General features: G+C 39.3%; 5 protein-coding genes across 12 annotated transcripts in view; 3 read left to right on the top strand and 2 right to left on the bottom strand.

Moving 5' to 3' along the window:
* Positions 1-10,078: 10,078 nt before the first annotated feature.
* Positions 10,079-52,528, bottom strand: PMS1 (PMS1 homolog 1, mismatch repair system component). 5 transcript variants are annotated; one of them, XM_082284706.1, is made up of 14 exons: positions 52,151-52,195; positions 50,840-50,929; positions 49,976-50,129; positions 47,675-47,857; positions 45,641-45,743; positions 44,369-44,532; positions 32,949-33,065; positions 29,130-29,252; positions 27,840-27,983; positions 25,710-26,605; positions 21,277-21,732; positions 20,614-20,744; positions 12,213-12,373; positions 10,079-10,444 (listed from the first exon to the last, which is right to left on the bottom strand). In XM_082284706.1, the coding sequence occupies exons 3-14, from the start codon at positions 50,105-50,107 to the stop codon at positions 10,253-10,255; spliced, it is 2,802 nt and encodes a 933-aa protein (XP_082140832.1). In that variant the 5' UTR covers positions 50,108-50,129; positions 50,840-50,929; positions 52,151-52,195; the 3' UTR covers positions 10,079-10,252. The 5 variants fall into 5 exon arrangements, with proteins under 5 accessions (XP_082140832.1, XP_082140834.1, XP_082140833.1 ...); XM_082284708.1 differs by lacking the exons at positions 50,840-50,929; positions 52,151-52,195 and adding an exon at positions 52,495-52,528; XM_082284707.1 differs by lacking the exon at positions 50,840-50,929 and having other exon boundaries at positions 52,074-52,182.
* On the top strand, positions 52,130-59,037 carry ORMDL1 (ORMDL sphingolipid biosynthesis regulator 1). 3 transcript variants are annotated; one of them, XM_082285196.1, is made up of 5 exons: positions 52,130-52,553; positions 52,801-52,863; positions 53,938-54,131; positions 56,485-56,636; positions 57,592-59,037. In XM_082285196.1, exons 3-5 carry the CDS (start codon positions 53,958-53,960, stop codon positions 57,725-57,727), a joined length of 462 nt encoding a protein of 153 aa, XP_082141322.1. In that variant the 5' UTR covers positions 52,130-52,553; positions 52,801-52,863; positions 53,938-53,957; the 3' UTR covers positions 57,728-59,037. The 3 variants fall into 3 exon arrangements, with proteins under 3 accessions (XP_082141322.1, XP_082141323.1, XP_082141321.1); XM_082285197.1 differs by having other exon boundaries at positions 52,132-52,553; positions 53,951-54,131; XM_082285195.1 differs by lacking the exon at positions 52,130-52,553 and having other exon boundaries at positions 52,723-52,863.
* Positions 59,038-59,469: 432 nt separating this feature from the next.
* Positions 59,470-64,518, top strand: OSGEPL1 (O-sialoglycoprotein endopeptidase like 1). Its single transcript, XM_082284618.1, has 8 exons — positions 59,470-59,752; positions 59,892-60,141; positions 60,766-61,153; positions 62,046-62,250; positions 62,331-62,479; positions 63,046-63,176; positions 63,334-63,405; positions 64,268-64,518. Exons 2-8 carry the CDS (start codon positions 59,930-59,932, stop codon positions 64,356-64,358), a joined length of 1,248 nt encoding a protein of 415 aa, XP_082140744.1. The 5' UTR covers positions 59,470-59,752; positions 59,892-59,929; the 3' UTR covers positions 64,359-64,518.
* A 149-nt stretch (positions 64,519-64,667) lies between these two features.
* ASDURF (ASNSD1 upstream open reading frame) lies at positions 64,668-72,031 on the bottom strand. 2 transcript variants are annotated; one of them, XM_082284616.1, is made up of 4 exons: positions 69,079-69,154; positions 66,921-68,498; positions 65,838-66,019; positions 64,668-64,990 (listed from the first exon to the last, which is right to left on the bottom strand). In XM_082284616.1, exons 2-4 carry the CDS (start codon positions 68,403-68,405, stop codon positions 64,729-64,731), a joined length of 1,929 nt encoding a protein of 642 aa, XP_082140742.1. In that variant the 5' UTR covers positions 68,406-68,498; positions 69,079-69,154; the 3' UTR covers positions 64,668-64,728. The 2 variants fall into 2 exon arrangements, with proteins under 2 accessions (XP_082140742.1, XP_082140743.1); XM_082284617.1 differs by lacking the exons at positions 64,668-64,990; positions 65,838-66,019 and adding exons at positions 69,693-69,746; positions 71,882-72,031 and having other exon boundaries at positions 68,299-68,498.
* Positions 72,032-96,961: 24,930 nt separating this feature from the next.
* SLC40A1 (solute carrier family 40 member 1) overlaps positions 96,962-108,473 on the top strand; it is a 16,616-nt gene continuing 5,104 nt past the window's right edge. The window contains exons 1-6 of the mRNA XM_082285103.1: positions 96,962-97,196; positions 97,419-97,486; positions 101,675-101,834; positions 102,674-102,789; positions 103,107-103,233; positions 106,321-106,563. Coding sequence (XP_082141229.1) covers positions 97,157-97,196; positions 97,419-97,486; positions 101,675-101,834; positions 102,674-102,789; positions 103,107-103,233; positions 106,321-106,563 — 754 coding nt within the window. The 5' untranslated portion in view covers positions 96,962-97,156. The remainder of the gene's footprint in view (positions 97,197-97,418; positions 97,487-101,674; positions 101,835-102,673; positions 102,790-103,106; positions 103,234-106,320; positions 106,564-108,473) is intronic.

Here is a 108,473-nt window from a genome sequence, read left to right as displayed (position 1 = left end):
TTACTAGAAACGCTGTGCCTCCCAGCTGCTCTAAGGAGGAGACCTGTGGGCATACACTTTGCCTTCAGGCTATTCGGGCCTCACCTTGAATGCAATACAAGCTAAGAAAAGTGCTACACAGGTAACGACAAAATGCAGAACACTCTATGCAGACAACTCCAAGCTGCATTTAGGAGGAGTTCCAATTAGGCTCCTGTGCAGAAAACAGCTACTAAGTGTTCCTCTGAACATGAAATGGATCATTAAAGTAATACCAATTGAAAACCAATTGAAAAATGCATCAAAACTCACTCTGGTTCAAGAGGCTTAAACTGCAGAAATACCCATCCTATCAAAACATAAGTAAAATCTTTTTCAAGCAACAACAATTAGAAAAGAGCACTTATGTGATTTGCAGGGTCAGCACTGCTAATTTATAGCAAGACCATGGTGAACTGAGTACCCTTTTTGTATTTCTCAAAATACATACTATCCTACAGATGCAGCACACTGTATCACAGATGCCCAATAATTAAAAAACATGGACAACTTCATGTAGTTGTTTGCTATGACCTATTGAAAAAATAACAAAACCCAGCAGTTTTCAGGCTTAATATAAGGTGTGGAAAAACAAGGACTGTATTTTGCCCCATTGGTTAAGGGGAACAAAAGTGGCCATGTATCTTAACACCTGGGAAAAGTCAGAGCATGCACAGCTGGCCGCGAGCTGGTCACACATTCCTGAGGTTACAATTACAGCCAGTGTTCTCAAACCAGGCTCACTGACAAGCAGTTGCAGATGGCCAAAACGCTTATGTATGGAAATAGCTTTACTCAGCAAAATCTTAGAAAAATAAGGTATCAATAGGAGCACTTGTATATGTAGAAGTAGCACTTTCTCAGTGATGTTTTCTTCAGTTAGCCCACAGGTCATGTCATAGAAACCAAAAACAGGAAAACTTCTGTGTTGCACATCATATAGATGATTTGGTACCAGCATATCATTTCCCCCTCACGTAGAGTCCCCATGTAGTTAAAATGGGGATACTCTATTAGCGCTTTCAGTTCCCAGATTTGCCAAGAGCCAGCCACACAACCAGCCCTCTTTCCAAAACTCCAGTTTGATGAGGGGACAAAGGGGCATCATAAGGATAATTTGTGTACACAACTTCCTTTGTGTACACAGTTTCACACTTCTGACACTCAGACGAACAGCTACCAACATTGTAAAGAAGGAAAACATGAAAAAAAAATGTATTAATGTTTTCTCTCTCTTCAGTACTGACATTTAAAAAAATACATCTACATGAATACTCCTCCGAGGCTCACTGAAACTATCAGAATTCAAACATAATAAAAAATTACCTGCTTAGATACGAGTACATAAAATGAAGGCTCTTGTTATTTGCAAAACCATTCTTGCAAGACACTTCTTTAAGGATGGGTCATCATATGATTGGGTGAAATTTTTTGTGATGCTAAAAGCATGGACACTCAATATAAAAGAAATCACAGCAGTTATTGTGTTAAAATAGAAAAGGAAAAAGATATTAGAAATATCTTTTTTAATAGAAGGAAAAAGATATTTAAGTGTAATATCTATTATGCTTTTAATTAGTAGTTTTCAAGCTCCTGGAGTGTTTGGCAAAATCTATACAAGAATTGATATAATAAAAATTATTAGACTTGCACCAAACATGGCCAGAGCCAGCAATCAGGACAGCAATATCAACTGACATTTGAACTAGGGCATTGATGACTATTTGCACCACTAAGTAAAAACCTTTTTTACAAGAAAAGAACTGCTCTCTTTTCCAGAACACAATATGCAAAAATTGCATCAAGGTATGATTATAACATTTTAATTGCAAAATTTTTTCAATTAAAAATGCAGTAGAAGAACAAATACATGAGGGTACTGCTTGTGCCTGCTATTCCCTGAGCAAGAATCCTGTTACTGTGATTAGTACAGGGCAACACATGAACATCCTTCTGCACGTGATCAGCAAGACTAAAAGGTCACCATGATTTTAATTTACTATTTGATATAAATCTCATATCTTAAACTACTTCGCATATGTTTCTCAGTTATCACGCATACCTTGAAGTAAAAAAAAAAATCAGAGGTTAGATTACAAATCACTCAACATAAACTTCTATTATTATTCTGTCCCAAACCAGCCAAAAGTAGAGAAGACCTCTCCAAAGCTTCTGGCTGTCCACTTTATTGGGCCTTCCTCTGTACTCCCTGAGACAGGGAAATCTCCCTCTCTGAAGATCAGGGAATTTTGCCAGAGTAAAGAGTACAGGAACTGACCTCTTGAACAGCAGTAGACACATAGTTCTCTTCAAACTATTAACATTCACACACAACAAAACCTTGTTATTAAAAAGATTTTTCAATAAAATAATAAGCATGATACCCAATTTTGTACATTCCTATTTGTGAAAATGCTTAAGTCTCTTAAAAGCGAATTAGTTGTGAGGTAAATTTGAACCTGAATATTCCCTTCTGTATATTCAGCTTTTCACAGATTATTTTATTGAGCTTGTAACTACCAGCACAAATGCTGATTCTAAATATATCTGCTGAACTCTAAATGACTTCTGTTTATAGAAATAGGACATAACAAGCTATTAAATCTTCCTTACAACAAACTTCTATGCCAAAATACTTGCTCCATATTTTTGAGCTACAGTTAAAAGACTTAGACTGGTAACCAGAAGAAAACTGGCAAGACAGTTATTACAATATATTTTGTCATTTAAACCTTTCTTTAGATGGATTTGATTTTAATTAGTTCTGCATCCACAGAGGCTTAAAAAAATAAATCTAGTGGTGCTTGAAACCTTCATTACTTTATATGGGTAAGGAATTTAGCACAACACTTTGTTGCTCTAGAGCACCTAAATAAACTTAGAAGAAGCAGGACACAACAATAACAAAAAGATGCATAACTTCTGATGACTTGGATTAATATAGAGTAAGAAATTATACAGAGGACTCCACAAGAAGTTTGCAATCAGGCAAGAATGAACTGCACACACCCATTAAACATTAGGTTCCTGCTCATCATAGTAAAAATACAAGTGTAAAACCGAATTGCAGCATTTGGGGTTTTCCCCCCTTGTAATTCTGCATCCCTCTCATGGCTGACTAAGCTGTTTCTTCAGTTTCCATAATCTACAAGTGGCTGGTGCACTATTAAGCATTTTCAGATTCTACAGCGAAGCTCACTTGAGGTATAAAATACTATTATTATAAAAGGTCAGTATCCATTTTATTGCTGTTACAGTTGATGGATAACCACATTTACTCATTTGCAAACATAGACCAAAATTGAAATTTCAAAGCCACACTTTCTAAAGGAGTTGGCAGCATTTTCAGTTGCTCAAAGGTCACTGTAAATAAAGCATAAAAGATATGGCTCTCCTAAATGGCAATGATATCTGGGACAAGCAGTTTTGGAAAAGGGCATTTTGAAGCTTAATGTGAAGCTTTAGGAAACGGTTCTGTAACCCTTTTGTAAGAGAAGTAACTATGTGAATTCCTCTGATGAGGGACAGTTTTCTGGAGTTCCACTTGCCTTAGTAACTATTAACTGGTTCCTGTTCTAAATTATACACACATAAAGTGTCAGGGAGCATCAGGAATGTTAACTGACAAAATATTTCTACTCTGCCTGCTTAAGGAAAGAATAGACCTCCAACAATATATTCCTTTAAAATAATTTATTTACTACTAGTCTGTTTTGGCAGAGTCAAGACAAGAATCATAGTTAGATTTGCTTCTCACAAGCTGGAACTTACAAAAACTATTTTATATGAAAAACCTCAAATTATTTCAAAAAGAATATTCCTTTCATTCTCTTGAATTTTGATGACAGGACTCTTAAATCTGCTTAATGGACATGAGAGGGTTTCTCCCTACCTTCCTATTTTTTTTAAATTGAGAAAATAAACTCTCTTACCTTTCATTAGGAACATCTGTCATTTATCTAACACAATCAGTATCAAGCTAATAAGAACAAAGGAAGACATTCCCTTTTAATTATTTTGTATAATTTTAGATAGTTTTACCTAAGCATCTTGAAGTTCTCCAAAAATACGCTGCCTGACATTAGAATTAAGACAGAATCTTAGTTCTACCAACGCAATTTTATTACTGCAATGACCTGACAAGCAAACATTCACACATAAATGCTTTATAAAGCATTCCTCTGTCAAAATGCTTGCCCCTTGTGAATATAGTAATTTATCAGGCATTTCAAGTGCTGAAGCAAAAAATATCAGTGATCCAAAATATGTAAAAAATGTAATGATTCAATTAATGCTGAGTTACTCCACGCATGAATGAACAATTTGACCTGGGCTTGAATACAGTATTTTTAATAATGCAGCTGCCATATTCGTTGGTCTCTGCATTTCCTGAAAATTAATCTGCCAAACAAGTTATACAGCATGAATCTTCTGCGCTTCCGTTCTTCGAGGGTGAGTTAGTAATGCTCCACCATCGCATGTTAGGTCACTGAAATGCTGCATGCTTTAGAACATTTACACATACTGCAATTCTAAAATGAAGACATATGTTTGCCAGTTGAAGAACTCTTACTGTCACCTCTGAGCATCTGAGTGGCCAGTACAGGTTTCTAGGAAACTTCAGGTCAGTTTAGGCACTAATTCGTATTTTGAAATAGTTGTTTTGGGTTTTTTTCCCTAACTACACAATACTGTGTCCGCAGTTTTGAGATATTCCTTCCCAAGAGATTGTCAGACTGATAGATTCTCTTTTTTTCAAAACGGAGGCAGCACAACACATTTGAAAAGAAATGAACTGAAACTATTTTCACACAAACCAAAAAAAAAAGACCCTCTCCTGGACTACCTGACTGATACTATGCCAACTGCAGTGCTTAACCTGAGTATGCTCTGGGAAAGCTTCACCTATAATCGACTTCACATGGAGTTCATATAAAATGTGTGATAGCCTGGACACTTAAGAGCAATTCTGCCCCCCTGACCTCCTGCTCCTGCCGCCCCCCCCCCCGGTAAATACAGCTTGTTTCATTTCAGGGAGAAATCTGAAATACAGAAATAACCTTTGAGCAAAACCAAAATTAGGGTTACTTAGACTGTGTAGTTCAGTCCAGTGAAATCATCAGTAAAATTACCGATGTGAAAAAATCCTTAGGCTGGCTTGATGAAAGACTACAGTAACTTTGGATGAACATTTACCACTTCAGATAAAAAAGCGATTAAAATAATAAGTAAATATTCTTTAACTGCAGATGACAGCAGTATTACAGTTAATATTTAATTATGACATTGTGAGAATATTCAGTAGTGGAAGACAGGATTAACATATTGCTTTAAAACATTCCATTACTTTCTGCATCTGTTTACTGATAATAAAAGAAACAGCTGTTCTAAACGTAACATTAACAGGTGTAAACCGTTCATTTGAGATTTTAAAACAGTATTTCTCCTCTGTTTGCTCCTTAGCTATTCTGAAATGAAATTACGAACACCCCTCCTATTAGCTTACACAATTAACTTGTAATTGTTTAACCTCTCTGCATGTCCCCAAAACATATACATGTGGAGTTAGCTTCCTTCTCCTTTTGGGCAAAAGCTCTGTTATCCTGCACTGCACATCCTGAACTAATGCACCAGATGTGTCCCATAAAATGGTTGGTCACACTATTCAGCAGCTTTCCTTTAGCAACTGTTCTATATCAAATTTACTGTAAAAAAGCATCATAATTATGAAGTAACACTGTATCAAATTCACAGACCGAATATCTCACTATGTTCAGTTAAACTATGAATGATAATTGAGCTTGAAATTGTATATTTACTTTAAATAAGTCCTCCAAATCATCTGCAACAATGTGTGCTTAATTCGAAGCCATTAACAAAAGATTTAACATTTCCACATTTATACTCTCCATAATTTCAGATATGATGCTCCTTACTTACAGAGAGAGGGAGAGAGGGGAAAAAAAAATAAAAGCAAGTCCTGGTAGCCTTCCATTTGCAAAATTAAATGGATGTACCTGACGTTTCTTGTAACTGCTAATCCATCCTGTTAAATGCTGGGTAGAAAAGAAACAAAATTCTCAAGAACCCTTCAATATTCCACTGGAGCCAAAAAAGAAATGCAGAATTATAAGTTTATTCAACAAAAGAAACCAATCCCCACTAAAAAACTGATCTGCTTTACAGAAGATAAAACAAACTCTGAAGACCAAATATTATAAACCTGTTAAAAACCTAAGAAGTTGTTTGTTGAGGTTAACTTTCATTAAAGTAATACCAGTAAGTGTGCAGGGGGGAAGAAAAAGGAATGAAATCCTTGAGACTAGGGAATGTTTGCTTGTATAACTAAATAAAGTGCTTGGGAGTATTGATTCTATTGATACCTATTTTAAATATTCCATATCAGAATACAGAAATAGAGAAGAATCAATTCTAGCAAATCCCAAATTACATCATCTAGATTTTACCGTTACTAATGACTGCTAGGTGCTCCTGAAGTAGCTTCAATGTTCCTCTGATTTTTCTATAGTTTTCTGAATGGCTACTATTCATGATAAAGAGAAAAAACCAAACATGAAATAATCCAAACTGCTTCTCACACACACTGGTTAACTGAGAGGAAACAGAAACTTCTATAGTAAGATTCCTACTACATTCAGAAAAGACACATGTAAAAGGTGCTACCTCTATTTCCTGTTTATATTCATATTTATATGCAAGAAAAAATAATTTTTTTTCAATGAGATTTTCCTGTATTTATAAAGATAAATTGAGTTCAATGGTTTCCCATTAAAGGAATGTGCTTCTCAGAATTTGGGTGAGGGGGACTCCTGAGCTGCAAACATACCACCAGAACCAAACCTGTCCCAACCAATCATACAAACGAGCCTCTGAAAAATGCAAAGCTACATACAACCAAAAGGCTTTTTAAGTTTTGCTACGAGATCATGATTTGGTCCGGAAAGCTCCTAACTCTCCCCTAGGGAACACCGTTACCCAGATTAGGTGTATTTTAGGAAGCAAATATGCATGCCACGAGGAGCAAGGTAAGCAGTAATGCTCTGACCTGCTGGGGACGCAAAGTAAGAAAGGAATGATGCTCATCCACGGCCAGTCCCGGACCTCAATTTAAGTCCAAATTGTACAAAACCGAAATGCCAGCAGAGGGCAGCGCAAATACGATAAGTCCCTGGAATGGCCCACTCCGGCCACTGGTGGGGAAGCAGCTGCGTGGGTGCAGCATGAGGGACACAGGGAGGTGGCTGCCACTCGCTCGCCGCTGGGACACGCGCCCACCACGCCCTGCTCCACAGCTCTTCCTCTAAGGAAAGAGGTCAAGTATAACAATACCCAAGCCCACCCAGCATTGCACACTTCAGGTTTTCTTTTCCTTTCAAACAGCCCACAGAGCTGGGGGCGGACTGACTGCAGGAATAGGCAGCCTTTGTGTGTTTCCCCAAGAGCTTCATGGGGCTCACCGTGGAGCACCCCGTGCTGATGCAATGGTGGAAGATGATGTGCCTTCCTTCTCCAGAACTGCTACCTCAGGCACACCATCTAACTTCTTTTATGCTCGTAAACCTAGAAATGAGGTACTTCTATTCTTTAAACAAGGAACATAAAATGAATGCATCACTAGAGGAAGATGAACAGTGAGAACATCTCTAGAAACAGAAACTAACATTTCTTTTTGCTCACACTGGATAAAGCAAGGAGACCTCCACCCTGTCCTATCTAAAGCCATATCCCATCAGCAGAGCATCAGTGTAACTCACAGTTGCAGCTCGCAGTCCCAACCACAAGTACTGTGGTGGGGAGACACCCAGACTTACAGCTCCAAAGCTGTGCTCCAGCACTCACTGCTGGCACCCAGCCACACAACATCCTCTAGTGTTCCACAGAGACAGAAAACAACTTATGTACACATACCTAAGGAAGAAATACACAGCAGCTCTCTGAGGTGTAAGGACAGCAGACACAGCCAGGAAAGAAGGGAAGACCCAACACCCAATTGCCTAACCTGGTGCACCTGCACCCACTGAAAACCCTGATGCTAATTTGCTTCCATAGCAACTAAACCCACCCTGGCACCTGTGAATACCATTTGCCAATCTTGTTTGTCTTCAGTCTAAGGCCTGAATAGCTATTAAAACTTGTCCTCTTGCTGTAGACTCAGGTGTTACCAAAGATACTAGCACTGGCTTCAGTATAATTAGGATACAGCTATCTTATATTTTGGAGAAGAACCAGCAATTATTAATCCCATTAAATACTATATATTACAGTCCAAACTGACTAAAATTGGTGCACATATTAATTTAAGTTCCAACAAACTTAGTCAGGAGATAAATTTCCATTCTGCAGCTTGCTTTTGGCTTTTCTCACTCTAATAGCTACTCTCTAAACTCCCAGAGTTTGTATTCCAACAAGAATAAAAATAAACAAAGTATAACCTTCTGTATCCCATGCAAGGCTGAGATCCTGTTTCCCTATCAGAGCCAAGGGTCACGTCTCCTTCCTCCATCTCTATCCACCTTCTCACTTCGATTCTAAAAATTCACATCTTCTGCACTGAGTGACATTTAGAGCCAGCAAGTGTTCAGTTTGCAAGTGACATTCTCATTTTGTGCCTTGCTCACCTTCAAGCTTGGAAAGATATCCTGCTTGTGCCCTCTGATGATCCTTGCTCTTTATGAAAAGGATAAACTTACTTTAATGGCATAAAGAAATAATCATAGAATTGCAGAATAGTTGGAGTTGGTCTTTTTAAAGGTCACCAAGTATAACTCCCCTGTAGTGAACAGGGACATCTTCAACTAGATCAGGCTGCCTAGGGCCCCATCCAACCTGACCTTGAGTATTTCCATGAATGGGATATATACTACCTCTATGGGTAACCTGTTCTGGTGTTTTACCACCCTCATTGTAAAAAACTTCTCTCATACCTAATCCAAATCGATCCTCCTTCAGTTTAAAACCATTACCTCCTGTCCTATTGTGACAGGCTCTGTTAAAAAGATACTCACTGCCTTTCAGGTTAGAATTTACATGTTGTGATGTACGGCTGGGATGTGATTTCTTAAATTAGTTCACCAGTTCAGCATCAGTGATTACATACTCAAATACTACATTTACTTGTCTGGTCCAACACTCCTGTCCACAAACTAGCTTGTACTTGGGGCCTTTCAGCAACCTTCAACCATTTACCCAGCAGGCACAGAAACACTACAAAGCTAGGTCCTACCACCACATCTTCATAGGGCCAAGATTTGTAAACGGCAGCTGGGGATGGACAGGAATTTTCAGGTGAGCTTCAAACTTCTAAAACATACTCTTCCAGAGACAAGGCAGCTGCTATGCACAGAAGGCCTAAGCGGGTAGGTTTACAGAAGTAGGCCACTACTTGAAATAGAGGAGTAAACATTGTGTTCTGGTAGAATGAACCAGTTTACCAAAATCAGTAGCTCTCTATATAGCAGACTATGCCCTAGTTATGCCACATTCTCCCCGAGGGAGGACAGTTTAAGGTTCCCACCCCCAACAGTTTGTGTATAGCACTGCACCAATAAACAACCACGGGCATCTGATTTCAGTGCTAATATGTGCTTCTGTGACTCAGAGCCATTCTGCTTTCAAGTAACTGGCCAGTTTTTGTTGATCTGAAGTTTTTGAAGTGTACTATACTTTTAAGAACCACACTTCCGTAAGTGTAGAATTTTTGGACATTGGACACTAGGACTGTCAATACTCATTTACATGAGCTAAGAATTTCCAAATATAAATACAACACCATAGAAGTCTAACTAAAATACCTGCTTATGGCAATGCCATACTTAAATACTTACAGCTATCTGGCATTCCTTTGAAAATTAACATCTGATGTCCTTAGTACAGTAAACTTTGCCATGCTCTGTTGAAAGCAACTTCTAACCACTTCACATCTAAAAAATTCTGACATACTGGTATTTCTTAAACCTGCAGCAATAAGAGAAGGATGAAACCAGTTGAGAATACTTCTTTAATAAATTCTTTTAAAAAAATAGTGGGGAGTTGTTTCTCTACAGTATTTATTTCCAGTTTTCAAGTAGCATTTTTATTTAAATAAAGTCTTTAGGAGGTGAACATATAACAATGAGAAGTCATTATACAAAAGTTTTGCACTAAACACACTGAACTTACAGAGTAGTGATCAAAATTAAGCAAGAGAAGTATGACTCCAAACAAAATGTTCCATTTACTGAATAATTTCCATGGAGTTGTGCTTGTCAACTTCTGGAATATCTGTTAAGTGATGAAAAAAAGGACGACCATGAACGCAGCCTTTATTTTCCTTTCCAAGCTGTTGCTTCATCCTGTAAATTGTGTTTTGTACATCTTCTTTTGACAAATGTAAGGGCAGCTGCCGAGCTAAACGTACTGCTTCTCCCTGTGGAAAGGAAAAACAAAACCCCAGTAGTTTTAAAGTACCATTTTTTAGCACATTAGCCTGGGGCTACCAGAAAGCAGGAATTAAGCACTCACTGTTTAAAGGTCATCCCTTTCTGCCAATTAAATATTCCAAATCCCAGAAATCTAAATGTAACTCTAAACATACCTTACTGGTCAGTTCATGACATTTCTACAATGGAGGCATGCACAGTCAGCCCCTGGTCATGTTTGCTCTTTTAGCCTACTTTTTCAAGACGCTTTGTGTTTCTGAAGATCTCATTTCCTGTTTTCACCAGCATCAGCTGTAGATGTTTACCAGTTCACAAGAGACATTTCACACCATAAACTTTAGAACTATCATAAATTAAGTCAAGCAGTCAGTGAGTAAAGTTTGAAAAATACTCTAGCAAAACTGCAGATTAATGTTGTATTTGCTATGGTCTATTGCATCCACTTATCTCAACATTCGAAAGCAGATGTGACTGCTAAAGCACCCACCCTCAAAGAACTAAGCAGCTTCAAAAAGAAGTTTTGTTTTCTCCTCCAAGATGGGCCTTCTTGCCATTGCCCTCTCTTCTGTCCTTAAGTCATGTTGCCTAGGCAGAAATGTATGTGGCACACAATCTCCCTTCATACTGTACAAACCTGAGCAGCATTCATAACGATTTAATCGAAATCATCCCATTTTCTTTGTCTGAGGTTTTTCCCCCCTCCTCCAAGTGAGAAAGAGATCACTGTGGACTGTGGACTGTTTTATACCCTGGAAGGCTGCTGCTTCAACCATTACCTATTCTTTCTTCTGCATCTATTGACCGACAGCAAAGGCTGCAGACATGTTGCCTGCTCAAACATGAAATGAATAATCAAAGTTGTGATTCTGAACATGACAGTGAATGGCATTTCCAGTGTTTACCTCCCAGAATGGTCAAAAAATTCAGTGCTTACTTCTGAATAACAGCTTTTATAGCTGTTTGGGGTTTTTTACAAACCATTCCTGTCTCAACACAGAACTTATCCCTTCTTTAAGCTTCTTTCATGAATGCATGAGAGTGGTTCAGTAGCACTAACAATCCCTTGCTGCAAAGGCAGCTTACTGCTTCAAAAGACAGGGAAACATTTGTATAATGATGCTTAAAAGGTAAAACACATATTCTGTGTAAATATGTGCCTAAGTCCCAATTTGAAGTAACCCAATTCAGGGAGGCATGTTATAAGTACTTAAGTAAGAAGAGACTTTACATATATTTTGGTAACCTTTTTGAAGAGAATTGGTATTAAAGAGCATTAGTGACACAGCCAGACAAGAAGTAGTAACTACTACTGTTGGTTACTCCAGCTTTAACTAGTACCACATTTATTAGCTGTCTCTGAAACTTCAAGCTGTTATTACCTCCGGATGGACAATTTATTTATTTGCATAGACAATATTAACACGAGTCACAGCCATTCTGTGGCAGTTCTGTATTCTAACATGGAGAAATGCCTTTCTAGTCTGAAAAGTGCCTTACAGAGGAAACACCTTGTGAACATCAGCTTTTGGCATGTGTTATATCCCACTGGGTGACTGCTTTGGGTATGTCTAATGGAAATATTTTGGTAAGGAATACACAACTCAGGAGGATATAATATTCTCTTTTTCAAAAGTAACTTCTGTTTAGAACACAGTAACATTAATTAAAACACAAAGCTGAAAAAAAGATTTTCAAGCAGTTTAAGGAATTACAAGTTTAGCTGGCTAATACTTAAAAAGAAAGCTTCTGTCTCACCTCCAAGTAATTTACCACTTTGAGAGGCCTACATTCATACACTTCCTTTGCATTTCTGCTAACTACTGCATTCAGAATTTCTTTCAAATCAGAAATTCCAAAATATGGCAGACAATTTGCCATCCCTTCTATTTCAAGATGACTTTCTGTAGCCGAAACACCTGAAAATACAAAAACAAAACAGCAATTCATACACTGCTTTAATTTCTATTCTATAGGAATTCACTGAAAATTAAACTGATGCAAAGTCATTTAGTAATTTAGTCCAATACAATTAGGAAACTTTTTTGTTCCTCCCTTGGAATGAAAAGCATTTATTTGCACAATGTTTCATTATGATGATGTGTGTTTATTCACATCACAAATGTCTCAGCTTACATTAATCCAAATCCTAGCTGGCACCGTTTAATGCTTAAAATATTTGCAGCATTCCCAGTCTTGAGCACAGCTTTAATTAAAGCTCCTGTGACTTTAATTAAACATACATAAAACTAAAGTAGAAGCTAGCAATAAAACACAATTTAGTTTGAAAAAAATTAAAACATTGTTGGCACTATTTCCTATGTAATTGGTTGAAACATCTGTAAAGTTCAAATGTTATCATAACAAATTCAAATTCTACTGAAATAAAAAGCAGTTTTTTCTCCTACCACATCTGAGGAAAAACTCAAGCCCATAAAACTAGAGGCTCTGTGACTGACTTCATATTATCATTCATATGGTATCACTGCTGGAGCAGGTACTACTCTGAGTAGGAATGATGAATAAAAAACTAAACAGCCTTTCTAACAGAGTATCTATTCAAGTTTTGAGGTCTACACGATTTCTCTTCTTATTCACATTATGGGAAAAAAATTGATGAAGTTGTTCCCATACAGCAACCTTTTATCCACTCCCAGTCAGAAGCAAGTTCTCTGGTGGTCAGGCTCACATATTCTCACTCAGCCCTTCAGACTATCCTCTCGTTCATGCTGGGTGCACAGAAACCTCAACCCAACCTGCACGGCCACCTTCTCTTTTCCTCCACTACAAGTTTAACAAGTAAAAAGCTTCACAAAGACAGCATGGACAAATTTAATTAATAAGTAAAATAAATCTAATCTGTGTAATGGCTCCAGGTAGGATAAATAACCTTCAGCCCGAGTCACAAATGGTTTTTGTGAAGTCAAAAGAGCTGGAGACAAATATATTCCTCCAAGGTGGATTAAACTAACAAACTGTCACAAGGGATAATTCCTGTTCCTAGTCCAAACAACAATATGAAATATTTCAGAAGTGAGAAAAAATATATATGCAACGTAAGTCAGCAAAATGTACTTTCATTAGCTGGTAGAATGAAGCTGAGTTACCCATGTCCAGGCCCTGTTTACTGGACAGTCATTAAATAAGAGCAGAGATAACAGGATGACTGTGCAGGTTGAAACTTTTCCTAAATATGGGTGTGTCACTGGGCAAACAATGCTCTTGGGCCTTTTTAAGCTTCACGGCACGAGTTACTTTGACCAGTGGGAATTTGATATAGGAAACAATCCCCCATCGCCCCTCCCCCCAAAAATCACATAACCTTCTTCCAGCTATGTATTCAACACTGCTTTACATCCGAAACTTTATTTCGTTTTTCATCCAGCCTTGTCTTCCTTCTCTTTTTCAAGCTGCCTTTCCCTAATCACGGCCAGCAAGCAGAGACATATTTTTATATAATACCATAAACCTGTGTTCAGATTCAGCTTAAAGCAAAATGTTAAATTATAAGAAAGTTTGCCAGATATAAACATTTCCCCATGGGAAAGCCTTTCAGTAAGGGACAGGGAAAAGATAAAGCCTCTTATAAAAATCTTCTTCAGCTCTTTTCTCTTAATTTTTGTCATATTTTTGATTTAATTACAGATTAGATTTGAGGAACTATTTCAGACCATTTGATTACGCTGCTTTCTCTCTAGAATTAGAACTTAGTTTATTTGAAAACCTTTCAATAATTACCCCTCTATATTTTACCAAAGACAGGACACAATTTTTTTTAAGTTTCAAGTATTTAGATATTCAGTTTAAAAACTTGTACTTCCTGTGCTTCCTTTTAAAATTCTATGACAGTGAGGTTCTGGATTTGCAAAATATTTCCTCATATACTCTTCAGCTTCAACGATAGCCATTGTTCATCTGCAAATTTTCACAGCCAAATCTAACTTCGCTAAGTTTCCTCTTTCATCTAAAAGTCAAAGCAGGCTTGAAAGTGTTTAATTTAAGAACAAACAATACAAACCCTGGCTAAGGGAGGTTTATTTCTTTGGCATTTCTGTTTGCGTGCCACTCTCCTTTTCTGCCAACATGCTTCAAACTGCAAAGTAGCCCAGTTGCATTCTGATTAACAAGTTTATCTGCAAGTCTTTGCAGGAACTCCGATACTGGCAACACTCGATGATATAAGCAGATGTCCAAGCCTCAGTATACTTAATATATATTTTGTCAAAAATTTACAAGATTTTTGAGTATTCAAACAGCAGTCCTCAAACAGTTGCCATGGTATTTTCTATGAAATACTTTGCAACTTCCAAGGAAAGTATTTCCATGAACAAATAAACTAGCTTTCAAATTACTTTAAAAATGTGGATTTCTCATTGTTACAAATTTCCCCTTTCTCTTTCCAAACAAAGCATTTACAATCATCTTTGGATAATTCCTTCTTGATGGCCAGGAAAAACTGTTCCCCTCCAGCTGCCACCTAGATTAGGTGACACTGTAACACTGTCTATCTCCCAGTCTATGGTCAAAAATCAAACTGAAATTAAATTGCAGCATGGTTTTCCACTGGTGGGTTGCAAGAGCTGAGGCAGTTTATATTACCAAGAACAATGGGCTATTTACCTATTACTGCTCTTTGAGGCCTTATAAGCATATTCTTTGTACATACTCTCGTTGACTACATGAGGCAGACTGCATTCTATCAGGCAGACAATTCTACCCTAAAAGCCTGCCTTGGAGCATGGCCCAAAACCCACCATTGATACAATACCAGCTAAGGTGTGTTCCTTGGTCTCATTTCCTCTCCAGCCGAGAATTCCCATCTCTCCCTAGGCCTTTCCTAAAGGCAAATGGACAGATGTGCAGTGAAGGCACATATAACAAACACATCTTAAGAAGAACTGGACAGAAAGTAATCCATCTTACTTCTTGAAATGTTCCCTGCACGTAGGGGTCACTGTGAGCAAACAAATGCCTGGCAGATCCCAGAACGCTGAGTATTAAGTAATCTGCTTTATTAAGTAAAAGCAAACAGACTGCTCTCCCAAAGGTAGCATCACTTGAAGTCTCAGTAAGGCCAGAACATGAGGGGGTGGGAGGGCAGTGGAAGACAGACTGGAGCTCAGCGTCACAGCTTTGCAAAATACAACAACTGGCACATTCCACAAAGAAACCATTGATTTTGCTTAACTGACACACTGACAGCAAGAAGTGTTTTCTTGGCTATTTCACAACATGTTTTTCACTGTGAGCTATCCAGAGAAAAATCTAGTTGAAAACTCCTTAGACTTATGAGCAGTTAATACGAAGAGAAACAGGGAGACAATACAAAGATCTTCCAAAGGTCTACCAGAAACATGAAGCAGATGGGGCACTTTCAAAATCTAGGACACTTGGAAAAACTTTGGTTGCAGTCATACAGAGTCTCTGAAGAGAGTAAAGGTAGATTACCTTTCTGTCTTCTAGCAGGAACACATTCAAAAGGCAGACTTATCCTCAAATGAAACAACAGGTAAGTAAGGCCTGCAACTCCCACACTCTTGTAAAAATAAACATCCAAAAGTGAAAATACAGAAGTTTAAGCAGTTTTCCCACCAAAATGGCAGAACAAGAACAAAATTCCATGTAGAACTGAGTTCTTGCCAGGAAGAAAACAGCTAATTAGACCTTTCAAAAACCTACTAGGAGTAGAGTATCGGGTGCCACATGTTGCCATGGGGTTCAGAGCAAGGCCTGTGAGAAAGACTCCTGGTAAATTGTGAGAGCAACTAAAACTCAGAACCACCCCACTAGCTAAAATGTCTTGGCCATTAAAGACTTAAAAGACATTAAAGACACTAAAATGTCTTTGCCATAGCTGTATTTCTTTGAATTCCAAGAACTGTAAGGGAATAAGATTTAATTTCTGAATATTAATTCCAAGATTAATGCATGATTAATGAATTACTCATTTTTTTTATCCTATGAATGACACTGCCCCTTACATGTCATCCAAATAAGGAAAAATTAATACTTTGTAGGGGGGGTTTTTTTCAAGTAAGAAACCATAAGAATGAAAATCTTCATAAAAAGCCCCTCTGTGTCACAAGTTGCCAGAAGGTAAGATTCTGAACTGCAAAGAAGGATTTTTTAAAGAGATCAGTTGAGATGCAAGCTTAATGCAGCAAAGGGATTACCGAATTCGTCTTCCAAATTCAGGCAGCTGCTTAGGGTCTTCTTAAATAAACAGTCAGTTCTGTAAAACACCCCAATGCCACAAGGAAATAAGGAATAAATCTATGATCCTATACTTAAATTTAAATCATTACAGTCATCTAGGAAACTCCCCTAGTGAGGTGCACAATACCAAAGGCAAGAGGTCCAGTGTTCCAAATTAGTATCTGAGTATTATGAGTAGACATTATATATGGTAATGGGCAGCAGTACTCTGGGTCCTTCTCTTCTTTGATAGCAGAATATCTGTAGAGATTTAAACAAATAATCAGTGCAACCTACTAGACCAACAGTCCTCTTCAGAGACCACCATGGGTCAAGGAAAGCTTCTTCCATGACTAAAACTGCTGAACATTGAATTGGAGCAGCTAAATTTCCTATGTTCTTGTTTTGGGAGGTATCTTAGAGCTAGTGATGGTATCATAGCCTTATTCACATGAATCAACAGAAAGACTTGCTATTTTGTAAGAAGAAATTATCAGAAATACCACTTGTAGGTTGAAATTCAAAACCTTAAGAAATCAATCAATCAACAAATTTGCTTGTGATGTAAGGGGATCTCTGTCAGAAAAAGTAAACTTTCTAGTACAGAAAATAACACTCTTCACTTGGGATGAAAAATGAAGGAATGCATATTAATAAGTGCCAATAAGTGGCTATTAATGAGAAATCAATCAGCAGTCAGAAAGGAACATCTAATACAACTGTATGAGGGCAGAAGTCCCAAAGGAAAATACAAACCTTCGAATATGCTACAGTGGACCCTGACAGATAGAAATAGTTGATAGGACTGACCCAATTAAGCCACAAAGTTGGTAAAAAATTACAAGTTACAAAGGTTGTGTACACAGAGAATGGGTTCTGGTGTGCTCCTATGGATGCTGCTAAGGAGGAACTCTCTAGTTACCACGGCTTAAGTGCACATTTCCATTCTAGGACCTCTCCACATCAAGCTGTGACTTTATCATCCACCATGCAAAGTAGGAACCTCTGGCCCAAAAAATGAACAATATATCCTGAAGAAACAAAATCTTTCTTAAGCAAATTCTAGTTCAACATCATCTGAATACCTCTCTTTCAGGATGCATCTGAATTTCAAAAATGCCACAAAAACAGACACCGAATACAGACAGTGAAAAAAAGTAATGCTTCTGTAAGGATAGTGAAAGATGTTTTATAGAACAAACTGGTTCTCTCAGAGTTAAGAAATCCTACAAAATACTCAGGGTCTAAGTGGAACAAATGACTCCTGGTATGCAGGTCTCTTTCTGTAAAGATTATACAAGAACCTATGAATTAAATAACCTTACACTGCATAGTGAAATTCCCAGAGAAGGACACATTAGGAGAGTACCTGTGTGTCTAAAAATCAGCTCTAATAAGCATTTGTAGAAGATAGTGTATTTCAGGGACAAAGTTAAGAAAAAGAAGAGGGACTGATTAAGTAGAAATCCTTAGCTCAGTAGGAAAAAAGCCTGGAGAAATTCAATTTGTTTGCTGGTATTTCTACCTTCATCTGCAGTGGTATGCTCTTTTAATAAAAGGGGCTGTAACTGCTATAATGTCATCAGCAGAAGCTTATAAACATGACCGACAAGACTCAGATGTTATTAACTTTTCACTCAAGTAGTTAAAATAGAAGACTGGGACAAAGAACTGAATTAGATTCCCATTCTTCACTGGGCTACTCCTATGGTTCATAAACCTCCACAGGGCATACAAAGTACTAACTGTAAACCAAATGCGAAAAGTTTCCTTGAGATTTCATTTTCTTAAATTTACATCTTAGGAACATGGGATTGGAAGACTACTTCCCAGTTACTGTGTCAAGTCCTTTGCTATTATACTGTTACAATGCTTCTCTTAAACAAACCAAGCTGTCTTAAAAGTAATTTCCCATTTGGTTTAGGCCAAGACAGCCAATTTTGTTCACAGTAGCTAGCATGGGGCTGTGTTTTGGATTTGTGCAGGAAACAGTGTTGGTAATACAGGGATGTTTTTGTTACAGCTGAGCAGGGCTTACACAGCATCAAGGCCCTTTCTGCTCCTCACCCCACCCCACCAGTGAGGGGGCTGAGGGTGCACAGGGAGTTGGGAGGGGCACACAGCTGGGCAGCTGACCCCAACTGACCAAAGGGATATTCCAGACCATGTGGCATCAAGCTCAGCACACAGAGCTGGAGGAAGGAGGAGGAAGTGGGGAATGTTTGGTGTGATGATGTTTGTCCTCCCAAATCACCATTACGTGGGATGGAGCCTAGCTTTTCTGGGGATAGTTGAACACCTGCCTGCCTATGGAAAGCAGTGAATTAACTTCTTTTATTGTTTAATTTCTGTACACAACTTTTGCTTTACCTGTTAAACTGTCTTTATATCTCAACCCACAAGTTTTCTCACTTTTACCCTTCCAGTTCTCTCCCCCACCATGCTCAGGGGGGAGTGAATGAGTGGCTGTGTGGGGCTGAGCTGCTGGCTGGGGTTAAACCATGACACATCTGCAGTACAATGAGATCTGTCAACAACTCTCCACTGCTGCCTAGAAATAAACTAGAAATTAAACTTTCTACCCAGGAGGAAAAAGAAATTGTCTTCAAATTTTCATATTCAATTTATTCACATCTAGTTTACACTAACTAGATTTCAAACAAACTTAGAACATCAGGAGGTAAAAAAAAAGTTTGTGAGCAAAACTGCTAAGCCACAATCCCCCTCTCCCCCATTTGCCTAGGGACATATCATAGAGGTCCTCAGCTTTTGATTTGCTAGTCTGAATACACCATGAAATAACTACCTCTCACAGTACGTTTTATTTCCCTAATTATTCATTCCATGATTTATTACCATGAACACCTCTTCTACAAAGGTGGTGTTATTTATGTAGAGATTTAGTCGGTCAGAAAGAAGTTTCCTTGGTTTTGCTGTGCATGATTCAGTAAGGAAAACAGCTTTGGCTCTGTTCTTCACAAGAGCCAGCCTCTGAGTGAAGGAGTTGGTCTACATCCCTTTTTTGTACCTACCCTTAAAAGATCCCATATGTTACAGTACATCTGTCATCACTCTACATATGTGGGGATCTGTAACACATGAAGCTATAGCATTTCTAACAGCTCTTATGGCCAGTCTTTTCCCTGAGCTGTCAGCTAGGTGCTACCCCCAAAGATGTTTGCTTTTCTTGGAATTCCGCTATAGAATTTGTGATCTGCAGAACCAACAGTGGGTTGCCCCTGTGTTTCCAACACATCCCTAGAAATCATTCTTCAGAAAGATGTAAAAACATCTGAGCTCTCTTACTAAGGTAAAATAAACTTATATAAAATGCATTTATTCTGTGATCAAGGAAGAGGTACTGAAAAGTATACTCCCTCAAAAAGTATGTTCAGATCAAACTCCGAGAAAAGGTGTGGTGATCCTATGACCATCTCTTTGCTGGCCCCTTTAGGCTCTGTGTTAGAATTCTGACAGGAAAGTATGACATCAACCAGGATCCAGCTCCTTACTGGACCTCCTCAACTGCTCAGCAGTACAGGAGTAGCCAGCTAAAGCACATACATGCAGAAGCTTCTGCAAGTAACACCATGGAAGAAGGATCCTGTGCTAAGGAGTTCTTATCCGTCCAATCTAAATTATGTCAGCATGGCAGTTAAGGATATGGGTATTGAGCATTTTGAGAAAAGAAGAAAGAAGTGCGGAAAACATGGATTTCAGAGCATTCTTTGAAATACTATTAGAATTTTCTGTTTAGTCATCAATTTCCATTGCTCAAGGTTCTGTGTAGAAGACTACATTCTTTGCCAAGAAAATAAAATCTCAGTATTAAGGAAAGCAAGATGCTAGTGCTTTAAAAGACAAGGTGATGTAGAAAAACATGATCCACATTAACAGTAATTTAAATCATTAAATCATAAGAAACAAGCTAAAATGCAATTAATAGTTTTTAAAACTATCATACCTTCTATCACTTTTATCTGGAATCCATTTGCTACAAGCCTTGGATCTGATAAATAACCTGATCCATGGAAACTCTGGTAATTCTTCTGCATCTTATGAAGAGCTGCCATATACTGAGATCCACCAAGAAGACTGGAAAAAAAATCCCCCAAGTGTTAAAAACCAACATCCCTTATGTGAAAATGACAAGCGTGCAAAAACCACAGAAAAAAGGCAGCAAGTGGTAAGGAGTGATCAAGATTTTTAAAAATATTTTAAAAAAGCAATTTGTTTAAAGAAACAAAATGAGAACTATTCACTTATCTTAGTGAGTGACCAAGCTTAAGCATACAGTAATAATTCTAACAGCCATTTCCTAATTCTTGGGGGAAAGTCAGCTACAGTGAAGTTGTGAATGTGGAGCATTTAATTTTCTTCTGGGGAAGGAAATTTATATTTGCTTCACTACTAATGAAACTGGTCAAAATCATACTTATTTCAACTAGAGTAAGACCAAGGGCGCTCATTACATCAAGATACAAGTATAAAAACCAAAAATCTGTTTTAATAGGCGAGTGCACAAGTAAGCACAGCATTAGCAAGCAGGGCCTTGCCAGAGTTTACTGTGCATAATTAACAAATGATGCTCAAGTAACATACACATTTTTGCTCAATAGTACTATACCTGTCCGTTAACACAATTGGATTGTCCAGTTTCTCTACTGGAAGCTTATGGTTCATCAGTAATCTCTTAAATAGCAGGGCCTCTTCCAATCTGTATGGATTCAGCAACTTTAGATTTTTTTCAGTAGCAAGTATCCACACATCAGGAAAACTCTGACGACGGATCAGGAAAAGCTCGTGTTCATCGGAAGCATTTTTCTCTTGTCTCTGAAGGTGACGTCTACAGGAACTCAGAGAAAAAGGCACTGGGACAATTTTCACAGGCTGTTCCAGTTTCCCCCTCTTTTCAATCTGGTCATGGAATATCTTGTCAAGCTTCTGCTGGTCAGATGCAGAACTCTTTAGCTTGGGTTTGTGTTTTTCTGCTTCCTTTGCTGGTCGGTGTATCGGCTGTGCATTGGCTTTCTTGACCTCTCTGTTGTACCGTTCCTGGTCCTTAGCGGCTTTTATCTCATAACTTAAAGGAGAAAACAAACCAGAAGCATCAGCAGATAAAAAAGCTCCAGACCCCAGCTCCTAACACACTAAAGCAGAAGGCAAGGTAACCATTTCAACAGCCAACAACCACATCCATGGTCCATTCAAGTACCTGCATCAATACGCTGCCCACTGCGATGGAGATGGCGACTGTGCCTCTATTACATCACACCTTGAACAAAAGCTGGAAATTTTCCTTCATCAAGACAGCCAGCAAAACATTAATTACTGTAAGGGGGAGGAACTCTTACTGTAAGGAAGAGACTGCATCATTTAAAGATCTACAGCAAGGGTCTTTTCACCTCAGTCCCTTGTTTAATTTGCAATCACACATAGAGTTTTGGCAGGAGTTTTGTGTCACAGGCACATCCAGCTCAATTCCCAGTCATTTAAGCTTCTAGAGCTCTACAGACTTCCAGGGGAGGCCATGTGGCTGGCAGGAGTTTGGAGCTTGAATAATTTCCCAAGCCTCAGGCCTTACTTAATAAAAGCATATTTGATTTCAAATGGCCTAAAATTAGCCATATGAAGTGTAAGAATACAGAATATGTATGATTATCACAGAATTCTGTAACTAATAATCAATCTTACAGATTTTTCAAAAACAGTCAATAAAAAACTACTCCTAAAAGCTGTCTAAATGGTAAAAACATTACTACATACTAAACCTCTACAACATGAACGGATTCTTAATGAGTTTATAAATGTCAGACAGATAGCTAAACTTTTATAGGTCCCAGGTTTATGCTTGCCTACTGAATATGAATTTCACTTTTCTGAAAGCAAAGAGCGTCATTTGCTGAACTCCCTCTTTTTGCCTTTATTTGATATTCTGAATTCTAGAAGGCAATTCAAACCAGTCTAATCTTCAATTAAAACAAAACCAAAAAAAAGTAGTACTATCATATGTTAGTACTGGAAATAAGTATTTTAGCTGATCATATTTATTTATTGCTACTTGCTGGAACAGTTTGATTCAATTATGTGTATGCATGCTGGAAAATTAAGGTCAACAGAAGGGTCACCATTTGCAATTAATTATGATGTGCTAGCATTCACATATGGTACTAATATTTAGTTAACTAAAAAAGTCAGCTTAAATAGTTTCTTGCAATAAATCACATCCTAGAAAATATGGAGCAAACATTAAGATAAAAAACATCTGCTCCTTTTAAAATGAATGGATGAAATCACTTGAACAGATTTTTTTTAATCCCAAATTCATTTACAGCTTTGACCGTATCGATAAGTACTTTGTTTTGAATAGACCTAACAGTAATGCACAAAAAATATTTAAGTGTAAGAGAACTGAGCTTTCAGTGATCACTGATAATCCAAACCAAAAGCACTTCCAAACAAAGTCCAACTTGCCTGTCAGTTTAGGCTACCACCAGAAAATTCCAGCCTTACAAAATTTGATTGCGAGCATCTTCCAAATTCATACACATCATAATAGTGATTTGCTCAGAACCAAAGAAAAACTGCAGATTGACAAACTATGAGGGAACACCTTTGCCTTTCTGAAAATCCTTCCACAGAGGAACATATAATCAACAAGTGCTACAAGAATAGCTTTTCTCTGCTTCGTCAATTAAGACTGCAAATTCACGATTCTTTTCTGACGCTACGAAACCCGAAGCCAAGGAAATCTGCAAAACTGGGTGTAAGCACAGAGTGGAAGACTAGAATGAAGTCTAGTTTCAAAGGCAGCTTTGGTTTAGCTAGAAAAATGGATCCACAATATATTCTTTTCCCCTTGCAATGTAAACCCAAACAAAATAATCAGTATACTAAAAACCCCCTTTTAATATGTAAGTCTCTCAGCCCTTATGAAACAAATAATGTGAATTTGAGTATTTGGAGCAAACTCTGACAGCAAAGACCATGCTACCTGAAAAAATGTTTCTCTCAAGGCACAAATCTACTCATGAAGAATTACTGCAGAGTGCTGACAAGGTGATTTGTTAGTCCCCTGGTAATGTGTGTAGCTTTGAACCTTTCCTACACCTTCAGGGTAACTACTCCTGCCACTGTTATGGCACTTGGAAGGATTTCTCCCACTCCTACCTGAGCCTGATAAAGCAGGAAACACTAAGGCCAGAAACATGCAAACTGTATTAACTAAGAGCTGAGTGACTGCAAGGACTGAAATCCTTTGCAAAGCAGGGGGATATGCGATGCTGCCAGCATGGACATGCATGGAGCTTTCCTCCTCTATTATAAACCTAAAGACCATAACATTTGACATTCCGGTTGTGTAATAAATGCTGGCTTGTTTTGAAAAGGCCATCCTGTGTCACTGTGAGACATCTGGTGCTTGTACAACTCCCAAAAGGGATTTAAATTAATTTAGACCCGATGGAGGGGCCACAGAGAGAAACAGAGATGCTGAAACCATGCACACCCATTGCACAAGGCAGGACTTTATCACAGAAGGATGGAGGACTAGAGCCCAGGAAACGTGAGGTTATGCCAGCAAGGATGCATGAAGGAGAGCTGTGGCACTTGGGCTGCCCTGATGTATATACATTTGTTGTTACCTCTAGGTGGCCCAATTTATCCAGAGTACCTGGAGGCAAGACTTAAGTTCTCTGCTCCAAGTCCTTCTGGATTGCTGCTTTGCAGGAAAAGTTGTCTGTATATCTCTTCCTATTTGTCACTCTCTGAGGCAATTTTAAGAGAATAAAAGTGGAAAGGTAAACCGAAGCTGATATCTATAGATACAACTAGTGGCGAATTCTTCATTTCTTTCAACATCCATGGGATTCAATCCTACATATAAGGAAAATATATATACTACATATAATATATTGCATTCAATCCTACATCTAAAGAAAACTTGATTACCAGAGAGGTATCCTTCCTGAACTAATGCAAAGTTAATCTGTAGGCACACTCTTTAACATAACAGTTGTACCAGGAAAGCAACCATGAAATCTCAAAAGCTAAAGCAGAGCAAATTAAAATTTTCTGAAGCAGCTGGCAGAACCTTTTGTTTCATTTCATTTAAAGCATGAATATAATTGGAGTCGATTTTTACTATTACATTAATATTTCTGCTTATGCAGAGATGGACACCAACACTTTCTCAAGCATGGGTTTGTGACCATAGTGTGTTGCTTGCATAATAAACTATAAATTAGGTAAATCAGAAGGTAGGTGAAAAGGTTTCACTTAACTCTCATATAACTGACATTCAGAACAATGCAGATGTTTTCCTAAAATATTTTCTTTTCTTGCAGATGGATTTCAAAAACTCAGTGACAATTCATTTCAGAAAAATATGGAATTTAGCTGTTCAGATTGCAACCCAGGAAGAGACTTGGTCTTGCTTGAAACAGATTAAAATTTAGACTGTGCTGCTCTCTCTGAACCAGCACTAGAATAGCTGTTTAGGGGAAAAAGTAATTCCTTGTGTCATTTGACTGAGTTTTGCAAATACGAGGTGTCCTAGGTCGGGATACAAACTAAGTTTAGAGGAATGGAATTTACCAAATGTTCAAGGACTAAAGTTCCTAAAAAAGAATTCTCACTTTATAGCAATGAAAGTTGAAAAACCTCTGAAGAACTCTACAGGGCCTCACCCACCACCGTGCTGGTTTTCAAGGACAGTGCATTGGGAGTGACATGGTAAAGGCAGCCCTTAGAAGTTTGAAGATTCAAACAGACACTTTCTTGCCTGTTATCTTAAATAACTATTCAGCAGAACTGTCCCTAACTACTGCTGTCTCTAACCTAACTGCTGCACAGCAGTAGCAAAATGAGTAATTCCAATCAGCAGTGCACAACTGCACACAGCAAAATGTGACAACTCACAATACTGATTCTGATCTTGAAAAGCCAAAAGTCTTTTTCTGTTTTTTCATAAATAACCAGAAAGTTACAATTGTTAAATTTCATTACAAGTGACTCTTTGGTAGCTTCCAGATTCAGAAGCAGGACACGGCCTGAACTTACTTCTTTTTTTCCTCTTCACACAAATTCTTCCACTGCTCTTCAATTGCCAGCAGGATGTCATTCATGCTGGTCTTTGGATTATCATTTATCAATTTTGGACGACATTCGTGTGTGAAAAATTCAAATGCAGACTTTGGTTTCTTTATTATTCTGCTATTAATTAAGTCATAAGCTGTCACACGTCCAAATTTTTCACTTATCACATTTTTTTTCTTTATGCTTTGATTTGAGATTTGTGGATCACTGCTTTTTTCACCAGTGTATTCATTTTGCTTATTAGTTGTCCCTCCAACTCCAGGAATCAAAATCTTAACTGGTTCCAGCTTGTCTCCCAGACTGTCTTTAAATCCACTTCCCATACTCCAGCTATCAGCAGAGATTTCAGATAAGTCCTTAGGGACTAAGGCTTCCTCATTTTTATCTATTTCATCAGTATTTTCAGAGCTCAAAAGATGCTCATTGGCTTTTTTAGACTCGGGGTCCGCAGGAACACTATTACTTTGAATATCAGCCATATTCTGTCCATTCTGTTCCTCCTCATGCAATAAATTTAAGGAACTGTCTGGAAAGGCATCACTCTTAGAAACCTCTCTTTTGTCCAGGTGACTGTGTACATTATCACCACTAAATGTCTGATGATTTAAGCAGATCTCTGCGTTTTTTCCTGCTTGACAGTTTTGCACATCATTGCTGAGTGAAAGGAATGAAGTATGAGCATGTAGCTCATCATTTCCAGATGGTCCCATTTCATTAACAGCCACATCTGTTTGGTCTGTTCTATGAACAAACATGTCTTCTGAGGTAACATCTGTTTTATTACTTTCACCAGGGACTGTAGCAGGTAGTGGCCCATACAGTGATTTCAACACGTTTTCAACTGCAAGTAAGACAGATTCCTGGAAAAAAAGAAGAAACAAAACAGAAAATACACACACACAAGTGTAACTTGTGAAAATATAACAAGTGAAAATGTAACTGCCAGATACCAAGAATATGGAACAATATGCAAAATGCTCTCATTTGGAATAATTTTTAGACAAATCTGGACAGATTATTGTACTTCAGTTGTTCACACATTCCAAAAAACTCTGAACTGGACACTTTCAGCCTCAAGTATTTTGTGACATGTATTCTGCTTCACTAGTTTACTCTGATATCACAAAACTAATTAAATGCTTTCTTTGTAACAGGGTTCTGGCTGCTTAAACCAGCATCAGGTAAAGCTATTCCTGCCTAATATGGAGTTAGAAGTTTACAGCCAAAACAGGTGCACCAGCAACATCCAACTTCATGTGAATGCTTTTGTGTAGGTGCTTTTATGGTGCATGTTTCCAAATCAACTTTGCACCAAGTGATGAAAATTAGTAAGATAAAAACCCAAAGCCCTAAAAAACAAAAATAAATTTTAAAAAGCAGAAAAAAAAAAAAGAGAAAAGAAACTCCAGCCCTTTTTCTGATGACAAAGGAAAACTAGATCAAATCTAAAAATGTCGTGTTAATTTTCATACAAGTGACACTTGACAGGCAGTACATTTACAAGAGTAACACAGACAAATACAAAAGGTTCTCATGAAGAAGAGGATTAACATACTGGTGTGATTACCTATATTTACTTTGAATAAGCACATTATAACCATCCATTCAATCTTTCTAATTTCTGTGCCACTTAACTGATGTCATCAATAATCTATACACATAATGACAATATAGTGCTTTGATGAGAAATCAACTCCCCTCCTGCCCACCCTCACCTTAATGGTGGTGTTTAAATAGTGATTACTTGGTTTACATATGAAGTTAAGCATGAGATTTATGTAGGGCCACATTTCGTAATTCCACTTAGCTTCTCTCACTGTAAAGCCATTTGAAACCAAAGTGGTATACACATATATTTAACAGCATCAAAATCTTTTAAATCAACTGGGAAACTAATTTTGAAGAATCCCCCACTTAGCCTGTTCAGTACTTTTTGATGAAAACAGTCCTCTGACAAAGACAAGCTGTCATGTAACTAAAAAAAACCAAAAACCCAGTGGCACTGCTTATGTTTGAACATTCTGGTAGTCCCAAGGCCCTTATTACACTTATTTAAAGATTGACAACTCAAAAACAGAGTAAAATGGTAATTACCTTATACTGCAGCAAAACTTGTGTTTTATCAGGTGTTATATTCACATCCACAGCAGAGGCAGGTACAGTAATATTCAAAAAGAAAACAGGATATAAACGAGTACAGTCCTTTTGTGTCATCTGACTGTAGTACTGTCGAATTAACTAGAAATTGATTTAATAAAGAGATGTCAGTAAAGGCAATAATATAGACAAAAAGGCACAGAAAAAAATTTTGACATTATAAAAGCATAACTGGTTTGCTGGTTTTGTTGGTTTCTGAAGTTAAAGAAATGCTTAAAAGGTCCTCAAATACATGTATGCCAGAATAATCACCAAAAGGGCAGCTCCTGGTGGTCTCCATGACTTCATAGCATGGAGGTAAAAGTGATATGTCGCCTATTTACCATGCAGGGCACTGTATTTTTACTTTGTATGGTAGTATGCTGAACCCCACTTTGAATCCAGGCTTCCCTGCTCTCATTAAAGAACCATCCCTGTCATGGGATTCAAGCTGAGTTTTGAACTCCTAGAAGAGCCAGGCACATCAAATAATGCATTGAGATGGATTACCCTTATTCTGCATTTAACATACCAACACAAGTTCAGGGTTTACATTTACAAAGCTTTGCTTCCCAATTGAAAACTACCGTTGTGTCCACTTTAAAACCTACATAAACACTTTGGCATGAACATGATTTTCTTCCCTGGTGATGAAAAGGATTAGGACAGCAAGGCTGCTCCAAGTGAAGTGCTGCAAGGTTCAGTAGTGAGAGAAACCCAAGAGTATCAAATTCTGCCTACACAATGCCTAGCTGTAGCCAATGCTGCTGCACTATCACTTTCATTTCTATCCAATGCATACACAAATTTAAAGGGAAAGCATGGGTGTTTGCTTGAGAAGCCCACAGCTAGAAGTGGACAAAATCAAAACTATTTTACAGAAGAATTCTCTTACAAAAAACTACATGAAGTTCCCTTATGGGAAATTGCACAGGTGATTTCTGCAGATTAATACAATAAAGAACCAACTATTCTGGTGTCTTGCACAGAGCATCTGAAATTAGTTTTGTTAAATAGCCAAAACCACAACCTCCAGCTCTGTGGTCTGACTGCAGCAAATGGAATGGAACTGAGGCACCAGCAGCGTCAGATTTGTGGAAGGGCTTTCTGTTGTAAATGCTAGTATCTTCACCTGTGATATTCTTAATTATTGCGTGGGGGAAAAAAAATGTTGTACATTGCTTAGGTGTCTCTGTCCTCAAAGAAATCACATTTCTATTCTTTGAATTACAAGCTAGAGGATGTTACCTTCAGTATTTCCTTCTGAAGAACTGGACGATTATTTATAAAAATGAAACTCCTTTCCGAGCTTGAAAGGCTTGTCAAAGAACTGTCTGACTCAGCTTTTGGGAGAAATCCAGAAAGATTTATCTGTAATGATAAAACAAATACAGTGCAAGTCTTCTAAAGAACCCAAAATGTTTTGTTTATAGAGGTGAGATAGTAAAAGAAAACAGTACAGGAGTCCAAGTCATTCAAATGCATGCACTGCTTCTTGACAGTTACAATATACAAAGATAAAGGCAGCTAAAGGAAAAAAAGAAGAGGCTGAGAAAGATGCGTTTGTATCTATTTCCCTTGATCAATTTATTGAGATATTTCCCATTTGGACTGCCAGTTACAGCAGGATGCTGCCTGGAGCTGAGGCTGTGGAGAGCCAGACCAGCAGCTCTTGGCTTGCTGACTGCAGGGTCACCAGCATAAGCCCTGTCAAAGCTAAAGGCACAGAGTGCTGCCCAACCTGGCCAGGGCAACAGTGAACCACCCCTACAGGGAAAGCCCAAAACACACAGTCCCTCCCTTTCTGTGTGCAGAGCACCTTAAATAGCCTGTCATAGGGCATTTATTCAGGGCACCTAAATTTACCTACGCCACCTGTATCCAAATCATCTGACTCTCAAGAGTGCTGAGCACCCACGATTCACAGGCTGCAGCAGAACCTGTGAGCACAGCACTGCCAGGGAGCCTTAGAAACAGTACATGATTTGTGTACCTAACATGAACTCCCAAGCTTCAAGATTTTTCTATTGAGACTCTTTAACATGTTTTTTCAGGTCAAAATAAGCCTGCTGACTCGTGCTGCCTGTCCTTATCTCTTCCCCCTCCCCCCACTAAGCAACACTGAAACTGTTGGATGGATTTCAAATCACTGATAAAGAAGCAGAAATCCCAAAGACGGATTTCCACAATTCCTGTGATAACTGACAGCTGTTTGGAGAGAACAGCCCCAAGATAATGACCTTACTAAGGAAAAGGCAATTGTAACTTTTCAAAAGACAGGAACCAGCAGCATGCAAGAACTGACATGCTGGGCAGCCCACATCCTGCCCCACACATTGCCCTCTGCCACCTGCCCAAACTAACAGGTGAAGAACCCTGGGGCAGCATGAGGATGGAGATTTTGGAGATATGGGAAAGTCTGGAGAATGTTCTGGTAGCAGGGTGGATCACTGAACACAGAGATGAGTCCTCATAAGGTCTGCTTTTGGCAGAACCCCTTGTATTTACTAAAATCCAAATTATCATGCATTTGAAATGGAATTTAAAATCCAAATTTGGGATTTGGCCTATCCTTCCCATTCATCTACGTCACACCAGCTATCTGCTCATGTGCTCCCTTATTCCCTCCTGACCTTGTACCAAGCATTCTGTGCTAAAGCTGGTCAGCAACGTCGCACAGAACCAAACACCACTGGTCAAATTAAAGAGGTGTCAAGTATCTGTTGGATGATTATCAGAAAACAACATGCAGCACTTCTAGATTTTACTCTGCAACTTTAGCACATCCTCCCCCAATGTTCTTCCTCTATGCTTCAAGCTCCTTTTCTAATTTGCAAATATTTGTACAAGTCTTTCACTTCAAGCGATATTTTTATATACAGAAAACATAAAAGCAAAACTGAAAGTCTCTAAATAACTCATTTAACAAGTCGCCAGATTTAGAAATGGCTGACTGCTGTTACTATTTACAGCCATGTAGACTATCAGTATGCTCATTGAAAGTTATCTACAATTTATAAAACTAGTCTTAGTAGAACTTTCATACATGAAAGTATATAAAAAAAAGGACAAAATTACAGAGACTTAAAAATAGTAATGAAACTTTAATTTCATACTAATCAACTGTTTTCAAAATTAATACTTTAATAAAAACACCAACTTATACATGTATTAAAATATAATGTGATGGGTGGACAGCAGAATGCCTTTCTTTAATACTTATCTTTCTCCCAGTGGCACATGTAGCTGCTAAACAGCCTTCATAGGAAAAGAAGGGACTAGGGAAATTTCCTGTGAGAAAGTTTTCAGCCCAAATAAATCTATCTGTTTACAAGATTGGGGATCTGAAAAGTGTAAATACTGCCTTGTACTTGTAAAAAGTTATGTCATCTGTTTATTTTCTTAGTTTTCTTTTTATTTTACAAGTAGCTCCTGAGTCTGCATGCTTCAAAGCTAATTTGAGATGTGTTCCTGTTTCATACAGTGCTCATAATGGAGATGTTTCCAAGAAAGCCAGTCTAAAATCCCTGGATCACTTGTTCAAGAAGTTTTAACTCTGCAGTAAGGAACAGCGAGATTAGTTTTGTCTTCAGAGGAGACTTTGCAGCAAAGGAGCAGGAAGCTACACAATGAACAAGTAGGAGTTAAAAGAATTAAAGAGCTGCCCTCTGGTCTGTATAGCAAAAAAGACATGGACCTAATGGGAAGGAAAAAAAAGCAGTATATGCCTTGCCCTTAAATACCTGTTCCAACACCTGCACTCAAGGGAGAAAAAAATGGTTACATAGGCAACTTAACTCTGTCACTTCGTAGTGTTTGGCTGCCTAGTTTAGAAATGTCAGAAACAGTTTCTGAACATCGACATTATGCATGGATCACTTATACACCTATAAATGATGCACATGGTATTTTACACACTATTTAGAGACAGAGAGAGAGATGGAATGTTCCCCAACTTCTATTCAAGGAATATGGATGCCTCATGATATAGCAGAGAAGTAATGTGAGAACCTGAGTGCCCCCTCCAAGCTAGTCGCTTCTAAATACCCCCTTCTCTTCCCTTTGGAGCTCCCTGCACTTGTCCTGTGGGCACATCCAAGCTACATTCAGGTAAGAATAGCTCTGAATGTTCTATTCAGACATAAACAACTAAAACTTTGTAAAGTACACGAAGTGACCTTGCTTTGATCCCCCTCATTTTACTGCATGTATAAAAGCATTCTGGCAAACTCAGGACTTAAGTCTGAATAATGCTGTTGAACTGTACATATAAATAGTCAGACTTTAAAGTCTGAATAATCTTATTAAGCACATGCTGAATGCAGCATTGGTAAGTTGTCTCATTGCAACCTCACAGTGATTCATCTCATCCTGTCACGGTTTATTACTACAGGATACAGGAAAATGCAGCTTAGAAGGTTCCGAGATTCCCCTTTAATAAAAATGTCTCCCAACAAAAACGGAAGTAGAGTAAAACATTTTTGAAAACATAAGACAAAGGAATTCATGGGGAATTCCTTCATATTCAGAAGGGGCAAAAGAAGCCAAGAACACGAATTTTTTTGAAAACTAGGAAGTATTTCCTTGAAACACATGGTTGGTGGAAATTTTGCATAACTTGCCCTTCTAAGTATGTATTTCTTTCACTGCTCAGGTGCCCCCACTGAAACTGAGGGGATACTCTTTAGACTACAAGGCTAAGAGACCACGAAGATGAGAACAATCTCAATGCTTAGATATTAATCAGAGCACAACCTGCCTGTGGCCCAGGAATCCCAACTGAGACAGCTCTGAGCAATCAGCAATTCTGCATTTGTCATCACAACTGTTTTTACTGCCATTTGATCAGTGCCACATGAGTCCTGACGAGATGATTCTTGGAGTGGATTTTCAATCACCAAACCAATTAATTTTACAGAGAGGACAGTAATAGAATCAAATGCATTAATCAGATGTCAATCTGGAGATACATCTTCTTTTTTGAAGTCTCCTTCTTTCTGAATTTTTCTTTAGCTCTCTTCATTGACAGACCTGAAGTGAATTTGGGAGAAGGAAGTTTAAACTCACCTCAGGATATTCGCAGCAGTGTTGAAAAGGTACCATACTGCTCATAACGGCTGTTCCCAGAACTGACATACAGGCCATTTTGTGATCTGACACCCTGGTCTTCTGCCAAATAACTGCCTGAAACAAATGGCACAGAGTCAAATTTTTGACATTATATTTGTTGAACTCATGTCATGTCTATGAACATGCATATGCAACTGCACACACACTGTATATGTAACATTCTGTACCTTGACCCTCTGAAAATCACAACTTTCAGTGTTAACAGACTCGATATGGTACCTTTTGACAAGTCTTCTCATACTGTATTACTTATTTACACACCCAGCAATTGGAAAACTAAGCAAAGCTTGTATTCATGAATGTTTTGTGGCTACTCTGGATTTCTGTACCTGAAGCAACTGTTAAAACCAAATCAATAAAAACACTACTTCTCCTAGATATAAAGCAGGGCTTTGTGCTTTTCCTGAGCATATAAATTGAGGGTTTATGACATGTCTCTCACAGGCTGGTCAACATTTGAAGGTGGGCACGGCAATGCTTACGTTATTTCTACCAAAGAGGTTGTTTTGGTAGAGATCAGGCTATTAGCTGTCCATCCATCTCTCTCACCTGCATACTCTAGGTCTATGACAAGCCTGCCATTTAGAAAGAAAAACACTTTCTAAGGAACTATATTAGGAAAGCAGTTATTTGTCTAATGAAAATCTTGTACAAGTTAGAAGGATGAAGGAATATCTGCCGTATTAGCTACATGTCTTGAAATACTATTACAAAGATTTAATAAATACAGTAAGGCAATATGAACTGCAACTTGCAACAGAAGTTACTTGTCAAGTCCACTTATGCATACAGAAGGTATTAGCTACTTTGGGAAGTGAAATTTTGTCTATCACTAATGAGAAGTCCTATACCAAACAGTCACAAATTTAACTCTAAATCTGCTTTCATTGCCGTTGTATCAACAATAAAAATGTTATCCTTGGTTGGTTTTCTGCTTCTAGGCAACTGAGACTGCTACATTTAGGTCCACTTCATTTTTGCCACCGTTAGCTGTCTGGGTGTATTCAATGTGCAACCTTTAAACACAAAAGGAAAAATAATGCAGAATGTTGCATTTTAAATTGGATGTTACAGTGCTGTTAAAATTTATGTTTTTAGTAGGTACTAGGTGTCCAGTAAATTCAAAATGAGTTCACAGTATTCAAGCACAGGATGTTAAGTGAAAGGATGGTGAGAGAGCAAAAAATACACATGCATCCATCTCAAGAAATGCAATACATAGCCTTAAAATTCCACCTGTCCAGGGGGATATTTGCTGCCCTTCAGGGATGAATTCCACAGAAGAACACGGTGCTCCTGTAACATAATCCCTTCCTACAGGACAGGTGGAATTGTAAAGCTTTTGAGACTGTTGACCCTAAACTATTCCCCAAACCTTTTAATTTTCCAGTTCCATGTACAATCTGCAGCATTTGTGAAGTGGGGCTTTTTAGCCCTGCCTGAATGTAATTCATTCCCTATACAGCAGCCTGACAGCCCTTTGCACATGCTGGATCACAGCTCAGTTATCCTACAGTGAGGTGAACCCCTCAAACATAAAACACAATTTACATCAGGGAGAGCAGTGAACAGAAAAAGGGGAGAAGGAGAAACAAGCAAGCAGAGCCATGGGCTGGGTGCCCACAGATCCGGCAGGGAGTCCCTCCCCCCGTGCTCCAGAGCAGGCAGAGGCAAAGGACAGCCCAGGGCTGCCTCTCAGCCTCTCTCCTCTACACCTGCTCTAAGCCTCCTCAAAGACATCCTGGAGTGATGAAAGAATCCGTCCTCTTCTTTACAGCTCCTCTTATAAAACATATCCTGTACTGCTTCTATTTTAAAATTAATTACTTAAAATGGAAACAGAAAGTGCCAAGTGATTTTTTTTCTTTACTGGATGTATTTTAAATTAAATGCATGTGACCAAACTGAGAAAGACACTTGTTACATGACTAATATAAACATCATGCTGTTTATTTTAGGGTATCCTAGTGTGATGCTGCAGGTACAGATATAAATCTTAGCTGCTGATTATTGCAAGGTTATTACACAGCTTGACCTGCTTGAATGGCTGATACTCAGAACTGTGAAAAGATTGCTTGAGTAAGGTTGTTTTAAGAAAACTCTGGAAAATAAGAACTTATTAAATGCAAACTTGCTAAAAGTAGATACTGTAATAGGTTCAGCTTAGTTCTTTAAATAGTCATATATTCACCAGATATTTATACTCAGTACTACAGACAAATTTTAGGAAATAGTTACCACTGTAGGTTAAATTAAAGCCTACAAACTGAAGAGGCCATGCAACTCCTAAATTTCTACACCATATAAAGACAGCATAGAGTGTGCATTCATTTTTAGCCCTGGCTGCACATTATGAAGCAACAACACAGGAAGATCTTGTAATTTACAAAAAATTATTCTTCTAGATTCACCAGATGCATCAACAGGCATTAAAAAACATCAGAGAAACAATGCCTGTTCCATTTCATTTATTTTGGAAAGTGTTGCCATGAGGTCCCTGCAACACCCTATTTTTTTAACCTTGCTTATACCCTTTAGTTTAGCTAAAAATACACCCCTCACACACCCCCCATATTTTTTTTTCTAGGTCATATAAAGCGGGTGTCTAGGATGAGCCAAGGAAGAATCTGACTCTAGTCAGTATGATGACGCTGCAGAAACAGCCTACTCAAAGATATATTATTACACATGGCCCATCTTAGGTTTTGCAAGAGCTAGCCAAATATATCCCACCTCTCTGTTTCATTGAAAGGGATTGCACGATGCAGATATTACAAAATGTCAACGCATATAAAATCTATTGCACATACGCAGAAGATAATTATGTGTGTGTCTGTGTGTACCTATTTCCCCACCCCATGCAGCCCTAGGACCTAGGCAGGAGGATGACAATGTACATTCCAACCTAAGTGATTCTATGACTCCACGCACACATGGACTAGGCATCTGTTATTTCAAGATGAACACCTAAGGCACAGAAGGATTCCTTGAAAAATGTGTAAAGGGTGGAGAAAGAGTGTGCAACCTCTTCCCACCGAGGTCCCTGCTATATTATACAGCACTAGAGAGAATTAAGAGCTGCTCAGTATTTGTTTCTTCAAAGACCCCAAGAAAGAACAGAGAAAAAAAATGCAGTTGCTCTGCATCCCTAACTATCCTTCATATTGTAGAATTTCTACCAGCAGCTACAGTGATTTGCAATCCCAGATAAAAGGAAAATCTTAATTAGAGCTGGGACTGGATGCTGTTTCCGACTGTGGCTACTTCAGCACAATTACGATGCTATGAGTTAAACCAACTCATTCCATTTACCTTATTACTACATAATGGCAGTAACTTTAAGGAGACTTTTACTACCCAAACCACACCTATTTTCTTCATTTATTTCATGACAGTCATATTCTTCACCCTGTAATAAAGTTTGAGGGTGTAAAAGTCTAGTTGAGCAAGCAGCTGTACATGAGCTATAGGCTGGTAACCTGAGTTAGCTCTGTAAAAGAGAACTGCATTTCACAGTCTCTTTAATTTTGTGCTACATACTTCAAACATCCTGTCACCCTGGCATCTGAGATCTCACTGCAGATAACTCTTTGGGCCAGTATGTTCCTTAGCTTCTTGACTTCAAACCTAATACCTTACTAAGCTTCAAATGAAAGCATTGCTTCCTACCTGGTAAGAGAGTACACAAACAGGAACAAAGCCAGGCAGATACATCCCAAGTTTGACTGAGGCCAAGGGAAACAAAACCACATCATCCTGTACAGTGTCTATAAGCTCTTCAGCTTAATGATGCACAGACACCCAGCTCCAAGGGCTGGCACATTCTCTGCAATGAAAGAAAACCTATCTGCTAAGATCAAAAACTGATCAATATAAAGCCTTCACCACATTCTTTAGAATACCAGCCTTGAAAAGCGCTGGTGTTTTTCAGCTCCGTGCCTTAACTGGTGTCCTGTTTTAAAACCAATGTAAGTTGCCTTACTAAAAAGGGAACCCTTACATAAACTACCCTTGAAAACAGAAATCACAACAGTTTTTCAATTTAGCTTATAGAAAAATTAAGCAACTAATCAACTATTTTCCAGGATATTTTATACTCACCCCATAGGAATCAGTTTGTACACCCCCTTCATTTTGTACACAATGCTGGGACAACTACCAGTGGAGATATGCAACAGAGAAACTCAAGGCACCATTTTTCCCCTCATCAGATGCAGTTACATACCTGTCTATCCCATGGGCATCGGATATTAGAGCCATCAAGGGGATTTGTTGAAAGACAGTCATGTTCCACAGCACTGTTCATTCTACAAATTCCAGTGTATTCCTTACTCAGATTTCCCGTTCATGACACGAGAGCACCCTCTCAATTAAAAGGGTTTCTTGAGCATGACACCATGGAGAAATGCTTGGATTTGTGAGTTAGGAGGTTAGTTAGGAGAGGAGACGTATTACAAGGAGCCAAGGGTCTTTATCTGGTAATGTCTGTCTTCAAAGCCTTTCAAGAATTCCAAAGACTATTGAGAGTTGCACTTTTTTTGATTGCTTTAATCACACGTGTTCAGCCATGGGTGTTCAGAGAACCTGATCTCCTTTTATGACCAGGTGACCCATCCAGTGGATGGGGGGAAGGCTGGGGATGTAACCCAAACATCAGTAAAGCCCTGGACACTGTCTCCCACAGCACTCTCCTGGAGAAACTGGAAGCCCATGGCTTGGACAGGTGCACTCTTTTTGGATGCACTCTGTCTGGATGGCCAAGTCCAGAGAGTGGTGGTCAATGGGAGTTAAATCCAGTTGGCAGCTGGTCACTACTACTGCTCCCCAGGGCTCGGTATCAGGGCCTATTTAATATCTTTTCCAATGATCTGGAAAAGGGGATCAAGGGGACCCTCAGTCAGTTTGCAGGCAACACCAAGTTGAGTGGGAGTGTTGATCTGCTGGAGGGCAGGAAGGCTCTGCAGAGGGATCTGGACAGGCTGAATTGATGGGCCAAGGCCAATGGTGTGAGGTTCAACAAGATGAAGTGCCAGGTCCTGAACTTGGATCACAACAGCCCCCTGCAGCACTAGAGGCTGGGGGAAGAGTGGCTACTAAGGTGCCCACTGGAAAAGGACCTGGGGGTGCCGGCTGACTGCAGCTGAACATGAGCCAGTGTGTTCCCAGGTGGTCAAGAAAACCAATGGCATCCTGCCCTCTACAGTGTAGCCAGCAGGACCAGGGAAGTGATTGTATTTCTGTACTCAGCACTAGTGAACCCACACCCCAAGTCCTGCGCGTAGTTTTGGGCCCCGCACTACAAGTAATACATGGAGGTGCTGGAGTGTGTCCAGGGAAGGGCAATGAAGCTAGAACACAAGTGTGATGAGGAGAGTCTGAGGGAGCTGGGGGTGTTTAGCCTGGACAAAAGGAGGCTCAGAGGTGATCTTATTGCTCACTACCTGACAGGAGGTCATAGTCAGGTAAGGGTCAGGCTCTTCTCCCAGGCAACCAGCAACAGGATGAGGCAAATGGCCTCAAGGTGCATCAGGAAGGTCCAGGTTAGGTGTAAGGAAAAATTTCTTCACTGAAAGAGTGGTCAAGCATTGGAAAAGGCCCCCCCAGGGAAGTGATGGAGTCACCATCCCTGGAAGTGTTCAAACACTGAGCAGACATGGCACTTCACAATACGGTTTAGTAGGCATGGCGGTATTTGGTCAAAGGCTGGAATGATACTCTTGGAGTCTTTTCCAACCTTAATTTTTCTCTGATTCTATGAAAAGGTTAATTACCCCGGAGGGTGACTGGGCACTGTAACAAGCTCCCCAGGCCTATGGTCACAGCACCAAGCATGACAGAGTCCCTGAAGCAAGTGGACAACATTCTCAAGCACGTGGTGGGATTCCTGGAATATCCTGTACAGGGCCAGGAGCTGAACTCAATGATTCTTGTGGGTCCCTTCCAACTCAAGATAATTCTAAGATTCTATTAAATTCCACTTCCCTAGCAGGAGGAAAAAATAAATAAATAAAGCCTCATAACCAATTAAAGTACTGTCAAAAACCAGTTTCCAATCCAAAATTGTGATTCAGAAAATGTACATCACAGTGAATTCTATTTAAATAAAAGGAGGTTTAAAAGCCTTTTGTAAAATAGTAGTTAACAAAATAACATATATAACAGTGACAAAGTACTTTGCTAAAGAAGAGGGAAAATTCCCATGCAGCTTTGGAAACATCCTTTTTTCCACTAACCTTTTTAAGCCTACAGTGTGAGTGCAAAAGCCTTGCAAAGGCACATCTCAGATTCTGCAACACACACCGCATATGTGAAACAGTAATTGTTTTGAGATTTTAGATATATACTGTGCTGTCATTTGAAAAAAGTGATGGATGAGAAACTGGAAACCTCAAGGAATTAGTAATAGGATATAAAGCATTTCACCTCTGGGTCACCAGTTCAAATTCAACCAGGTTGGTAGTGACCAAAAGTAGTTACCATCTGGCAGCTGTTCTCTGACTGCTGTAAATTGAGTTGAGGGTCTCAGCGCATTTCCTAGTGGACAGGTGTCCTCAGCACAAAAAACCACCATAATTAACTCTCTGTTTGGCTTTCTCAGCAAAGCCACTGAACAACGAATGGAAGCAAACACTGAGCTGTATTCCAGGTTAGCATGGAAGCACTGCAGATTCTCAATCGTAATTCCTCTTTATATTTTAAGGCACACAGATTAGTGAGGGATTTCATTCATCATCATTACATTAAACAGAATAACCTTTCCAAGTCAAGATAGAGTTTATGTGCTGCTATTTCTGCTCAATTCGGATTTCTTTTCAACATGCAGCTACAGCAGTGTTTGGAAGCACAATGAACGAATGAATGCAAAGTATAATGACATTATTAAAAATAGTAAATTTACCCTAACACACCCACTCTATCTCAAAAACCCCACACTTATTAGAGAGCGCAGGGACACAGGAAAAAAACCCTGGATCTGGATTATTTCATACAAACTGTTGTTTAAGATTATGCAACTTTGGAAAATAGAGGAGACTTACTGTAAAGGAAACAAAGATGGCATCCTTTAAGTCAACACCACCAACGAAAGGGGATTTGGGGAAGAATATCACCCACAGTTATTATAAGACTTTTTAAATTGACCTTGCATCCAAAAGTTTTGACTCATGACTCTCTTGAGAAACAAACAAGAAACAGTTCTAGGCAGAACTGCGTGTGACCAAGCTTCAAAATGTAATGTGTGAAAAACACTGGAAAAAAAGTATTCACTTATGCTGCTCAAAGAGGAACTGGAAAATTTACTGAGCCTACTTATGGCCCATCAGTACTTTTGCACAAGACATGGGACCAGTTGTGCATGCTATGACCTGCTGATAGGCACCATCTAAACCATCTGTTGCTGAAGTTTTTTTGGCTCTACTAAATCTGATATTGCTAAAATAGGTATAGTTACTGGGTGTCCTTGCTCATTTTGGCATTTGTGAAATAAAGGCAACCGAAACAGAATTAAAGCATTCCATGTCATCAGTCTTACAAAACAGAAAGGCATTTCTTCAACATCAGTGGTTTGTAGAGACTGAGCCGAGGGCTACTGGTATTAAACAGAGAAGAGCATGAAAAATGCAGTTCCAAAAAAGAGCTGGAACTACTAAAAGCTGTGTTGTACCACCTTGGTTAAAACACAGCCAGAGCTCAGAGGTTGCTAGAACATGGCATTTGGGGCTGAAGGGTTTGAGGCAGTTTAAGCAGTAGCTGAGTTTGAAATGTTCTTAACACGCCTTCAGATAACATTAACTTTAAATAAACTTGCTAAATACTCATGTAAATTATTTCCATTTGGCTGTCTCATTATTCAATTTGCTTTCAAGGAACATGGTGATGAAAGAAGAAAAATACCTCTTTCTAACATAACCATACTGGCAAGAGGATCAACATTATCAGTATTCAAAGAATGTCTTGGCAGGATAAACCTTCATAAAAAGAAGGAGCACTAGCTAATCCAAGTTGTCAAAATAGCACTAGTACCTCAAGAGTTGATCTGCAAAGTGATTCATTATTTATTGCTAATGAAAACAAAACATTCTGAGCAGAAAGAGCAATTGAGTGCTTCCTATCTTGGAAGCCCACTGATGGAGAGCCCACAATAAATAAATATGAGGAGGAATAGAGAATATCTACTTTCTTACCCACTAAAAATCAACCAAAGGCTGGAAGAGGATTGTCTGATTTCTTTTCTGTGAAGAACCACACTTAATGGCAATCAGTATTTTCCAAACTAACACAGATATAAAATGTAGCAAGGAGAAAAATTTCTGGAAATTTCATTCACAAGCTTAAGACATACACCTTTTGAAAAAATGCAATCAAACATGGTGGAAATTACACATGCAATGTATCATGCATCCTAAAACCATCTCTACTTCAACAGCTCAGTAAGAGGCCTGACTTGCCAAAGTAAGTTTCTGCTGGAATCAATTAGGCAACCATTTCCAGATGCTTAAGCTCAGACACTTTATGACAGTTTCAGCCTTACTACATTCTTCCTCAGTAAAGCCAGGGCTATGCTTTCACAGAATCACAGAATGGTTTGGGTTGAAAGGGACCTTGCAGACCATCTGGTTCCAACTGTCCAGCCACGGGCACCTTTCGCAAGACCAGTTGCTCAAACCCCATCCAACTCACCATTCTCCTTTAACTTCATATAAAGTACAGGACTTTAAAAACTGGGGGAATTTGGTTTTTCTGGGGAAGGGTTGTTTTTGGTTTTGTTTTTTGGTGTGGCTTTTTTTAAAGCACTGGTTTTGCAATTTATTGAGAAAACTTCCTTGAAATACACTTTCATTTACACTTTTTTTCACTTTTTATCTTTTTTACTCTTTAAACCCATCTTTCCTTATCTCCTTCTGTAATAGTTCATCTCTGCTATCTTCTTGCTCTTTTAAGCCCCGGAACCTGATCGTACTCACAACACGTATCTTCTTCCATTGCAACAGAAAGTACTGGCTCAGCCTCAAGAATTTGGGATTCTAAGAACTCCTCTGAATATTTGCATATATAACTTGTCTTTTAAATGAAGACATAATCTATGAGTTACATAAAAAATGACGCTATTCTAAAAAGTTGATTCTTCCTCCTAGTACATTTCTAACAAAAATATAACAGACACTCACTAAAAAAAAAATCACCAACAACCCTATTCAGCAGGGTATTACTATAGCACAGATATGCTGTAGTGTCTGTATAGAAAAAACACCTTCCTGATCCAAATTAATAATTGTAATGACAACAATATTTAGCATATAAAGGAAAAAGAAATAAAGAATATTCATGTTCTGTGACAAGGTAAAACAAATGCACATTGACCTACTGCAAGTTGCTACACACTGGAAATTCAGAATTTCAAGTTTTTTAAAAGGTATGATACAACAGGTAACTTTTTATTTTGCATGGAATGCTAATGGCAGTAGAAAGGTAGGAATCTGATTTCAAATTTTTTAAAGTTCAGTTCAGTTTTTAATTTTCAGACTATTTTAAAGCATCTCCACATGCAGAGAGACAGACTACACTTTCTGTCTACTTAAGCCTTTAATTTTCCTGTCTCAGCAATAGCTACTGAGCGACCTCTTGTGATGAAATGTTTGAGCACTTTCTCACTTCTTTTCCTTTTTTTAAAAAAAAAAAAATTAAATGAACAAAAGGCTGGCAGTGCAAAATGAAGAGTAAAAATAATCAGCACCACCTCTATCATTACAGTGAACAAAACTGCCTGGAGATAGCTTTTTTACCCATTCATATAACCCCTCAAACTGGGTATTGAAGAACATACCTCTGAAGCTAATAGGAGAGGTGCAAAAAACCCCCAGTGTGCAATGGCAACTATCATGCCACTCTTCACACCATTTTTGCAGGAAGTGTTGCGTAAAAGACATGTGATCACCTTCTTGTACCTTACTGCCATTGTACTAAATTAAGCAGAGAAAAAAATGCCCCGATATACTCAATAGTCTGATCAAGCGAATTAAATCAAAATACCAGAAAGAAAATAGCATTTGCAACTTGTCAGAGAGGGCAAAAACAAGCAACCAATAAGGCAAAATTAGTCTTACTAACTAACATTTAAAGACCAGTATTGTGAACCACTGCTAGATCTGTCGAGGAGCTCAATACAATCTTAGAAGCAGACAGTCCCCTAGATGTCTGGTTTCAAACTCTCGGTGATCTCAATGAAATAAGACTGCAAGTAGCTCCACTTTCCTGGCAGCCAGCTTTAGTATTTTCACAGTATCTACACAGTGATATTTAAAAATACATACATAAATACAATCAAAGCATGATAAGCAAGTGCAGAAAAGGAAGGGAAATCTCTTATCGTTTCAGAAAAGCACACAGTGCCATTTACTTCTCCCACTGAAAAGGAACTGAAGTGTGAATGTTTGATTGATGGGGTAACTGATCAAGTCTCAATGAACACGACAAATACCAACAAACAGCGTTATTCTAGAACAAAAACAGAATTGCTGAGGGATCTGGCCACGAGATGTCACTCTCTACTTTGCGGCAACTTGGAAGTTCATTAGCACAACTTCCCCCTCGGAGGTGTAAAAAGCCAGGGTACAGCCAATAAAATTTGCCATGTTAAATTTGGGTCAGGTTAAGGCAAACTGCTCAACATGTCATTTCAGTAGGTGTGCTGTAGAAATACTATTCAGTATGCAGTGAAGTCAAAGTAACCTCCAAGTAACCTCTGCATTCATCCTCCTAGGTCTAAACCAAGAGCAACTAGCTCAACTGAAGCTTGTTGTTGGAACATACGTTACTGTTCTTACACCAATGACTCAAACGGTTTTGAATTTTCCAGCCTTCTAAAATATAATCATTGTTATGTACTAAGTTCTTATGACTCGGAATACAGCAAGCTGCCTCTATGAACTATAGCTTCTATCCAGGTAGACAGCCTTTTTAAAAAGTAAGTTTTACAAGTTTTTTTCAGGTGGCTTTGGTTAACACTTTATCAGGCCCCGTGGTCTAGTAAGGTCTCACTTCTTCGTTTGCAAAATACCACCATCTTTACTAACCCCTAGCATGTAAAATAATTTTTATATTTCATATATCTAACCAGGCATCTGCTGCAAGAGACCAAAAATACCTGAGCCTGAGTTTTAGGAGTTTAACATCAAAATCTGTAGCCATTAGAAATGTACACCTGTGAAAGGAAAAAGTAAGTGGAAGTCCAAAACAAAGCTATGATGAAAGAAAAATTTCAGGAATGAAAGATTTTATATAAGCACTACATGAACTGCAGAGATTCTCATCAGAAACGGATCCCTAAGATAGCTGACAGAAAAAAACCTCATTATTACCTTATTATGTGTTAATGTTATCCTCAGGTCTGGTTTTATGATACCATATGCTGTCAGTAGATCTTGGACTTTTTTCAGTTCTTCCTTACATTTTCTATTTGTTGAGTAAAACTGCTTTCTTACAGGAAGATTCTTAAACAAATTTAGGACTGTTACTGTAGTACCTGCAAGCAGGTGATAAAAATAAGTAGAAATTACAATGAAAGCAAATCACTGACTGGATATTGAGGAAACTATTTTTACTTAAATAGACATGTTTGTATGCTGCTGCAATAGATTAGGTTATTAGCATGAGAAGAAATATATCAAATTAGCAGTCATCCCCCCCAAAAAAGGTATGTCAAGAGCTTTGACTCCTCTCCTCTATTTAGAGTTATGGTTGCAGCATTAAGCTTACTTTTATACACCCTAACAATAGCGAGAATCAGCACTAAATAAAGCTGAAGACTCTTTAAGTGCATAAGTTAGCCTTCATTAGTAAAATGATAATTAACAGACTAGAATCTAATCACACATATCTGGAGGCAAAGGAACAACACTGTGCTTTATTAAGGGCATTTGCTTTAGGCTAGTACCTGAAGTGCCAGATACCTCTGCTCAAGGTATAGCACACGGTAGGAGGAAGAATATTCATCTACCAGCCCAACCACATAAATTCCTAGCCCATAAGGATATTGCAAAGCATTAAATATATGTCAGAGCATTCAACAGTTTCAACAAAAGACAAGGCATTGCAACCTGCAGGCTTTCTGGCTGTAGAAAACACTACAGGCTAAATCTTAAAAAGATTCCTTAGTTCAAAGTAGGTACAGACCCTTCCAGCAGGTTAGAAAGAATTGTGACTTTGCATGGTCCTACAGCTACGCTGCTTCCAGCAACTCCTATGTATGGCAGCAGGGCAACTCCTCCTTCTTTAAGCAAGGATTTTGCTACATACTGAAACATTACTTTGGTCCTGAACAAGTATTTTATATATTTATACAGACTTGGAGTATTTAATTTTTATAAGTTTTATTTCCACTGTCAGCTTGGAGAAGTGAGTCAGAGAATGAGAAACTAGTTTACAATCTAAACAACTTTCAAGATGTATCATTTCTTCTCCTATGACAACACATTCTCAGCTGACAGACATAAGGCAAGAAATGTCTACAGCTGCAAAGATTTCATACTCAGCCTTCAAGTACCCAACAGGTATTTCAACATCAGATAGAGCCTCTGAGAAACACAAAGTACTTCTGTCACAGTGCAACACCAGAACAGTGATATCCCTACCTTGCCCAAGATGGGAAGGCTTTTTAGAAGTTACATGTCCGTTGCTATTCAAAGCGTACTGAATGCTGAAATCATCAGCAGCTGTCTTTGTTGTGACCAAAACCTGAAGAGAGTGATTTTAAGAAAACTACATTAATCAGGGACAGACAAAGTTCACAATGAGCTTAGATAAGCTTTGCTACCATACTCACCACTCTGTTACTTTAATCACCATAATTACAGTTAATTAGTTTATAAAATTTTTCTTCTACAGGTATTTCTTACAGGCACAGAAACATTCTGCATTATTCTGCATGTTTCCATCCATTTAACTAAAAGCATTTCTAATACACTAATACACAAACCATAGCAATTCCTACTACCTACAACACACACTGCTCTATCTTCTATTCTAACAAGGATGAAATAAACTTAATCAATTGACAGTTTTGCGTTCTTATCCTCTGTGAGTCAAACACACTATAAAAACTTAAATTCATGTGAGATTCCACAAACTTAAAGACTATTCTCAAACGAACAATATATTATCGTTCCACACCTAAACATATCTAGCAATCAGTCACAGCATGTTTTGTAAGCTATTACGGTAATAACCAGATTGCTTTAGCAAGAGCAGTCATAAACCAGAGTTCAGGAGCCAACACTGTGGACAACCAAACCAGTGCCCTTTAACCATCTGAAAGACAAAGTTTGACACACATACAGAGTTTCAGGATATTTTGGTTTATTTTAGTGTCTCATATGAATCATTCAGCATTCAGTCATGCCCCTGGAGAGAAAAACAATAATTGATTAACTGGAAATTACAGTACTGCAGACCTACTTAAGGGCCAATACAGTTCCAAACTGAAACTTCAGGGGGCAGTTTGGGTAGGTAGAACACAATTAATGCCAGGAGTGTTAATTAACATAATTACTGATACAAGGAGTAATACCTATTAAAGCACTGCATACACTCAGACCACCTCCCACCTCTTATGAAATGTACCATAGAGTTGATTAGAAGCTCGGAACAGAGGGCATTCTGCTCTGAGAGCTCATTAGAAGGAACCAATGATTGAGGTCTGTCATCATCTTTCAAAACACCAAGACTTTTGAAAGCATCTTTGGAAATCCCCATCCAAATACACAACCCACTCCTGCTTAGTGCAATGTGAATGTAGCCCAAGCTATCAAGGAGTCCAGCTGTAACATCATCTCTCCTGACCTCAACAGCTGATGGTTCCAACCAGACACAGGTATCGGTACCTTCCTGCACGATCTAATCCTCGGCAGACTCGAATCCAAAACTTGACCTTGGTGTAGCATGAATACAGAAAGGCAGAGCACAACAGATCTGGCAGATGCTGTGCCTTTAGCAGCCTGAACACTTTTCAGATGGTTTTGAACAAACTTATTTACTTTTAGCCAACAAGTTAAGTCGCAAATATCAGTACACTGCCAATCCTCCTAACACAAACATACGGCTCAGACTCAGATAGGTCAGGTAGCAGGTTCCTGTTTAGTCATAGGGACAAAGTTTGTGCAACTGCAGTCACATTCATGTCAAAGAGCAATAAGGAGCCCAGCAAGATCCCATGACTGCTGATCACCTAGATAATGAGGCAGAAATCATTACTGGAATGGTGGCTATGTGAGCCATCAGTTCCCTGAAATTATTTCTCCTGGCCATCATCTGCTGCTCCTTGTCTTCATTTACCCTAATTCATGTAGCCAACTCAGCCATACTCTTTGACATGATACTCCTTGATACAAAAGGAAAGAGAATGCAACACAATCCGACTGTTACATGTTCTGATAGAGGAAAATAAAGAGAGCACTGCTGTGACCTGTGTGACAGAAAGGCAGGACTGACACTAACAAGAAAGTCATTATGACATGGCTTCTGGGGCTGGGGAGAAAGGTAGCGTACATAAGCATATCCCTGGAAGGCTGCTGGAACATTTAAACTCTGCACAGAATAGAACTTTTATGAACACATACAGACAACAAAAATCGTAACACAAAGGCTACATATTTATAGCAAGTGCTCACCTCTGACACACTGCAAATCGATCCCAAAGCTTCCCCACGGAAACCGTACGTTGTCAGCCTTTCGAGGTCCTCAGAAGAGCTGATTTTTGAGGTGTAGTGTTTAATTGCCATAACTGGAACATCATCAACCTTGATTCCACTGCCATTGTCTCTTACTTCTATTTTGCTAAACCCGTAGTTCTCCTAAAAGAGAAACAACCAAATTAATTAAGACACAAGTTTGAAGCAGATAAGGTTACAGCTTCTAACCATCCATACAGAAATGGAAGTTTTGCTTGTTTGGAGGAACTGAGCAACCATTAAATGTCTCTGTTTAAGGGAAAAAAAAAAAAAAGAAAAATACATCATGTTAGGATAACAGTGATGGTTTCTCCAATTAAATATCATAATTCATATCCTGTGATTTGGAAACAGCAAAACCTAAGCTCAAAAAGAGACCTATAACATCACCTATGGCCATTTTGTCAATCAAGACAAACACCAGCCAAAGCTTCTGACTACAGTTCACCACTGCCACAACTTCTATCTGAGAACCATTCCATCTTCAGGTTCATTCCTGTCTGTCTGCAAAAAAGTAACTGTTATCTTTGTTCAGGCAAATTGGGTAAACTATGCCCTCTTATCCCATCTGAAAAAGATTAAAACAATGAAAATGCTGCAGTTTCAGGCAAAACCCATCAAGCTGCAAAATGGAATTTCAAAGTTTCTCTTCTCTGCTATGCTTTTGAACTAATCCAGAATTAATGTGGTCATTGACCTCTATTACATGGTCAGAGTTATTTTGATTTCCCATTAAAAAATACCAGAAAAAAATCCACTGTTTTACAGTATTACTGTCAAGAGTTGTGCACAGTGTAGGTTTTCTCTTCTCCCCTAGTATCCACAGAAGAATAATCAGCAAATCTCTTTTAATCACTGAAACTTGTGTAAAGTCAGGTTTGTTTGTTTGGAACTACAGTGTTTTGGATTGGGCTGGACTGACAAAGAATGTAAGAGTACTGTAGATGACTCATGCACTGAAAATGGTTGAAAATGCTCTTTTTAATTGATCTGGGACTTCTCACTATGAAAACAGCTGGTAACTGTGCTGTAAACGCCATGCTGGTTAGAGGGCTCTCTCCTCTGCAAGGTTTCTTCCAACTATTCTGGAAAGCTCCAAAACCTTTCTGTTCACTTCTCACAGTTACTGATAAGCTCCCAGGATCTAATTCCAATACTCTTGCCCTCACAGCTGTGCACACAATACTCACTTTGGAGTTACCCATGAAGCAAGGTACTCTGCAATCTAAATATTGAAAAGACAGATGTTGACAGACCATAGCAAAGAGAGTATCTTTAGCTCACTTAAGGCAATAACAAACACATTCCTTGGCATCTGCAGGAAACCATTCTCAGATGGAAAAACTCTAAAGTCATTCAGAAAATATAGCAGACATGGACAAAGAAACAAGCAGAAATTGAACTGCTCTCCTAATTAAGAGCATTTGTCTAATGCTTAATTCAAGAATATCCTACACATGCACTGTTATTTGCAGAAAAGGAAATTGGATACAATTCTGAATACATACATTTATACGGGATATAACAACACTTCTTTCTTACTAAGCAGGAGATACTGCTGCTATACAGCTGCTGACAAAACACTGCAAGAGCAGAAATATGACAGCAAGAGAAGCAGCTTAGTTACCCATTTTACCCAATTTGGGGGAAAAAAAGCTCAAACTCTTTATTAAAAGTAGTATTTTCTACTGTCAGAAACTATCCTTGAGTGACATGTCAACTTTTTTTAACAGCTTATAAAATAAAGAGTTAGAAGTAGCCAGAGTTCACCATGCTAATTAGAGACAGGGTGGTGATTAGTATTATAAAAATGTCTTCTGTTTTGAATGGCCATCAACCTTCGCCATTGTCTCCATTTTCACCTTTCTTAAAATACTTTGTAATGAACACTAAATATGTCTGCCTAGCAGTAAATCCAAGTCAAACATCTTTTAAAACAGGCTATTAGTCAGAAAATGTAAATTTTATGTAGGAAAAGGAGGATTAAGGAAGCTGAGATTTTTTTCCCCATGATACACTCAGAAGCACAAATATGCTTTACTGTTTCAGAGCAGGGCCTCAAAAACACAAATGGAAACTAATTTTGTACCATTTTTAGTTGAGGTAAAAATATATACATATAAATATATAATAATCATCACCATGTCCCAAACCACAATAGCCTAAAAAAACACATTTGCAGGGGAACAATTTTTCATGCTTCTTATTTTACATCCAATTATTTTTGAGAGAAAAACTTACCAGTTTAATATCAATGCCTGTAGCACTGGCATCCAAGGAATTTTCTATCAGCTCCTTTACCACGCTGACAACTGAAGTAATCACCTGAGAACTCGAAAGGAGCCGAATTGTCTCTCCAGGCAGCTGTTTCATGATGGAATAAGATTTAAAGAAGCTGCATAGAAAAATAACAGAAAAAGAATGTAAAAAGGAACACTAAAATTACACATTTCTAAGAAACTGTTTCACAGGAACTTTTAAATGCAGAAAACCCCAACAGTATGGCTGGAAAGTGAAATTTTCAAGTTATAGTAGGACCCAGCTTCCTCTGCAGTCAATAGGTGTTGGGAGAGAAATGGGGAGGCAACACCGTGGTGCTGCGGAAAAGCCATACTCAGTGGCAATGTGATCTACCGGCAAAAATGAAAACCAAACAAAACCCAAAACATTTCCCCATTACTATCTTGCCTCTCTGATCTGATGTACTGTGTGTCCTCAGGCAGGTCATTTTATGTCACTCCATCTCTCACTTAAAAATGAAGATGCCTTATAAAGCAGTGGAGATTTCTTCCTTTAATCATTGGAAACACGAAGAGTTATAAAATTCTTGCTGTATTATACAGACACTCTACCATGAAAAGATTGTATGTGGATCTGTGAATTTTAGCATGCATTTCTGTTTAACTACCTACATTGAATAAATAGCCAAGCCCCAGGAAAGCTATTTTGCTGATCCTTGTAGCCTGCCAAAAAAGAACTCAACCACAGTTTTATATGCATATGAGAGAGGCGGGGAAAAGCAGTGTTAGGCAGCACTTTGCACCTCAAGAATGGTTCAAACAGGCTTCTTCTCTTCTCTGGGTTATGTTACATAATGTTACTTACACTGAAAGGCAAACAATCCTGACAGTCCTGGCTTCCCCATTGATTCAGTCCAAGGTATCTGCTGAAGAACACAGACTTCACACTCAGCACCTGTGCCAAGGATATGAGCACACGTGGAGGAATGGAACAAACCCAGATTTCCTCCTGACACAGTCAGGACCTAGTGAGGGATTGCAGCCAATACCCCTAACCATCACTACCCTGCAGGGCATAGGCAGCTGATGCAATTACAGGACATTTCTCTGTCTCAACATCCTTCTAAAGACAGCTACTCTTTAAACATAAAAGACAAAGTAAAAATGTGGTTACTTGGGTTGAGGGAGAGGAAGTACAGTGTTATGAAGTACAAGCAGCACTGAAACTTTTCTAGGAACAGCTACAATGGGGTTTTCTCTTGTTGTTATTCACATTGCAAAGGGAGTTTGCCTTTCAGATGTGATAAAAGGATCTGACAAATTGTTTTTCCACCAACTGGAAAACAAGAGGAGCAGGAGAAAAGGTGCACTGCTGAAGATAGACCAATATTAATATCATGTACACGTGTTCAGAGAGGCAGGTTTTGAGGCATTCACACATTGTACAGGACTCCTGTGTCAAGTGCTTCATGAGTTACTCATGGGAGTAAATCAGATGGAAGCTGGATGTCTCCATCAAAAGACACTAAGATATGGGAGGATCTTAAAACAGAAATGTTGCACATCTCAAAGACATATTTTTTATGAGGTGTGACTGATGCAGGCAGTTTGGGAGAGGAACCATCTCCTGGTGTGCCCTCCCCTGCCCTGGACCCAAACTGAGGGACGCGACACTGGCCATGTCTCAGGAACACCTGTTGGGAGGTAGGGAGGGACCTCTGGGACTTCCTACCTATGGAAATGCATCCAACCCCTGAGGACTGTTTGCTAAAATGTTGGGGTCTCCCCCCACTAAAATACACACATTTCAGCTCAAGCCACCTTACTACTGTAACTCTTCAGGGATCAGACGCGTTACAGCTGTGTTCTGTGGGAAAGCACAGTATTTTCTGCGTGTGAGCCCCATCACTGATGTAATTCCTGTATCCCTCTACAGCAAGTCCGACATGCCAACAACTGCGGTTCTACACACCCTCAGCTAAACCGGGAGTAAAATCTCCCTAAACTTCACGGTTCCGGCACCACAGACGTCTGGAGCCACACCAAGAACCTCCCCGCTCCGACCACCGCCTTTCTCAGGGGCCCTCCCCACCACGCACTGAGGCAATTCTTCGGTTTATGAGACGAAAAAGCGGGCGAAAAGCTGCAGATAAGCCCTGCGGGCCCTCGAGTTTACCCCAAACCGCACGAGTCGTCCGCAGTTCCCGGTTCTCGCTGCGAGAGGCGGGGCACCGCTCCCGCTCGGCGGCGCGCCCGCTACTGCCCAGGGCCTGCCCGGCCTCTGCCTACGGCCGCCCCGGCTCGGCCGCCCGCGGGAAGCGGCGCCCCGGCCCCGGCGCGGCCTCAGCGAGGCGGCGGCGCTTCCCCCCTCCTGCTGCCCCCGCGGCTGCGCTACCTGCGCACCCGCCCCGCGCCCGTGGGCGGTGCGGGCGGCCCGGCGCGGCCCGGCCCGGCCCGGCCCCGCCCGGCCCCTCCGCTCCCCTCCCGACCGGCCCTGCACACGGGCACCGCGGGCTCTACCTGCGGCCGGCGCCCCGCGCTCGGCTCCGGCTCCTCGGCGGCCGCGGGGCTGCGGAAAGGTGGGGCCCCGGCGGGGGGCGGAGGGACGGGCGGCCGGGGCCGCCTGCGCGCCGGGGCTGGAGAGAAGGCCACGGGCACGGGCGGCCTGGGGCAGCGGCGCGGCCGGGGCGGCGGCGACGGAGCGGGGCCGGCAGGGGAGGGATGGCAGAGGAAACGCGGCGGTGCAGCGAGCTGCCTCTCGGATCGGGCTGGAATCGTGGGGTGGAATGGGAAAGGATGGTGGGTCACCTCAAGATGTCTGTCTAGGTACTGGCTCGGCGGGTGCTGCATCCCAGGGAGAGAGGAACAGCCTCGCGTCGCCCATCTCAGGTAATGCGTCCCCTGCAAGTGCATGGCTTGCAATGCTTTGCGACAGGTACTAATTAATGTCGGCAGTGCCCCGGTTCGGGTTCAGGTTCATCGTATCTATTTTTAGTCTACTGCTGTTAATATTTCAGAATAGTCGGGTATTTTATATTTACTTTATACTCTGTACAGCACTAAGTAAGTGTCAGAAACAAACTTCTTACCAAAAGCAAGCTGCTTTTGCTGATTAAATAGTGCTTTTGTATTGTGATTCAGATGATTGCTAAAAAAACCCTTCATCCCAGTCCCACAAATGAATATACATAGTCTCAGAGATGACGTGAGTTTGAACTAAGCAATAGGTTAGGGTTTTTTTAATTATCATTACAAATTTTACTGCAGTAGGACGAGAGTGGCACTGTAGGTAAGTTCTGTCAGTTTCCTGAATATATCAACATATGAAATTATCCTGTGTATCTCTGCATGGGTCTGTTGCTTAGAAAACTTTTGAATCTGTTTTCTAATTTCAGCCGGATTTAAAAGATGGAAATGTCTGTCTGAAGACTAGTAGATGGGGAGGGGAGGAAATCTGCACTTTGCTTCAAGAAAAGGAGGTGTAGATTACTCCTTCATTGTTCTTTCTAGAAGTAGGTGGCTGGGCAGTTGGTATATGCAGAATTCTTCACTAACCTTTACATGAACAAGAAAGAGGAGGAAGATTGTCTGATGTAGGAAGCAGAAAGAACTTTGGATATTGTCATGGATGGAGGAACTTAATTCAGAGGGCAAAAGTTATTAGCTCGGTTTCTTACAGTTTTGCAACTTTAGCTTCTGACATCACAGCTTACTATCTTTTTTTAAATGTCGCTTCTGTAGCAGGCTAGTGAATTTTATTTGTTTGGACTTGTTTTAAACAAACAGTTCCCAACTGTCCCTTTGTATTGATTTCTCTATAAACCATAGTTTGAAGATCTTGAGGTACATCCTGGTTCATGCACTGTGTTCCCTCCAGACCTGCTTTTTTAAAGCAGCTTTTTCCCACATTTGAAAATTGCATTTAAGTACTCCTCTGTAACAGGAGTCTCAGTCTTCAAACAGATCTGTTTTATAGGGTAAAAATGAACGTAGGAGTTGCCCACAGCGAGGTAAATCCAAACACTCGGGTGATGAACAGCCGTGGAATGTGGCTGACATACGCGCTTGGAGTTGGCATGCTGCACATTGTCCTGCTCAGCATTCCCTTCTTTAGTGTCCCTGTTGCCTGGACTTTAACAAATGTCATTCACAACCTGGTGAGTACCCCCTCTTGGAACAGGATTTCAAAAGTTGTTGTTCCTATGTATTTATTTTCAGTAGCAAGGGAAGAGGAAAATAGCCAGTCTGTATGAACAATGAGGTCCTGCTATCCAAATCACCACCTATCCTTGGCCTATCCACAAATGATTGGCTGCTTTGGGGAGGAGGAGTGATACATGACCACTTTCGGTTTAAGCATGAAAGACCTGAAATATTCTTTGTGTAGTTATGTATTCTTTTAAATGGCATTTAATTAGGCTGGAAGGTTGCAGACATAAAATCATCATGCCAACCAACTTTTACAGTGTTCTGTATATTATTAGAGAGCTGTGCTGAATCCATAAATGATCACATTTTTAATTCTTGGACACTATCTACTAATTTTTCCACATAAATCTGTTAGTATCCCGAAATGTTTAATTTTAGCACCTTACTTTAAGAGAAGTATTTGTATTCTATTTCTTCTAGCTTAGATTTCTGGCCAAGCTACATAACTCAGAATGAGTTCAGCATACAGTGTTGTCACTATACACGATGTTAGAAAAATCATGCTTGAAAGCAGTGGGATAAACTGGACTACTTTGACCCCAGCCCTGAAACCAGTTGTTATTCAGAGAGTTGTGATTTGCATGATGATTTTTGTATGCAAAAGATTTGGTAAGCTGCTTTCTGCTCCTCTCCCCAGGATGCTATCATTTTCTTGTAATCACCTAAAGTAATGCTATCTATATTGGTCCTACCATGCTTAGAGAAAAGAGGGCCATAACCCAGAAATTTTCATCAGACCTGAGGTTTGCTAACTCAGCTTTCTAACACTACCAGCAAAGAAGACTTGACAAAAAGATAGCTCCTTCCTTATTTAGGATAGTTCACTGAGGATGGACAATATCCTCTTGAATGTAAATTTTTATTTAAGCTTTTTGGTTTTAAGGATAGGTTTAAAACTACTGGTGGAATTGGAACTGTGATTAGAGCATTATGTGTGTTATCTTTGACAACATCAGACATGTCTGACTTCAGAAGATGTTGGCAGAGACAAGTATTACTAAATATTTCCCACATGCCTTACTGAACTCATTGCAAGTAGCTGTAATGACAACAGGGATGAGAGCATGCACTGGCAAGTAGTTTTGTAGTGGAACACTGGAAGATGAGTATAAATTGCACTTTTGGATATTTCAGAATTTAAATGGCACTTCTTTTGGAAACAAATCCTTGAATGGTTTGACTGAAAAAAAAAAAACCATCTTGGATTTCCACTAATGGAAAACTCTTAGCTAACCTTGAAAGCATTTTTGGTGGTTCTTTCTGCAAGTACCACTGTGAAATAAAATGTGTAGTAAGCATTTGGAACGGTCATAAAAGTGTCTTTATGGTTATTAAAACTGACACACTGCAAACGTCATGAATCAAAAAATGAATTTAAAAAAAAATCAGTAGTCCTAGGTTCACAGGGCTCTGGTCTGGAGGCTGTTCCAAAAAAAGGTGGAAAGAGACATGAAGTGATTTGCTGAGATGTTGCCTCCATTATAAGACTTTGGAAGAAAGGTGATTTTTTTTTTTATATATATAAAGCTTTCTATAAAATTTATTCTAGTATATAAGAAAGGGAAGAAAATCTTTGATATTTTCTGACAGAGACTCTTGCTTGTAGTTGGTGTGCACTCTTTGATAGAAAACAAATGTTTTTTAAAACTGGAAGAGGGTGTAGTCCCCTATTTGAAACCAAGAGGCCCATATTGGTCTTTCAGAACAAACCAGACATGGCATGTTCCCATCAAACAGGAACAGTCACAGAGAAAGTCCAGTGTGGTTAAGGAGAAACAGCAAAGAGGTGGACAGATGGTATTCAGCAGAAGGCTTAGTCAGCTTCTAAGGATTTGAAGCTGGCAGGGGGCTGAGAAAGATTTCAGGAATTCGTGTGATATTGTCAGTATTTGTAGTTAGATTTTTGCTTTGTGCACACTCTACTTATCACTCAGTTCACACTGTGCTACAAAAATGGTGATACAAATCAGCAGCCCCACACTTGTTAGCGTGCTTGTTGAAATTCTGTTGAATTCATGGTATTTTTGCCAGTTAATGTAGAAGGCAAGGGAGTGGATTGGATGTCACACAGACTTTGGCTTTAATTCTGACTCTGCCAATGACTGCACAGTCTCAGACAAATCACTTCTTGTCTCTTCCTTCCTTTTCAATAATTTGTCATTACAGGCTAGCAGCTCTTCTGGGTGAGAATTCACTCACTCTATTTTTTTTTTTTTAAATTCTATAATGCACTGAACAATGTAACAATTATTTAAAAATACTACTAAAAGTGCCTCTGTATTCGCTTTTTATTTTCCCCAGGGAATGTATGTGTTTTTGCATGCAGTAAAGGGAACTCCTTTTGAAACACCTGATCAGGGCAAAGCTAGGCTACTAACACACTGGGAACAACTGGATTATGGAGTACAATTCACGTCTTCAAGGAAGTTCTTCACAATCTCTCCTATAATTCTGTGAGTTCAAAACTGTGTTATAGATGAATCGACACATAAAGCCATTTCAAAAGCTGCAACGTAATGGGTTGCAATTTACAGTCTAAAAGCATTTCCTGTGTATTTTTTCTTGTTTGTTTGTTTGTTTCTACATTGCAGATGTAGGGAGTATTTATTTACAGGCTGTGTAATCAACAATCTTTCTTCTGCTGCTTTTGACACTCCACATACTGAAGTCAAAGTTTGTAAACAGTTATTAATGGGGCAGGTTTTAAAGACTAGAAATGCTGTGAGGAATACTTACTGTTAAGTCTTGAAGTTCTTTAAGAGATTGTGAAGTCATAAATATTGAAAATCTAAACTAATTGCTTTTGTGACAGCGTTTATTAACCATTTTGTGAGCTATGAGTGTATCAGTCCTCAGTGAATGGGGTCTGTTGTCCGTTTTGCTTTGTACATATTGTCTTCTGTTTACACTAACTATGTAAATGCCTTAGAAATTCTACACACCTGTCTCTGTTGACAAAAGTGTGGTTGTGTAACTAAGAAAAATCAGATACATATTTAACATCCAATTTTAAAAGTCTTTCTGTTTGTCCCTGAAGAAAATTTACTTCACTTACATGGCAGAGTGAGAGGGGAGGGAAGATCTTGCATCATGTTTAGAAAGTTGGCTCATACATGACAGAAACTGAAAAAATATATATAACTCCTCAAAATAAGGTGGTGAGAAGGGCTGGAAGAAAATAGTAGACTAAGAGTTACATTTTAGCACCTTGAGAGGTATGGAAGAAGAGACTTAGACCATAATTTTGCTGTAGATATTCTAGAACCTCTGGTGAGATATTTAATACAGGAATAGATGTCATTAACCAGTAAAATCTTACTGATCACTAAAACACTTCTTTCAACTACGCTTTGTGTGTGTTTTAGACAAGGCTGCCATCCGCTAAGCTTGCTCCCTTTTTTCCTGCAGGTACTTCCTGACGAGTTTCTATACAAAGTATGATCCAGCACATTTTATCCTCAACACAGCCTCTCTCCTGACCGTGCTTATCCCCAAGCTGCCACAGTTGCATGGGGTTCGAATCTTTGGCATCAATAAATATTAAGCAGAAGGTTCAACACTGGCCGTCCCTGACATGGCTACTGCTGCTCCCCAGGTGAAGGAAACGAGTAGTCTGCTGTGCTGAGTATCTCATCATAGTCAGGGAGAGATGCTTTTACATCTGAGATACAATTCCTGCTTCCTGCAGCATTGTCTGGGATGAAAATTGGCTTTATAAGATGCCTTCAAATACTTCAAAGTGGATTGGAAACCTATAGCAGAAAGATTTCCATGAAGAACTGGGCAGGCCCAGCTCTAAAGCCTAATCCCCACTGAGACTGTACATGTGGCCGATGCAAGTGGCTTGTAAGTAACAGCTGAAATGGAGAGCAGAGTTTCACATATACCCCTCATCCATAATGCAGGTGGTAACCTTACGTATAAATCCAGAATCCTCGATGCCAAGGACTGGTGAGGCCGCATTCTTATAATAAGTGAAATTAGGTAGTTTCTGCTGTATGGATTGTAGGTGGTTGTGCTTGTTATTGCATCGTAAAAGTTTGTCCCACAGTAAGTACTGTGACAGCGAGCATAAATTGATGGTATAATTCCTGCCTTCTCTGTTCTTGTGATTTTTTGAATTTTTTTTTTTTTTGTCACAGTGACTGAAGAAAGTCCTTAACTGCCAGCTCAGGGGTTTTCCACATCCACTCGATGGCTCAGTTTATGTATGCTTTTACAAGTTGCCACTGTTGTGTTTATTTCATTTTGCTTACCAGGATATTGACTTTCCTATGTATAAATGGGACATCCTGAAAAATTGGAATTTCTTTTTAGGTGTGGATTTTTGACTGTTTTCTCTGATATTGACTGATGGATTATTTCTCAGTAGCTGAGAGGCCTGTGAGGAGGTGGGGAAAGGGGTTACTGCTGTTGTAGGAGAAGCTGCTCTGTTACAGAACAAGTGTCAGAACACGTAAGGGAAACTGTGTAGGTTGTAAGCTAGAATAGAAGCTGAACTAGAAGTAGGTGAGTAGGCAAATCACATGGACTAACTATGCTTTTGCAGAAAAAGGTATAGATAACTTGCATGTCTTGGAAATGTGGAGGAACGCTGTGTTTTAGGGGTACTGTGTAGTACGGGGTAATCTTGTATATAATCAGCTCTGGAATTAGCGTGAAGGAGGTACATCTACAGCTCTGAGCGCTTATTTCCCTGTTGTGCAAAAAGGATGAATTCTGAAGTCTGCTGTGTGTCTGCCAGCCAAAACCGGCTCAGATTTAACAGAAGACTCCCATTTAAGACTTGATTTACATTTTGGTTGCAGTGGCAGCCAGTGAGCTGGGAAAAAAAAAAATAAATAAAAAAAGACAAGCCCACAGTGGTGTACTTATTTTCTTGCTACAGTATTTTCTGGCTATTTACTTAATCGATAAAGATGCTGTTAAAGCAATGAGTTATAAATTTTCTTTAGCAATTGAAAGTAATTAGTACTTTGTGTTGTTTGCACAGAACGTGGTAAGTGGCTGATATTTAAATAATGGCCATCACAAGTCTGTGCTACCTTTGACTGTCGCTGCCGAGGGGCAGGGACTGCACGACATGGCCCGAATTTAGTGTCCGCAGGTCGCGGGGCCGGGGTGCCTCGAGGCGGCTGGACAAAGCCCTTGGACTGCAGAGGACTGGGGAGGGCTCCGCGCTCCCGGCCGCGCTCCCGCACGGCGGCTGCGCCGGGCCCGGAGCACCGCCCCGTGCCCCCGGCGGGGCGGAGCCGAGCCCGGGAGCGGGGCGGGCGAGGGGCGGCGGTGGCGGCGGATCGCGGCACGGGGACAGCGCGGGGGCATCCGGCGGGGGGTTCCGGCCGCCGCTCCCCCTGGCCGGGCGGGACGAGCATCCGCGGGGATGGGGCCGAGCCCGTGACGGGAAGCGGCAGAGCGGCCAGCTCAGCCCTGCCCTGCCCTGCCTGCACAGCAGCGCTCACCCACGGGCGCTTCTGCTGCGGGCCGCGGACGGGCTGTGACCTCCCTTAGGGCTGCAAGAGGCACCACCAGCAAGCGTGGTGAGGAACTCTCCTAACACGTAATTCAGGTAAAACAAGACATTACCTCCCAACTATTTTTTCTTAGGGTGTTAAATGTCATGTGTGGCCGTTCATAACTTCCAAAGCTCTTCAGAAAATCAGCAGAACACGTGCTTGAAAACCCTCCAGTAATAATAAATTATACAGTTCTCTTCTAGACGTAACCACCAGGTAGATTATAAACAATGAGCAGTATTGCCAAAAGCCTTTTGCAGTCAGTTAAGCACGGCCGAGCTGCGTGTCTGAGGAGCAGTTCTGCTCACTCTGGAAAGCAGCGTTTTCGAAGACTGGTTTTGGGAATAGAGACAAGCTGTGACGACACCGGCGCTGCTGTGGTGGATGAAGCTGGCTGTGTTCTTGGAGAAGCACTGCACTGTCAGAAGGATGTTCATTTACAGTAAGAATAGACTTCTCTCAAGGCTTCTGACCCAATAACGATTTTATTGTTATTGTTACTTAGATCATCTTTATAAAAGTCTTGCCTGCTCTGTAAGACTCAGTAAGTGGTGGGTAGGTGTGAAGATGTATCGCTTGGGCCACAGCACATACTGCCTGAGATAGTACTAAGGGGGAGGAAAGAAATGCCATGCATTTAACAAGTTTTCTCCAGTATTTGCGTTCAAAGAGAGATTACTTCTCTAGCTTGAATAAAAGATGAAATCATTGCTACTGTTAAAATCACCAAATGTCTTGACTTTTTAAAGGGAAAATTAATCAAATATAAGCGTTGGTGGTTAAGAACATGAACTGACGAATGAGGGGTTGTGAATATTAAGTTATATTGTTTTGGAACAGTGTTGAGATACATTTAAAAAGCATCTGTACCAAAAAAGGGAAAGTTACATCCTTTTCTGACCTTCCACTGATAATTATGCTCTCTTCAGTGCTCTTGACAGTGCATTTGAGAATGCACTAAGGAAACAGGCAGGATAGACAAGGTTAAGAGGTGCCTGAAAACTATTTTTATGGCATTCTATCTGTTATGAAGTAACGATGCATTGTAATTCCTTGGTTTTACTAGAACAGGCGGAATAATTCCTGTGGTGGCACAGCAGCTTCACAGAGAAAACATCGAGCAAGTGGTACAAGAGGCCCTTCGTGCCAGTGGCGTTTCTGTAGCCGAGCTTGCGGCTGTGGCGACTACAGTGAAACCGGGGCTTGCTCTGAGCCTGGGCGTGGGGCTGCAGTACAGCCGGAGCTTGGTCAACAGGCACCAGAAGCCTTTCATCCCCATCCATCACATGGAGGCTCATGCACTGACCATCAGGCTCACACATCACCTGGAATTTCCCTTCTTAGTTCTCCTAATCTCTGGAGGCCACTGTCTCTTGGCAGTAGCACAAGGAGTTTCAAATTTCCTCCTGCTTGGACAGTCCATCGACATTGCACCAGGTGACATGCTGGATAAGGTAATATTTTCTTTCCTCCCTTTGTCTTAGTTGTTTTCTTCTTATTATTGCATTTATACTACATAATGGTAGTATTATCATTAACCCGAGGACAGCAATTCAATGCGAGTTTTATGTAACTTTTTTTTTCTATTTTGAAGTACCATAGATTTAAGACACGAAAGACTGCTAAAAATGAACACAAAGCATCAATTGCAATGTATGTACATCAATTATATTTTAGCAAATAGGCAACAGAACCAAAACTGGTGTTGGAAGTTTCAATGATACTGATTATTCAGAGAAGTTGTATTAATTTGAGAAGATTGATAGAGGTATCTTGAAGGATGCTGTCAGGTTTAAAACAATGCATATTAAAACATTTCTTATTAATTTTAGTTTTTACAGTTTGAAAAGTGTGTTTTGGCTTTCAGAATGTAAAGTTTTCTGAGTCCCTGAGTACAGTCTGTAAAATTGGTCACTTATGGCTTTGTTCTCAGACACAAAGTTTTTAAACAGTATTCGTACATATTAATTAAAGAATTGGGGGAGTGCATGGAGTCAGAAAGAGGATTTTTGAAAACTGAAACCAACTTTTCTCCAGTGTATCTAGTAATACAGTATGGCAGTCTCTGTGTGTTTCCTATTGCTTGAAAATGGAGTAATTAATGTTTCCTGCAAAATTTGTTGATCCTTATGTTTGCTCAGATTGTTCTAGAATTGCATTTCTAAATACTCCAGGAAAAAAATATATCCTGCTGGGCTGGTGTTACATCTTATTCTTACCATGCCCTGTTTGTAATTTCACATTGGGTTGGATTTTTTGGTGTCACATTTTACTCTGTGGACTACAGTACAGTGATGCAGTTCCAGGAGGAACTGATTCCAAGTCTGTTGTTTACCATCTCCTTAGGTAGCACGAAGATTGTCACTGAAAAAGCACCCAGAGTGCCACAGCATGGCTGGGGGGAAGGCCATAGAACACTTGGCTCAGACTGGGAACCAGGAACTGCTCACCTTCCGACTGCCCATGCAGCACTATCGGAACTGCAACTTCTCCTTCTCTGGACTTCAGAACCTTGTCAATAATGCCATTGTACAAAAAGAAAAAGAAGAAGGTATTTTTAGGCAGTCAGATACAAACTGAGCTTTTGATGACCTACACTCAGGAACCCCCTTTGATGATATATTTTTATAGGTATTCAAGAAGGTGAGATCCTGTCCTGTGTTAAGGATGTTGCTGCTGCTGTACAGCATGCGGTGGCTGTTCATATTATCCAGAGGACATACCGAGCCATGCTGTTCTGCATCAAAAACAGCATATTGCCATCAAAAAATGCCACTTTGGTGGGTATACTTTTTTTCCTTTTTATATCTGACTATATAACATCATTTGAAGATGCAGATGCCTTACTGTACTTTCTACCTTGACAGGTGAGGAAGATCTCTGAAGGTATTATGTTGTTAAAATACCAGGATTGAAGTAATGGTCATATAAACATTTAGCTGGGTTTCAAGCTAGAGTGAGATCTTCTTACTATCTAATCTAACCTCCCATAACAATTTAGGCCATATAATTTGACATTGTGGTCCCCAGTACTTGCCAGCTGTTCTAGTTACAGTGGAACCATAGACTGGTTTAGCTTGGAAGGGGCCTTAAAGATCATCCAGTTCCAACCCTCCTGCCATGGGCAGGGGCACCTTCCACTAGACTGACATGCTTCAGGAATGTCTTTTAGCATAATAAGCTCACTTAGCTCTTTTGGGGCATGTTTCAATCTTGAAATGCAGCATTTATTGCTGTCTTTAGAACTTCAGCTGATAACCCCTTTTTGAACAGGATGCTAGTTGTGTGTGACCCATCATTAGTTTTGAGTTAATGCCTTTTTTTTTTTTTTTTGGAATGCTGTCAGGTTGTATCAGGAGGAGTTGCAAGTAATCAGTACATCCGAAAAGGTCTACAGAATTTGGCAGATGCAAATGATTTTGCTTTACTGTGTCCTCCTCCAAGACTCTGCACTGATAATGGTGTTATGATTGCATGGTAAGATTTGTTTCTCTTTGTATGTGCTCCTGTAATGTTGCTTAAAGTTGACAGGAACCAGAGGAATCAGTCAGGAACCTCTTTGTGTGCTGACTGAACCCTGTGCTCGTATTCAGAGTTGTGACATACACTTTAATGTAACTGCTTTCTTGCTCAGGAATGGCATAGAAAGGTTACGTGCAGGACTGGGGGTTCTACACAGTACTGATGGCATCCGCTACGAACCAAGGTAAGTGACTGCAGTCCCAGTCTCTTTCCTCACTGCTCGCTGTGGGCAGTGAAAGGGGAAGAGGTCACGATAAAGAGGCACAAGCTGCTGAGGAGTGACTTTGCAGCACATACAAATTTTAGAAGTTACTTTCCAAGGCAGTTGTTAAATACAAATGATCGTGGCTGGCATTTTTGTTCATTTTGGCTCAGAAACTTAATTTACCATATATTGCAACAGTTCTATGTGTTTTCCTATTATGATTGTGTAGATCTTAGGCTTAAGGCCAAACAAAATGCTGATATTTCAAAAGTACCAGCTGGTCTTAAACTTAGGATTTTTTTCAGGTTTTTTCCCTTTCCCTCTTCAGAAAAACAGACTTGATGGGCTCAATACAAAAAAATAGTATCAATTTTCACATGAAAAATGATAAAATATCCTACTTCAAAAATAATTTGCTGTATATATTTCAGAGAATAAAAGACCAAGGTTAAGTTGCTGTAGAAAATACATTATTTAATATTGTCCTAGGAGATACCTGTGAATCTCTAGTGTGTCTTGCATTCATCAGTGAGATATAAAATAAGTTATCAACTAAAATCAGAATCTAAATAAAACAGCCCCAGAAGATGGCTTTGAAATCACAACTGTGTTTCTAGAGTTTGGAATGGCTAAAAATGCAAATATTTCCTTAGTGTAAAGATGTTTCCAGGTACAGCTTCAGACAGATCATTTTAATGGTCACAGTCTTAGAAGTGGAGGGAATGTACTGAAATACTTTGACTCTTATGCCAATTGTAAAAAAAGTCTGTGAAGCTGTACATCTGTGTGCTACGGCAATTATGATGTTAATTTTTAACAAATTCATAATTTTGTTTTCTAGAGCTCCCCTTGGAATTGATATTTCAAGAAGAGTTGAAGAAGATTCCATTAAGGTGCCAAAATTAAAAAAGATACGATGGTTGGCATCTTAAAAAGTAACTTAATAAATGCAACTGTAACTTGTTCAATAAGAACTGTTTCAATGCTGTTACATTTAGTGACTGCATTTGGATTACAAGTGTTGACAATCACCCATCAGAGAAACAAATGCTGTGTGCTATCACCAAAGTGATTCCAGTTACTATGCCACACTAAGCATTCTCAGTATTAAAACAACAACAAAAAAAATAAAAGTGCAGGATGCATTCATAGTGAGTCTCTCGTTCACGTACACAAGTACAACTCTGATTTTTAATAATTATGTCCAAGTGTGTAAAAAAAACCAGACTGAACATTCTAAGAAAACTTTAAAGATTTACTGAATTTGCATATAGAATAAGTGCAGCATCTCAAAATATAGCTTTATAATTCATCTACTGAAAGTAACTTCAGTCTGCTGCATGTGTCAGATGCTTTTTCACTGTTGCTCTCTAGTTTTGCAATCCGAGATCCAAACTGTACAGCCCTTTTTGGCAAAACAGTCGAGGCTGTCAGGCCCAACTCCTTGGCTGCAAGGCGCAGAATCAGTTTCTCACCGATCCCTCGAGGTAAAGTCAAATCAGCTTTTTCTGAGACAGGCAGAGAATTAAGGAATGAAACAACATCTTCATCAAGAAAAGGAAACCTGAAAGAGATACAGGTGGGGAAGGACCCTTTAAAAATTTCATAGGAATAGTCTTGGTTTTCCTCTTTACCACATGCAAAGACTGTGTGAAACTACACCATAAATTTGAAACAAAAAGATTTACACAACAAATTCTGATATCATTCTGAATTTCAGGCATTCACACCTAATCACATGCATGGTTAAGAGCACTGTACATCCACCACTACAAGTGTTCTTGTGCTGAACTGAAAATGTGCAGCTACGAATGGATTTGGAAAAACTCTGGCACAAAGATCACATGAAAAAACCTTTCATGCACCTGAGTGGCCTCTGCTCCTGGTAACACTGAAGGAATTTTTTGCAAGTTAATGGTAGCGTGGAGGAATTACACACAAATAAAATGATTCTTCAACTCTTCAGATTTAACAGCCAGGAAATGTGGTGGATATTGACTGTGCCTTTACTGCATGGACAGTAATACACAACTTCTGTTACATGGTCATGCTCCAAAAACACTCCCCAAAGGTCCACACCAGAACACTTCAAAGTTGTGCAAAAGACTGTTTAGCTTACAATTATAAAACCAGCTTAAAGTTCCCTATTTCTACATCTGTTGCTGCTTCTTAAAACTTCTAGATGGAAATCAAGTTGCTGAATTTCCTTAAGTAACTCTTCCACAATATACTACAGACCACTTAAAAAAACAAAACCAACAACTCCACAACACAGTACACATTAACAAAACTGCAGCAGAATTAGACAATAAAACACACAGAAGTTTCAATTAAGATTTTGTTAGGAGTGTTAAAAACTGCATCTAACTGGCAAAACCAGTTTTGCTCCATCCATGTTAAAACATTAATACCTGGCTTCTTTTCCATGATCACTGATGATCCTGTCATCTCTACCAAGATTTCGAGAAGAAATGCGACCTAACTCCATTTCAAGTTCTTTATTAAGACCCTCTAAGCCATCTTTTCTGAAGCAAACACGATGTCGAGAATACCCAGCAAGCTGCTCATCTGCTCCAATTCCTGTAAGCACAACCTAAGAAAACAGAATATAAGAAATCTTAGAGTCTATGCAAGTTAATATGTAACAGATCTTAAATGTTTAACTACATCTTAAGGAGAAAAATTTTAATACACATCTTCTATAGATATTACCTATCAGGATGGGCTGTGCCTTACACATTTACAAAGCCTGAAGTAATTCCCAGTGAAGTCACTGGTAACTTGAATCATGTTCACAATCAGACATAAAAGTACAGACAAACACTGCTAGTGGAGCAAAGAAAAAACATCTAAATAATGTCATATGTATCATATACACCAGTATATTTGAAGAATGTCTTTGTTCGTTTCTATGATAATAAACAGCATTTGTTGAACACCAGCCTTTAAAAATTATTGCCAAAGATTATGTCATATGTTGTAAATAGTCACCTGAATGTACACCCAGAGTACTATTACTTTACCAGCTAGTGGGTTAATAACAACTACATTACACAAAGTAAAAATGGCTCACACTACTCAGTAAGTACAGTAAAATGTTATCAAGAGAAAAAACTATTACATCTGGCCCATTACTGTGCCTTCAACAGCTGAAATTAAACAGTTCATTCTTCCCTACACAAACCATCAGGAATAGAGAAGTGAGAAATCAGAATCAAAAATGATAGATGGTGGTTATTTTTTTCCTATTCATATTATTGCATATCCAAGTTCACTGAAAAGCCATGCACATTACATGACAAAAGAACTGAATGTGATTTTTAACTCTAGAATTACACAAATTCTGTAATTATAGAACTATTCTACATCCTGACACTGAATTTCAGAAGCCTTATGAATAGCAAAAGATCCCAGCTGATTTCTGAATCAACAAAACTGTTTTTACATTCAGAGGTCAAACGTAAGGCAGAAAACAAAACAGAAAAACCCAGTACCTTTGCAGGACTTTTATATGGTTTCAGTTCTTCTCCTTGGTTACTAATAAAACCCTCTCCTCTGGAAGCAAACCAAATTGCACAGCCAATACTGTCATCTAAGACTGTATCCAGCGGATAGATTAGGTAATGAATGCGTTGTTTTCTCATTTTTTTCAATTCCTCTAGTGTTACATTAATTTCCACAAAGTTCCAGGTTCTTGAAGGGTTAATGGCTTCTAATTCCTTCAGTCCTGCCCTACCAGTGATTCTGTCAGGAACATCAAAGCAAGATAAAGGAGTACCGGTGTCAGCATCAAGATCCTGACAGCTTTCTTGAGGACAAAGCAAATCAAGCTGTACTTCATGGCTGGTATGTCTTTTAGTGGTACCCTTGTGCTTAGCTTGCTCTTTCATCATGAAAGCTACATTGAGAAGATCAATTGGCTCCTCCAAAGGCACATGTTTATCAGCCAGGGCTGCAATAACCATAGAATCAATGCCACCAGAAAAGAGCACTGCAACATGTGCTTTCTTATGAGAGATGCTTGGAACTTCCCTTGTTTTCTGATCTCGATCTCTGAAGAGACACAGAACTCGTCTCTTGACTGCTTCATTTAAAACATCAATAAACTGACAGGATAATTTTTTCTTGTGTTCCTCTGCAAGAAATTCTTGAAGGGTTTCTACAGAAACCACACAGTTAATGTTGCTAAAATTAGATCCTGGACATGCACCTGAAGCCTGAGAAACTGTTTTATTTAAGGGGATAACTGGTGCCCTAAGACACAGCTTTGATTCATTCCCCACAAGACGTACATGGTTTGGTAAGTCTTTTGACACTTGGTCAAGAACATTAATGCATGTTTTTTCTACTGCTTTCTCTCTGCAGCTGTACTTCCAAGGAAACAATGTTAAAGACAAAGATTTCGTTGTTGCACAAGCTTTGAGATCAATTTTGAAAATTCCAGATGCTGGGACTTCTTGCCATTGGCTGCCTGATTCAGAACAACCACTTACAGATGTGAGACAGAAAGCACTGTCAACCTCATTACTGAACTGCCAAAGCAAACTACGACGACCAAAATAATCTCTGCCAAACCATAAACTGTGTCTGGGTGCTTCATAATAAATAAAAGACCAGGGACCCTGAAGTGATGAGAAGAGTGACAAAATGTCTATTTCACTGCTGCATAATGCCAGATGATGAAACATTACTTCAGTATCATTCTCTAGGTCTCCTACATGCACTCCATTGAAAATTTCTCCATTCCAAAGAAAAATATTGCTATTGGCATCTTCCAGAGGCTGAGGAGTCACCAGTCCCCTCAAGTGTAGTACATGGCCTGAAAACAGACATTCATAAGAGAGATCAGACACAGTTTTTATCAACTGTTGACTACTGTCTGGTCCTCGTCTTCTCAGATGGCAGAGGATGTCTTCACTAAGGAAATCACAAATCGCACGCTGGCTGCACAAGGTAACAACACAGCAAATACCACACATTGCAACAGGGAATTCACAGGAACTACTTCTTGATTTTAGCCTTTTCTGAATTTTCCAGCTCCTGATGTGCCTTCTTTAACTCATCTAATGTATCTGTGTAAGACAAAATTATACAAATAATCATTTTCATAAACAGGAAGGTTTATGTGTAGATAAGTTTAAGAGTATATCTACAAAGTCAGTAATTCCAGCCACTTGATCAATTTAAGTGATAAACATAAAACACTAATTAACCAAAGTGCTATGTTTGTGTTCCATCATTACTAACACAAGCTATATAAGCTTACTGTAGAATGTTCCTCTTTAATTATACAAGGATGATAGTTTTTTTTCTTCCACAGAAAGCCACAGTGCAATAGGGGAATAGCCAACTCCCACCTATATATAATCAGTATGACTTAAACATTTGTAGTAAGAAGAGGGAACTGACAATTAAAATGGCAACACTATTAATGCAAATCAAAGCAAAGAGAAGTAGCAATTCTTCACTCCAGAAAATTAAATTTATACTCTTCTGATGCTCGTTCCATCATCGCCTCTATTATCCATTCTCCTATTACTTGTATTTGACACACAGCTGCCAGTTTCTCATTTTAACATACCTCTGAAATCAGCTACAAATACAGCTTTTAAATATTCAACTATTTGAGATACTTTTACACTGCAAACTTACTTTTGCATTGAGACAGTGTTTCTGTTCGGTCTGCAAGGAAGAATATGTTGCTATTGGGTTGCTGCTTATAAACTTTCTGTAAAACAAAACCCACACTGCATTAAGTCAAATCAGCAGATTCTGGAACCACACTGCAGCAGGAGCTGGTGTGGGTCCAAAGAGACACACCTGGTATAAAAGTGAAGGAGTAAGTTTTGCCCTGCCAACACCAACATTCTAATGCTGTACCATCAAAAGCATTTAACTCTCAACCCAAGACAATTCTGAATTTCTCTTTTCCTTATCCACAAGGGATCACATTCTATTTTAAACAAATGCACAGAAAAATTAAGAACACTTCATGAATCCTTGTGATCAACTCAAACATCTTAATGAAATAACTCAAAACATAAAAAAAGAAGAAATCCCAACAACATACTATGTTACACTGCACAAGTACACACAATCAAATAATTTGCAGGACAAATTGTTCTGGGAACAGCAGACCACATGTGTATTAAAATCTGTATTAAAACAAACTAAAGACAGCATGTTCTGATTTTGTTTTCCTTCTTGTCTCTATTTTATTTCTCTGCTAAAATGAAATAGTCAAAAGCAAATCTGTAAAATCTTACCCTGTTCTTCTTCAAATTAGAAAGCTCGTCGACTACAACCTTCTGCTCTTTAATCTGAAAGGCAAAAAAGGCATTTGAATTTAATGATAAATACAAGCCATCGTATTATAATCCTAGTGGTGAGCATATTTTAAGACAGCAACATGCCAAATGAATCACTGAAGACAAAGTAAATATAAAAGTTACATACTTAACTTCTCTAGAAACAAGTTAGCTTGCATGCATTGGTATTTCTCCTACCCTCAAAAGCCTCCGGGAAGCCAGAGTACTGACAGCTTTTATAATCAGAGAGCACATTTATCCCCCTCAGAAGAGAAAACATGTACACAACTAATACAACATCGAATAACTTTAGAAAACAAAATTCAGCATAACATCAAAAATACACTTTATAGTCACAGGTATGCTCCAGATTCAAAATGAAATGAATGAAAACCCAAATACTCTAGAACTGTACTAGGAGCAATGGGAACCTTTCTATTGTTCTGGATTTTTACATTAACTTCATTAGTGGGACTTACCACTCTGTTCTGCACTAAGACATGCGGCAGATATTCCCATTTTCTTTTACAATGACAGCTGTCAATGCTAAAGAGTAATCAGAAGGACTATTGCAAAAGCCAAAAACTACAACAGAATCTGTTCAGAGGGTACAACGCTTTTTGTTAGAAGCAAACAATATGGGTTTCTCTGTTCTTCTTTTGTATCTCCTAGAATTGGTGCAACAGTAGGAAGCTGCCACAGAGCGAGGTCAGCCAAACTGAATACAGCACACTGAAAGTACAACTTTTCCAGCAGCTACATTAATGTCTTATATCTACAACACCAACAGGCAAAGCAGCAGTGCCATCCTCTTCAATGGACTAAACCAGCCACTTAGGCACAACAGAAGTGACAACCTGTAGCTCTGCGATGCCTCAGCTTTGCAGCTTCCCAGGCAATCAAAAACATCACTGGCTCTATACAACATGGCTATATAGGAATAACTTTTTCATAGAATCATGGAATGTTAAGGGGTTGGAAGGGACTTCAAAGATCATCTAGGCCCAACCTGCCCCTGCCATGGGCAGGGACACCCCACTAGACGTGGTTGCTCCAGGCCTTATCCAACCTGGCCTTGAACACTTCCAGGGTTGAGGCATCCACAGCTTCTCTGGGCAACCTGTGCCAGTGCCTCACCATCCTCACAGTATAGAATTTCTGCCTAGTATCTAACCCAGATTTGCCCTCTTTCAATTTGTACCCACTACTCCTTGTCTTACCACTACAGTTCCTGATGAAGGGCCCCTCTCTGGCTTCCCCTTAGACCCCCTTGGGATACTGGAAGGTTGCTATGAGGTTTTTTGGAGTGAAAGCAGTTCCATAGGGCTTGGCAGATTGCATACTGAGCAAAGCTACGGGCACCAGGGAAGAGGGAGCAGATGCACAAGGAGCACCAGCCCCTGTGGCTGAAATCCCTTGGGACATTTTGGGCAGATAAAGCTGAAGTAGGTACTACAGGGAAGCCAAATGAGAAGCAGCTCAGGACACTCGGTTTGTTCAGCCTGGAGGAGACTGAATGGAAACCTCACAGCAGTCTACAAGTTCCTCAGGAGGGGAAGTGGAGGGGCAGACACTGATTTCTTCTCCCTGGTGACCAGTGACAGTACCACAGGGAACGGCCTGGAGCTGGGTCAGGGGATGTTTAGGTTGGATATCAAAAAAAAGTTCTTCACCCAGAGGGTGGTTGGGCACTGAACTCCCCAGGGAAGTGGTCACAGCACCAGCCTGACAGAGTTCAAACTGCTTTTGGATATCGCTCTCAGGCACATGCTGTGATTCTTCGGGTGTCCTGTACAGAGCAGGAACTGGACTCGATCATTGGGAGTTTCTTGCAACTCACATTACTCTGCGATTCTATGAGAAAAATCTCACTGCGCCTCACTTGATATTTCAAGCTCAACTTGAAGCAGTAAAACCCAAAATGCCAATCTGGCAAGCGAGCTATTAGCGAGGCGACACGGGCTCGCTACACGCGGGACGCCCTCGGGGCCTGACGGCACAAGCCCGGGCACAAGAGCCCCGGTCACCGACAGCACCCGCCCTCCTCTTCCTCACGCTGCTCGCACCCGAGGCGACAGACTCCGGGGGCTGCCCGCGCCTCGGCCCAGACCCCGGCAACAGGGCCCCACGCAGCAGCCTCCGCTCACCCGCCGGCTCAGCTCCTCCTTTTGTCGCAGCGCCGCGCTCTCCCCATCCTCCTGCCGCGGCAGGAGGCCCGACATGGCCCCGGCGGGCACCGGGCGCTCAAAGCCGACGGCGGCGACAGCCCCACACGCTCCGACGCGCGGCCGCTAAGGCCGGGCGCAACAGAGCGCCTGCGCGCGGGAGGGGCCGCGCGGAACACCACCAATCAGCGGGCGCGGCCGAGCACGCGCAAGGGCGCGAGCCGATGGCGCGAATCCTGAGGGGGCTCGCGCCCCCGCGCGGAGAAAGCCAGAATTGCGCCGGCTGCCCCGGGCGGGACAGAGTTCCCGGGAGCCGTGTCACGCCGTGTCCGGGACAGGCCCAAGATGCTTGGAATGAGGCTTGGAAACTGTGCCCCTTGTGGAGTGCGCCGGAACACCCGGAAGAGGAAAGGAGCCGGCTTGGTGTGGTGTGACCCCAGGCTGTTGTCGGACAGCGGGCTGTCAAGCCCTTTTAAGCGGTTTGCTTAAAGGTATTACAGGAGAGATATGAATCATACACTGTTTACAGATATTAGGATCATATGTTTCACTATGTTAATTATTAGGACTTGTTTCTACAAGAAAGATACAGAAGGACTTTTTAGAAGGGCATGTAGTGACAGGACAAGGGGGAATGGATTCAAACTGAGAGAGGGCAGGTTTAGATTAGATACTTGATGGAAATTGTTTACACGGAGGGCGGTGAGACACTCGCACAGGTTGGCTGTGGCAGCTCCATCCCTGGAAGTGTTCAAGGCCAGGTTGCACGGTCTAGTCCCTGCCTACGGCAGGGGGGTGAAACGAGATGACCTTTAAGGTCTCTTCCAACCCAAACCATTCTGTGATTCTATGAGGTTTTTTTATATAAGATGGATGTTTAAGACCATCCACCTAAGATGATCTTAGCATTTCTCTATCTCTTCCATTCTAGTATAGATTTGACACAGTGATGCATATGTCTACCTGTCTTTATAAATACATTATTGTCTTATTTTTATCCCTCTTCTTCTTTTTAAACATTGAATAATTATTCTAAACACTCAAGCATAATCCAAATTTACAGACGGCTCAGTTGTAGGATTTTATGAGATTTCTATCCCACTTGTGGTCTTTGTGGTACTGACTGCAGTGCAAATAAAGTTCAAATCTTCATGAACCATATGAAATATTTGCAACTTTAGTAAGAGAGGTAAGAGTGTTGACTTTTTTTGCTTTATGGCTCACATAGTCATACAAATTATAAATTTTGATAATATTTAGCGGTTGTGAGCAAGATTGCCCCTTGGTTGTATCCATGAGCTTGGTTGGAATGTCTGTGATGTTGATCAAAATTTTTGGCAGCGGTAGAGGAAGAATAAGGATTTTGGCTCCTAGTAGAAGGATGAAGAAAGACAATTTGGCTATAAGAATATTTGACACTAATGTGCAAACATGATGCTTATTTGCTTTTAATAGAAAGAGAAACTGAGGTTACACTTCCCTGAAAGGTCAGTCTTGCTCTTCCCTCCACCTTTAAGCACACACTTGTGCCTTCAGCCTTGCCTCACCACAGCTGCATGTGGGGCTGTGTGGTGGGACAGGTGAGGGAGGTGATCTGTTTTTCTCTGCAGTGCACAGTGCTGCTGTGATTCTAGCAGTCCCAAAGCAGAGCAACTGAACCTGCTGCGGAGTTGTTGCCTGGGGTTCTGGGGCTTGTCCTTTGAATTCTAGAAGAAATACACGTATCTGGGTCACACAGATCAGTTCTGGTGCTATTGCTCAGTGTGCTTTGTAGTTTGTCGCTGTTGTTCTGTTGAGTAATTTGTATAATCTGAATAAGTCCCAACCTGCTGCTGTCCAAGTGTTTTATTTGTTGTTCATACGTTACAAAGGTTGATGATCAAGTAACTCAGTAGTCAAAGTATAATTTCTGTACTGATTATCCTTTTTATGTTCAGTAATAAATGCAGTTAATGTTTATTAATCAAAAATCCATCACTCAGTTTTATTGATTTGTTCAGAAGAGTGATGATAATGGTTTTGAGGCATAATAGTAAATGTGGAATGTTTTTAACTTCTGGTCTTAGCACAAATTGGTGATTCTTCTACCGATATGGAGTAGGCTTTTGATAGGTCCTTTTTAAAATGAATGGATTCCTGTGACAAGACGACTCCTGAAATTACAGTCATACCCACAGTAAGAGCAGCTGTGTTCACCACTCAACAAAGGAAAAGGTCAGCACCTTTTCCCTCCCAGTGCAGAGTGGTGTCATGTCCATCCAAGCTCATTTCAGGGCTGCTGCAATTCTGGTGTTGCAATGTGCCTGCACTGTTATTCCTGAGAGCTGGGGCAGTGACTTAGAGCTCATCTGGCTGACAGCTAAGCGGGCAGTGTCATTCAGTGACATATTTCTGGTCATTCTGCTTGTGTCTGTGCACTTGTGCCAGCTCTGGTGCTGTAAACTGTTTTTCTTTTTACTTGCATAAAATTATTTCTGGATATTAATAATGCCTGATACAGTGTTTAAAAAGTATCCAGAAATATTTCAGGCTTTTAAAGTCCTCACCTTTTCAGCATCCGTCCTCTTTAAAAATATGCAAAACAACACAATTTACCCAACAAGTCATATAAATAGCTAAAAACCAGGAAGTAGTAACTGATGCCAGAAGGTCTTTGAAGTTGCCATCACCTGTTAGCAAACACATGGCCAAAACAGTAATCTTTAAATAACCAAGCTCAGGCTCCAAAAGGCTGCTGTTAAAAGCATGCTGAAAAGGTGAGGCCATCCTTGTGAGAACACTGTCAGTCTTAAAGACCTCTGTTCATGATGTTGGCAGTACATTTGTGTCAGAGGCACAGGGTAGGACTGATACTGCCTTGGAGGCTTAAATCCTCAAAGTTTCAGTGTTTCACTGCAGGCTGGGGATCTGGAAGTACTTGGTTCTGTATCTCTCAGCTGATGCTTGGTAACATGTTAAGCCACCATAATCAGTTTTGGGTTCAAGTGTGAATGGTTTATGAGGTTCAGCTGTAAGTGACTGTAATCTAAGGAAACTTGTCATGCTTTAGAAGAACCACTCACGCAGGTCTTTGGAAGGGAATAGCATCAGGACAATTGTAGCTCTAATGTTGGCCACAAGAGAGCAAGCTGAAACTGTGCTGGCTGCTCAGAGACAGTCCAAGAAAGAGTGGGGCAAGCCATGAAAGACAGGTGGATGAGGTCTCTAAAAGGGGATGGCACAGTCAGAGGATATTGCATTTATGTAGGTTTTTGTCTGTTTTGGAACATCCCCAGTTCTGATCTTGGGTTGTTTTGTATTTCAGACATTATTATCATCATAATCCTTATGAGTAGATTCTGAGATGTAACATCAATCTCTGTGTTAATTTCACAGTTGAACCTATATTTTAATAATTTGCTAATTTATACCAGTCTAAGAAAATTCAAATGGTTGAAATTAATTTGGTTTGCTTTATGGCAATCCTTCTGCTAATTTGTCTGAGACATCAGGATTTGAAGGGAGTTAGATTAATTTATATAGCCAGGGATCTGGATACATATACTGGAATTTAGGCAAAATTGTGAGGTTTTTTCCTTAGGTTAAGTATCTGGATTGTCAGTTACAGGAGAAACCTTGCAAAGCCTATAATCATTCTACTTTAAAAGTCCTGTCACTGCAGGTAAAACAAGAAGTCTGAGCACTCTTATGGTCCTGAAGTACAGTCAGCTTTTTCAGCTCTTTACTTCTGATACACTGTTAAAGCAATCTGAGAACTCCTTTGCACAAAAATTCTGTGTAGTTCACAAGCATAAAATTATTAATATTCTAATTAAAAGCAGAATTTCACCACTTTCACATGGAGGATTTTAAGACTGTTGTCAAAATAGCTGGGAGCTATCATCAGTCTCTCATTAGTTTTTGCAATCTGATGGCATACCTCAAAGCTTCTAAAAGTGCTGAATCAAACAGCTTATTTGTAAAATACTCCCAGGGGTCTTTCAACTGATGATTTAAGTAAGAGAGGATTTAAAAACAGACTTTTCTGGGTCCACTCTGTGGACTTCAGTGTAAAACTGAAGACAAGAGCCTTTCTCCTGGTCTTACGTTGCTGTAGTTGAGAAGACAGTTTGACCTTTAATTTTCATAACTTTTGTTTCCTTAGTGTAGAACAATTTGTTGTGCACTTTGTTAGACTTTAAAAGAGAGTTAGGATAGTGCCAGTTTCACTTAGAAAGGCACAGCTAAAAGATTTGGGTTTGTCTCTTGCATGGCAGTTCCTCACATGCTGAGAATGACCAATGCACAGGTTTACTGCAGTAATCATCTAGTTTGAATATGGGATCAGAGTTCCAGATACACATTTTGAGCAGTGAATGTTCAGGGATCTTAAAAAATCAAGTGATCTGCCTTACAAAACAAACATTTTGTTTGTGGTATGAAGATGGAGGGCCTGCTGCCTGGATGCTGGAAGCTCTTCTATTGGTGCCACCAAAGACCAGGGGTATGAGAGGCTTAAAACTGCTCAGGAACATTGGATAGACCAATGCCTAATTTGGATTACCTTGGATTGGGCATTGTGATATAAAATCAGATTAGTGCTAATATTTCTGCCTAATGAGAAAAGGAAAAGAGAACTGCACCAAAAACACTCTGAGTGAAGAGTCAACCTGCCCAGTAAGTCTGCTTTTTGGAAGCTGAGCTAGGAAGTCTGGAGAAGACTGGATGGATAATTATGGACTTGCTTCTCTTTCTTGTTGGGAGTGCCTCCATGACAGTAAGTACTGTGTTTAATACTATGTACAACTGATATTTTCTGGAAGATAAGACCCAGAGATTAGATTGTTTTGAAGGAGTAGGCAGGCCTGACCAGGATGGGCTGAAGGTATGGAAGTAGCAGCCTGCTTTTGCTGCCGTAGTATGGGCCTCCTGGAATGAGGGACTTGGTAATTTTGGCTGAGATAGGTTACAGCCCCATGAAGCATGTTCCATACACAATGGACCTGCCTATGGGTGAGCTTGAGCAGAACAGAACATGTCTGAGCAGGCTGGAGAAAGGGGGAAATGCATAACACTTTTGCAAGGCTCTCTGAGGCAAGAGTGAAGGTAAGGCTGTTTGCTCTAAGATGCCCAGTTTAATTAGGATCTTGCCTAGGTTGTTTTATTATAAATGCGTTGCTCTCATGCGCTTTTTGTGCCTTCATTCTTACTTGTCACATAAATTTGGACTTAGCTCTTGCTACTGGGAAAATAGAGCCACTTGGACCCCAAGGAGAGAGATTATTTTTCCAGGTTTGGAGATAGGAGTTATTTGAAAGGAACCACTTAAGTTTTCGAATTCTAATGTGCCAGAAGCCATGTTATCAAACAGCTTGTTGTGCTTCATTTATTTTTAAACTTCATTCTTTCTGTGCTCAAGGCTTCCCTTTTATGCCATTACCCACTGTCCTTATTCCTCTCCAGTTTTATTTTTATTTTTCTTCTCTCTACTAGAAGTTTTGGTACAAATCAGCCTGCACACATGGCAGAACAACCTGGAATCCAAAGAAACTGAACCCTTAGTAGAACTTTCTAGTCTTGAGGGTTACACTTGTTCACCATCCTTTTATGATGAATATGATGCTTAGTGCTTTTGGAAGAACTCAAAGTGCTTTCATAGAACTCAAAATGCCTGACTGAGATAGATGAATACAGAGAGGAAGTCTAAGCCAAAGCTGTATGAATTGGCAGGGTGAGGAACAGAACTTGTAGGTCCTGGCTTTTATTCACATTCCACCTATGAGCATTAGTATTTCCATGATTAAATTACTATTTCCATTTTTAAAATGGGGCAATTTTTGCTTTATGAAGTCACAGTCAGAAAACTCCTTGTTGCAGAAATATTCACTGCACTGAATGGCAAATGTGTATCTATTTTAATTTTATCACAGTTTTTGTGTTGACTGTTTTAAACCTTCATGCTTGCTTGGCAGCCTAGACCCTTCACCTCAGTAGCTAGAAGGAAAATATTCTGATCAAGTTCTCATGGAGCAGCAGACTAAGCATTCCACAGCTAGGTGAGATCTGACAGAAAAGCTCATAGAAAAGAGTTCATGAAACATTTATTTTGGGTTATCACAGAGCAAAACATTTCCATTTGTCATGTTGATGTAAAATGAAAAGCAAAATTCCCTGGTTGCAAGTTGCTCTGCCTTAAGCTTTAGTACGATTGTCATCTTATTTAAAGTCTAGACACCACTGAGATTTAACTGTTTTCCCCAAATACTCTCCTGTGAAACACCATCACTGATCCTATACTCTTTCCCGCTTTTAGCACACTTTTTGGAGTAACTGCAGCTATTACAATCAAGGAAGAAGGGCCTATGGCAGTACAAAAGGGCAGGCTGTAACTACTGTGAGGTGTAAGAATCTCATGTTTCGGGTAGTGTAATAGCCGTCGAAAGATTTCCTTCTCCTTCAAGGCAGAACCACTAGAACTGAGAAACCAGCAATGTAAATGCTGATAGGCTTTGAATGTTTGCCTTACCTGTATCTGATACGGTTACTTAAAATGCAGTAATGCTGCCTGCATTCCTGGTATTTTCAGTACTGATTTTTTAAAACATTAATTCATCATTCGGAGCAAAAATAACCACAAGGGAGGGAGAGGTATCATTACATTTTAATTGTTGAATATTTAGCAAAATGTTGCCTGTGACTCTGAATTTAAAAGTAATTTAGGTAACAAAATTAAGGTCTTTCTGCCACTGACATACATTATTGTGTGAGAGAGGTAGCCTAGATAAATCATAAGATTTTGTAACATTGAACATTCGAGTAACATCCTTTTTATAAAAGGCATTTCTTTAAAGAAAGGTACTGGTATTTAGCACTTCAGAAATCAGTACAGTAGCTGTCTGAAATACAAAACAACCGCCAACTAGCACTAGATACCTGTAAGTTAATATCTCAGGCTACATGCAATGTAAGTTCAGTTAATACTATTAAAGCAAACTTTAAAAACCTTTTTACAAGTCTTTAAGTATGAGAGTATCAGTGTAACTTGACAGACTTACTCAGAAACCGTGACCTTGGTTAGCAGTGGAAGTCAGAAATAAGAATACTGAATTTAGAATAAACAACCTTTGCCAAATTTTGCTTATAGTCTCAACAGGTTGAAGTGACAGTCATGTCAGCATCAGTGTTCATGGCATAAAGGAGGAAAATTCAGAGTGGCCATTAGTAAAATGGTAAAATTGCAAGCAACATGAACAAGATGCAACTACACTTGACTCTCTCCAGACCAGAACAAAAAGAGAGGCATGACAAGAAATTGTAGTGAAGGAACATACGTTCCTGGAATTATTCCAGTCCTAAAGGATAAAAGTTCTCTCTAAAGAAGGGAAAATGGGCAACTATTTTTCACTTTCTTTGTCTCTTCTTAGCCTTCTCTGCTGTTTTCACCCTCAATGAAATCCTGAAAAATGATTATCCAGGAGATAATGAATTGGTTAAAATCCTCTTATGGACAGTGTTCAGAGCTCAAAAGACAATTCAAAATTTAAAGCAGTTCTTAGACACAGAGTATGGTTAAGATTTGACTGCAGGGCTCTTGAGTTCTCTATTCCAGTAGGAAAAAACCCCTACATCTAAGCCCCTGAACAGTGGTGTCACAGGCTATGCTTGGTTTAGTGGTAAGCAAGAGTTAAACTGATAAATCTGTCACAACTATTCTAGAATTTATACAGTAATCAGCACAATTAAAGCAGAGCAGGTTTGGCCAACACCTGCTGAAAAGTCTTCATCATCCTTGCAACTGTCAGATTTACCCTATTACTTACACTGCTACTGCAGAGATGACATTAAGATATCTGATAAAAAATTGTATTATCTAGAAGGAGGTCCTGATCTCTTTAAAAATCAGAGGAAGACAATAATTGCTCTTTCTTTTTTTTTTTTCTTTGCATTTTACTTTTTATCTGAAGTATTTAATTGACTTTTAATCCTTGTTTAAGTCCACTATATATAGCCTAACATAATATTGTTTGCTACTGAAATGGATGCAACAACTCCTCTGCTGCACATAAAGCCATTGGAAGTATTTTTGGCTAAGAAATGAAGGCTCGAGCATTCAGTTACTATTCATGTAACTTACACTTATTTGTTTACTGTGTTTTCCACAGTGTTGCCAGGAGACTTTGTCAGGATTATTTTCAATCATGCACTAAACTAGACTGCAGCAGACTGTATGCTTGTTCCATTAGTGCTCTACCTTTATGTTTTTAATAAAACAGCTAACAGCTAACAACTTGGAGAATAAAATACATTATTTGAATGACTGAAAAACTGGAAAATTTTGTTCAGAGATGACCCTGGGAAATGAAATGCATTTTTTGTTCTGTGTAAGAATCAAAAAAAGGATTTATTTTTTGTTGACTCTTGTATTTGGTATTTTAAACTGTAATTAAAGTCATTATCATCTTACAGAAGAACTTGGATATGTGATCTGCATCTTGCTTGCTTAAATGAATAGTACTCTGCAAAGCTAAATTCTGCTGCTTTCCTCTTCTAGATAATTTGAATCATAATTTGAATCATAATGACTTGATTACAAAGCAAGGTGAGCAAGGTTTAGCTGGTGAAGAACTTTTTGGGTTATTGCATTCTTCTTGCAGGGAATTGAAGCAGCACAGTCTTGAACATCTTGCTGCTGGAGGATTTTCATTAGCTTTAATCAAACTTCAGGTCTCATTTGTATAAATTTAAGTGTGTGCAAGTTTGTTAATACAGAAATACAAGTTTATATATATGCACATAAGCCTATTAGATAATAATCCTAGATATTCTATTTATTGTTAGTAGCATTTCTTTATATTGTAGAATTCTGTTTCATATGTATTTATGTTGTCAAATAAGGAAAAATAAGGAAGTTAGATGATACTAAGCACTTAAAAACCCCTGCAAATAAATAATAATAATAAAAAAACACTTAAGGAGAACAGAAAGTATTTTAAATAGCTTTATACCTTAAGAGATGCTGTTCTTGCTCCACTTCTGATCTGTCTTGCCTACCGATACACAATTTTGTCTTAGGCTTGATGACCTCTGAGGATGTCAGATGCTGTTTTGAAAAGGATTTTTAAATCATCATGGGTAACTCAAATAGTATTTTTTCAATTTTACAGAAGTCATTGAAACCTAAACTCAGGTGAGTTAACACTTGTACAAAATTAGAATTCATACAAAGAGAACAGCAAAGGGGGCAATTTGACAGGCAATGAATCAGACCTAAATATACATCTGATACCACTGCAGTTTGCTGTTTTCTTTCAGGCACTACTCTGCTCCGAAACCATGCAGGATATCTTAGTATTTCTCTTGGCAAGCATATTCAGTATTAAATGTATACCTCAATATATTATCTTGATAGTCAGTGCTCAAGCTGCTTTTAGATTTTCAAAACTGAAGGTATTTTTCTTTGACCAAGCTGCATCATGCATGTAGCTGATGAAGAAAGCAGAAGGTTTTACTCTAGTTACTGGACAATTCAGTTTTTAGCCACTGCAGGTTGTGAATGTGTCTCATATTCTGATGCTGAGGACAAAGCTGAGGAGACTGAAGGTAAAGGGTTTGTGTTCCAACATGTAGATAGGGAAGCGATTTGGGTGAGTGGAGGAAGAGAAGGTTTGTAGTATTCAGCCTCTTCCCAGCAGAGCTTCTAATGACAGGTTGCACCATCTATTCTGCCTACATATCTAGCCCTATGCAGAACAAAAATGAGGAAATACTTGCTAGATGATTGGCAAGATGTTTGCTAACAGTGTTGACAGTAGCTATCTTTCTGATCTGACACTTCACTGGTTCTGTGTGTTTGACATGTGGGAGAATTATTTACAACTCTATCAGAACTGGAAAAGTGGTTGAAAGAGACATCCAAATAGTAGAGATTGTTGCCTCTTTTAAATTTAATTTTATAACAGAAAAAGCACTGAGTGGTGGGGTTTCAATATATTTAGAACTGAAAATATTTATGTTGTTCATGGTTGGTAAGTGAAATGTAATGCCACAGAAATTCCTAGTTTTAAAATGCTGGTTTTTTAATAGACTAATTTTCTGAGCCCTAATGATATTTTTTTGTCGTAGAGTACAGTTAAATAAGGAGAATGAAATCTCATGCTTCAATAAGTGTCAGAAGGGAATTAATTTAAGCCCCTAAGTCTCCTGTAGTTGTGTGTGCAAAAGGAACAGTGACTTGCACATCTACCTAAATCTGCTCTGCAGTACTGGCTGTTGTAGGGCAGGTCAGAATGTCAGCAACTTAGGTGAATCTGATAGATCTTACACTGTGGGATCAAATGTTCCTTTTAAGAAGTGAACAGCAACAACAAAAAGGCACAGTATCTTGCACTGTACTAACTACTGCTGGCTGTTCAGTACTAAAGTAATTGCACAAATGCTGGTGTAGTCTCAGTTGTCTTGTATCGGAAGATAGGCAGTTGGCAATCCTAAGCCTTGGTTATCATCTTCACTTTTCAGGCTTTCACTGTGCTAATTAGCATGACTAATTAAAAATAACTGGATTCCCTGAAGTTTGTTCCATTTTCATTTTAGCATTAGAACATTGTTTTTCCACTGAAGCATTTACTTGAGTTTTTACTGAGATACAGGTACAGGGAATTCTGCTTAGACATTAACAACATTTTAAATGGTTTTTCTAACTAGTTTATCTTCAAGATTTTGCAATATATCTGTAGCTAGTAAATAGGTCTTTTTGCAAGGGTTTATTTATTATATATATGTCAATTTCTGATTTGCAGAACAGAGCTCATACATAGGAAAATAATTTAGCAGCATTTTATTGTTTTATTCTTTATGGTTTGTTTCTCATCAGTGTACTGTGTGTTTGGATCAAGTAGTTCTCACTGCCTGTGGAGCATCTTTTGTATGACCCGATAGGTGAAATATTTCTGGCAAACTCAGTTGACTCTGGTTAATTTATGTTCCATGTGTTACTGTGATTGGATGTTAGACTGTACTTCCAGTTCTTTGCATTTGAAAGTCATTAAGCATCCTTCCTGCTTGACTTCAGTGCCATTGCTTCATGTGTTTATTTGCTTATTATTTAATTGTAAAATAAAACTTTACTTCTGAGAATTTTTAAAACTCATCACCCACTCTGCATTAGGTATGAAGTAATCTTCATTTCCTGGCCTTAATTATTGCGTAACACTGCAATGCACAGTGGTGGAACTGCTGCAACATCCTGACTGAAAATTCTGCATTATCTGTCCTTGAGCACACTGCAGTGTCTACAGAATCATACAAAACATGCCAACTTCAGACAGGAAGGATTATTAATTGGAGGAAATTTCCTGGGTGATCCTGCCAGGTTTAGAGATTATATTATGAAAGGCTTCTACTAGGCAGTAGCTTTATCTAGCAAGCTGTTTTCCTGCAGACAGAGATTTGATGAAATATCAGAGTGCCACACCCTGTGCATAGGTGTGGGAAGAACATTTATCATTGTTTGGTTTGGTACCCAAATGACGTTGCCAATTTTTAATTTGCTGAGGTGATGGCAGCCTGACCTCTGTCTCAGAAGGCACGAAGGCATACCTCAAAATTAATAAAAATCTTTATCACAGAGTATCTTGCTGTTCTTTTCTATTTCCCTAACTATTTGACTACTTCTTCTGCAGTTGTTGCTCTCGCTTTGACTCTCCATAGTTCTCAGGGTGCAAAATATACAGCTGTGTACTCCAATTACTGTTACTATTTGCTGATTATTTTGGAAGGAAATGCTTGTACAGCTGCTTTTTTCCTTTCATAAAACATCCCTGGGGACCGAAGTCCTTGTTCTGATGACAGTGAGAATGTTTTCAGCTTGTACAGAAGTCAGGTGGTTCTCCTAAAAGCACTGTGCTAGAGCCTTTTAGCCTGCAGAATTTAAATATAAACTGTGAGACTGTTCATAACATGGCCATCCTCTAATGCTTTATGATCCTGTGAACAAAGGTGGGGGGGTTAAGTTTATAGCACAGCATCATCTTCCTTGACTCTTATTCTCCTCACAGTATGAAATACTGTATGAAAGGTGTAAAAAAAATTCAGCTAGTAATGACTCCTTAGCAGAATGGAAAATTCTAAGGTGCCACTATCAATGAGGATGAACCAGTAGCAGATACAGGAGGTATTTGGCAACTGGAAGCCTTAATTAATTTCTCAGATGAGATAGAAGAAGATGCAGATGATGACAGAGAAGCAGTGGAACAGGTTGTCCAGGGAGATTTTGCAGTCTCCAGCCTTGGAGGTTTTCAAGACGTAACTGGATAAAGCTTTGAGTAACCTGATCTTGTAGCTGACTTTGCTTGGAGTAGGAGATCAGACAAGAGACCTTCTGAATTCCAACATGAATTTTCCTAGTATTCAAATCTTTGATATCAAGAAAAGCTTGAAGGTGTCAAGCATCTCACAAGGCCCATAAAACCTGCCACAATGTAGCCTGATATTTACCTGCAAGATCTTCCTTTAGTCTATGACCCTTCTTTCCAATAAAGCCTGCTCACATCTCCTGCTTCTGTTAAATGACCTGTGTGGAATGCTACTTAAACCCCATTTCCCATGTTTAGTGATCTGACACAGACTCCAGTACAAAGATTGTACTTATCACTTGGCCCCAAGACTGCAACAGAAATTCTGTTTAACTTCAGTGAAGTTACAGTGGAGAGAGAGAACAAGGACAGTGTGTACCATATTCTTTTTATTTGCAGGAAGTCTTATTGACTTCTGCATGCTTAACTACTGAAGTTAATTTCCTTACTTCTTCCATGCTGACAATACTACCGAGATCAATTAATCTGTTTTTCTTCCTTTCATGCTTTTATCACACTGTTTGCTTTGACCTGGGCGGTGAAGCCACTTTCATTGTTTTACTCCAGCCATTCTTTAATTTCCATTTTTTTCTAATACCTAAAATGACTTGTGTCTTGCATTTCAGATGTTACTGTTACTCGCTCCACGTTCCCTATTGTCCCCTCTGATCCTGCAGCTATGAGCTTTGCTGTATGGCTGCATAGTTACTGCTCTAACAGCTACACTTCATCGAACAATTCCTGTGCAGATTGCTCACCAGAAAGCTGTTGCATGTCAGAAAGCCCATGGCAAACACATGCAAGGCATGCAGAGGGGAGAGGGCTCTGACCACCTTCAGGGAAAGTGATGTCAGCACCTCTTTACTCATTGCACAAGGATCTTCTTTCCTTGAGGAACTGTAATAAGGTGAGACACACTGGATATTAGCTGGTCAGTAGTTTTCAGTGTGACAAGCTCTAGTGCTCTTAGCTAATTTTATATCTATATATCTATATACATAAAATGGTGGTTGAATTAACCAAACAGCTAGTGATGTACACACACACATACACATATATATTGTAACCAAGTAGGTCAGGAAAAATACAGTGGTATCCCCAATACTTTGTCCAACTGCTCTGTTTCCTGAGGAGCACCCAGTATTGTGGACAGTGTGCAAACATGTTTTAGGTGTTAACAGTGTGACTTTTCCTCATAAAGGACAAATCATGACATTCCAATCCTGCAAACTGCCTGCAATTTTTTTTGGTTTGGATTTTAAGAAGAGCTCAGCATCCTGCCACAAAGGAACCTGACTGGTACCACTGGGGGAGGAGCTTATTCTTAGTACAGTAGATCTGTAAACTGAATTACACATTTCCTATAAAACCAATTCTCCATAAATAGCCAAACAACATTAGTCAGTTGATAAAGTATCATCTGCTTATAATGGTCATTAATATCACCCTGGGCACCATAACATCGCTGTTCTCCATCTCCTGCCCCCTAGCCTCTCTGTAGAGTTAATCTTCATGCAGTATACATGTGGTGAAACTAATAAGCAAATTCGTTGAATGCTGTCTCCATTTTCAAGTTTTCAGAATACTCGACCAATACTCATGTACTCAACACGTAAAATAATCCTCATTCTATAGATGAGAAAATTGGAGCACATGAAACTAGACATGCCTGCATATGACAGTGCTCTGAATTTACTGTGCATGACACTATCCATCCACACATTTTAGATGACTTTAGAAAATATCTCTCTTTTTATAGCACAGGAAATCAAGACAAAAAATGCACTTGTTAGCAAAGACATCCCCTGTGATAGATCAAAAAGTAGACTGACCAGTGGATTCTCACTTTGCAGTCACTCAGCTTCTGATAAAGCTTAAAGGAAAATGTGACAAGCTATTGATATGCTTTTCCTGGAGTTGGTAGCTTGTGCAGCATTAGTTCAGTATTGGTACCTACAGGTTTGGCAGCATGAAGCTTGACATGAGCTTTCTGAGCATGTACCGCATTTCCCTAGCCAGGCTCTGTAGCTGCTGCTGCTCAACTCCATGCTGCCAGAACGAGACTGGAGTGAGAGGCTGCATTCTAGGTGTCCCCTGCATTGGTGACAGACCCCCAGGTGGGAGGAATCCAAGATTACTGGGATTACTGGTTAGCAAGCTGCTGTATCATTTCATTTTGGTATCAGCAGGGAGAAAGCAAGCAGTGAATTATCAGTGCTTCCATCCAACTTTCAGTTAAGCCACAAAAATATTCTTGTTTTCCTTTCATATTCACATGTGAAGATTTAGATGTAATGTCTCTTTCTGCAACTTCTCAAGTCATGTTATATGTAGCATTCTTGAAAAGTAGCAATTGTGTTCTATAGTTTGGAGATGCAGCCTCTATTTTTTAAACTAGCTGTTATTTTGTTTGTTAAATAATTACAACTTGCTGTCTTTTTTTACAAAACCTATATGTGTGCTTGGTTGCGTTCCCATTTGAACATCTTGCAGAGATGGCAAATTATTTTTCACTGGGTTGCCTTAAACTAGAAATGTATTAAGCTATAAAAGTAAATTTTGTCTCAGAATTTAATAATCTTTTGGCCTTTCATCAGGTTTTCTAGTTCTCCTTAGAATGAAAAATATGGCTTATTCATTGATTATGTAGAGGGGAAACAGAAGTGGACTAATCACTTGATTAGTGTGGCATATCTGGTATTTCGTGTGCTAATTCACACCAAATAACTGACTTTTCTATTCCTATATTAGATCATGATAATATGCTTAAGGAGGCAATATCTGACCAAACACAACAAATCTTAATTGGCAACAAGCTAAAAATTTAGTTCAAAATATTTGTTAAATAATTTTTTTGAATAGGTCAGAAATAAACTTTATTTCAGGATGGCCAGTGATTTTTCTCAAGTGAGCTTTCTTCTTTTACACAACATTACCAAATCAGGTGAAGTTGTGATTTCATAGATAGTTGAATCTATAAAGCCTGACACACAAAACTTTATAAGTAGACTCATAGAAAAGTCAGGCATATTAAGTTGGATAGAAATTGCAGTTGATTTATGGCACCCATAAAACACTAATGGCGTAACAGCTAAGACTATTTTGCCTTCCTGAAAGAGTTTAGCCTTGAGCAGAGGAATCATTAGGGAAAGTCAGTTTGTGGTGATTTTTATAAATATATTTTAATAATACAAAATTCTAACAAATACCTGTCATCAACAGTTTACTTCGATGCTAAGGTAGAAAAAAGCCTTAAAAATGGTCCCAACTTCAGAGAGCTGATGACCAATGCTAAATATATTTGTCATATGTATGATAATTGACAGTACTCTGTATACCATTTACACTTGGAATCTAATTTGACAATCAGTTTGGCACTTGATTAACTTTAGCTGATAAATAGTACACATATGATTTGCTTATCAACAATAATATATAATAATTGTGAAAATAGGTAGGGAAGGGAGTAGATGGCAATAACAAATGGCGATTTCTTGCTTGCTTTCTGTAAGTATAAACTGTTTTTGCCGCAAAGGAATGAGCAAATCAGTTCAGTGCCCTTCTACTTTGAATTTGGCCTTTCATCTTCAAAGTACTCTCCAAACATTTATTAATTATCTTTACAACAGTCCATAAGGCTAATAGATAAATACCAGTGTGCTTATGAGAAACTGAAACACAAAGGTGGAGCCATTGGTTGGCGGCCACATGGTGAGTCAGCACGGAATCTAAGATCAAAATCCAGAAGGGCCTGGCACCCGCTCTGTTGGTCAGTCGCTGGATTTAGTCTCTTTCTCAGTCTTGTCTTCCTGTGTGCCAAAGACTTGAATTTTTTTTTTTTTTTTTTTTGTTTTGCTTGCTTTCTTCCCATTTGCCTTCTACTTCCTGCAGGCCTCACTGGAGATCAGATCATGTGCAAATTGGCAGGTACAGTTTTCATTTTTCTTTCTTCCCTCATCCTTCCCTACTTAAGTAAATGCCCAGCCTTCTTGTCCCCTTATGTCCTATATTTCGACTGTACATTTCAGAGAAAGTAGTAAACCTTGAATTGACCAAATCTTACATTTGTTAACTTGACATATCAGGGCCTAATGATGTGATTTTTATAATTAAATGTCTGTATCTAAAAAATCACAAGAATGGATCTCATGTCTTGAATTACTTAATGAAATACTTCTTTTAATGGTTTCCTATAAATCTGCAAGTCTAGGTTCCTATACAAAATGTTAAGGATCTGAACTATTTTATTCCAAACAGTGATTCCCACAGCCCATATCCATATATTTAACTATCTAAGGAATAATGATTGTGAAGGCAGGCATGTTCCCTTGGACACTTTGGGATGATTCTCACCTTCCTAGTGAGTACCTTATTCAGTTCCAACTACAGTTCACTACAACAAGCTCATATGGGCACAAGCCTCATTTTCTTCTTTCAGACTGCCTCCTAAAAATCAGTCAGGATAAGTTCCCACTAAAGACTGCATCCAAGGGTTCTCTTGGCTCCAAGGGATCATCCTGGAGAAAGCTATGTAAGGCCAAATGCAGACCATACAAATGGCAACTAAGTGATAGTGTTTCAATTGGTTGGCCGTAGGGTTTTCCAGTGCAAAATGCTGGACATAAGGACTGAAGTAGATTTGGGAAAACTGAATGGGGCTCTCAATCTCCCCAAACCAATGTTCTTCCCCAGTGTTGCTGTAAAACCTGGTGCAGAAGTGCTGCTGAGTCTCAGCATAGAAATACTGGCAAAGTATTCTGAGAAAAGCTAAAAACTTGCCATACTACTAAACACCTGCTGTCCTAAAGATCAAACAGCCTTAGTAAGGCTATTAGAGAGTAGGAATTTGATCTGTTTTTCTAAATTTAGACATGTATTATCATCTGAGAGGACAGAGGCTATCCTGTCTGCCATTCAATTAATACACCTGTAGAGCTCAGGTCTCCTACAGGACCTATGTTGTATTTGCCTTTTGGTTGTTATGCTTTCACAGGGTCTCTTGAACTAGATGCCTATGTTTGGCAGCTTATTTTGACCCTAAATAACATGTAGTCACCGTGCAGTTTTTCATCTAAATTAATCATTGTCTTGAAACTCGTTACGGACAAAGCATAAACAAAACACTTGTTTTGCAAGGGGAGGTATGAAATCAATTGCTGGCAATAAGAATGTGGTCAAAACAGAAAGACTACAGAAGAAAGGAATTCACAAATGAAAAACCTGTGCTCCTCAGGATGGATGTGAATATTGTGTAAGTAGACATTAGTTAGAGGCTTAATTGTGACAACATTGTCTCTCATAATTATAAGTTACAGGAATTCTTGTGTTTGTTCGCAAGGTTAAACACATCACAACAATGCTTCTGACCATGTCTGACATCCAGAATTGCACCTTCGCTTAAGAAACATCCTCTGCCTGTTTATCCTATATAATTTCCCAACCACTTTGGAGACCTATACTTAATTGACTTTGGCATGGATTCTTATCCTGAAAACACTTGGAAGCACGTGCATAATTAATGTTTGAGTATTTCCACTGAATACAGTAATGGGCAGTTATGTGTTTTAAAGGACAGAAGACATAATTAGTGAGCAGCTCATAGATTTAAAAGACTACTTACTTGAAAGTTACCTTGAAAAGCGACTTAAGTCAACCTCTTCTTCAGTGAAGCAAAAGCCTCCCCTCAGCCCCAGCTGAGGTCAGAAAAAAAAATCAATGTACTCTATTGAGACAATTTGAAATCCTTTAATCTTGCCATTGTTTTATGTTTTCTATGTGTGAACCCAAGTGGTGTAGTTTAAAAATTTAGCTATTTATTTACATCTGTTCTTTGCAGTACTAGTAATATAAAGACTTCTTTAGATTTTTTCCTTCTCATAGATTTTTTAAGTTGCTTGAAAATATTTTCCCTTTTTCCTGACATTAATATGTCAAGAAAGGATTCTTGTTACCTCAAGACTCATGTGCCAGGCTTTGTATGACCAGGATCCTATGATGTTGCTAACTTTCCATATCAGTTCCCTTAATTTATTAATGATCATTTCATCCATTTGGGAGTGCTAGCCATAATAATAGGGTGAAGCAGTATTAGATAACAGCAAGCTATTGGTCATATTTGTGTTTTCTTGTTAGCTGACTTGAGGTACTGAGTAGATTTGTGCTTAAGATATTAAAAAAAAAAAGAGCTCTGCCAAAACAGGTAAGCCACATTTCCAACTCTGATAGGACAGTGTTTGCACAGAGCTGAAGCTGAGGGCTAAGACCACCTCTGGGACCAAAGGCTTTGAAAAGCTTTCTGAGGCAGAGGAGTTTGTGTCCTGTCCCTGAGCACACTACATAAATATACTGGTGCCAGCAGATTGCATGTTTCATTTCAGACATTGCAGGGTCTCCCTGGCTGTATCTCTGGAATATGATTCAGGCCCTGGGTGTCATTAATGACACAGAGAGTGCTTTCTGTGGTATTATCTTAACTTTCACTTCAGATTAGTTAGAAAATTAACAAAACAATATTAATATGAATGTTCTTATTAGAGCCCTTACAAAAGAAATTTCAGAACAAACTTAAATTTTCATGTTTTGGTTTTTAAAAATTTTTTAAATTGGTTATTATGCTTCCCACCCTTTAAGAAAATAGCCTGAAGATGGACAAAGCTTTCTATGGGAACAGCTTTCCCTGGCTGAAACAATAGTTAGTTGAAGTTTGCTGTGATAGTGAAGGCATATACCATCAGTGACAAGAAGGTATCTGATTGAGTCTGATGGGTAAACTACTCTTTGGAAGCTAGGGTTAGGATTTATGAGAATTGAAAGCTAAGTAATTGTACAATGATGACTAATTACTAGATTATTATGTTGTTATTATTATTGTAAATAATCAATATAGCACTAACACCAAAGGGTTATGGTAATGACATTGCAAAAGAGAAAGAGACCGGCTTACTATTCTTAATAAGATATGGCAACTTAGTTAATCACTGTCTAACATCAAATACAGGCAGGTGGTAGTATGAGGTTTTTCTCATACTCAGAACTGTGTCAGATTCAACTCTGCAGGTTTTGCTAAAAAGGTATCTGGCTCAGTGTCATGCCCCAGTGCAGAGCCCTGTTCACGCAGGGTGCTGTATATGGGTGAAGGGTTCCACCTGCAAGATTGATGGCTACACAATTGATGGCTGTTGAGGTGCATGTTATTTGTATAACCCCAGAACTGTTCAAATCAATGATTTTATTTGCTGACATATGCTTACTTCATCACGTGATTCTAAGTACATCTTGTACTTTTTGCTTTGCCTTCCAAAAAATTGCTTTCAAGTTGTGGCTAGTTTGAACATAAGTGTATCTTGGTCTCCTAAAGACAAACATGTTTTTATGAAGACTGTTCTGGAGACACCCAGAAACAGAAATTGGTAGTGCAACTGAAGCTCTTTCCTTTCCGTGCTGTGGGATCACTGATACTACAGATTGTTCAGTTCAAGCTAGTGGCAGGTCAAAAGAAACTTGTATTCCCTGATTCACTTATATTCCAAAAGGTTTTTCAATATTGTCATAAATCTAGAAATGTTTTTGTTTGTTTTTTATTTCATTGAAATCAATGGAAACTAGACGTGCCTGAAGTTAAAAATGTGTTTTAAAGTATTTCGTTGGCATAGAATCAGAATAAAACATTGCAGAAAGGTGAACAGGAATGTCAAAATCTGACTGTCTTAAAGAGGTCAACCATAACCTCCAACAGGAGTTATTTAAGAGAAGAATTTCTTTGACTTTTAACAGAGTTTTTTTTTAAGGGATACAAATACTGTCTTGACTTGCTTTCATATTTGATTTTATTGTATGTATCAAAATTCCTTTACAATGAATTAATGAATAAAAGCAAAATTCATAGGTATTAGAAGGCTGTGGGAAAAATAACAAATCCCAGTTTTTTCATATTGCGTACTAAAATACACACAGGAAACAAAATACTGTTTATTGAGCATTGTTGTATTGTTCAGTAACAGAACAATGACACCCTGTAGGAGACAAACTGCAGTAAGTTCTAATGAAGAAAACGAACCAAATGAGCTTAAATTGCAGATAGGCTGTTATCTTACCCTCCAGACTCATTTCAGTCTCTTCCTCAACACAGTGTTCCAGGTCAAGTAAATAATTCCCTCTCTTGAGAATGAATGTGCAGTATGACATCGGGAGTTTGCAGAAATGTTACCCTTGACATTTGGGTGCAAAACATCCACTTGTCCCTAAGTAGATGTGGTGTCTTCTTTTCTTTTAGGCACGTTTTTCTCATTTGGTACAAGATGTTTTCTATATTTGAGTTTAGGGTACAGTGCTTTCTTAGGACTGAGAAAGATTGCACAAAAGGAGTCTCTTCTTGAAACAAGTTGTCATATAACATGTGGCATAACATATAACGTATGGTTTTAAGCAAATTGTTTTGGTCACAAGTCAGGCTACCGCTTATCAGTTACAAACATCTTAGCGTGCTTATGTGAGCACAGAGCTGGTTCAGCTCCCTGAGCTGGCACTGTGTATAAGCTATATAATTCTAGCTTCTCCAAATAAACCTCTCAATTTGGAATTTGCAAGAGGTTCTGGTTTTCTCACAAGAGTTTGTCACAGGAGTCTAGCTCTGGTCCTGAAAATAATGATTGTTTCAGGTTAAAATGACTGGTCTGTCATCTAGCCCTGAGAGACAGGAGCTGTCACTTTGAAATCTGAATGAGACAAATCCCATAGCAGCATCACACTGTGGATCTTAGAGAAAGTGGGAGGGAGTACACGTTTAGTTAATGACCATTAGAAGGTATAGATACTCAAATTGCTAATACGTAAGAGAAATGAACAGTTCTGGAGTAAAACCTGGGAGTTTTCCACCTCACATCTGCCTGTTTCCCTGTGCAAGAGCGTTGCAAATGTGGAGTGTCAGCTGATACGGAGATGGCAGGTCTGAGGGTTGAATGTATGGGGTTATGAGCAGCAGAGCCACAGCTTCCCATGCTTAAGTCATAGCAGAGGGCAGTGCAGTAAAGGCTTCTAAACGTCACCCTTCAAAAGACACAGATTATGTATATTCTTTCCAGTTTTGCTAGGCCTTGTGTGAGCTAAATGAGTAAAAAACCACTTTGCACACCAAGAGGTGTGTCTTAATGAAGAATGGCAACAGCATGATAATTAAACTTCATGAAACCTCTCAGCTGAGTGTAAGATCCGAGTGTGCATGAGGTCTCTCACTATGATTCATGCCTCTTTGGTTAAACCATAATGACAATTGCAAGTATTATTTGGTAAAATTGCTATTGTTCTGGATTCAGCAGCTCTATTACAAGCACAGTGCTTAAAGAAGCTGCCACTGATGTGGGCAGTTGTTTGAAGCCAAAATAGATACTCTCATATTCTTTAAGCCCTGTCTTTCCTGGAAGTGTATCTTTGACTATTACTGACGTCATAGTTATGAACTTAGCAATAATGAAAATATTTTCACTTGTTTACATCTTGTAGTTGAATTGTTGCCCTTGTTGCCAGACAAATTAAATATAAGGGGGTTTTGTTCTAGACAGCTGTCTTATTAGAAATATTTTGAAGAATGTCTTTTGAATGAAATTATTTTTATATTTTAATCATAAACTTAATCTATAAACTAATTTAGTATTTATATTTCTTCACTCAATAACTAGAGACATTATATTAGTAACACATTTTTAAGAAAGCATATGGAATTTATCCACTGAAAAAACTTTAGCTAGGAAGACTATAATGTGAGTATATGTCTTGTTTATTCACATCCCACTTTTTTGTCTCCATGTCCATTCTGCCAGTGACCATTAGCCAGGCCTGGTCTCAAATCTGTGGCTGGTGTGCTGTGCCATTGTGTAAATTATTGCTGCAAGACTGCTGAGTCGGGGCTGTACCAAGTTAAACTGGTAACTCCTCTCGTACAACTTCCAGCTATTAAACACCTCCCTAAATACATCAGAAATCTGTGAATGTTGTGGTGAAAAGACTCTGGTGAGCCAGTCAACCTGAAAAAAGACCTGCATCTTTAAAAATATATTTACAAGGGCTTCATAAAGCAATCTAATAAAATTTGGATTTTGTGGAGTATTTATAAGAATAATTGGGGCTTTTTTAGCAGCATCTTAGACATAAAAATCAAAGTTACAAAAATACAAGCTACTGTATTACATTGGACATCAGTATTGTGAGGGGAAAAAAACATGAGCTGAGACTTACTTTAATAAGCATTTGGGGAAAGATCATCAGCAAAGTGGTGGCAATTTAGGAAAAAAAATATTAATTTCCCCTACCTGCCAACTCCCCTGCTTTTGGAAGGAGACAAATGCCTCACAAATCAACTGGCCTTTTAGCTATATGTCTAAGACCTCTGGACATTTGGCAGGGAAATTGTTAAAAAAGGATATAACATATATGCCTTTGGATATCAGAAATTCTGGCTGGTATCTGCTGGCAGCAAGTACCCTGTGTCATTGTGTGCAGTGACTCAGGTGTGTCTGGGACATGTGTGACCTGCAGTGGACAAACTGCATGGTTTATCTGCACTATGCAGTCATGTGCATCACACATTGTGCACTATGGACAGACCAACCTCACTGTGTGCACACCATACAGCCTCCCCTGACATCCCATACAGCAGCATTCCAGACACACACTGGGTTCACTCTGTATCATACTGGACAGAGCACACATTCTTCCATGCGAGAAATCGCAGAGAGATATAGCAACCATTGCTTTTCGGATTTCAAAGGATGTTTGCTGTGTTTTCTTTGCCTTTTGTTATAGCTGAAATATCACCAAAACCCAAGTCATTACTAGTAGAAAAAATAGCAGAGATCACGATTTCACCTATATAATCCCATGCACTTGTATAAAGTTCAGCGAACACTCAATCAGAAATGATTATTTAAACTCTTAATTCATCCACATTGTTCTCTAGTAACAGAAAAAAGTCTAACCAGCAGTACTGTGCTGATAAGTGTTCCTGGTGTTACTGGATGAACTGCTGCTGTATTACATATATGTACATATGCATTATATACCTGACAGACCAGATCAGACCCCATCTGGTCCAGTGACCAAACCATAAAAGTGGCCACAAATGCCTCCAGGGACAGGGGTGGAAAAGATGTGAGTCAAATGTGATAGTCTGCAATGGAGCATGGCAGGCATCTGTCACACAGAGCTCCTTGAGATTGTGGTCCCTTCCTGCTGAGATACGAATAACAGTCAGGGGTTAGACCCGAGTTAATCTGTGTGTCTACCTGTGGAATACAGTGCCCTTGACAGCAGATGTGCAAGACCTGACAGTTAAGAGACTTAAAACCACTAAATATCAATTTTGGTACACTGTAGGGTTTTTATTTAACATGGGCTTATAATACTAAAATTTTTAAGGTTTAGGAAAAGTAATTATCTTTTCAGCTGTTAGTAAAGAAGAATACAGTTTAAGCAGTAAGGCTTTATAAGACAAATCATAAAGAAAATTTACTCTGCTTTTGATGCCAATCTGAGAAAAGATTTTCTGCAAATTTGTAAGGAATATACCATAAGAAGAAACACTAAACTCACCTGAGATAACCAATCCCATTAAAATAGCAATTTTAGGCTTCCTATGTTTATATGAAATTTTATTTCTGAATGACTTTTTCCCAAGGTATAGTTTCCATTATGCAAAGGATAATCCATGATTCATGCATAGAAACTCATCTAATTAATGTAAGAATACTTTGAACAAGATCACAGGAGTGGCAACACCAGAACAGGTTATTGGTCTGTTATGTCAGGCATTTGCTTCTGGGGTGGCCTATATACCTGGGGGAAAAAAATCAATCAAACAAACAAAAAAATCAAACAAAAACCCCACAACCCAAAACAAAAGCAATTTTACACATAGAGGAGGGAACTTTGCAGTATTACCCAATGATAAAATCACCTCAGCTCTGGCAGCTGAGAACAATCATTATATTTTCAACTGCAAAAGGACAGATAATTCTTAAGTATTTTCATAGTATCCGCAAAAATATCTAGCTTATTGTACATTTTAACGTTTTTTAAGTTCTACAAACATGCAGTTTTTCGTGGTGGTCAATACCAGAAAGTAGGTCACAGTGTGCAAAAAAAGTGTTTGTGGTAGGAGCTGGGATGCTTCATCTGAAGCAGAGAGCCTGAGCCAGCAGCAACTGAGTCAATTCTGTGCGATCTTCATTAGAACAGAAATGCTATTTCAGTTAAATAGCTTTAATTTTGGTACCTTGTTTAGCTTTTTTTTTTTTTTTTTCCATGGAAGCTCCGATTTGGGAGCACTGTCCTTTGCAATGTTTTAACCAAAGGCTTGTGGTACTTGGTGCTTCTCTTACAACCCCAGCTTCTTGAATCTGCAGATTCCAGAACGCCACGTTTTTAAAAAGCCAGAAAACAAAAAGGCAACAGCAGAGAGCCGAGCCAGAGGCAGGACTAAGGGGCCCAAGGCATGGAAAGCCGGGCTCATGGTTGCTGGGGCCCCACCCGCGGTGCCCGGGAGCCGAGGCTGCGGCATCTAGCGCTGCCTGCCCGGAGCCCCGTGGAGCGCCCCTCCTGCTCTGCCGGGCGCCGGCGGGGCCGGGGCCGGGGCCGGGGCCGGGGCCGGGGCCGGGGCCGCCTCGGGGAGGGCCGGGCGGGGGCGGTGCCACCGCCGCGTACAAAAGGCGGTGCGCCGCCAGCTCCGAGCCCGCAGCTTTCGGCGGCCGTGAGCACCGAGCCGGGCGTCGAGCGGCGCTCGGCCCCTTCGCGGCGGAGCGTCCCCGCCGCCCGCGGCGCATAAGGCCAAGGCTTTCCGACTTCAGCTACAGTGCTAGCTAAGTCGGGGAAGGCAACACGAAGCGAAGCCGCGCGTCCCTACTTCTCTCGGCACCGGGCAGCGGCGGAGCGGGCCGGCATGGCGCGGGCAGCGGAGCCGGAGGGCCGGCGGCGCGGCGGTCAGTGCGGGCGGGCCGCCTCCAGAGCGGTTCCTGGGCGCGGAGCGGGCGCGGGTGACCGGGCGGGGCTGCCCGCGGGTGGGGAGCACCAAATCGCATCGTGTCCCGGTGGTGCCTCCGCTCTCAGAACGGTGTCCACGGCAGCGAACTGTGCCTGCGGTACCGAAATGCGGTAGATGTGCCCGCATTTGCTTTAGCATCTGTTTCTTATTTCTCATTTAGGATCTGTGATTGCCTATTTTACGTCTGCAAAGTTTCTTCTTTATCTTGGACATGCACTGTCCACTTGGGTAAGTAAAATACTGGCCTGGTAGAAGTAGGATTTGATTAATCTGGCTATGATTTACCTGAGCCTTATTGGTATTTTCCAAAAATATTCACAAACTAGCACACTAGTGTCTAGAGGTCTTGTTACACCACCTTGCTGTTAAAAGTCTTCATAATCTTTACAAGATGCACTGCAGTAGGTTTAGTTTTTGCTCATAGTGGAGTACTCAATTTTTGGAGGGCCTGGTTCTGTACCTTTTAATGTTTTTAAATAACTGCAGAATCAGTGAAACTCCTTATAGAGGAGCAGAATGAGAGACAGCCCATTGCAGCATATATGTAAAGGACTCATATACTTACTGATGGGATATGCTCAGTGTTTACAACGGACCCATTACTGCTACTCACTAGCTAATTTGTTGAAAGCATCAGGAGTTGTCCTCTGTAAAATTGTTTGCCTCCTTCTGTGCTAGTATAACTTACTATGCCAGCTTTTACTCACTTGAAGAATACTAAAAAACAGCTACCTTAAAATATGCACTAAAAATAGACAATCTGGTTCTGTTTCACAGAATAAAATTAGGAATATGTGTGTAACATAACACAATCTTAAGTCTCCATACAATGGCTTGGTTCAAAAATAAATGGAACGTTTCCCCCCATTTTCCTTGTTTTGTGTTTTGGTCCTGCATTTGGACTGGTTTGATGTATGTATTGAGCAAATGGTTGATCTACAGTTACAACACTGCATGCCTAACTGGCAGCTTCTTGCTTTCACTAACCTGAAAGGTCGTACTGATGTTTCTCTTAGTGGAAAAAGGCTTTGGGTGGTATCAAATGTTTGTTTAAACAAGTGCAATATTTTGGCAGTTGTTAATATTGAAGGAGCTGTTTGGCTCACTGCTTTTTAGAGGTCAGGGTTGTTGCCTGCAACAACTTTTGTCAGTCATGCCCACAAAGTGCCTCACTGGCAATTTGGCCAACCCTGCTTAGTCCTCTCTGAGCAGTGCTTCACAGCTTCGCGGTGGGATTGCTCTGTCCCTCAGTAAAGGTGACTAAGCAGAGTTAGAAAACAATGTTGCACACAGTAACAAATGTTTGACTACAAGATGTCTGTGTAGCAATATTAATGGATGCTCCTGGTCATGCCCTGGTGGGTTTTGTGCTGAAAATCTTGGCTCAAAAAACCCTCAATCAAATCTGCTCAAACAACAGAAGTTATTCTACACCACCTTATTTTGACAGAACTGGGTGCAGGACTTCACCTTTTGTATCTCCTAAGCTTTGGTGTTCCTGTAGTGTGAAGGCTTTTGCTAACAGAACAGTAAACAAATACCTGAATCTTCAGAACTCCAAGTAATAGATCATCTTTGTTTTAGAATGATTCTGTCTACAATACAAAACCTGAGAGAAGTGGGCTTTTGCTGTAACTAGGAGATCTAATTAGGTTTCTGTGTTACTATGCCATTCCCAAATGCCAAGAGAACCTGTAAATGATTAAACACGTCACATCTCCAGAAATGTTCAGACTTGAACAAAGTCTAGACTCTGTTGGACTCTTGCTTAGTAAAGTATTTGAATGTGTGCCTGGCCTCAGGGATCTTAATAGGCTGGGCAACAATGCTGAACTGGAGTCTCAGACCTTACGCTGTTGCTGTCTATCCCTCAGCAAGAAGGAAAGAACAGCATGGAACTGGGTTCACCTTGTGGCTGTCACGCCTAATGCTTCCCAGGAGATCAGTTGATTGCAACTTCCCAGCCTTATCTGTGCCCCTCAGGCCTCAGGAGGCCTGTCAGTAGGTGGTAGCCTGGCTATTCCTCAACTTGTGGCTCAGTTCTGATGTGCGATTGTATACATTCAGTTTAAGGTGATTATAAAGGTGACTATAATTACAGAAGGGGAGGAGCTGTCTTTAAAAGGATAATGATGCTAAACAGCTGTAGCTATTAAAAAGTTTTGAAATATCCACATTTTGAGACATTTTAAGGTGGGACTAAGGATATGTAATCAAGGTTCTTCCTGTTTCTGAAGACAATATTTGCTGTTCAAATTTCAGTAGATCTTAGCTTGAAATTGCATACCTGCTACAAAGCTCTGCAATTCACTAATACTGTTCTTCTCCTTTATCTTTGCTTGTTCTTCATGGCTTTTAATTCTTGAAAGAAAATCATACTTCCAGGTTGTAATAGCTGTGGTTACCCCGAAAATTCTCTCTGTGGGTTGGCCTGAACAAAATACTCTGCGTAAATGTGTTGGATAAAGTTTAACAGTGTTCACAGACTCTTAAGTGAAGTGTACAGCAAAATCATGATGTCTCTGGAGTCAAAGGAACATTTCCATGAGTTTGAAGTGAGATTCAGTTTTTCACTCTAACAGTAGTGACTGGCACTGACTTTCACATGCCTAGATTTTTTTAAAAATGCCTTTTTCATCTTGTCAGAATCCAGTAACTGAAACATCTCTGCACAAATAAAAAACCCAAACTTAATATGAAAGTATTTTTTTGGCTCATTTTTCTAGCTTAATAAACAGTTATCTGGGTTAATTCACCTGCATATATTTTAAGTGAAATTGTATAAAATACCACCTCAGGTCATACTAAGTTTAAGTGAAAGGTGGACTTGGGAAACTATATGCCTGTGGATTCATTGCTGGCATGTGTTCTATGTATTTATACTAACTAACCATGGAATGTAAGTGGAACATATTTACAGCAGACCTTAGGTGTCTCTTGAGTGAAAAATGGTTTATAATATATGAGAGGAGACATGTAAGATGATCATGCTTATAGTAGCATTTGTCACTGGATTTAGGTTAAAAAGTATACAAAATACCCCACGGTTTTTATTTGGACGGATTAAATTTTTCTTTCCATGATTGGAATATAACTTTTTTTCAGCCTGTGGTTAAGGACATATGTACAAAAGTTTACATGTTACAATGCTTACGGAAATCTCCTTCAGTGAAGTCAAATAACATTAAAAGGCAAATACTTTTTATGTCTGTACTAAGCTGAAGACTAATCACACTTTGCAATTATTTTGACCCTTCAAATAGTATGCTTTTTTGTGTATCTCTTGACTGCTGTGTTACATGATAAGTTAGATTTGGCAGGCTTTGATTTTTAAAAGTACTTTTATGTTACACCTCCCCCAGCCCTTCTGACTATTTGAGGTCCTTAGAAATTTGTACTCTTTGCTGTATCACATAGCAGTTGTTTATTTAAGATAAATCAGCAGAAGAAAACAGTTTCATGTTTGGTTTGTAGAAGACTAATGTTAGGGACCCTTATTAAACAACCTGTGTGCCCCAGAATGGTATAAATGATTTCTATTCATCTGCTTTGTTACTGATTACATAAAGCATTTTCTGTCATGCATTGCTTGCAATATGTTTAAAAGTAAAGTGAGATGTGACAACAAAAACCTCCATGTATTTATTAGCAAACCTAAAAATGTTTTGAGTAGTATGAAAATTACTTCACTTGGATGTGTTTAACAGTTGAGGCTTCCTTCTTGTACCTGTAGCATGTGGTATCAGAACATGAACATGTTGTATTCTAAATACTAGGTTAAATGGGCAATAGGCTAAATGGGCTGAACTAGCAGTGAGTTTACGATAGGTTAAATGAGCTCTGAGTAATATGCTAGTGGTTAACACTAAAAACAGCTGAAGTCCATTGATTTCAGAAACTTCAGTTAACATTTACCCATATCTATCCTGAATTGTATGATGACTTGTTTTTACTTGACTCACTCTTGTGTTATAAAGCAGGACTTAAGCTTTGATCATCTAAGAGCAAACTTCTGTCTTGAAAAGTTATTTAAATAGTGATCGGTAAATCTGTTATTAATATTTGATCTGTGGAGAACTTGTATAAGCTTTTTGAGGTTTTTTTGATGTGGTCGGTGACAGACTTTGCCCAGTAATATAATAATAGAAAATATCTGGGATTTTTGGATTTGTGGTATTACTGTAATGAGCCACTTGATTAGGATAGATGATCTTAGTGATACTGGGATAAAATCCATGGTGACAGGATGTAGCAATCAAAAAACCAACAACCACAAAAGAAACCCACATCACCTCTGTATGTGTAACAAACCTTTATTTTAGTACAGACTTTTGACAGGGCTTTAGTAAAATAGTGAACTTGTGTGCTTCTAAAAGTGCAACCAGTAATGTTGTGTATGTTCTCTTATTCTTAAAGGGAGATCGTATGTGGCATTTTGCCGTGTCTGTATTCCTGGTTGAACTTTATGGAAACAGCTTACTCCTGACTGCGGTCTATGGCCTGGTTGTGGCTGGATCAGTTCTTCTCCTGGGAGCCCTTATTGGAGACTGGGTGGACAAGAACTCCAGGCTCAAAGGTTAGATGCCTAGAGCAGGTTATTTACTTTACAGATGGATCGAATTCATGTTAAAAAGGTGAAGCTGACAGATTGATTTTCTCATCAGATATGAGAATGGGGCTCGCTCATCTCCTTAAAGAAAGGCAGAGTGGTTTCAGAGTGGTGATGGTTATACAAAGATACTCTCAAAGACAGGAGGAAAACAGTTTTAAGTCACAATATGCTATTACTCAGCCTAAACCCATGATGTGTAGAGATGTGTGGAAACACAAAAGGTAAAAAATACGTAACTTTAGGACTACAGACCAAGTTCTTCTTACATTATAACACTAACATACACTTGTATTATTTGTTGTCTTCTGTCTGGATACAAACATCTTTCACTTAAGTGTAAACACACTGCATTTGTGTTATGCATATTGTAACTATATATGCTCTAGTCTATTTTATAAATAAAATGGGATTAAGTTCTTCAAATGAATTTTTACTTCCCAAAAATTTTCAGAATGGTATCCCATCCATGGTAGGTTGAAGATGAATTTTAGAGGCTTGAGCTAGGTTTTCACTACTTGAAACATACTGTCAGCATTTAAACAGGGACTTAGATTGAGAGAAGACCTACCTGGACTGTAAATCAAGAGCTATGAAGTTACATTAGACATTAGTTTGTTTCTCTAAGACAATGGAAGATTCAGAATCTACTATGAAGTATACTTTTGCCACTTATATTTTGGGGGAGACTAGGAAAATAAAGTTATTTTAAAAATATGTGCATGTTCCTTAATTATATCTGCCTTAAGGCTGTAATTAGCTCATTCTTATGTTCATAACTGTTGCTCTCTGTTTGGTTTTAACAGTGGCCCAGACATCCTTGGTTGTGCAGAATTCATCTGTCATCCTGTGTGGGGTTATCCTGATGATTATCTTCTTGTTTAAGACACAGCTCTTGACATTATACCACGGATGGCTTCTTGTGAGTGCTTGAACTTGTTGATAAGAAATTAATTTACAAAGAAACTTTGGGGAGCATGGGAAATGGATGAATTTTTATCTTTTCCCTAATCTGTATAGGCTTTTCTGGGAGCTAAAACTGGCAAATGAAACTGCACTGCTTAGGTAAACAGAGATGAAGATTGTTTTCTGCCAGGAATTGTAGACTTGATCTTGTTTTGTCTGAAGAATAATGCTAAAATGTATGGAATCAAATACAAAAGTCTTTTCTGTTTGTGTACAAAGTGGAGATCTCCATCAGTTTTCTCACCTTGTAACTCTTTCCCCTCATCTCTCTAGACATTGTGCTATATCCTGGTTATCACAATAGCAAATATTGCCAATTTGGCCAGCACTGCCACAGCGATCACAATTCAGAGGGACTGGATTGTTGTGGTTGCAGGGGAAGACAGAAGCAAACTGGCAGGTGAAATATGTTGCTTTTATAATACCTTGCATGTCTTACTTTCCAAGATTGATTTTTTTTATTATTTTTTTATTTTTTTTTTTTTAAGACTAGAGTTTTACAGAAATCAGTACATCTTTGAATTCCAGATATTATGAGAATACATCAGGTAAAAGGGCAGCCTTTATTTTGCTCTTCCTTACTATGGGCTACAGCTACTGAGATCACAAATTACTGTTGTAGTTACAATTCAGTTAGGCATCCCCAAACTTGTTTTGCCCTCCTCTTAGTCCTGCTGCAACTCTGTTAGGAAAACTAGTCTTGCTGAACAAGCCAAGTGTTGCAATACTTTATTTTTAGGTCCCTGGAATGAAACAGAGAACTCTTGCGTAACTGGGCTCCTCTCATAGGGATCAAAGAAAGAGATGCATGAGAATGAAGTCCAGAACAGTTAAGTAGGTGTATTAGGAAATTGCCAGTAGGTAATACTGTGCATGCAGGCACATTTGAAACCTTGCATTTCTCTAGCATTCAGTGTCTAACTCAGAGCTGTGAACACTTTCCTTCAGCTGGAATCAGAAGCTCTGCTTTCCTTTCACATCTGATGCTTTTGAGCATAGACTATAGACTAAATAATCTTTTCCCCCTGTGCCTTGCACTTGCACAGTGACATTGATACTACTAGGAGAGAGAATTCATTCCCATTCATATTCTATTGCTGTTTGGTAGTCGTGATGCTACTTGGATGTGAGATATTGGGAATCTCACCAAGGATACACAAAGCAAATTACATAAAAGGGTGTACAACAGATCTTTGGCTGTCCTGCTGCTCTGATTGTAACAGATAGATAGTGTGGGAAGCAGCATTTTTTTTGTGATTAATTTGGTCAGGCTATATGGGCTCTGAATCAACCCCATAAGGGGACTTAAGCCTCCTCAGACTGAGGAACTGATACTGAACTGCAAACAAGGCACAGAGCAGTTTAACAATATGAAGAACTCTATAGGTCACTAACTCTGGAACTAAAGTTTAAGTCTGACATACTTTAGATACCTTCAGGCTTAGACAGCATTTCAGCTTCTGGACTCTAAATTTTCTATAAAGCTGCCTAAATTGCCCATAAAGTTCAGAGTCCTTTTAGAAATTTGAGCCCTGTATTCCAGAGTTTTACTTGAGGTTTATCTCCACTGAAGGAGTATTATTTACCCATCTCATCCAGGAAAGGCTAATTCCTAGATGCATTAAAAGTGTCATACTTTTATTTCCCAGTCTACAGGTTATACTCCCTAGTCTTTTATTTTGACCTTGCAGTGCCTTTCTAGGTCATGCCTTCTGCAGAGCAGCACTACAGGTGAACTTTCTTCATGCATGTGAATCACAGGTACAAAAATAGCCGCTATCTGTAAAAGTCTTAGGCTAATGAGAACTATTAAAACTTGTGTCAGATCTTATTCAGCAGATCATCTCCCCCATCCCTGTCCCATATACTACACATGAGATAAAGTACACATCACACCTGCAGAGAGCTGCTGCCTGGGAGTCAATCCTGCCTCTTTACTGCTTCATGAGCTCAGGCACAATTGTATGACCACTTACATTTTTGTACTGAGAAATCAGGCAAGAGGTTACTGTAAGTTCTCATGCGACTTGATTGAAGAATGAAAACAACCACTGAATTAAGCACCTTAGTTGAACAGATTTATCTAAAGCATTCCTCTCAGGCTGAATAGGCTTGTTTTCTGTTTAATCATGGTGTAACTTGGATGCTGTTGGAATTCCTAACCTTAAAAAAGAAAAAAAAAAATTAAGTGCTGACACTGACTTTGCAGAAGATACTGTTGTCCACCTCTGCGCTGTTACCTTTCCTCAAAGAGACGTCTTAGCTATGCAGGTTAGTGGAACAGGGAAATAAAAAAGTTACCTTAACTCTACTTTGTTGCCCTTGATAGTTTTCTTATTCACTCTTTGTACCTTTTCTGAGTGGAATTACTAGCTTCCTCAAATAACTCAAAAAACAAAGGTTAGTTCTTGGAGTTTTTAAAGCCAAATATTATGCAAGTATCTAACTTAACTATTTGACTGAAGGTTAACATTGAATTGACTTTGAATTTTAAATAGAGTAACCTGAATGCTTCTTTGAATGGCAAGGAGTAATTCTCTAAAGATTCAATAAAGCAGCTTCATACTCATGTAGAATTTCACTTGCCCTTCAAAAGCTCTAATTTTATAGTAGGACTCTAAAAGGGTGAAACCCTTTCACATGTGGAACCACTGAGTGTCTAGGTGTCTAGCAACTTTTAGGAGTGGAAGAATGGCACTATTAATTGGAAACTTACAGGAACCTAGATAGTTTAATGACAGTAAAGTAGATAAGATAGAGCTGGGTGAGGCATTCCCTAGCAGCAAATGAAAGATGAATTTGTGCTGAGAATGAGCTGCTTGTTTTGACTGCAAACATCAAAGGACCAGAAAGGAGTGAGGACTTTGCTCAGTAAGATCTAAGGACGCCTACAGCTGCCATCAACCAGTGTGACTTAACAAGGAAATGTAAAGCCATTTCAAAATTCTGCTGCCATCATGGTGGTACTGTGGCCACCAGCTATTAGAATTAAATAGAGGAGACTCAGAAATACGTGTTCCAGTGTTGGGAGATAGATTACTATCTTCACAAGAAACAATTCCACCTTATGAGATTCCTGGAGTTGTGCATGCTAGGTTTGAGTGTTACAGGGATAGAGCTAGGAGTCCACAGTATCAGTGCTGTGTAAAAGTGATCTGAATGATATCATGATGAACAGTTCTACCTGAACTCATGATGAACAGGACTATGCTGCCACTGTAAACCCAGCATGCTAAACCTGAAAGACCTCACACAGGCAAAACTAACAGCAGCAGGGATTTGGCTTACAAACACCTTGGTTGCTTGCAGAGAACTTAAACATTGAAAGAGTCTGTAGGTGCCTCTGGTTACTGCTGCTGGAATCACTTACAGGTGGAGCAAGACTTGTAGCTTTACCTTTATACATGTGCAATTCACAATTATGTTAGTGAATATTTCACTGTAAGTGTTCACCAATCATTTCATATCATCAAATAATTTCTGACAGATATGAATGCCACAATAAGAAGAATTGATCAGTTGACCAATATCTTGGCCCCAATGGCTGTTGGTCAGATAATGACATTTGGCTCCCCGATGATTGGCTGTGGATTCATTTCTGGCTGGAACCTGATGTCGATGTGTGTGGAATATCTGCTGCTCTGGAAGGTTTATCAGAAAACCCCTACTCTGGCTCACAAATCTGCAAAAGTTGAAGCATCAGAACTGAAACAGCTGAATGTAAAGAAAGGTACTGAAAACACAGAAGTAACTATTCAAATTCACTGTATATTCATTGCATCAGTCAAGCCAAGCGTTGACTTTTGATTTCCACAGGCACTGCTTTGAGGTTATATATCTTTCTACTCGTAGCTTGGAGATTTCATGTTTGGGGTATAGATACCAGAGACTCTAATCTAAGTAACAATACTCAGCTTTTTGAGGAATTCCATAAAATGCAGCCGAAGAATTAATTCTCTCCTCTTCATTAATCCCTTAGAGTTACAGTCTGCCCTGTAACTTCAGGCTGATCATAAAGAATGTTCCTATCCATCTGTACTATAGCTAAGGAGCTGGACCAGATCCTTGGCTCTGTAGTGTCTATGGCCTCTGTAAGACTGTTCCTTGCTAACTGATCTCTGCTTACACATAGTACTAACAGGCTTTTGGGAGGTTGCAGAATAGATGGTCATATTTCTAATCTGACATGATTGAATGATTTTTACATGCGCCAGGGAATGATGGAGGAAAAAAAGAAACTCTTTTGGCCTTCAGTTCTGCTTCCTTGGTCAAGTAGTACAAGTGGGATATGCAGTGTAGATGACTGTGGCTATTACTATAAGATTACTATTACTATATCAATAAGAAATTGATACTAACACTACTTTAGGTAGTCTTAATACCAGAAATTAAAATTGTTTCAGAAACAGACTTATTATTGTGAAGTATTGGAAATGTCAGATGCTGAAATACTAAACTTAAGTGTTTCCCCATTTTTAAGGTAGCAGTATATGAATACTATTGAAAGCTCATGTTACGGGCTCCCAGCTACAACAGGCTGTGGGTTTTTGTTTGGGTTTTTGTTGTTGTTTTTTTGGGGTTTTTTTGAAATACAAAGAATTCCTGGGTTTTGTTTAAATACTAGCTAACAATCTTGTCTCAATGTATTGTGAGTTAGAAAGCTGCTATTAAAAGTACTGAAGAGATCTATCTTCCCACCCATCAGATCCACGGTGGCAATAGTTGGTCCAGTAAGCTGTTGGACCAGGCTGATGGCACTCTAGTATTAGAGAACAAGAGAGTGTAGAAGGCTCCATAGCTTTGGAACAGGCTCTTATATACTTCTGGAGAATGAAGCATTTAGCAAATGTCAATAAGTAGGAAACACTTCATCTTTGCTGTTGCAGTATTCTGATTTCATTAGAAGACTTGTGTTTTTAAAGTTGCTGAAGTACTTCATGTGTCTCATTTGCTGTATGTGAAGTTAGTTTTGAACTTAACAGTGTAAAAACACTGCTCAGGCATTTAGACATTTGTAGAATTTCTATCCTCCTTACTAGTGTAAATACTACTGTGAGTTTTTGGATTTTTGTTTGGGACCAGTGGAAGTGCCTTTTTCCTTTATTACAGTGAGAATGGAATTGTAGAAATGCATAGTCTGAGATTTTGGTGTTTTTTTTTTTTTTTTTTTTTTTTTTTTTTTTTTTTTTTTTAAGTCAAGCTTTGAAAGCTTTTGGCTCTGGACAGGCTTCAGCCTTGGTTCTTCTGCCATGACATGAGATACTGACAGATGTTTAAGTATTCCCTTCCTTTTTCAGTCAGTGCTTTTAAGCATACAAAGCTGTGTGACATTCGCAATCATTAGGCAAATGATTTCCCTATGGAACTGGAGCATTCAGTCACAAGTCTAGAAGCAGGCAATGCTTTCTCCTATCACTGTTTAATTAAACAAATTGATAGGGATAAAATTTACTTGATCTTACTCCCTAGGTAGGATTTAAGAATGCTTTAAATGATTTAATTTAGTTAATTAAGAGAAAGCTTGGTAGTGGAGCTTGACTGATGCACTTCTGCAGTAGCAAACTTAGTGTAAACAATTGTCGCTTTACACTGTGTGCTTTGCAGGCAGGAGTGTATCTGACAGCTCCATTTCTGTTCGCA

The sequence above is a fragment of the Coloeus monedula genome (genome assembly GCF_965178545.1).
Source record: "Coloeus monedula genome assembly, chromosome: 7".
In the NCBI taxonomy this organism is placed as follows: domain Eukaryota; kingdom Metazoa; phylum Chordata; class Aves; order Passeriformes; family Corvidae; genus Coloeus; species Coloeus monedula.
Note: the sequence above shows the minus strand (reverse complement) of the source record. Positions and strands in the feature narration are given on the sequence as shown.

What these genes read in the sequence shown, in the direction of transcription:
- ASDURF (XM_082284616.1), bottom strand. Translation starts at nt 68,405, where the DNA reads ATGTGTGGTATTTGCTGTGTTGTTACCTTGTGCAGCCAGCGTGCGATT. An exon ending in CATATAAAAGTCCTGCAAAG is followed by an intron (nt 66,020 to 66,920) that starts GTACTGGGTTTT and finishes CTGTTTTCTTAG; the next exon opens with GTTGTGCTTACAGGAATTGG. An exon ending in GATCATGGAAAAGAAGCCAG is followed by an intron (nt 64,991 to 65,837) that starts GTATTAATGTTT and finishes TATCTCTTTCAG; the next exon opens with GTTTCCTTTTCTTGATGAAG.
- OSGEPL1 (XM_082284618.1), top strand. Translation starts at nt 59,930, where the DNA reads ATGAGCAGTATTGCCAAAAGCCTTTTGCAGTCAGTTAAGCACGGCCGA. An exon ending in CAGAAGGATGTTCATTTACA is followed by an intron (nt 60,142 to 60,765) that starts GTAAGAATAGAC and finishes TGGTTTTACTAG; the next exon opens with AACAGGCGGAATAATTCCTG. An exon ending in AATGGTGTTATGATTGCATG is followed by an intron (nt 63,177 to 63,333) that starts GTAAGATTTGTT and finishes TTTCTTGCTCAG; the next exon opens with GAATGGCATAGAAAGGTTAC.
- ORMDL1 (XM_082285195.1), top strand. Translation starts at nt 52,761, where the DNA reads ATGGGAAAGGATGGTGGGTCACCTCAAGATGTCTGTCTAGGTACTGGC. An exon ending in CCTCGCGTCGCCCATCTCAG is followed by an intron (nt 52,864 to 53,937) that starts GTAATGCGTCCC and finishes GTCTTCAAACAG; the next exon opens with ATCTGTTTTATAGGGTAAAA. An exon ending in CAAATGTCATTCACAACCTG is followed by an intron (nt 54,132 to 56,484) that starts GTGAGTACCCCC and finishes TATTTTCCCCAG; the next exon opens with GGAATGTATGTGTTTTTGCA.
- PMS1 (XM_082284708.1), bottom strand. Translation starts at nt 50,107, where the DNA reads ATGAAACAGCTGCCTGGAGAGACAATTCGGCTCCTTTCGAGTTCTCAG. An exon ending in ACTGCTGCGAATATCCTGAG is followed by an intron (nt 29,253 to 32,948) that starts GTGAGTTTAAAC and finishes TTATCATTACAG; the next exon opens with ATAAATCTTTCTGGATTTCT. An exon ending in TGTGAAGAGGAAAAAAAGAA is followed by an intron (nt 21,733 to 25,709) that starts GTAAGTTCAGGC and finishes TTCTCCTTTAAG; the next exon opens with TTATGAGATAAAAGCCGCTA.